The sequence below is a fragment of the Colius striatus genome, chromosome 6 (genome assembly GCF_028858725.1).
Source record: "Colius striatus isolate bColStr4 chromosome 6, bColStr4.1.hap1, whole genome shotgun sequence".
Classification (NCBI taxonomy): Eukaryota; Metazoa; Chordata; class Aves; order Coliiformes; family Coliidae; genus Colius; species Colius striatus.
This window is the reverse complement of record NC_084764.1, coordinates 40,829,575-40,973,753: the sequence shown is the minus strand read 5'-3', so window position 1 is coordinate 40,973,753 and position 144,179 is coordinate 40,829,575. Positions and strand designations below refer to the sequence as shown.

Below are 144,179 nucleotides of genomic sequence, written 5' to 3'. Positions count from 1 at the left end.
CGACGAGAAAGAGAAGTTGAGAAGGAAAACCTGGGGGCACCAAGAGCCTGAAGGAAAGTGGAAAGTAGTGGGAACTGAGGTATGGAGGCAAGTCTGGATTCTGAAAATGTCAGTGGGGCAAGGCTGTTGCAATCTGGCAGAAGTATTTGTACGAGTCATGTTGCTTTGATGCTGCTGTGGCCAAATTACATTGGAAAACATAATTCCTATTTAAAAGAAAATAAAGGGTTTAACAGAGCATATCAGTTGGATAATAACAACACTTATAAACCCCTCCCCTCTCTGCTGGCCTCTGGTGCCTTGCTTAGTTACGAGCAATTACTTAGTGCATTTGCCTTCCTAAGTCACAAGAAGTCCCCTGCAGAAAGCAAACTCTGAGCTGCTGCTTGGGAGAAGCCATTATGAAGCAAAGCAGTATCTCAGTTGCTGAAACCCCTGCTGCAAACCAGCACATCAGGGAAGGAGAGTGTTTAGCTCAGCTTTTCCTCCTGGGAACCATTTCAGAGGAAGCCTTTATCACAAAGCCAGAGCGTGCCCCCAGCCAGGGCCCACTCCTTTTAAAGGTCACCCCTTTCCCCAGGCTTTCCAGTGGGCTCGAGTGGGCTCAACTGAGCCTGGCATGACAGGAATTTCTTAAAAAAATTATCTACATGCCTCACTTGAGCCTCCTCATGCTCGTGCTCCCCCACCCTGGGAAGGCAGGAGGACTTTGCAAGGCTGCCGTGGACCAGACAGACTTGAAGCAGCCCCACGGGCGTGATTGATGGGCACTGTGGTGGTGGGAGCGCCGAAAATAATCCCAACACATGTTTCCGAGTAGCATCTGGCAGCCAACCAGAAGACAGCACTAGCATTTCCTAAATACTGGAAAAATGACTGTCACCGCAGATGCCTCACTAAATATAACCCTGGTGAGGTGGCAGCCTGTGAAAGGCTGGAGAGGGGCAGCTACCCAGGACATACGGATGACTCTGGTCCCATCTGAGCCCTGGCTGTCATGCCTGGGCTGAGAGATCTCCTGTGCTGCTTGTCACACGGGCTCCTGTACACTCAGACCTGTTGGGGAAGTGTCTCTCAAGGAGTAGGAACCAATAAAATACTGAAAACAGAAAATATGGAGCTACAGGAGCAAAGCAGGCTCTTTACAGGCAGGAGATATGATTTCCAGCTAGGAGGGGGTTTGCCCCCGTGGAGGTCAGGCACTTGGGAGGGTTAAAACACTCTGGTGTTGGAGTGACAGAACACAGCATTTATTTTTTAAAGGAGATGGGGATTATCCTTCTCAGTGTCCCTCTCCCCTTTGCCCCCCAGCTTCACCTCAAGGATTAGTTTACCAGCAGAGTCCAGCGGTTCCTCAGGTGGCGGCACTGCAAAGCATCAGTCCTAAGAGCTGCTCTGTATCGTGTTACAGGGCAGACCAAGGGGCAGTGCTGCCAGTGTTTGCTTTAGCAGCTTGCTGGGCCACCATATCCATCCAGATTTGTGGTTCTGACCGATACTCCAGTCTCATTTTCTCAAAGTGGCTTTTGAGATGAGGGGAATAGAGTTGAAGGGACTTCTCAGGTCATCCTTGAAACCTGGCCTCTGGTACAAGCCCCTGTCAAGGTGTTTCATGCTTCTGAGGCTCATCTGCATCACTTCAAGAGCCAAAATGATAAATAACATGCCTAGGTTTGTGCTTCTAAGACAGAAGAGGTGCTTGCGGAGGTTTCATTTTCTCTACAGTCTGCAGCATCAAGTACATAAGGTCAGCCCTGGGCACAGCTGCTCAGCTACAGACACAAGCCTAAGGAGCTGCATCATGAATCCTACCAGGGTAGAAAAGGACAGAAATCAGAACTTTAGATGAGTGATATTTCTCTTTGCCACTTTTTCCCACCATGAGACTCCTGAGCCATGGGGAGTGGCAGGCAAGGTGGTGGAGGACAGCCTTCAAATCAGCCAGCACGGAAAGCCCCCACTAAAGAGGAGTTATGAGCCAAAGAGGTAAAAGCCTGGGTGAGGCAGCAGACCAAGGCAGTCACTGTAACATGCTTCCTGTAACTAACAGGAGGAACAGGGCAATGCAAGCACCACAGCTCTGCCTTTAGCTGACTTTTACTCAGGTCCCCAGCAGGTCTGTTTTCTCATTACTTGTGCCCAATAACGCTCATGTCACAGCATCACAGAATCACAGAGTCACAGAATCCCAAGGGCTGGAAGGGACCTCAAAAGATCATCCAGTCCAACCCTTCTGCCAGAGCTAGAGACGTGCTAGCAATGTGCTAACATGTGCAGCAGCCATGCTTTGTTCTGCTGGGTGGAAAGGTCCACAGATAAGGCAACATAACTGAAGCTGTTAAAAAAGTGTTTTTCTGGATGTGTGCTCTAGTCCTAGGAAATGTGCTCTAGGAAATTATGTCTCCTGGGGAAGTGACAGGAACAACCTTGGTAGACCCTAAGCCCAGACTCCCAGAAAACACTGACCAAGAGTAGCCCTCTGGCAGATGGAGAAGTGCTAAGCAGCATGTTTCCAGTCTAGATGCTGTGGTCCAGGCTGGCCTTGGTACAGTCAGTGGGTATTTGTCTGTTGGCTGAAGACAGCTTACACTGATGTTGGATGCCACTGCTGGAGCATATGCTGGTGCAGCAATTTTTGATTGTTTTTACCATGTCTGCACTTGGATGATTGGCAAGTAACACTGTCTGAATTTGGACTTCATGTTGCACCTCAGTTTAATGGTAGCAATCATAGAATCACAGAATGGTGAGGGTTGGAAGAGACCTTCAGAGATCATCCAGTCCAACCCCCCTGCAGAAGCAGGTTCACCTAGATCAGGTTGTATAGGAATGTGTCCAGGTGGGTCTTGAAGACCTCCAAGGAAGGAGCCTCCACACCTTCCCTGGGCAGCCTGTGCCAGGGCTCCATCACCCTCACAGTGAAATGCAGAAGGGGTGTCCGAGTGGGAGATATTTTTTCTGCACTTGGCCTTGCCCTTTGATTCTGAGCTATGTGAAGCTGCAAGAAACCTTTTCCTAGCTCTTATTCATGAGCAGTATAAAAATAGAATAATGAGCAGAATAGAATAAAATGCCCATCCTGTGATGTTACTGAAAACTCTAGACTATATCCTTTTTCGATATCACAGAATCATGGAATGGTAGGGGTTGGAAGGGACCTTTAGAGATCATCTAGTCCAACTTCCTTTTAGAAGCAGGTCCACCTAGATACGTTTGCATAGTGCCTGCTATAGCAAGCCCACGGGTCCTGAAGACTTATCTTCAGACAAGTATTTAACAAAAGAAGACAACTGCAGAGTTCCATTTCAAATCCATCACGTAACACACTGGCACAGGGGAATTTTCGTTATCTGAAGCTGCCATCTTCTAGATGCAATTCTCTATATTGGAAACTCTCACCTGTCCCCTTTTCTAAATCACTCAGGCTCCAGCCCATGGAGATGAACAAGGAGCTCAGGGTTTCAGACTTGCAGGTGTTCTCCCTAACAGGAGCTGTCATAGGAACGGTTCCTACAGCAGAGAAGGTAAACAAACGGATATAGAACATAGTCCTCTATAGGACAGCTGGCGAGAAAAGCTGCGAGGGCAGAAGTGTCATTTAAACAAAAATATCTAATTTGAGGTGTCCTGTACAGAACACAAGCCCTTAATGTTTGCCCATATTAGAGTGTGTGGCTACGGCTGATCTGTTTTTGTCTCCAGCATGATCTGTACAACCCAGAAAGGAGCATGTGAATTTTTTGATGCAATACTTTGCAAAAAAGAGACCAACTCAGTCTCAATAAAAGGGACAAACAGCCTCATCAGTGTTGGGTGCATTTCTTGGTTTCCTTTTTTGCCGTGCACTTCCCTCCAGCCTGGCTGTCTGTGTCCACCTGTTGCCCCTGCTCTTATGTTTCGATTGTAAGCTCTTTGGGATAGGAAGCATTATCTTCTTGTGGGGCACTTGTGCAGGGCCCGAGCCTGTGTAATGGTCTCCTATAATACTATGGAAAGACTTAGGAGCTGCATGTATTCATCAATCTCTAGAGCTCTGTCTTTAGGTGGGTATGAACCCGTGTGCATTTTGTGACACCTAGAAGATGGTGTGTGAGCTCATGGGAAGTGTTGGGGTGCATGCAGGGGCTGCTGAACTACCTGCATCCCAGCTAGTGGCAAGGATGCATCCTGCCTACAGTAACTGCATCCCAGCTAGTGGCAAGGATGCATCCTGCTACAGTAACATCTCCTGGCTTAGCTGCGTGCAAATCTCTGGAGGGTGGTATGGTTCCCCTGGGCAGACTCTTGGAATGTTTGCAGTATGAGGTAGCACGGAGTCTTTGGGAGTGAAACACCCAGCTGAAGTAGATGTGATGAAATTCAGCCTCCTTCATAACACGTTGCAGGGTAAATCACCCTCTCAGCTTGCTCCCACCCTTCTGTTGTGTCGTTTTATCCTTCATCTTGCCCCTTTTCAGTGACTACCCTGCAGAGCTGGTTGTGTTTCATATCCATGTTTGTGGCAAGTGGTGGAGCAATGAGGAGAGAAAGGGGTCCTTCAGCCCGTTTTCTTGATTCTTCCCTGCCTCCTATACAGATATCCTCCAGGCAACACGAGTAAAGAAAGTGGGTCTGTGTCCTGGCAGATCATCTGAGCTCAACTCTTTCAGACTCACTTGAGCATACTTGAGAATTACATCAAGCCCTCCCTCACCTGGGAATGCTTGAAGATGCTCTCAAATGGTTTTAGAGGAGCAATCCTCCATGGCTGAGACTGAGAGCTTTGGGTCTCCCTGCTTCAGCTGCCTTCCAGCAGGATACTGGCTCCAGAGAGGCATCAGAGGGCATGGAATAAAATCAGCTTATCAAAGACTCCCTTACTCCTCGTACTCATCTTCTTTAGGAAGGCCCATTGAGTGTCTTACATTCCATTCAGGTATTATCAGAGCTAGCAGGCACCTCAGGAGCCATTAGAGTTTTAATATTCATATACTTTCCTAATTGTTCACTTCCCAGTGTCTTTTCTTCCTGCCAGGAGATGATAATATTCCTTGCCTAGAGCCAGATTCCTCCAGCTCCCTGACTAATTTTCTTACAAATTTTGCAGCAAAAACAGTTGGCTGCTAGACCTGTTTAACACTTAAATGGCACCTGGGGTGAAATTCACCTCCCTAGCTCCAGGTAATTCCATCTAGCTGTTTATCATCTAGCCTACTGTTGTCTCTTCAGACTCGATGCCTTTGAGTGGGATTTATCTCATGCTAAAATAGTGCCCCAAATCAATTACATCCAGTCTTCTCTAGAGTGTATTAGACAACTGTGAAGGGACTTCTGATAAGACAGCAGTGTTGTCAATGTCTGAAGTGCTGTGAGGTGAATCCTGCTCTTGTGCCACAGACATTGTTCTCCAGTAACTGAAGTTGGTTAAAAAGAGGAATGTAAGGAATTATGAAAATTCCACAGTTGCACTGCAAAAGTCATCAAAAACCCCTGTTTTCTTTCTGATTGCCTCAGGTAGATAGTCCCTGTTACCTCCTAAGTCCCAAACATCCTTTTGAACCTCTCAATCCCAAGGACATGCCGCAAGAAATTTATATGGAGCTTCTGTATCAGCTTCCTGGGTGTACTCTCACAATTTGTTATCTTATCTGTAATGAAATATCCCTTTCTGTAGCTGACCTGCAAATTTAGATGCTGGGAACAGCAGCTTTCCAGTTGTGTAGCTGTGAATATAGGGCAGGTTGAGGAGCTGTACATGTGCTTTGCACACTCATGCCCACACCAAGGCAAATACAGGCAAAGAAAAGAGCCCAAAGTTCTCCTGGCAGCTTCCAAACGGGGAGGAAAGAAAGTTTCACTTTGGTTGTGACTCCTATGTTTTCACTGTTCTTGGTGTTTGTAAAGGACCATAGAGTCTTTAATTTGGTGGGACTTTAGCCCACCACAAACCAAAGAGCAGCCAACTAGTCAACTAGTGAACTTCCTTCCTGACTAAGGAGCTACTAGACACCAGAGTCCTTTGGACAGTGCATTAGTGTTTATTTCTTGTCTTCAGACAGAACTTGGGATGAAGCTGGAACACAAAAAGTTCTATTTAAACATAAGCAAAAACGATTTTACTGTTCAGGTGAGGGAGCCCTGGCACAGGCTGCCCAGGGAGGGTGTGGAGGCTCCTTCCTTGGAGGTCTTCAAAACCTGCCTGGATGCATGTTCCTATGCGACCTGATCTAGGTGGGACCTGCTTTGGCAGAGGAGTTGGACTAGATGATCTCTAAAGGTCCCTTCCAACCCTACCATTCTATGATTCTGGACTGGAACTTCTAGAGAGAGGCCAGCACAGGGCCACCAAGATGATCAGGGGTATGGAACATCTTTTATACAAGGAAAGGCTGTGGGACCTGGGGCTGTTTAGTCTGGAGAAGAGGAGGCTGAGGGGAGATCTCATTAACATTGACAAATATCTAAAGGGTGGGTGTCAGGAGGCTGGGGCAGCACTTTTTTCTATTGTATCTAGCAACAGGACAAGGGGTGATGGGATGAAGCTGGAACACAAAAAGTTCCATTTAAACATAAGAAAAAGCTATTTCACTGTGAGGTGAGGGAGCCCTGGCACAGGCTGCCCAGGGAGGATGTGGAGTCTCCTTCCTTGGAGGTCTTCAAGACCCTCCTGGATGCATGTTCCTATGCAACCTGATCTAGGTGGGACCTGCTTCTGCAGAGGAGTTGGACTGGATGATCTCTAAAGTTGCCTTCCAGCACCCACCATTCTATGATTCTTTGTGATTCTATGATTCTAAGTTATGTTCTTGCCCTTATGGTTGTTCAACGAAGTGGAGACTGCGAGTCTGCAGATATCTGCATGCACAGACCCATAACTGGTTTGCAAACTATCAATTACAGCACCAAAAAAGAAAGTTCAATATCTGCTGAGACACCCAGCTGAGGAGGCAAAAGGATTTTTAAAATATTAAATAAATAAAAGCACAGAACTGGCAAGAGAACTGTCCAGAAGCAATAAGCGAAGTTTTTTAAAGCTCAGTTTGAAGACTAGCTGCAACTTGCCACACAGGAAAAAACAGAAGACAAAAGCACCATTATGCTTTCTTAAAAACGTTAAGAGTACAGCACACACATTCCCTGACAAGGTCATTAAGCATGAGTTCAGAGACCCACGGCGGCACAAGCCCGGGTACAATGGCTGTTTACTCTTTGATTCAGCGAGGTGCTGGTATGCACAGGGGTTGCTGTCACCTGAAAAACATCGGGGTTTTTTTGGCCCCGTGTGGCTCTTGGTTTGGATACAGTGCACAGAAATGCTGCTGAACCCACTCCTTCAGATACCTAATTTGTTTGGAATGACAGGCATGTCCTGACTAAAAATTAATTCTGCCAGGTGATACGACTTGTTTGAATTTGCAGGAATTCGCCGTTTGGAAAGAGGAAAAAAGAAAAACATTTAATTAGGGATGGAGCTAAAGCAGCTAATTTGATGTTTCAATGGAAAAAAAAATAAATTACAGGTTAAAAAAATGAAGATTATGTGCTCTGGGTGAAGCATGCTGCCTCCTTTCAGGTATGCTTTGATGAAGCTTCTTCCCCTGCTCAGAAATGCAGCGCATGTTTCTTTAGAAGCAATGGCCAACGCTGACTTGATCTTGTTGTTTGTTATCTTCCTGTCTTTGTCCCTGGGCAGATGGCCTATTCATGCCAGGGATTTATCCAGGGAGTTTTCAGCTATTTGTGCCATGGGGCACGTCACTCACAAGGAAGGTAAAGGCAAAGCCAGTTGCTGCGGCCATGAAGAGCAAATTTGCCTCTCCAATGCTTCCCATGCCATGCATGGTCCTGGCTTAGCCTGTCTCTCTCCTTCCCAGGCAGGAGCACCCATATACCCCTTCCTCTTCCCCCAGAGTCAGGCAGCCACAGAATCACAGAGTCACAGAATCTCAAGGTCTGGAAGGGACCTCTAAAGCTCATCCAGTGCAACCCCCCTGCCAGAGCAGGACCACCTAGAGCAGGTCACACAGGAACTCATCCAGCTGGATTTGGAATGTCCCCAGAGGAGTCTCAACAACCCATCTGAGCAGCCCCTTCAAGTGCTCCCTCACCCTCACAGTGACTATCGTGCCAAAATCTCATGGCACAGCCCCAGCAGCAGAAATGGTGCAGTGGGGAGCCAGGGTCGCACGGGCACAGTGCCACCAGGGTCCAGACTGGCCCAAGCATGGCCATGAGACCACTGCCTATAGATTTGCTGTGCTCTGGACAGAGCCCCAGGGCAGCTCCAAAGCAGTGTGTAGCTTTGTCATGTCCCCAGAGCCACCTCAGCGCTTGCCCAGGTACAAAATGAGACTTGCAGATGATCTGGACCTCAAGCTCACAGAAACCCAGGTAAATTCCCCATTGACTCCAGCCTTGCAGATCCGTAACAGCACCAAGGTCATGTCCAAGCATTTGGGTTTCCTTCTCCCAGGGGAGGTTTGGGACTTCATGGCTCCTACTGCTTCCACCTGGACCACAATTCAAGAGAGCTTTGGTGCCCACATCGGAGTGGTTTGAATGCAGACGAGTTCAGACCCACTCCTCCCCTGGCCACGAGCAGATGGTCTAGACCACTAAAACCACCTTTTCTGGAAGTAGGTTCTTAGATGCAGTCACTTCCTGACAGAGCTTTGTCTTTTACAAGGAGGAGGATAATCAGGAAAAAAAAAAGCTAATTATTTACTGGAGGGATTTAACAAAAGTAATTGAAAAAAGAAGAAGTTCTTTTCTCCTTTCTTATTAGTGTCCTTCCAGTTTATTACTCATCTGTGGCTTTTTTACAAGTTGTCTTTCAGGTGAGGCACAGCGAAGTGGTGTTACATTCCAGACATGTAGGGGCTTAGCTGCAGTTTCATTGTGTATTCAACCCTATAATTAAGACTCCGATGGAAGACTTTATGCCTTTAAAGCAAAGAAATTCTAGGTTTCTTGGCAAAACATTTGGCTGAGTACATAGAGAGCACCTTAAGTACTTAAATGGTCTCTACGTGAGGAAACGTGATGCCAGAAACGATGTACCTTAAAGGCAAGCTGTTGGGGAAAAGCAAACAAACCAGTGCTGAAACACTTGGTGTCTCGAGGTGTATTCTTCCTGTGTATTACTATTTTCTTGGAAGATGCTCTGTGAGAGGGATTATATTCCCCAAACCGACTGGTTGCTGGCACCCGGTCGCTCTTCATGAAAGCTGCATAAGGCGTGGGTGCAGCAAGAACCACCCAGCTGGTTGTCAATAAATGATGAGGGACCTTTAAGCGAATCAATACAGTGCTGCTGTGATGTGCCAGCAGCCAGGGAAACTCAGGGGGAGGGAGATGGTGTCTTTGTTTGGCCCCTTACAGGGAGAGGAGAGCTGGAGTGAGGCATAGCAGTCGTGGGACTGTGGGAGGAGGCATGCTCAGGTCAGGTTTTCAGGAGAGCATGGGATGTCAGCACAGGAGGGTTTTACCCACTGCAGGTAAGAGGAGCAGAGTGTCTCCTCAGGCTAGTAGCTCTGCAGGGACACCTGAGATGCTCTGCCCTTGCCAGTGGTGTTTTCGCATCTGTGTGTGCACTCATTGTCGTCCCCTGGCTCCTCTCTCTGAGTGCTGTCCTGCAGCCTCTGCTGCATCCCTTGGGACCTGCTGATGTCTGAACCAGACCCACTGGAAGAAAGGCTTCTGAGGTGGAGATTGGTGGGGCTCGCGTCACGGGGAGCACAGAACAGTTGGTATCTTTTGTCTCTTGTGGGACAGCAGTGCAGATCAGTGAGGACTTTGAAGGTGGAAACAGTAGGTAGAAAAAAAAAGACTGTCGGTAGACTCAGGATAAGCAGCACAGGTCACACCTCCCCGTGTATCACCCTGCTTTGGCAAAAGGATGTGCTTGTGCTCAGACACAAGGGAGCTGCAACATGGGCTGGCATTGTTAATAGCCACTGCAGAGCTAATAAAAGGCAACAAAAATATTAACACCAACAATAATGGTGTACAGTTCAGGCAGCTCTTTTTCCACCAGTCGGTCTCAAAATACTCCAAAAAGGGATCAACATCATTTTTTTTTAATAGATAGAGGAACAGTGGCACAGAGCAGTGACTTTGTCACTGTCATCCAGCTGGTTGGTGGCAGAGCCAGCAGCAGAATTAAATTAACAACCCATCCTTTCCTCAGCCTGAAACAGCTTTGCCATTTTGACTTTTCACAGCACCATTCTGAAATTTGGCAGGGAAAGGCTCATGTATCCTCCACTCACCTCCCCTGTGCTTGGGGCCTATCAAACGAAACGGCAGAACCAGAGCAATAAAGATTTCTATCAATGGGGGACCTCCCACTGCACAAGGAATGCATTTAGTTTGACCTTCAAAAGTAAATAGTTTGCCAAAAGCCAGCCCAAGTGTTTTTTAGGGGTACCTGTGCTTCTTTCAAGGAGATGGTCTGTGTATCAGATGAGCCAGAATCCTTTGGGATGCAAAAATTACAGCAGATTCTTTTTCTTTCTTGTTTCTTTTCTGGTTATTAGGCGGCAGAGTAAATAAGTGTAAGCCCTGTATGGAGCATCTTGTTGGGGCATACATTGTATATGCTCCAGGGCACAAATATTTTACACACCCTCTCCTTTGATTTTTTTTTTTAATGGAATATGCAAATCGTGCATGTTTCAGCTGGGATTGTCTCTCTTTGATCTGACTGTTCTCCATCCTGGAATTTCTCTCACTGGGGAGAAACTGAACCGAGGTGTGCAGTGAAAGGGAATTTCACCCTGCACTTTCTCCAAACACGTTGGGCAGGGACCGGCAAACTCACTACAAAGACCTTGGAGAGTGGCAACAGGTTTGGAATAAAGCCTCTACAAAGGAAGAGACAGAGAGCACCTCCCAGGCCATTGCAAAGGATGAGCAGGAGGGCTTGGGTGCCTTCCTCCACACTAGGATTCACCTACAAAACAATCATTGAATTATTCTGGTGGGAAAGGCCTTTAAGATCATTGAGTCCAATCAATCACCTCACACTGCAGAGTTCACCACTAACCCATGTCCTTCAGCACCTCATCTATGTGTCTTTTAAATTTCTCAAGACATGGCAATTTCATTGCTTCCCTGGGCAGCCTGTGAGTGTCTAACAACCCTCCCCATGAAAAAGACCTGCTTCTACAGGGGTGTTTGGACTAGATGATCTCTAAAGGTCCCTTCCAACCCCTACCATTCTATGATTCTATGATTCTATGATTCTAATGCCCAATCTAAATCTCTCATGGTGAAACTTGAGCCCATTTCCACTTATCATTCATTACTGGGGAGAAGGGATCAATCCTCACCTCACCATAACTTCTCTTTCAGGTAGTTGCAGAGAGTGACCATGTCTCCCCTCAGCCTCCTCTTCTCCAGACTAAACACCCCTCAGCTCCTCCTCATCAGACTTGTTCTCCAGACCCTTCCCCAGCTTTGTTGTCCATCTCTGGACATGCTCCAGCACCCTCAATGTCTTTCTTGTAGTGAAAAGGGATGGTTACACAAAAGAAAGTCATGATTTCCTTTGAATTGCAACTCCTGTCCTCAGCCAGGTCCCATGAGTGTGATGGGTGTGTGCTCATATGCAGTGGGATGGAGAGCAGCGTGTGGCTCAAAGACCTGCACCAGCCCAATCTCTGGCAGCACCAGCTCCCGGCATCATTACCAGCATTCTGCCTTTTCCCAGCACCTGGCAGTGGTGGGAGGGCTTTCAGGTGTCCTGCTAAGGAGGACACAAGCCTCTTCATCCACAGATGAGTAGCAAGAAAACGGTTTTACAAAAGGCAGCGGGGTGGGGGGACGGCTGGTGTGGGAGCCACCTGCACCGGCGAGGTCAGCTGAAACAAGCGGTGCCCAAGCTACGCTGTCAAAACAGCCCGCGCCGGGCTTGAGTTACCGCCTTTGTGCAAACACCCGCCTGGCTGCCGTCACCGGCCCCGAGCTTTGATGAGGCAGATAGAGCCGAAGGGAAAACAGAGCGGGGAGAGAACGCAGCATATGGCGATACGCCTGGATTCGCCGGGCGGAACGTGCTCCTGCTCCCACCCCAGCCTCCGACTCCAGGGACAGCAGAAGTGGGGCTCAGGGTACAGCGAGAGGGTTTTGGCACCTGGGGAAGCCAGGTGTTGGTCAGGGCTGTACCCATGGCTGGGAGGATTGGTTGCCTTTGTGCCAGGCTGTGCTGCAGGGGACCAAACGTGGTCAGGGTTTTACATGTATTCAGAGAGAATGATTGGGAGAAAATGATCCTAATACCAATACTGAGGAAAAGAGAGGTAGGGAGGGAAGGAGAGGAGGGAGGGAGCCCTGAATTTGGAAAGTATTCCTGTTTATTTCTGCTTACCTGTACGAGACAGGGCAGCATAATGACTCACCCCAGCCACATAAAGAGCACAACTAAGATTTAATCTGAGCAAGAAGAAAGCCTTCTCAGGGCTCGTAAATGCTTATTGATTTGTCCTTTTCTATTTGTGTGCCTCTGCATTTCCAGGAGCACAAATGGGAAGAAAACATCCCTGAAAAAAAGAACCAACAACCCAGCCCACTATTAGCAGAGATCTGACCCTCGGTCCCTTGACAGCAATGAAGCTGCTTGCCGACAGCAATGGGTTTGGTTCAACCTCTGCTGACAAAGGCAAACAAGCCGCAGTGTACGGAGCCCGTGGCCCACAGCTGGAGCCCTCCTGTGCTCCAGCTCCTCCTCACCTGCACATCTTGCCTTTTGGGAGTGCCCAAGACACTGCCAGGGGTCAGCTGGGGGATAGCCAGGAGCTTGGCCCACAGTGTCTCGAGGCTTATCAATGGACTGTTGTTCAGCTCGGGATTCCTGAGCTCCTTAGTCACGGCTTTGCAGGTAACTATAAATCACCTTCTGCAGAGCCTGGGATTTTGCAATACTCAGCCCTTTGCAATATTGCCTCTTCTGCAAATAACAGGAGTGGCCATTTTTGCTCTGCCTGAGACAGGCTTAAAAGTTATGGGCTCTGGATTCACACAGAATTAGTTGGGCTGATTCTGCCTCCTTGCCAAAGTTACTAAGTTGCATTAAAAGCGGTTAGAAACACTTGAAGATCCTCTATGTTCTTGTTTTGCCATACAGGGAATAGTTGCCACTGTGTTGGATAACTGGCAAAAGCATCCATGAAAGCATCTCTAAATAGCCTGAGGAAAAGACTGGAACGAATCACATACCTGGTCAGGTTTACATCTCTGGGTCCAAGATCTTCACTGGTGGGTGGCCTTTCCCCCCAGGTGAGCCTGATGTTTGCTAGCTGAAACCTTCCTGCTGTTGCCGTGACAGTGGCCAGTTGGGCAAAGGCAGGTGTCTTCTGGGGAGCCCCTTGCCCTCCCTCACCCTCAAATCCCAGACAAAGTCCCAGACAAACCCTTCACCCATGCCATATAGTTTCGTGGTGGCTGAGAGCTCAACTGCAGGATGCACTTCCACAGCCCAATGTGAGTCTCAGGGCAGTCTTAGCTGATGACTTAGGAGTGTTGTGCCCATGGCAGCACCCTGCATGGGGCAGAAGGCCTTGCCATTGCTTCCAAACATGTTTTGGGACCCAGGAGATCTGCTGCCTGGGGATTCAAAGCTGAGCTTATTTGCACCAGCCCTGATGTCCCCTGGGCTCAAGCACCAGGCTCCCAGCCCTGTGCATCACTGTGGGGTTGGGCTCTGGGGCAGCTCACACAATGACAAAGTATTCTCACCCCCTCAGCCCTGAGCTAATTAGGACAGGAATGAGTGCATTACAGGCTTTAACATTTACTGCCTCTTTTTTCATACGGGCTCCTTCCCTTTCTAGGAAGCTGCTAAAATGATGGAAAAACTCCACGCTGTTGCAGCAAACCATCAGCATGGCTGTCATGCCTCTGTCTCACATGCAGCCAGCTCTGCCTGTGAAAGCAGCTGCTGCACTGACCACCGAGGCTGCTCAGGGGTTTTTGTCATCACGGGGATAGATTTGACTTTTCCACTTTTCAGGTTCGCTCACTCTCTCATTGGTGTCTCTCCCTCTCTCTGAGCTCACTTAATAATGCATGACAAGGAGCCCAGGCTGCTGGCTCTGCCACAGCAGCAATAACGCAGCTCGCACCAGCTCTCTGCAGGGTCAGGTTTCTGCCGCTCGGGAATTCGACAGATGGAAACGCTGGGATTCTTTCCATGGCCCTCCTGCCTCCCAGGCCCCCAGGATAGCAGAAGATTATCAGGGGCATATCCCAGCACAGTCGTCGGCATGGGAAAGGGAGACGGAGAGGGAGAGGGAGAGGGAGAGGGAGAGGGAGAGGGAGAGAGAGGACCTACAGTAAACGTAAGGGGGAGGGATGGGTGGTAGAAGCCATTATTTTAATGAAACTGTTGAAGATGAGATCTCCTCCTCCTCTTGGGAAAGGCAGCAAACTCCTGATTGTATTGCTAATAAAATCAATTTGTCTCCTTTAAACTGATCTTGTTTTGACTGTCTTGAACCAACTGATTAAAAAATTCACAAACAAGATCTCCTCACCTCCATCCTCAGACTGCTGCTGCTGTTTTCTCGGCACCAAGGCAGAATTCCTCTGTTCCCTGAAGCAATCTGAAGATGATGCCCAGGTGCTCAGACTCCCTCATCCAACAGGGGTGAGGTGTGATTGCAAGCCCGAGTGCTTCTGTATGCACATTGTGAAGCTGTCCCCAAGCCACTGCTGAATCAGACACCCACTTCCAGAGCTGCAAGGATTGGCCCATACTATCAAGTCCTCTTCATGCAGGGGACTTTGCTTTCAGATCAGTTCCATTTGCAACAGATTGCCCCATAGGTGCCAATCTGGCACAGTAGAGGAGGAAAGGGAATTTTGGAAGCTGATCTGATGGGCAGAGGTATATATATAATCTTGTTTCCTTTAACCCCTTTGTCTGTGAGAGCTAGAGCCTTCAGGTGATAGAAGATGGGATGGAAAAGCCTGGATTAGGAAGAGAGGAAATGCACGAGGTCACTGAAATGAAAAGAGGAGCAATCGAGAAGGTGTTGCAGCCGAAATTAAAACCTGAACAAAAAAACACAGTTCATTTGAACAGGTTTGTGTCCAGAAAACAGAGCATCAGTGGTAGTTTTCTGTGTCATATCTATTTGCATCTTCTTTATCCTGAGAAGCATGGCCAAGAGCAGCAGGATGCACAGGCCAGGGTTTTGGGGATTTCAGGATCAAGTGCCAGCCCGTGCTGGTGTGCACACAGGTGAGCTCATCCTGAAAGATGGGCTGAAATGTACACTCATCCTTCAGCTGCGGAGCTGCCCCTCACCACCTCTCACACTGTGGCGTGATGTCTTCCAACTTTGGCCCAAATCCTTTCTATATGAGGAAAGACTCAGGCTTCTTAGGTCCTTAGGAGTTGCCTCTCCTTCCAAACAAAGCCTCACCTACCTTCCAGATTTCATCCCAGATTGCATGGCTGCTTGTTTCAACCAGGGCCATCTGTATTGTAACAGAAACATTCACCTTAATTTTGGAGTCTGAAACACTGCAAAAGTCAAAGCTGGTTATATTCTGCAGTTATGGCATAACTGGAGCAGCCTCACATTAATGAGCATTTATGCTACAAAGATGTACCCACCTGACCTCATTCATGTTTACAAATATGTGAAGGGTGGATGTCAGGAGGATGGAGCCAGGCTGTTCTCAGTGATGTTCAGTGATAGGACAAGGGGCAACGGGGAAAAGTTGGAACAGAAGAGTTTCCAAGGAAATGTAAGGAAAATCTTCTTCAGTGTGAGGTGAGGGAGCACTGGAAGGGGCTGCCCAGATGGGTTGTGGAGTCTCCTCTGGAGACATTGAAACCCACCTGGACGAGTTCCTGTGTGCCCTACTCTAGGTGGTCCTGCTCTGGCAGGGGGGTTGGGCTGGATGATCTCTCGAGGTTCCTTCCAGCCCTTGAGATTCTGTGATTCTGTGAAAAATGGCATTGCTGTCAGAAATGATTGCTGGGCTAGGAAAACATCAGTGTGGCAGACACCAGAGTTTTGGGGATCATTCAACAGCCTCTACCATCACTTCCAATGGAGAAAGCATTAAACAGGAACCCATTACTCAATGCCACACAAGATCGGTGTGCAGCCAGGATGCTCTAATGGCAGAGTGAGGGCTGGTTGCTGTGTTTGGCACACTGGGTGTATGCCCTTGGCCAGTGCTGAGCCAGGGCTCCTCCTCCTGCATCTGCAACCCTCACTTCATCTCCTGACGCTGCTCCACACAGCGTCAAAGCAGCTAAATACTGGACTTAAACATATCTGCAGCGTGAAGCCATTGGTTTTTTTCTTGGCTGGGATACGCTCAGTGCCCTGGTGCCCACTGGTGCAAGCCCAGGGCTCCGTGGTCAGCAGAGAAGGAAGGGGAAGGAGTAAATGTGCCAGGCTTCCCACTCAGGGTGTCAGTGAGGAGGTGGTGCAGCAGAGCAGGGCTGCCCGAGGCCTCTGGGACAGCTGGAAACCACAGCGGGGCACGGCTGAGCTTCCCCTTGGCTCTGGGGAGGAGAGGCAGGCTATAATGCGAAACATCAGGCAGCCGTATCGTTTGACTTTATCCCTTCATGAGGCCACTTTATGGTCTCTGTCAATCCCGGATGACAAGAGATGTGGATGGAAGCCAGCATTTGCTCCGTGTCTCCGTTTGTCCGCTCCAGCCGCGTACGGAGGCTTAAAAGCGCCTTGAGAACGGGGACAGAGACGGCTCCCGCACCAAAATATGTCACTGCTGGCTGACGCAATCCTGGAGAGAGACAAGGGGACTTAAGACAGCTCATGAAAAAAATGCCATTAGACTTGCCATTAAACCTTGCCTTCAGGCTTTCTGACTTAAAAATAACACACACCGCTGGCCATTTATGTTTAGCTCACTGGGGGCTTTCTTTCCTGCAGGAATGCGAGGATTAGATGGTCTTCTCTGCTTGTGCAGTGACTCCACCGGTGCCCTGTGAAGTGATCATGTTCTCCCCTCCTAAAACCTGGGCTGGATTGGCAGCAGTGGTGCAATAGCAGATGCATGAATGAGATTCCAACGTGCTACGTCCCATCCGGGCAGGAAGGAGGAGCCCACAGAGCAGGACAGGCTCCGTGGCAGGCTGGAGTAGGGCCTTCCAGCCAAGTAAAGACTCCAAGAAAAACATGGGTTGGCACTCAATACTGTTTTATAGGCAACAAAACCCACTGATTGCAACGCCCTGATTTCTGAGGGTCAGATCCAGCTGCCTGGCTGAAATCAGTGATAAGCTGCCAGCAAGGGAGTAAAGTGACTGGAAATGACAGTAGGAAGTGGGTGTAGAGATTTGTTAGTCTAGAAAGTGTTAGAAAGGCAGGTACTCAGCAGGATGCAGCAAAATCATCAGAGGTGTAACACTGTGCTGTAGTTGGAGCTAGGGCTGCAGCCCTGGCTGGGGATGTTGGGGCCTCAGAAACCCAGGTCTGCTCTCAGAGAAGAAAAATAGGATAAACCACACTGTGGGTCTGGTGCTGGTTCCCCTCTGTTTCTTCCACAGGACAGACATCTGAATCTGAGAGAGGCAGCCCTGGGCCTCAGCTGAGGCAGTAGCCTGCTCTTTGATCATGAATGCACATGAGCATGACAAGACAGAGTAACTGATTGCAATCTCCTCCTGCTCCATGGAAAGGAGGCTGCCCGAAATAGGCAGCTTATTCCTGGACATCCTGGGCAAGAGATAGAACATTGCAGAAGGGACAGAACAAGGTCTCAGGTCCCACTGCCGAGTTACCTTAGCTGCTGCTAACACCTCTTGGTCTCTCTGGTGTGCACATTGGGGTCTGCAGAGCTGTCATTAGCCAGAACATTTGAAAGAGTGAAGAGTGTTTTCTGAGCTCACTGGCACTTATCTTTCTTCCCTTTTTTCTTTTTAAAACCACTTTATTTTGATTTTAATCAATCAGCTATCTTGACAAGTAAGAATTTGGGGATGATGGGGATCATAGAAATAAAAGAAGTTTACCAGAAAAAGCCTAGTATTAGGATCCACACAACCTGGGATTAAACCTGAGATGCAGGCTCTGCATCACAACAGTAGACAACTTTGGCACGTGGAAAGGGGCTTCATCTCCTGGGGACAGGTGAGTGATGAAGCAGTGCCCTTGAAGCAAGCCTGCTGTGTCTGGAGACCGTCTTGCAGATACAGGCAGACAAATCCTGTTCAGAAGGGACTGTGAGGTTGGAGGAGGTGGTGGCTGCCATGCTGGGTGTTGGTGGCCTTTCCCCAGACAGTACCAGCCCTCTGTCCTCCTGCAGCAGTGGCCCAGACAGACAGACAGAGATAGGCAGTCTTCCTCCAGAGCTGCTTCAGCCTTCTATAATCTTCATGGAACAGTTTATGAAGTGTAGGAGGTGGCAAAGGACATCAGGACAGTGGTCCTTAAAATATACTTGTTGGAGAAGGAACATTTACAAAGATAAACTTGAGGTGAGAGGAACTCACCAAATGCCATACTGAGACAGTGTTTGGTGGTGAAATGAAGACTGGTAAACCCTCCTGTGATGGCTGGTTTAAAAGATCAAATATTGCCTTTGGGTTGACTGTAAAAATGCGGAGCATCTAAAGTCACCTGGGGAGTGGTGAGAGAGAGAAGCAGTGGGTGAGCATTCATACTAATCTGATAATGCTGGAAATAATTTGAGACAAATTAGCTGTGGAAAGCAGAGAGTTAAAAAAATATAAAGAGAAAAGGTAGGAAAGAATGACCTGTAAGTATTTCTTGCCCTGTATGAGCAAAAAAAAATCCCTTGTGAAAAGCTGGACTCTCTAGCCAAGTGGGAATGTGTAATTGTAATTAATATGGAGAAGAAACCTGGCTGTCATCATCAGCAATGATATATTAGTACTGGATGTTCTGACGAGGGCTCTCTGTGGTCAAGTAAATACACCTGCAAGGCTTAGCTAAAGCCTCTTCCTTTTAGAAAGCAACTAATTACATCTAGAGAGACCTATTGCACCTCTAATCGTGATAAATTACCCTCCTTATTCTTCTGACACTAGAGCTGCCAATCTGCTGAGCAGTGGTAGAGATTGGGAGACTTGGTAGGTGGTTCCTCAGTATAGTAGAAATCACCACCGTTGACTAAGTAGGTCATTAATGTGTTTTATTTCCACACACCTTCTCATCTCCTGGGTCTGAGCTGGCCAAATGACGCACATCGTTTTCTTCTGACCTCCCAGCCTGTTGCCAAGATGCAGTTCCCAAGAGGCAAAACACCAGGAGATGATCTACCACAACCATTGACCAGACACTCAGGATGAAAGGAGATAGCTTACCCAGCAAGTCTTCACAGGACTGAGCACCACATGATGAGCCGTGAAGCCGTTGCACCTCGGAACAACTGTATTTACCAAAGCACTTTCTCTGCTTGTGAGAGAAAGAGAAATCTGCCTCACAGATCCTTTGCAGAAACTACCTTGGAGAATGGCAAAACCTCCCTTAACAAGGAGGAAAAAAAGAGCTTCAGAGTAATTTTTTCTGGTCACCTTTCTGATTTGCAGCTGCAAAGTTTTATCCAGTGGCAGCTATTAAAATGTTTCTCGAGAGCTATTGGGTTGGCACTGTTCAGGCAGGCCAGGAAGCATTCAGAGAAGCCAATGAGCCCTCTGAGATAGCTGGAGAGCTCTTTCTTGTGGGCTTTGCTGAATGCCGTGGTGTACCGGGCCGTTCTTTGCTCCTTTGTCCTGACGGTACATGCCGAATGCACACCTGGGCATGGCGTTACGCTGGTTGACCAGGCAGCAGGTTGGGCACTGCAATTAGATGAGGGCAGATGCACTGAGCTTGTAAAAACAAGAGGGTGAGAAACCACTGTGGGCTGTACACCAAGTCTCACAGGTACGGGCCTTGCTTGGGCTGCATTTGCTCTTGTTTTCTGCTGGCGTAGCCCCGATGATTTCAGTGCCAAATGGACAGGGTAAGAATCACATGGTGAGTGCTTACAGTAGGACTTGGAGATGCAATAGTAGTGCAATATCATAGAATCAATCATAGAATCGTTATGGTTGGGAAAGATCTTTAAGATTATCAAGTTCAACCAGTCACCTCACACTGACAAACCCATCACTAAACAAAACCATGTCCCTCAGCACCTCATCTATGCATCTTTTCAATATCTCTAGGAATGATGACTCCACCACCTCCCTGGGCAGCCTGTTCCAATGCTTAATAACCCTCTTGGTGAAAAAGTTCTTCCTAATGCTCAATCTGAACCGCCCCTGGTGCAACTTGAGCCCTTTTCCTCTTGTCCTGTAATTTGCTACTGAAGACAAGAGATCAACTTCCACTTCACTATATGTTTGCTCCTAAAATCAAGTGTATGTCCTTCAAGCAGCTGTATAGAAGAGATCAGAGAGGCACTGTCCTGAGTGGAACTGGAGCTCTTTGCTTTGGTCTACTGCTGGGACAGCAGTTAAGTAAACTACAAAGCACCAGAAAGCCCTTAGCTTGCATAGGAGGAAAGCAGTAATCCCCCAAAGACCAGGCAAACCACACAGGCAAAGCCTGTCTGTGGGTGAGGTCCCAGCTCAGTAACGTCTTCGTCTGTGGCACAGCACATGGTCTACCCTAAAACACCAACACCAGCCTGGCAACAATGTGCCTAAAGAGGAACATTTTCCCCTCTCTGTGCCCATGCAAATGAACAGTTCCAGAAAACATCACTGAGAGTTCTCCTGCCTTGTTTGTCCTGAGACAGGAGGGACTGCATCAACAATGTTTGAGTCAGTCTACCAACCAGGGTCTTCTCTTGCAGCCAAGCCAACAAAGCCCAGAACACATATACAAAGCTGTAGAGAGCTTCTCTGTGAACATTTCTGCTGGACAATGGTCCAGCCATGGTGATTTGGTGTTAGCTCAGGGTGTGCTGGACCATCACATTGGAGCAGTTGTGGCATCTGTGGTGGAGCTGGGAAGAGATACAGAATGGTGAGGGTTGGAAGAGTCCTCTAGAGATCATCCAGTCCAACCCCCCTGACAAAGCAGGTCCACCTAGATCAGGTCACACGGGAATGTGTCCAGGTGGGTTTTGAAGACCTCCAGAGAAGGAGCCTCCACACCCTCCCTGGGCTGCCTGGGCCAGGGCTCCCTCACCTCAACAGCAAAGAAGTTTTTCCTCCTGTTTCAGTGGCACTTCCTATGTTCCAGCTTGTGCCCATTACCCCTTGTCCTGTTACTGGGCACTACAGAAAAAAGACTGGTTCCATCCTCTCAACACCCACTCTTCAGGGATTTATAAGTATTGGTAAGGTCCTCCCTCAATCTTCTTCAGGCTAAACAGCCCCAGGTCTCTCAACCTTTCCTTGTCAGAGAGATGTTCCAGTCCCTTCACCATCTTGGCAGCCCTTTGCTAGACTCTCTCCAGAAGTTCTCTGTCACTCTTGAAAATGCAGCTGAGAGAGTGAAGAACATTTCCATTGCTGTGAGCCTCAGCTCCCTTCTAGCATTCAGTTGCAAATTACAGCTAGGCAAAGAGAGATTTTCCTGTGCTCCTAGTCACAGTGTCATATTTTCAGTGTTGGCTCACATCCTGTTCTCTTCTCTCAGTACCTTTGAACTCCATTCGCCCTGTCCTTTTGAAGCCTGATGGAGTGGGGATGCTCTGCCTGCCAGGACATTTCCTTGGGAAATCTCCCTGATCCAGCCCCCTGCATGGGACGAGGGTGCACAGTGAGGTTTGTTTGCTGCAGGGCAGCAGGGCTGATGGCTCTGGTTTGCTCCTGCTTGCCTGCACATTCCCGCCAGGGATCACAGTATTGTCTCAAGGAGCGGCAGGCGCAGGTATGGGAGCAGAGAACTTGTTTGGTCATGCCATAATCACAGCAGGAACTCTCTTATCTGCTTTTATCATGCAGTGCTACAGTGTGGCTGCCCAAAGACTGTGGTCCCTCTGAGGCCCAGCCAGTGTGAAGGCTACTGGTGCGAGATTGGGGACTCTGGTGCAGCAGCACCACCCAGAAATTGCTCAGACTCCTCTCCCTGTGCTGATCACCATGTTTGGCTTCCTCAGGAATCCCAGCGTGGAGGGAAGGGAAAGCATGAAGAGGGGAAGCTGTGAATTCATTGCAGCTTTCCCTTGGGCTGGCCATTGCTCCAAGGCTGGGGCCAGCATCTCCATCAAGAGCTGCGCTGCATAGGGATACTGCAGCTTGCCATGCTGGAGACCCCAGTGAAGGGGGTTCTGGCTGCCTTTACAGGAGATCTCTTTCTCCTCCAGGAAGAGTGCCTTGGCACCGAGCACTTTAGAGAGCACCCATGGCCCAGGAGGTGCCCGTGATGCTTTATCCCTGCTACAGCCAGCTTCCCTCTGCTCACGTTCCCTGCCAAGGGTCAAGCCAAGGGTTTGGGTAGCTTGAGGGGTCTAAAACAAGATAAAAATTTCATCTCAATGTTTGCCACCCCTCCAAAGCCCATCTGGTGCTGCCTGCCTGGTATCTGATCAGGAGCAAAGGCAAGTGCCAGATCCGCTGTGTGCTGCAGCCCTTTGCACAGAAGGAGGCTTGTTTCAGGCAGCAGCAACCAGGAGAAGCTAATTAACCCTGGTCTTGTTTGAAGTAACCACTATGCAAAACAGATGCAGGCCAGGCTGATAATTGCACCACCTGCTCCGTGGTGGGTCATCTCTTGGTGTTCCTAGATGGCTGGGGCTCTGAGGGGCTTCCTCTGGAGGAGTTTCTTCCATGTAAAGGATCTTGAGGGAAAAGTTCCCACCTGAGAGATGCCCCGTGGCTCTCTGCCACCCACCCCACACGTGACGTGACACAAGGAGGCAAGAAAACGAAACAGGAGTGGGGATTTCTGATGGCATCTGAGCAGAAGGAGGGACAGGTCTTTAAAGACTGAGGGTTCATGCTCATTTCTGTGCTGCCTGTTGAGAGGAACTGTCTCCAGATTTTCCCCTAGTTGTTAAAAGAAAGCTGGTGAGTTTAGCAGCCATATTTCAGTGTTCTGTTTGAGACTTTGCTCACCCTGAAAATACTGTGATATCCAAAAATAAAGGGGCAAGCCAGTAGTCTCGGGCCTTGGGGAGCTTTGAGTTGGGGCCAAGTCTGGGCAAGTTGATCCTGGGCTGTTGGTGTTGCAGTACCAGTTCTCTTTCCCTCACTTTGGTGCCCTTGGGGCTGCTCCTGCTGACAGCATCTTCACTGACCTCCCCCAAATCCAAGAACAGAGCTTTTCCATCATCTGAAGACTGCTGTGATTTATCACAGAATAATCTACTGAAAGAGGGTGGAGGGACTTGGCAGCACGTGGGGTCATGATGTCCAGGGCAGAGACTAAAATAAACGGGGCAAGAGGCTTTAGTGCAGAGCTGGGAACAGTACAGATGGAAGATGCAAGCTGTAGGTTTAGCAAAGAAAACTGCTGACTCCAGTTTCAGGCTGCAGGATTGAGCCCAGTGCAATTAAGATATTGCAAAGGTAAAGACTGTTGTGGAAGGGATAGCACCATTGTTTGTTCCCAATATGCTGCCAAGGGCATCAGCAGCTAAGCAGCATCCCGTGGGTCTGTCGTGCCTGTGAGGCATTGACAGCATCTACAGGCACTTCTTGTGTATTATTTTACTGTGAATCCCAGCAGATCTTCCTCCAGTGGAAACTCTGTTTTTGTCTTTAGGGGGAGAGGCACACTGAGGGCTGGCCAGGCCAGGATTGAATGTGTTTGCATATTCCCTCCCCTTACAGCATTGAATCCCTGTCAGCCCAGTGATGGATGCACTGCTGAGCCAGTATATCTGATAACCAGAATCATTAACTGAATTGTGGCAGGGTCAGGGGTCAGAGGGCCAAACACCATCCTCGCTCCTGGTTTACAGGGTTCCTTTGTCGTGCCGCATGTGAGCACAAGTTGTGTAGTCAGGGAAAGCCTCCCCAGAGCCCTGCAGCCCTGGTAGAGCCACACTGGCAAGCAGGGACAAGCTGTTTGCACAGGGATGGGGACAAAATAGCAGGGTTTGGGCTGCTCCACCACCAGTGTGTTTGAAGAGGAGAGCAGCACTTCCCCACTCTCATGGCTTCGTTTGAGAATGGCGTTGGCAGAAGGAGAAAGGGCGTTGTGGTGGCACTGCCTCCCCCGCACTCATCTTCCTCGCTGCCCTCTCGCTCCTCATCCTCCTGCAGGAAGGGCTGTTTGTGGGATGCAGCCTCTGTCCCCACTCTGTCAGGGCCTCTCTGCGATTTTGAGCTGTCACACACAGGCCCTGCAATGTCTCTGGAAAACTGCCTTCTGTTTCCTTACACCTGAAGTACAAAGGTGTGTGGACCCTGAGCAGGCAGCTACTTTCCCAGGCAGGTGTCTCCAAGTGTTAAAAAACTCACCAGCTGCAAGCTGGGATGATTCTGTTCATCCTGGAGGGCAAACTGCAGTGGGAAGCAAGGGATGCATCCAGCCCCTGGCTCTGTATGGAGGGTCTGTTGCTTAAGAGACTGTTGAACCAGATTCAATGCACCACTGAGGCATCAAAGTGGGGATTTAGGGACATAAATTTTGCTTGCAGGCACTGACACACATTTTGTGAATAAATGGCTGCCATCCTGGAAGAAGTGATGAGGCTGCCAAAAAAAAAAGAAGGAAGAAACAATTGGGACTGTTTGTGACAAGAGGGAACAGGATGAAATGGCAGAAGGAGGTTTAGATGGGCCTGAGATGGGAAAAAAACCCCTCAGGATGAAATTCCTGAGCATAGACGTGCAGTGCCCAGCAGCTTTGGGAAACACGCTGGGAAAGGGGTAGAGGGAAAATGAGTGATACCAAGTACATCCACTTCAGTGACCAAAAATACCTTTGCTCCTTCTTCAGTGTCATGAGAAGACATTTTTGACATAGCTGATTTAGACAGCTGCCTGCAAATATTGAGGTTGAGTTCTTATGTGTCAAGGGAACAGGAAGGGAAGGGAAGGAAAGGGAAGGGAAGGGAAGGGAAGGGAAGGGAAGGGAAGGGAAGGGAAGGGAAGGGAAGGGAAGGGAAGGGAAGGGAAGGGAAGGGAAGGGAAGGGGAAAGGGGAGGGGAAAGGGAAAGGGAAAGGGAAAGGAAGGCAAAGGGGAAAGGGAAGGGAAAGGGAAAGGAAGGCAAAGGGGAAAGGGAAGGGAAAGGGAAAGGAAGGCAAAGGGGAAAGGGAAGGGGAAAAGTGAAAGGAAAAGGTAAGGGGAAGGGAAGGGAAGGGAAGGGAAGGGAAGGGAAGGGAAGGGAAGGGAAGGGAAGGGAAGGGGCAAAGGTGAAAGGAAAAGGGGAATGGAAGGGGGAAAGGGAAAGGAAAGGGGAAAAGTGAAAGGAAAAGGTAAGGGGAAGGGGAAAGGGAAAGGGAAGGGGAAAAGGGAAAGGAAAAGGTAAGGGAAAGGGAAAAGGAAAAGGGAAGGAGAAGGGGAAGGGGAAGGGGAACAGAAGGGGAGGGGAACAGAAGGGGAAAGGGAAGGGGAAGGGGAGGGGGAAGGGACCATTTCTCAAAAACACCTGACATTTTTGGTGAGAGCATAGAGCTTTTAACCACAAGTGACTTTGCAAGAAGTCACATTGGGATTTTCCTGCCAAGGCCTTTTCCAAGAACCCTTTTCTTTTCTTTTCCTTTTTTCTTTCCTTTTTTTTTTTGTGTGTGTAAAAGCTCTTCATTAATTTTTAATGCATACTCCATTACCAACAGAGGTGCAGTTCAGCCTGAGCCTGGAATGAGGAACACTGATGGTATTGATGGAGAATGTTCTTCTGACATCCGAGTTGTACTTCTGGAATGAAGCGTCAAACTTTTTTATTTTAATGTCATTTTGGTTCAGAACCAATGTTTCAAACCCAGACAAGTTTCAAAAATCACAGAAATTTCTCCCCTAAAAGGAAATTCTCATCCCATGTAGCTTTACTCATTTCCCTTGCAGACCTGCAATGTGTCATTGTGGGACATTCCAAACCCAGCTGGGCGAGTTCCTGTGTGACCTACTCTAGGTGGTCCCTTCCAGCCCTTGTGAGTCTGTGCTGCTGCCAGATGGAGGGGTGAGGAGCTGCAGAGCTGGCAGAAAGCTACTGATGGGCTGTGAGGAAGGTGAAAGCCTCTGAGAAACAAAAGACCATCCACCATCTCCAAGTGTCAGTGTTTTTAACTTAGAAAACCAAAGATATCCAAGCATTGAGCACAGAGGATCTTACTCCCAGTGTAAATACATCAATATCCACTTGACTTAGCATCAAAATGATTGCAGAGGAAGTTTTCTGGGGAACATTTGTGAGGAACATGAGAGGCAGTGGGGTGTAGAGACCCTGGAGAGGGGGATGTTGCAGGACATCTGAGCTTGGTCTAGATAATGCCCAATGCTGACTGTGGCTTGGGCTATGGCTCAGGAGGGCTGTGCTGCAGATTTGTGACTGTATTAGCTCTATCTCTTACCTTTGAAAGAGTCAACTTGACTGTAGGTCCTAGGAGGCAGGGAGGGGGGACTGCAGGCAGAAATGAAAACAGCAGAGGGCTGGAGATGGACCTCAGGTGCTCTCCACCTTCACAACACACTGCAGGGGGAAGAAAAGGAGAATAGTCAGAGATGGTTTTCTTCAGTTGCTCTTGGCATGGCTCCACTCTTAGAGATGTCAAGGGGACACTGGGAAACCCCACTGCAGAGTACCTGGCATGGTCACACGGCTGGGAGGAAGGAGTCTCTCTGCAGAGGGAATAACAGCCACGGGACTAGCATGAACAAGCAGCAATCAGATTAGAGGGGACCCAGACTCCTGGGCCTTGGAGCTCTTGCCAAACAGGTTCTCTTACCTGCACCACCAACATTTGAGGGCTTCTGTGGACACGGTGGCTGCACACCACAATGTTTCTGGAAAGCACTGCTGCGTGGCCACTGCCCATGCCAGGGGCTGCTCCCACACCGCAGAGCTGAGGTGGGCTGCTGGCCATGCTCTGTGGGCAAAGGCAGGCTAGGCATCCCTCCTCCACAGCTGGCTCCAGACCCAAATACCAGCCCAGACCTAAAGAGCAAGCCTGGGAGCGTCTCTATGTATAGGCAGAAACCAAGCAGGTGCTGTCAGAAGCTCTCACTGACTCTCCATCGAATAACTCAGCTTCTAGGTGCATGAGAGAAGGGCAGAATAAAGAGGCTGCACTGAAAACTGGCTTCATGCAGTATTTTTTTGGACACATTTTCCTCTGCTGTGACATTCTACCCCTTGGGTGAGATCCTGCACAAAGAGCCCTTAGGCTGGCTTAACTCAGCCAGAGTAAGCTTGCATGGTTTCTTGGTCCCATCGTGGATGTGTGGGCTCCAAACTCTCTGCACTTCACTCCTCATTTGGAAAACCACCTTGAGGTCACTTGGGAAATTTGGCACCTGAAGGTTTCAAAATTGTAGCTGAGTCAGAGTGTGCAGAAGCTGCTGCCATGAACTTGGTTTGTGAGACGACCGCAGACACCGTCTCCGACAAGAGAATTGATTGATGCCATTAGGCCATTGCTGGAGCATCTGCTGAATCATTGCACTCCTCTGCCTGAGATGGGCCTTCTTTATTATTTATCAGTCACGAGGAAGAAAGGTTTCACGTGTCTATAAGCCATGGGCTACTCTGTGGAGTTCAATGAGCTTTGCAGAGGAGGGCTGCTTGGTCTTCTGTCCAGATTAAAAGCAACAAATATTAAACATTCCTTCTCCTATTTCAGGGTAGCAGAAATGTGTGAGTATTTGGCTGTGAAGCCTTTATATTTGAGAGGAGAAATGATTTGGTAACCAAACACACTTCATGCTTTGACCACTTTTAGTGACATGATTGTGTGGATAGGTGGATGACATGGGAAATTGCCCATTGCTGGAGACAGTGAAATTGTGATCTGAGACACAACACTGCACAGAGCGCAAGAAAACACACACTTCCAACCAAGATAGTAATTTCCAGTAAGGAATTTGTTTGATGAACATGAGTGAGGTCCCTGGGAATTCCTTGGAAATATTGACTATGAGCTTGGGCTTTTCTTGGCAGGTTGTGGGTGGGGACTTTTTCTAGGGGTTTGGTTGTTGGTTTTTTAGCTCATTGTTGGAATTTCAGGTGCATTCTGACGTGCAGGCTGTGGCATACATTCCTTTTCCCTGATGAACTGACTAAAACTCTGCAAAGGACCTGCATTGAGAAGTGACATTCTGTAGCAGGGAGGACAATTCAGTGAGGATCAGTAACTGTGCTTTGGGGACAGAAGCAGAGGATGAACTGAGCTGCTTGGAGCCCACGTGGAAGAGTAAAAAGAGAAAGAATATCATACTAATAATAATGATGATGATGATGATGCAATGAGCTTAGTTTCTCAGGCAGTTCTGCACAGTGATAAGAAGTCATGGTGTGTCAAAACCGATGAGCCAGGAGTTTGATGGTCCTCTGCTAAGATAAACATTACCTCAGCTGAGGATTTTGTTCACAGCTGGCTCCAGGACTTCAGCATGTCATTGCTCCAGGATGTTAATGTGTCACTGTTCCATGATGTGAGCAAAGGCCAATAGGTTAATACCAAGTGAGTCTTGGTGTTCTGTGATTAACTGGAAACCATCTTGGTGAAGGAGCTGAAGCTGGAAAGTGATTTCTGTAGGCAGAAGGATGACTCCAGAAGTGTGTCCCACAGTGCAGATCCAACATGCTCTTTGTCTGGCTTCTTACCTTCAAAACTGGGAGTGAGACCATGTGTTGCTAAAACCTGGTTCCAGACTGAGGTTCCAGGCACTCTTTGAACTGCTCTTTGACCTTTAGTTTTTCTGTCTTCATGGGTACCAAGCCAGGCACTAACTGTCCAGGGAGCAAGTGGGCTTTTCTCCCTGTCCCTGGTGCAAGTGACAAGTTCTCCTGGCTCTTCTACAGCCATGGTAAAGCCACAGGCACAGAATGCAGCTCTTGGGCTTTGCCTTGGGATGCAGGGAAGGAGGAAGGTGGTTGTCTGCTCTGCACACCACAGGTTGAATGCAGAGTGAAGGGAGGCTTCCTTTGGCTGCTGAACTAAAAAACACATGGAAAGGAAACCTCTTCCTCCAGTGAGCAGCTCTGCAAGTCAAGGTCCTACACCCTGAACTTTCTCTCCTCAGCCTTCTCAGCTTTGGGGCCCAGAAGATGGTGACTCGTTTTTCCTCCAATGATTGCATGCTGTTGCTGCTTTGCTGTTTTTCCCCTTTTCCTTGCTAAGAGCATTTGAAAAGCCCCTATGCTCATGACTTGAGCCTACTCCTCTTTCAACATTTGAGTCAATGACCCTCCTCGACTCAAAACATCGATTGCTCCCCATCAATCCTGTTCCAGCTGGTCAGAGGTCCCTTTTGGAATGCCAACACACACGTCAAGTACAGTACTGGGCCCTGAGTTGTTTCTCTGCCCGTATTTTGTGTTTTCATCACCTTTATCAAGCTGTGTCATCTCTGGACAGCCCTTGTTTTTCTGTCTTTTAAAACCTGTTGTTTGTTCTTTACTCACTTCCTTCTGCTGATTCAATCTGCTGCAGAAATGAGCCGTTTCATGGTGGCTTCTTTGAGCTTCGAGAGGAGCCGTGGCCTTGGGCAAGGTGCAGCCATGTCTCACACCCTTCTGCATAAACCATCATCTCCTTGGCCAGCGGTGACCACCTCCCACGCAGGTGCTTACCCAGGACCTGCTGCTGAGAAGGATCTCAGCCATAGCTTATCCTAAAGGACTTGGTTTGGCCACAGGCCCTTTCCTGAGAACAAATTAAACATCCTCAGTTTGGGAAATTGTTTGTGGCAGACCAGGTCTCTGACGCTGAATGCTGAGGATACGTTACCCATCAAGGACGTGAGAGGCACAGGAGCAATGTGAGAGCAGACCTTTGAGGAAACCTCTTAGGAAGCTTGAATCTCTCCTTAAGTTTTACCAAGAGGACTGAGAGAGAGCCTTATATGCGTATTTTGAAGACATGAAAAAGTTCAGTGCTACTGGGAAACTTAACATCACCAAAGGCACAGGTAGTTTGAGAGTTGAGGACAAGGGTATTGAAACCAGAAGGAAAGCACATGATCGAACAATGACGGTAGCACAAAGGCATTCATCTCACAGTGTCTTCAGAGCAGTGTGAGTTTGAGTGAAACAAGCTCCTGATCTCAGTGATCTGGGTATATCCAAGTTTAGCAATTCCTTCTGGGCATAAAAGCTATGACCCCTGCTTGTTCTCACAGTTTACCAGTGGGAAAGGGCTGAATTTGGTAAACAAACTGGGATGTAAATGCCATGTGCTATATTTATACAAAGCAGTGCAGCGTTCTCCTTGTAGGGCAGCAGTCCTTCCTCAAAGGGTGGCAGTGGGTGTGGGATGAGGACTACCCCTGGGAGGGCAGCACAGTGACAGTGCTGGAGTCTCAGCCCAGCTTCTCCTCTGCCAAGGAAGATCAGAGCAGGGGGGTTCTGTGTGCTCAGAACAAGAGGTGTTCGTGCACCCAGAAAGTCACCTGCAAGAGGTCCAACAGTGCAGTACTGGACAGGAGCCTAAGATAGAGGGGTGGGCTGTTTCTGAAGATGTCAGATAAGCAGCATCTGAATTGCTGTGACCCAATCTGCTGCTGGTCTGCTTCATCCCACATTCATCCCACACACAACTCTCTGAACACTCAGGGGCCCCTAAGCTTTACCAGCTAGCTGCACCAGCCCCAGCCCACTAATCCCCACCATAACAAACAAATAAATGGGCTGAAATATCAACACAAATGTAAACTTTGTAACTCCCTAATCCCAATTTGGTTCCAGGATGTTGCTAGTGAAAGGCAGAGGACAGTTTCCTACTTTTGCCTCGAAGATCGCTTCAGCTCCTGTGCAGAAGCCCCACGGGGCACACACACAGGTAAACCAGAAACGCTGCTCCAAGCCCAAGGTTGAGCTTGGGCACTAGTTTTTTTGCAAGGTTCATGGTGTTAACCAGGCCTCTATGAAAGGATCTTGAGCACAGAAGGTAACACGGAGAGCAGCCATGGGGCAGAGTAACCAGAGCAGCAGCATCACTATGGCAATGGAGATAAGGGGCAGCCCGCACACCGCAGCTGATGAGTGACACGTTTTCTTGCCCTTTCAATGCCTTGAGGTGTTTTCCTTCTTGACTCAAACTAGAAGTAGCACAACTTAAAGACAATTAATGTCCCCTTGGAGGGGAAAAAAAAAACCAGAAAGGAAAGCAGCAATTTTCCCTTCTATTTTTAAGTCTCACTTCACCACAATAGCTCCAATATTTCACTCCTGGCTCAAAGGCAAGGTCCGAGGGAGCAGGATATGCTGTGGGGTATCTCTCTTGCCACACTATTGGTGTTATTTTCGAGTTCCTCTCTCCAGGGTTGATCTTGGCAGCAGATCACAGCGCTGGTGCAGCACAATGTAAACCCGAGCCATTGTTACTCCATCTCCCGCTCTTCATCGCTGCAACAACACTTCCCCACACGCCTCCCACCAAATTGTTGCCGTGTCCCGTCTCGCTTCCCCCCTCCCACCCACCCCCCACCCAAAATCCATTAGGCTGCTGCAGTTCAGCTATTCATCTATCCCCCCTCAGAAGCACTGAAATAGAATGCTTTCCCTTTGTCAACTGACATTTGGGCTTTGAGGAACAGTCTGGGGGAGAGCAGTGCTGCAGGACTGCCCCATGTTTCATCTTATGTCCAGTGAGCAGGCAGAAAAGGGGACTAGGGAAGTGGATAGCTACTGAATCTCTTCATCCTCTTGCATTAGCTGGTGAAGGCACCACAGTGGGTCTGGTGGAGAATGGGGAAGGGGAGCTCTTGACACAGGACTGGCATATTGTGCTGTCTGAGGAGCACACCAGGGTTTGGACTTGCACAGTCAGGGGTGGCTTTTGCTGATGGACCTAGAACTGAGAATGAGTTGAGACACAAACAGAGAGCTGAAGGCCTCAGTCTTCATCAATGAGATGATGCTGGAACACAAAAAGTTCACTGTTGAGCTGAGGGAGCCCTGGCCCAGGCTGCCCAGGGAGAATGTGGAGGCTCCTTCCCTGAAGGTCTTCAAAACCCACCTGGACACGTTCCTGTGTGACCTGATCTAGGTGGGATTTGCTTTGTCGGGGGGAGTGGGCTGGATAATCTCTAAAAGTCCCTTCCAACGCCCGCCATTCTGTGATTCTACAATCAATGGGAACCAGTCAATGGCAGCACACTCCGTCTACTGAGTCTGTTGCTTACAAACTGGTGGCTAAGGAGGCCCCAATACACATAAATATGATGTATATATGTGTATGCTTGTGGGCTCTCTCCTTCAACACAAAGCCCTGCACAGCATCAGCACAGAGCTCAGCTAACCCACATTGTCTCTCACGGGCGCATGTCACAGCCCCGGTAGCTGCAGCAGAAGGATGCTCGAGCAGCAAAGCCAGCCCCATCCCCACAGAAGTCCTCACAGCCAGGCTCTGCCCAGGCTGGTGGTGGATGGTACCCAAGATGAGCTGAGAGCAGTGATAAAAGTGGTGGCCGCAGGAGTTCACCGCCAGCTTCAGTGAAACGGGATCAAGTCTTCTGTCACTTGGCAACCCACTTTATCAATGTGAACTTGTATCTCTCTGCTGCTGTTTTCCCAAGGGCTATTCATGGTTCAAAGCTGTAGACAATACCGTTCCTTTCTTCACTCACTGCCACCTAGTTATCTCTGGCAGAGTGTGACTCTGGAGAGAGGCAATTTGAGAGAGGAAATACATCAGAGATGGAAATAGCACGGAAGATACAACAAGGATTCAACTTTCTTGTTTCTATCTCACTCAAGATTACACCTCCTGACTGCACACCCAAAGTCATTCAAGTTGCTCTACAAATTACAAAAGGAACGAAAAAAACTTTTCATGCACAGTGCAGAAAATCCAGAATGCTTCTGCTGACTTCACACAATCACAGACTCTCGAGGGCTGGAAGAGACCTCGAAAGATCATCCAGTGCAACGCCCCCTGCCAGAGCAGCACCACCTAGAGCAGGGCACACAGGAACTCGTCCAGGTGGGTTTGAATGTCTCCAGAGAAGGAGACTCCACAGCCCATCTGGGCAGCCCCTTCCAGTGCTCCCTCACCTGAACAATGAAGAAATTCTTCCATGGTGTAAGTGGGAAATAGGGGTCTGGACTTGGCCTTTGGCTTAGGCATGAAGTACAGGAGCGGTCCAGGGGCATGGAAGGAAGAAATGCCGTGTCCCAGTGGGATACCTGTGTGGGAACATTTCCAGCAGCATCTCAGCTCATGGCCCGTTGGAAATCCCAGCTTGGTCTCTACAGGAGTTCAATGTCATAACAATTCAATATGTGGACAGGAAAATGTTACGATGGAAAACTGCACAAATAAGACTGTGGCAGGACAGGTTTACTTGGGAGAAATGACTGATGAAACTCAAAGCCAGAAGCATCAAATCTTGGGTGTTCTCCCCTTCCCTGGAAGTCTTCTGCATCAGTTCACCTGTATGGCAGGGAAGTTTGTCTTCTCACCCTGGACTTACACCGAGTTTCCTAAGTTTACATTGGAAATGGACAAAGAGGCTCTCACAAGTTTCCTTCATGGAAAGGTGACATGAAATCAGTGCATGCAAACATGGGGTAATTTTTATAGCAAGGGCTTTGCAATCTCAACAAAACTTTTCTTGAAAGGCTGAAGTTGTCTTCCCATGGGTAAATCTGATCCGGTTGATTTGACTTTCTGAAGGGTAGACATCAGGTGCTAAAGTTTGTAAGGAATGAACAAAAAGGCATAATGAAGATTAAAGAGAATCGAAAGAAAATGACAGGAAAGTTGTGAAAACAATAACCTTGAGACACAAACATACAAAAAATCCAATCAGGTTTTTCCCCTCTTAGCTGACCTGCAACAATTAGGGTGAAAAGGTCACATAAGCCCTAGGGGAAGGTGCTCACAGCAGTCCCCTGAGGCAGGAGGGGCCTCAGGGAAGCAGCTCATGGGGCAGACATTGATCCGGACATCAGTCTACAAAGTGGCTTAGGGACATGAGCTTATCCTCTCTGTACATCTGGGGCCATGTGTCAGAAAGCCTCACTGAGACAGTGTCTCTGAAGAGATCTGGGGCTGCCAAAGAGCCCATGCTGAAATTTTCTGTCTATTTTGATCAAATCCAGCTTGATTGCAAATCTTTATTCTTGCCAGATCCCAAATGGATTTGCAGACAAGAAAATGTATAAGAAATAAACAACTACAGTTAAACAAACACATGCAGGCCTCTGGCCATCCTGGCAGGGAAAAGAAGAAGAAACCTGACAGCAAATATTAGCCACAGATTTTTAACAGGTGGAGGAATTATCATGTGTATCTAGGAAAGAAAACAAAACAGGCACTCCTGAATCACCAGCACTGATTTAAACAGGAGCTTTTAAATATAGTGTGCGAGCAGCAAATGAGTTCTAATTGAGGAAAGCTTGTAAACAAACAACAGCTTTCATCTGCAGCACATCACATGCAACAGAGAGAGACTGTGCTGGGGGCTGTGTCCTGCTGCCCAAGCCCAGGCCTGGCAGGAGAGGTAGGTACAGGCTCTAATCTCCCTTAATGAACTTCAAGGCAGAAGCATCCTGGAGCAACCTCAAACACCAAACCTGGACTCACGTTTCTCAGGGTTTGGATGAGCAAAGTGTTGGTGAACCAGGCACACAGCAGGATCTCTAGACTGCTCTGCCTTGTCCAGGTGCTGCAGAGGCCAGAGCAACATCTGGAGCAGTCAGCCCTCGATGAGAGTCACTTTTTAAAACCACCTTTGAGATACGTCATTTGTCTTGAAGAAAGTGAGTTGAAGAAAGAGAGTTGAGGGCCCATTCCAGCACTCAAGCAGGCACTTGATTCTTGCCATGTTCACTCCTCATCTCCTGCCCTGTTGAGGTAAAGACTTGTCCCAACATCCAACATCTATTGAGCTCTGTGAAGAGGTATCTGAGCAGCAATCTGTGAAAGCGGGGGTACCAGAAAGGAGGGAAGGTGGTTGGAAGCAAGCCTCTGAGAGATAGCTGGGGATGTGGGCAGGTGAGAAAGGTTTGCTGCAGCAAAGTATGCAAAGTTCATGTTCAGCCTGTGATGCAAGAGCAGGGGAGATACAGCATGTCAGGAAATGTCTAAGCAGCGTCGATACAATCAGGCTGAAAACACGCAGAGCATGCCAAGGAAGTAACCTTGAATGTCTGGCTGGTATTTTTCTCTGGAAAGCAACAACAGAATATTACAAAGGGACAGAAGTATGGACATGATTGCCAGTGCTTTACCTAGACACATAAACTACCTTCCCTGGAAAGAAGTGTGAAAGGCAAAAGTGTTTATGCCCAGTTCCAGACCATGGCTCCTTAAAAGGCAAGTGCTGTCTCTGCTGGCAGCTGTGTCCCCCGAGCTGCATCCAGCTGGAGGCTGTGACAGAGGGATGGGGGCACTCAGTGTTAGAGCTGAGCATTTCCACCCAGCCTACACGGAACAGGCCATGGAAAACACGCCTGTTGCAAGAGAGATGGATGGCAGTGGCCGAGCCCTGTGTGCATCGGGCATCTACGGCCAGGAAAAAAATAGTCTGACTTCATTTGGGCTTCATTTTCAGGAGTTTTAGTCACTCTCTGCTCCAGCAAAGGATTGATAGCTCAGATGAGCCAAACCAAAAACTAGCAAATCAAAGCTGCCCTGGGTTTTGAAGACTCTTTGCCCATAAACCCCAGTTTAGCACCATACCCCACAGCGGGAGAAACACAAACCCAAGCAGAATATAGCACCCGCAGCTCCCAACCCAAGTACCCAAATTTAGGCATGTGGATAGAGCAGCTTAACCCCGAGGATTGCTGGGACCCATATAGACCACCAGAGTCAATGGAAGCAGCAGGTGCTTGGAAACACTGCAAATCAAAGCACTCGTTTAGGGCACTAAATATAGAGCAAAATTTAAACACCCAGGCTGGAAAATGTTGGCCACGTATTCTCTGTGCAGGGTTTTGCCGTGGGTCCCACAGACCTGGGCTGCTGCTGCTGCTGCCCATGCCCTTAGAAGGTGCCAGGTCTTTGCCAGGTCTCTGCTCATTAACAGGCTTTTATCCTCCCTGACATGGTGCAAAGTAGGTTCTCCTCCTCACTTTTCGAAAGGATATTGCTGCACTTGAGATAACCTCGCTGGTTTATCTGTACTGAAAGCGATGTCAGTGGGCTGTCAGAACACCTCCCTGCAGAACTGACCTGTGATCTGTCCCTGGGGCTGTCCCTGTGCCACCGTGCTGGGGACCCTCTGAGGCTGAGGTTTGCATCCAGGCACCCCCAGCAGCCCACTGGGGTCCAGGAGTCCAGGCAGCATCCTCACACTTCCCAGCACATCCTGAAGGACATTGTGACAGAGCAGAGCTCTTTGCTACTGATATTTTTTCAGGTTTCTTTTGGATGTCAATCAAAGAGTGAGAGGGGGGGAAAGAAATAGAGGCAAACTTGCTAATCCACGCTCGCCTCTTAACTTGCTTCAGCTCCAGCAAGGCTTTATTTTGCTCCCTGCTGAGCAGCCTCTGCACCCACCGTTTCCATTTGCTTTTGAGAAGTGGAGCTTAGAAAATGCTGCAGCAGTTTGTTGTTCTGTGGAGGGACCAGCCCTGCCTGAGGCAGTTTGAGCCCCATGGAAGGCAGGCTGGCTCAGGGATGGCACCTGGGATGCAGTAAGGGCCAGCTCACACATCTGCACAGGCTGACTTGGGGTTTCAGCACTGAATGGGCCTTTCTCACACCCCTTTACGCCTCTTTCTAAGTAACACACAGAGGATTTTGGAGTGTAGCCCAGTCATGTCAACATACATCAGCAAAGGGACCACAAAAGAGGGATGAAATAGACAAGGCACGTGGCAAAAAGAGAAACAAAACTTCTAACCCATGGAGAGGTCAGGCCTCAGGACTGCATCTAATACAGGTGTGGAAGGAGGGACAACTCCCCTCTCCCCAACAGCTATCAAATGCTATTTTAAAACAATGTGACATGACTTTAGACAAGCTACAGCTCCTAAACATACAAAATTGCAGTTTGGGGGCATTTCTGAATGGAGCTTGCTGCTGCTTTTTCCAGCATTGGTAGGTACCAGGACCTAGAAATGCCCTAAAAAAAGCCCCCATTCCTAGAACAAGTTACCTGCAGCCGTTCTCCCACACGGGCAAGCTGCTGATGACAGGCAGCCCAGCGATGAAGAGGAGCTGCCACTCTGCTGGACAACAGAGTGGAGAAGCCATCCAAGGCTGCTCTCCTCCTGACTTGAGCAACCACAGGTCTTACCCAGAGCTGGGCACAGGATAATGTCTGCCAACAACCCAGCTTTTATCTCTTTTGCATCTCCAGCAGCAAACTGTGAGTGCTGGTGGTACACGAACACTGTCATTTTGGCCTCACCATGCAGAGCTTGGGGCTGTGGACACACCACTTTTGAGGGAGACCATGGCCAGCTGTGACTTGTTGCACAGCTCTTCAGTAGCTGAGAAAATGAAGAGGGGTGAATCAATGTGATCTGAATCTCACTGACATAGCTTTCTCCAAAGTGTAGTCCCCTTCCACAGACACTGGTGCTTGTGTCCTTTTCATCCTCCTCCCCATTGAGGAGGCTGCAGGGTCAGTTCTTCTATCTTCAGGGTTAGTTCTTCTGCTACCCTTGTGTGCATGAGTCCTGGCTATTGGCATATTCCCCTCAACAAACAAACCAGATCATAATACTCAGGCTCAGCATGGGCTCCCTCATCCTACTTCTCAATGCTTCTCCTTGCAGACATTCATGGGTAAAGTGAGCTTCTCCAGGGACCCTGGCACTTGGAGCAGCTTTGCACCTTCACTCTAACCAGAACCAGGCACATGCAGTGCCAGCCAAGGCATGAAACAACAAAGAGGGGTCAAAAAGTAACCAACCCACCAGGCACTGTGAAGAAAGAATTTGAACAAACTGGAGAACAATGCTGATCTTTGGGGAGTGTCCATGCATCGGATGCTGCTCACTTTGGTCATCCAAAAGGTCACTTAAAAGTGGCAGAGAATGTTTTTGAAGGGCACAGAACTCGTGTGGGACAAACAGCTGGAGACGTGGAACGGCATCTCTGTGAGTAAAGATGGAAGGAGCCTGTGATTCTGAAGCCCAAGCCTTAAGGAGAGAGAGGTGTCTGCACTGTAAATGCCAAATGCTGTGGAGATGGTGGAGAAGGAACAGCTACTTGGCTGTGCTCATGTCACCTTACCCAGGAACAGGTTCACAACAAAGAGAAGGAAATACTTTTCCACCCAACTCCTGGTGAAGTTGTGGAACTCATTGCCACAACAGGTTGTAGAGGCATAAAGAACAAAAGGGATGACATGATGCCTGTCAAACATGTCTGGCTCAGGAAACCCCTAAACCACTGATAGACAGAAACTGGATGGGTACAAGAAGGGCTCATGCTGCAGTTTGCTGCTTCCTTGCACTGCCTTTAAGCATTTTCCACCAGCCTCTGCAGGACATAGGACACTAGACTAGATGGACCTTTGATCTGCACCAGACAACTGTTGGCCTCATCAGCTTCCACCCACAGGCAGGGCTTTGCTAATTAATAGGTGGGGATATGCCCAGAGCAACACCTCCAGGCAGATGGCCAAGCCTTCAAAGGGCCTTACACAGGCTGCTACCACAGCAGTTTACAAACCTGCTCCACAGCTCCCTGCACATCCCTCTTTCATATGTAGCCTATCAGCACAGCAAATCTGCCAGAGAAGTCCCCTCCAACTCAAGCCTCCTTCAGATGGGTGGGAGAAAAGATGGGATAACAGCTGAGAAAGATTTACAAGTTAACAAGCCCTTTTCCTATCAAACAGGGCTGAAGGATTTGCATTTGTTTGGTTTTGTGGCCCTGTGTGTTTTTTGACAGAACATTTTTAAGCAGTAGTCTCTCTTGAGAAGCCAGAGTCCAGAAAACTGTGCCTTCCTAGCCAGGGTCTCTCATCCAAACAGGATTGGCACGTTCACAGCTGCAGAGAGATCCTTTTGCCTTATGCACTGCTTGAAAAAAAATCAATCTTAGTCTGATTTTCAGAAAAAGCACATATTCTTTGTGTCTGTGTGGTTATAAAGAGCAATATAGACCATTATTATGAACAATAACATAATGCCTCCTAAACACTCCCCTGCTAAAGGTTTCCATGATGGTTTTTGCCCATCTAGAAAAATCTGAAGCAGCTTGAACAGGGAGAGAAATTAACCAAAGCTTCTCCTCTGAGTTTCTAAAGACCTGGTCATTTTTCACTGAAGGTACTTGTCGTAAAGGCATTGCAAAGTACCCCTTGAGAAGGACATGCTCCATCTGCACAGGTGATAATTATGAACTATGAGACTTGCTATTGGCTGCAAGAACCATCAAGACAGTGCTCTTCAGTCTTTGGGAAACTACAAACCTGCTGCAGATCATGCTGATTCTTGGCAAATAACATGGACTGTTAACTCTGAGGCAGAACTATGCTCCTTTCTAGCTCATTTCCAAGACTGATTTGGCATTTTGAGTACAGACACCACCCTGTACAATGTCCAGAAGTAGTATGCACAGTATAAAGAGGAGATTCATATAAACCACCAAGATTTTACTGGCTTTTTCAAGGGAAAAGGTGACCCTACGAAACGTGAACCTTAGTGACATTGTTATAAACACTTGATTGCAAGCAGATGTTTACAACTGAGTTCCTTAAGAAGAGAGATTTTTGCACTTAGACTCTGTCACGCTGCAAGAAATCACTTCTATATAGAGCAAAAGCAATGAGTTCCATATAGACAGACAGAAACAACATGTGCATGGGAATAAGTGCTGTGAAAGGGTTGGACATGGAAAGGCATTAGTGATCTCTCATTCCTAAGGGACTTTTTTTTCCCTTTACTGTTTTACAGATCCCTTCTTTATTCTACTATCCTTGATGAAATAGGGACAAGGGGCTGGTTAGGAACTGCTGTGTGGCACTGAACAGAGCAAGTCGAGCAAGTCAGACTCACCTACTTTTTCCAATGCAAAAGTAAGATTCCTACTGAGAGCGACTCAAAGATCTTCTTTACTGCTGAGAAAGCAGAGGAAGCAAAGCCAGCCTGTACCCTCCTTGCTCACAAGTCACCCAAAGGTTATAGCTAGACTGCTGAGAAGAGGGAATACTAACTGCCTAGGAAGGTTCACAAGCTACTGGAACTCTGTCAGGTTGACTCTTTCTCTATTGCATCCAAAGAGCTCTGACAGCCCATCAGCGCTAAAGAACAAAGAGATGGAGATACCACATGTGTGACAACATGTTACCCCAAGCCCCACATTGTCCAAGCTACCCCACAATCAGTGTTGCTATTGGTGTTCTCTGCAGCTTTCAAGGCACTGGCTAAAACACCTTTCAATTTTTAGGTTGTTGTTGACAAAGTACGGGGCAGCAGTGAGTTATTTTGCTATATGAACTAACTTTCCATCCAAGCACAGCTTGATCTCAAGAGGACTAATTACATGGTCTGCTGGAGAGCAAACCAGACAACAGCAATGGCCAAAAGAATCGAGCTCACCAAGGACTTGGGGTTAGCATCAGATCTTCAAAAGAACAACAGAGAAGAAAAAATAACCTGGAACTACTTGTTGCTCAGAAAAATCTCAAGGAAGAGCCCATCTACTAGTTTTCCTCATTATGCAGCTCTTGTAGCAGATATAAATCTAGCAGCAACATTCAGTTTCTGGAAGAAACCTTCAGTTTCCAGACGATAGAATTCTATAATTGCCCAGAAGGGTTGTGGAGACCTTGGAGGTCTTCAAGACCTGCCTGGACATGTTCCTGTGCAACCTGATCTAGGTTGACCTGCTTCTGCAGGGGTGTTGGACTGGATGATCTCTAAAGGTCCCTTCCAACCCTAACATTCTATGATTCTATGGTAACTCTTAGTACACGTGCACCAGCAAGAAGTTCAGATTTACACAAAGCATTGAACTCGTACAAGTAAGGCGAAAGGAAACAAAACTACTGAGTAAGGTGATGTGGAGCACGTGGAGAAGACATACAAATAATTTAAGAGCAGCATAAAAACAGTATCTTCATTAAAAAAAGACTGAAGTTAAACCAAAGTCAAGAAGTTTTCTTTTTGTTCCACCTCCTCTTTTACTCACCTTGCTTCACACATCTCAGTCTGCACGACTCACCCTTGGTCATCACATGAAGGTGGCATAAAATGATTCTTGTTCTTGGCAGTCAAACAGCATTATCAAGTTGAACATTAGCCTGTCCTGGTTTTGGAATCCACAGGGGAAGAAGTCCTGGGCACAGTACCAGCCCTGGGGGAACGCTCTGAGACTTTCTTCACAGCAGCAGGTGATGGGCCACTGTTGCGGCTGTGTAACTTCACAGACGAGTCCAGGCAGATGGAACAAAACTGGCCCCTCAGGAGCAGTGAGCCAGCTCGCTGCTGCACAACAGGACAGCAACAGCCTTATTCTAGGTAAAAAAATCAATAATTTCTCCTTTTGCCTACAGTAGAATTTACCTGCATACATGTAAAGCCTCTAACAAGGAGCTATTTTAAGTAGACTGTATCAGAAATTGTTCTCTACAGCAGGGACTGACAAATGATGCAGTCTGAGAACAGTGCATCTTGTAAAAAGGCATTTTTCTAACCTGTCCTGAATGGCTATAGCCTTGGTTTCACTATTTCTAAGAAGCTAATGAACAAAGTTTTTCCAAGGCAACAGAGTGGGTTTTAGAAAGCCACCATTGAGAGAAGCATTGGTTCTTCATTTCAGCTTTGGATTTCGCCTCCCCCATCAACCTGTCTTAAAGGACAGGTACTTGTAAAGTGGAAATCAAAGATAACAATAGAACTTGATTTTGAGAACTTAGAAACAGCTCTCACTTCTCAAGATAAAGACAAGCCAATACTCTGAGGAAAAATCATTACCAAGTAACTGTATGATGGAATAAAATCTCTGCTATAATGTAGAATTCTGCTTTGGAGGTTGATAGCTACTAGGAAAAACTCCACTTTTATATTCTGTATTATCTTATGTAAGCATTCACCTTTAACTACACACAATACTGAAAAAGCTGTTCAACTCACTGTAAGAAACAAAGACCGATGAAGCTGAAAGTGGAGCACAAGTGAAAGGTGTGAGTGGCTGCAGAAAGGTATCACAAATTTAACTCAACTTGGCAAGAAATCCCAAAGCCCCTGTGTGCTCAGCAGCCCCTGTGTCACCCAGGGAAGCAGCAGAGCTGTTTTGTGGGCACGGGCTGTGCCTCCCAGCTGCAGCAGCCTCTGCACTGCACCAGGAGGCAGCATGGGGAGCATCCTGGTTTCGGTACCAAAGGTGTGGGGGTGGGACACCCCTTCCCAGGCAGAGAAGCCCACACAAGGCAGCAGGCCACAGATTGCAGGGCTCAGGGCAGAGCAGGTACCAGCAGCTCAACCAGGACACCAGCTCCTCCTTCCATCGCAACTGCAAGCACTTGGAAAGCAAACACCACCTGAAGTATCTTACACACAATGAGGGAATCATTTTATTAGATTATGGAAGACAGCAGCATTACAGTACAAAAAGTTACAAGAGTAGCAGAAAAAAAGTGTTTTTTGGTTTAAATACTCAGGATTATACTGGGGAACGTGAGAAGGATAGTACCCTTTTCTAAACTAATTCCTAACCAGGTTATCAAAATAAGTTTTGAATATTTAGCACAAGTAAAAAAGTTACAACAAACATCATTATAAAATGCTTTAATAAATAGTTTCTTTTCTGAAAGTTTTCTTTTCTTTTTTTTGGTTTTTTTTTTAGGAACATGTCAAAAAAAAAAAGTAGTAAAAGAGAAGATCCTGCAAAGCAAATCCTGCGTTCCTGTATAAAATAACTGGATTCAAAACACCTCACGTTTACATTGTTCGTGGGCCAGAGTTGACACTCTCAAGCATCCGCTCCTCTCACTGGGAGGGTAACTAGGTGTATGCAGTGTTATGCTGCTTCAGTAATTAAAATAAACTTAGTTTTGCCCAGTTAATAGCAACAATAAAGCCTTTTTCCTTTAAAAAAAGAAAAACAACCCCAAACCAAACCCAACCCAACGCATTAAGCCTTCCATTGCAACCATTTCTACCCAGGTTACTCCCAAACCTTCCGAAGCTTGCCGGCCTTTTCGTCCTTTAGAGCCAAAGGTGAATAAAAAGCACAACAGAAACAAGATTGAGGAAAATATTGTTCCCTTCATTAGGCTTTGTATTTAAACGCCAAAACAACAACAACAAAAAAAGTAATACCACATGTAATTAACATATTCACAAAAGAAAAAGAAACAATGCCTCGCTACGTTGGTACTGTACAGTAGATGCACCCGTTAGTGTTCTTGAGATGGGCTGAACGTGGGGGATAAACAAACATTTCTGGATCTATTTACACATAAGTGGTTATTTGTTCCTATGTAAATACAAATGACCAACAGATTCTTTTTTTTCTAACATTGATTGTATTAACATCATCTTTCTTTTTTTCCTAAGTCTGGACAGAATACCAAAAAGAAAAAGTTATAAACTGCCATAAAACCTCCTTTGTCAGCAACATAAATTAAAAGGAATGACATGTAAAAAAAAAAGACCAAAATATTTAAGTTATTAAATCAAATATACAGAGTGATTCATTTAATATGTACATATTTACACCGAAAAAAAAGCACTTTCACTATTAGAAAATAAACTGTGTCAGCTGGGGAACCTAGAGTTCTCACAATGTTACTACATCGATATGGCAGTCTTTGACAGTTGCTATAGAAAAAGTTTAATCTCAAGGCACTTGTCACATGCTTCAATACTGCAATTCCAAAGTAATTTAACAGAAATTAAAAGGCCACTTTTTGCTTTTTTTCCTAAGCCACAGTTGAAAGATCTCTATAATTCTTTTTTTGTTGTTGTTGTTACAAAGTGTGTAAGGCAAATTTGGGACAGAAAAAGAACTGACAGAAGCTACTAAACGTAACAAGTGCAGTGAGCTGCCATTAATAGAGACTCAAAGTCAAGAAAGTGGTTTAAAGTTCACACAAATTTCCTCAACCAGGAGGGTTTTAAAGCCACCATTTAAATTAGAGCAAGTAATAAAAAGAAATACATTCTGTAAACAGTGTACAGGCTTTTGTAATAAACTTTACACATATTGAAAATACCTCTCCTCTGCCACACAGCGAGTGTATTACAAGTAAACTTTACAAAAATAGCAACTATCAAAGATTACTCATTTGTCTCTGTTTTTTTTTCATCTGACAGTCATTGAATAATTTATACAAGGCTAAAGAAACAAAATAAATTTTATTTATTATTTTCATTTATTTTCTTTTTTTACGCAAAATAAAGAAACTATGAAACATTTGACTCCAGAGAATTTTCAGTCCTTGATGCAAAGTGGAGCTTCTTTTCTTTTTCCCCCCTACCCAGTAAGCGTAGGTGCAGTCTCCCTACGTTCCAAATACAGCTTTAGTCTCTACTGCCTTCAAAGTTTGATGCATTCACATTTTTGACAGATCTGTTGTCCATCTTGCCTAGTGGATGGGATTTCTTTACTGGACTGCTTTCTGATGTGTCGGATGCCTTCGTGGCCAAAGGCTTTGCGAGTTTGTGAGAGAGGAATTTGTCCATTTCCTCATCTCTTTCTTCCTCTTCTTCTTCCTCTTCCTCGTACTCCACGTACTCCTCTACCGCATCACAAGTTCTTTTCTGAGGAGATATGAAGTTTTTGCATTCGTAACGAATGTCTTTGTTGCTGTAAGATCTGTCTATAGGATTTCTTATGGGATTTAAAGGTGCCCACTGGTTATTGGCACCCTCTTCTCTGGGAGGACGACTTCTCTCTCGCTCTTTTCTCCTCTTCCGAGTCCACCACACGCAGATGATGATACAGGTCAGCCACACAATGCTAAATACCGCACAGAGAATTGGAACCAAGTAATCTAGAGGGGTAAATGAGAAAAAACACCAAAGTCTTGAGCTCACAGTACTAGATACATAGCACTAGACATCTGCAAGACAACTACAGGTTAGCCCCAGAAAGAATTTTAGGAGAATCACAGAACCTTAAGGGTTGGAAGGGACCTCGAGAGATCATCCAGTGCAGCCCCCCTGTCAGAGTAGGATCACCTAGAGTAGGGCACACAGGAACTTGTCCAGGTGGGTTTGAATGTTCCCATAGGAGGGGAATCCACAGTCTATCTGGGCAGCCCCTTCCAGTGCTTCCTCACCCTCAACACTGAAGAAGTTTTGCCTTGTGTTTCTCTGGAACCTCTTCTGTTCCAGTTTATACCCATTGCCCCTTGTCCTGTCATTGGCCATCACTGAGAACAGCCTGGCTCCATCCTCCTGACACCCATCCCTTATGTATTTGTAAACATTCATGAGGTCACCCCACAGTCTCCTCTTCTCCAAGCTAAAGAGCCCCAGCTCCCTCAGCCTTCCATCATAAGGGAGCCCCACCATCTTTGGGGCTCTGCACTCCAGCAGCTCCCTCCCTGTCCTTCTTGAACTGAGGGGCCCAGAACTAGACACATTATTCCAGATGCGATCTCGCAAAGGCAGAGCGGAACCTCTCTCCAGCTACTACCCACAGCCCTTCTAATCCACTCCAGGATGCCATTGGCCGCCTTCGCCACAGGGGCACATGGCTGGCTCATGCTCATCCTGCTGCCCACCAAGACTTCCAGGTCCCTTTCCCCTACACTGCTCTCTAAGAGTTCATTACCCAACCTGAGAAAAGAATGAAGACATCATTACAGCCCCATCGTAACTGCCTGACTGCACTAGTCCAACTAGAAATACTTTTTACTAGTTTTAACTAAGTTGGACTTTTCCCTCCTTAATGGTGAGGCAGATAATGTTACACTTGAGATGGCTTTTCCCCTCCAATAGGCAAACTACTTATATAAGCAGCATTGCTTTCTCAAGCACCTAATCAAAGTTGGCCCAGGAAACCTCAGTAATGACTCTGAAATTAGAAAAAGTCTACTCCTGCAGGAGGAAGGTTCCAAAGAATACCATGCCTCCAAGTTTCCCAGAAACACTGGCACATGCATCAGCAACGTGCCCCGCATTTACCATTAAGGCCACAGACCTTTATATATCAACTATCTCAAAAAGCATTCAGGTTAGAGTCATGTAACCAATCATACACTCTTTAGGATGCTGCAGTTTTTATCCTGGTGTTTCACCCTGAAGTTTATCACTAGAGACGAGCCCTCACTGCTCAGTGAATAAACAAAAGGAGTTGAGGCAATTGCTTTCTTCCATGTTCCCAAATGCAAGCCCCACCAGTGATCTACCAGACACTCAGAGTCAGTTTGTTTCTCTAGCAAACCATTCCTGAAAATTTATGGACGTTTGGACTTTTTTCCCTCCTTCCAAGGGCTTTGTTATTCTTTCCCAGTAGTATTTTTCTACTCTTCTTGATAAGCAAGAATTCATGCAAGGTAAGAGGCAATAAAACACTTTGCTTTTGGCAGGGACAGCAGGACTGCTCAACAGTTCTGCAGACAAATCCTGTCAACCTGTCGCTCCAACCTCTCAAAGAAACTCTCTCTGCAGTTTTAAGACAACTGCTTACAGAATAACCTGCAAAAGGCTGTACAAGTGCAACTGACTCCTTCGGTACCATGGTTGGTCACTCTAACCTTGAAAGATCTTTCATAGAATTTTGAGCATACTCATATTAATATCAGATGGAGTATTATAAATATCCATATTATAAGGAATATGACACAAGCACTTCCTCCTGGCAAGGGAAAAAGAGCCCCTGTAAACACAGTTGGCCTCAAGGGATCTAAAAATTGCATTTTAGCAGTTTGGGGAAGGATTGTACTCTTATAACTGCTATTCTCTCCTTTTTCCTAAGCAGTGTAATACTAAACCATGAATGAGGAGAGACTTCAAGGACAAAGAAGCTCTTTATACTAGCTTCTCCTAGATCAGAATACAAAGCTTGCATGCTCACTGATAACTCATCTATTATTTTGTCATACGACTGTGGATCCAAGTTTACTCAAAAGGTTCTCACACAGAGAATCGTCTGTATGCAAGAAACAATATTTCTACCTAAAGCTAGAGGAAATCAATGAAGTGTCTAAATGATTATGTTCATCTAGGCCCTTGGGCATCCCACAAGTGATTCTCACAGACACAGGGATTTACACCACATTGCACTAGGTTTACATCTACCTCACCCAGTTAAAGAGTAACAATAGAACAAAACCAAATCAATGAACATGAGAGTCCAGGTTACAGTCTACTTCATAAGAAGTCTGTTGAAGGGAGGTGGGGGGAGGCAGGCAGTGGTCAATATTGAGCATCTAAATTAAAGTGAGGAGTCTGGAAGCCATTCTCTAACACTAGCTACAAGTGCAAGTACATTCAACTTTCTTAGCAGAATCTTTGAATCTCATTGAAGCACGAGGCAAACTAATCCCCATCCCTTTTGCCCAGCCATTTAACACACACAATCAGCAGAAAGAGGCTGAGGCATGCCAGAATCTCAGCTTGATTCTTTATCATCTACGTAATATCTGTTCAAGACAAGAACAAAGCTGGTACACTGCCTTCAGGGGAGCTGAGGAAATGGTACATTTGCCAAGGTTTGAACTAACAAGAGGCATTCCCTAGAAGGGAAACACAAGAGAAGTGGAACCAGGCAGTTTACTAATTGTTTGGATTATGGGTGGAAGACCTTCCAGATTATGTTGGGAAAATCTAGGAAGGAGTTGGGAGAGTCTTTGACCACTGTAAGATTTCCACTCTGGGGCTCAGCTCAACTGAAGCCCTACCAGGGGGTCTTCCACAAGACCATCTCCTCCCTCTCCCAGGCATAAACATAGACAAGTAAAACTGCTGTTGGAAGGTCAATGGTCAGAGACAAAGGTCTTCCCAATCACACCATATCCCCATTAACAGAAATGAACACTGCATTTTAAGCCAGCTGTGCACTAGTGAGAAACACATTGAAAAATGGAGAAAGGTTTTACATAATTATGGCCAAATCTTAGAAGATACTAAGACATCTATAACTCTTGCTAAGGTAAATAATTATAGAATCATAGAATGGTAGGGTTGGAAGGGACCTGAATCCCCTGATGCAGGTCAACCTAGATGCAGGTTACACAAGAACATGTCCAGGTGGGTCTTGAAGACCTCCAAGGAAGGAGCCTCCACACCCTTCCTGGGCAGCCTGTGCCAGGGCTCCCTCACCTCACAGTAAAACACTTTTTTCTTATATTTAAATAGAACTGTGTTCCAGCTTCATCCCATCACCCCTTGTCCTGTTGCTATATACAATAGAAAAAAAGAGATGCCTCAACCTCTTGACACCCACCATTTAGATATTTGTAAATATTAATAAGATGCCCCCTCAGTCTCCTCTTTTCTAGACTAAACAGCCCCATAAGCACTTCAGAAGACACTTGGAATCATGCTATGTTGTCTTCTCTCTCCCCACGATTTCACTGCCTCGCAGCCTCAATTTCTATAGGGCAGCAACACTAAGGGCTTAGGTGGGGTTAAGGTCAATGGAGGTGAATCAAAGAATTTGAATAGCATGAAAAGTGATTTTGTAAAAGGTATGCTTAGACAGGAGAAGGGGGTTGGAAGTCAGAGTCAAAAGAGTGGCAAGGGTAGGTGAGGATGTTATACTAGGGATGAGGTTAAGTTTAAATTAGCACACAAACACAATTTGATTTTAAAGCTATTTCCTCTTCAGTTAGGAACAGCAAAGAAACATTCCCATTACCATTTTCCCCAAGATGTAAAGAAAGATGAGATTGACAGTGAGGGACAGCAAATCCTTACACATGGACGATGTATCCATTGGGAACCTTACCTGATGATGAATTCCCAACAACGATGGTCTCTACTTTGACTTCAGTTACTGCCAACATGACAGTGCTGTTCTGCCTCTTCGTGATTGCATTGACTATGATGTTAGCTGCGTTCTGTATGAGACTATTATCTTGTTCATCTCGGTGTGGGACAAGAGACTACAGGGAGCAAGGGGGAAAACCAAAGAGTTGTTACAGGCACTTCACAGGGGAAACCTACTTTTTAAATTCATCTAAGTCTTAACTGAGCTCACCAAGTTGGATTTAGCTGACAGCAGTACCCTTAAAGTTTACAGTATCAATAGCATATATCTGTATCCAAACTGTGGATGCAGTGTCAGACTTGGTGGGTAACACGCCTACTTGTTAATCTAGCATATCCCAAATAAAAAGCAGCTGACTTCCACCTTACTTACACTGCTGAGCTAAACTTAGTCATAGTTTGGAGCACTTCACGACGTGGATTTATCTAGATAGAAGCCTGGACTACTAACAGTCTGCACTATTTATACCATACACTTTGCTTCCTGCATCATGGCTCAGCGTGTTCTTTACAGTACTGGTAGAGACGACAGACCAGCTTCTGCCTGGATAAACACTTTACTATGAAAAATTAACTCTTTCTTGGGAATCAAGCAATATACAAGCATTGAGTGATTGGGCTGCAAATGCCTCTAAAGCAAGTCCTTAAGCTCAGTGGGGCAAGCTACTTTCATTTACTTGACTTGCACCTTCTTCCACTTCCCTATTTGCACTTTCATGAACATCCTGAAGCAGCCATGCTCTAAACGTACAGCAGAAACTTCCCAAGATCCAAATCCAGCCACCTGCAATCATTTCTCTTTACTGAGAAAGCCAACAGTCCAAGCCTTCTGACAGAACAGGTAGGCACCTGTTCACTAATTTGAGCTGAATAAGTCTTTAAGACTAAATTATCAGGAGGTTGTGGCAGCCTTCTGTCATTAATGAAACCCACAGTTTCAGTTATCTAGCTGAACAGATCTACAATGGACTTCCTAGAATGGAAATTGAGGTGACAAAAGTGCTTTGCAGTCAGACTAAGCCACAGATTGCAGTACCTGCACTCAAGTGAAACTAGCTTAAAAACACCTTTTCACCAGCTCAAACTAATAAGGAAACGTTCTCCTAAAGTACTTAAATGCAAGTCTCATACTCACAATAGCAACTTCCACCGCATTCTCTATGGAGTAAGACAGATCACACAATATTATCAGAGTTCTGTCCCGAGACACAGTCCTAGTAGCTGGTAAATATCGGATTTCAGAACAGATATTTTCAGTGGTAGTGCCCTGTTAGAAGCAAGGGAGATTGTATGAATCCAGTTTAAGCAAAAAAAAACCCAGTACATAAAAACAAGCACCTTCAGGATTTTTGCAGTTACTGAGACTTGATGAAGGCAGCAAACAGGACACCACAATTAATATCAACAGAGAAGCAGAATAAGGCATTTTGCAAGTTTGACAGCAAGGAGTTATATTAAAAGCATTAATCTTCCATACTTGGACATGGAATATATCCCTACATATATTGTCATACTTTATTAATGACTCTGTTCTCACCTGTGGGACTTTGTCTTCGTTGAAAATTAAAGTAATTCTAGCACAGTCATTGTCCAAATACCCAGAATTAGGCAGACACTTGATATTGGCAGGCAGAGGTTCAGAGGCACTGCATTCTCCCCAGTCTGTGCATGGTGGCTGAAAGCATTTCATATACTTCTCCTGGCATTCTTGACCCATGGGACACTGGTTATTTGAATTATCCCAGTGCTTGTGTAACAGACAAGGCTTTTTCCCACACCACACCTAGAAGTTAAAAAGAATAAATTACTGTTACATTTATTGCTCTTATGCAGCAAAACCAAGCAAGTCATATAAGATGGTCATGATCTACTGATTGCAAACCAAATCTGTTTCAACACTGAGGTAAGTCCTAGTTGTAGATGGAGTTGCTCTACCACAAAATAAGGATGTTCTGAATGAGCAGAAGAGTAAGAACTGTGCAAAGATCACCCAAGCCACCTGTGACTAAGCCTCCTTAGAGGCTAAGGGATTTGTCCCATGTAACTGAGTTACACACAAATTCAAGCATTCTGTAATTTGGAGAAACAGCACCACAAGGTTTAAGATCTGTTCAATATTCATACTGAGATCCTTGCTACAGAACACTGAAGATGTTAAAAGCTGATGAATGTTGGTGATAAGCACTGTCACTTCAACCACTCTCCCAGGAGGAAATTGCTGGTAGTCCCACATGACTGAGGTGCAGCAAGCTTCCAAACACAGCTCCAATTCATGATGCAACCTTTAAGATTCTATATAATACTATCCAGCTAGTAGTTTAGGAACTTAGGGATTTCTTAAAGCACGACAGTCAGCAAAAAAAAGCATATTTGTTCATTACACACAAAGAACCAAACACCATAGATGGATAACCTGCATTTACTGTATCACCATTTATCACTTCACTTACATTTCTAGTTATGTTCACATGCTTTTATCTTCTGAAGACATTTCAAACATCATTATAAAGGATCTAAACTCGCATTGCTAAATGACTCAGTACAAGACTTAGTTATTTCTTTGCCTACAGTGCATACCTAGATAAATAAAATCAGATTAAGGCTGGATAAGTAAGACTCAGATTTTTAAACTGGTGCTTCTGGTGAAACATGGGAGACTGCTGTGTGAGGCAATATTGAAAGTCGCATTGGTGCTCATCTGAAGACACCCACTAAGCCCTACAACTTGCAAGAAAAACTGAACTTGTCTCTCTCCAGCTGTAATCTAAAGCTGCACAGGTACCACAGATACACTGAGAAATGATATCTCAGGAGGGCTGAAAGGCTTGGAGTACATATACCAATGTGTTCTACCTGCATTTAAGCTAACCTTATCTTTTCTAAAGTCAAAACCACTAGGATATAGTTCCTAATAAATATACAAAAGCTGCAACTGGTCCATTCATAAACCTACTGGAGGACAACTGAAAAAAGGCAATTATTAGCCACTGAAGCAGCTTTTCTTTCTGCATGTCTGCCATCTCAGAACTAATATTTCACAAGATTTGCAAAGCTTTGGCAGGGTGATTTATTTATCCTTTCAAGGATTATTATTCCTTTCCAGTTCATATTTCCTTGTCTACAAAAAGTGCCTGTGTGCTTTGAACGAGCTTGTTCTGGCAGGTAGAGAGCAGGGCAGTAGTTTATGATTATCAAGACAATCCCATGTGGATTTTTTACAGGAAGTCATTAGAGACTTTTTTAAACAAAGGCAGTTTGGGGGAGACTTAGGTAAGAGTCTAGATGGAAAAAGCCCACAAAGATTAATTTATGTATGAAGAACAATATGTTAGTTTCAGCCAGAAGGATTTAAGAAAAGTCAAAATGCCTACCTTGGTGCAGTCGATACGGCCATCCAAACAGTGGCAGTTGTTGCACTCCTGATCCCACCTGCTGCCATGGGGAAAGGTGATTCCCTTAAGCCAGCAAGGCTTTCCAATTCCAATCACTATGAGAAAAGCACAATCTGTCACTTCACCTCTTCAGGTTACTGAAGCCACACAGATTTCAATCAAGCTAACATTCCTTACACATCAGACTACTGTATATGAACTCTATATTGGCTACATTGTACCCCAGTGTTTTTAGGGTGAAGGTTGGTAGCAGATAAAAGATTACCTTCTTGGCACCTGGGACCAATTCTTCCAGGGGGACAATTGCATCGGTATCCATTTATTTCATCTATACAAGTGGCACCATATCCACAAGGAGAAGACTGGCACTCGTCAATATCTAGAAAGAAAATAGGTAACAAGGGCAAGAACATAGAATATTGTAATTGGACACTTACTGAGATGTAATCTCACAATATCTGCTTTCTTGATAGGCAAATGATTCAAAATTAGTCTCCTAAGTGGAGAGTTCTACCATTTCATCATTAACCTCCAACACTTGCACCCTAACTGAAGTTCTGGCAATTAAAGAAGCAGTCATGCTGACTCATCTCACAGCATAAGTGTTGGACAGCTAAAGGTGCTGTCTTCTCCACATTCAGCTATACAACTGAAGTCCCACGTCTTCTGCCACTAAATCTCAGATATTTAGGCTTCCTACAAAAGTACGTGCTCTCAGGAAGCTATCACAGTGCAAGAACTGAACAATGCATTGGCTCAACAAGTGCTCAAAAAATAGGGAGGTATTGCCATAAGGAAGACAGAATAATAGCTTAGTCAGTAACAGATATTTGATGTTACTTTTCTTAATTACCTTGAAATAGCAAGTAGATTAATTTAGTACATACACATTTAGCAAGAAAGCCTCTTAAAACCAACCTTCAAAGATTCAGAGGCTTAGCCATAGAGATCTATTGGAAGGATGCATTGTCCATTCAGATGCACAGCAATTTGTTATTTGTTATCCTGGGGAAGTGACCAATACTAATCTATACAACAGTCTACCAAAGGCAACAGGAACCAATCTGTCCAACTGTAAGCCACAAACAGCAACTGCTTCATTCTGAACTATAACCATTCCCCTCTAGAGTATCTTTCAAAAGCTTTCCTTCCATTGAGAATGAATGCCCAACCCCTCAAAAACTTGTTAAACATCAGTTCTTGACTGATGCACAGTATCAGCTCATATTCTGTGTTTAAAGGAGTGGAGTTTGAAAGTCAAATGTGATAAATGGCAGTGGTGAGCCTGTTATCCATGTAGGCAACGCAAAAAACACCAAATGGCTTTTGGCTCTACTTGAGCTTCTTTCAGAAGTGCACTAAGATAAAACTTTAGGCAAACGCAGAAGTATCTGAACTATGGGGGAATTTTAACTACTCTTTTCTCCTCTCAATATTCTCCAGCTTCTGAGTGCTGAAAAATACGACTTAACCCCATTTCTTTTATCAGCCATAAGAGCCATTTTTGTCAGAGCTACTCCTTTTGTCTATACCAGTCTAAACAAGAAAAATAAGTCTGCAGTCCCATCACAAATGCACTGTAATTGTCTTTGACTAGAAATGGTCCTCTCTGCATTTCCTATGCAGATAAAAAGGATTCAATATCCCTCACTGCATGTCTGGATCTAGACACGCGATCATCTGCCATCCCTGGTTCTATATCCAGAGATCAACCACTAAGCTGATGCTATCACAAGTGCTACTGTTACCCTCTGATTAAAGATGTTGTCTTTGTTTACTATCTGCCACAATGAGGACAAAATCTCCACTCAAAAGCACACCACCATACTGATGGGGTGGAAGGACTGAGACAAACAGCCTTGAGGCTACAGAAGGCTCTAAGCCTGATCATCCAAAGAGGCAGAAATGGTAATGTTACATTGAAGAAAAACCCAACAAACCCAAGATACTTCCACAACACTTCAATGCAGTTTTAAGGACTTTTTGTTCCTCCTTTTCAGTTTCCATCCTTCAGGATAATTGCAGTGCAACAGGTTTGGTTTATTGCTTTGAAATACCTGTGTCATTATTTTTCTACGTTATTCACGTGTCAGCACTATTTTGTTTTCATATGTTTCAGTGGATTTGAGTTTCTAATGTTAAATGGAACACCTAGTGATAAAGCAACTTGTCATTAAAGATGGCCTGTAAGAAAAATACTTAAAACTTAGTAAGCTTCTATCAAGCCAGAACCCCAAAAATCTTCAGAAATGTCTTGACAAAATCCAGCAACCAAGTCTTTGAGCATAACTTGAGCCAACTCATTTCAGTTCCATTTAACAAAAAGAAGAAAGGAACCTAAGTTGCCATTATTTACAAGGTATCAGTACCTGGCTGACTGACAAGAGGCTTCATCTTCATTACTTGGAATCAGTTAACCTAATGCAAAAAGGGTCACAGATTGTTCTCTGATTTGTGTGTTAGAATGGTACCTTTCAAGTCTCTACCCACACAGGTACTTACTAATTCTGCAGTCAGGACCAGCAAACCCAGGTGCACATTCACATCGAAACCAATTCACACCATCAACACAGATGCCTCCATTATAACTGTAAAAACAACAAACCTACCATTACACCAGCATTCTCAGCCTAGAAACACGAGTTGAAAGATGAGTAAAACCACAGGTCTCATGCAACATGTTCAAATGCAAGTTTCTATTGTCCCTGTTCTTAGTATTTTCTCACTACTCAATATGTAGAATTAGAGCCCCTGTTAATTCACAGCTTAAGGAGGCTTGTGTTATCTATCTGTCTCATTGGTTTCTAATTAAACCTTTTGCTGCTGTTCAGGGGGACAATCTAGTCCCATCAACAAAGAAAACAATGTTAGGTGAATAATATTGCTTAGTAAATCATCTATAAAACAGCAACATCCAACAAAAGCATCTCAACAGAACTCAAGGAGATAAAACAGCACTGGAAAGGGACTACTGAGACAGTCCAAGCTTTTGCAAGGCTGTTCGTGTTTGGTTTTTTTTAAGTATGGGAGGTACAAGGTTATGGCACCAGAATAGACAGAGGAAGGTAAGGCAGATTGCTTGCTTCATCCACAACTCAGACTTACTCCCCTTCAACCATAACCATCAACCTCTGTATTTAGACAAACCCATTCTATCTTCCAAAATAAAAGTTTTGCTTTAGAAACACATTTATACATTTTATTTCATCTACGAGGACATTTTTTATGTTTACCCAAATTATTGTAAACAAACAGGTTTTGATTTCTCATTTTTACTCTAAAATTCCATTGTAGATGCCTGAAACATTATCAAGTGATGCACTGCATGTCAGTCATTTGCTAGCCAGTTCTGGTGGGAAGACTACACTAAAATACTTGTATACGAATCAACTCAGGATTGTTTGATGGTCTTTGTTGCTGTCAAGGAATAGATAAGGCACTAAAAACACTTTAAGATTTCTATAGAGCCTGTCTTCAATTATTTTAGGGAAGATTTATTTCTAATCTGGCATGAAAAAACACATTACTGTGCTCACCTATTTTCACAATAGGCACAGAACCGAAGTTGGCACACTTACCATGGATGAGGGTTGCAGTCATTGGTATCTGTAAGAAGGAATACAGACTGGTGTAACTAATATATACTAATACAAATAAATATAATGCAAAACTATAAGCTGAGGTGCTGTATTTGATAAGGAAAGCAAGGAAAAATAATATGGAATTGATCTGCAGAGAGAGACCTGAGAGTCCTGATTGATAAGCTAAATATGAGCCAGCAATGTGCCCTCATGGCCAAGGTGGCCAATGGCATCCTGGGATGCATTCAAGAGTGTGGGCAGCAGGTCCAGGGAGGTTCTTCTCCCCCTCTACTCTGCCCTGGTGAGGCCTCATCTGGAGTCCTGTGTCCAGTTCTGGGCTCCTCAGCTCAAGAGGGACAGGGAAGTGCTGGAGAGAGTCCAGCACAGGCCCACCAAGATGATCAGGGGACTGGAACATCTTTCATACGAGGAAAGGCTGCAGGAACCGGGGCTGTTTAGTCTTGAGGAGATTGAGGGGTGATCTTATTAACATTTACAAATATCTAAAGGTGGGTGTCAGGAGTTTGGGACATCCCTTTTTTCTCTAGCAGCTAGCAATAAATAGGACAAGGGGTGATGGGATGGAGCTGGAACACAAAAAGTTCCACTTAAACATAAGAAAAAACTATTTCACTGTGAGGGTGAGGGAGCCCTGGCACAGGCTGCCCAGAGGGGTTGTGGAGGCTCTTTCCTTGGAGGTCTTCAAGACCTGCCTGGACGTGTTCCTATGTGACCTGATCTAAGTGACCCTGCTTCTGCAGGGGGGTTGGATTAGATGATCTCTACAGGTCCCTTCCAACCCCTACCATTCTATGATTCTATGATTTGTTTTCTTCCATGCTTGAAAACCAAGTTCAATTAGGTCCAACATATCAATGACATACCTTAAATTTTAGGCATAGATTGATAAATGCAAGATTTTACAACTTGGGTGTATTTTGATACCAACAGCACAGACTGACAGTAACATCACAGAAGTTGCATTGGCAGTGGTTAATTCAACCAGGCTCTAAAAGCTTTCAAAAGGATTACCACTACACTTTAGCACTTCACACTTATACATGCAATTAGCCAGACTTCTTAAACAATCTTTCCCATTATAAACAGCTCTGAATTATTTGGTAGCATTTATACTAGCACTGTCAGCTTTAAAACAGCTAATTAGGGCACACATTACAACAGTAATTTTCACAGTGGATTTAAGAGTAAAACAAGAGAGGGAGGAAAAAAACCAACCCCTAACTTTGAGCTCTTTTAAACCTTGGAAAAAGAGATTTTTTTTAAAAAAGAAAATCTAAGTTGCAGGCTTTACTCCACTTAATTCATTGTATTGCTATGTCAAAGCAGTTAACTGCTGAACTCAGACAGTGATGGGATATATGTTACCTGCCTTTAAACATTCTTTTCATTATTAAACTTTTGCTCTGCACATGCTTCCCAAAATTGCATTTCTATAGAAGGCTGAAAGTCTTACTTTGACATAAACTAAGTGCTAAAAGAAGCTTGACAAGTTCTTCATTGCTCAAGTATCACCTTCTTTACCTACCTCCCACCCTGAATGATTCAGATATTTTGGCACATGATCTCTATAAACTTGCTTTGTTTCAGTTAACAGCTCCATGCCAGACACTCCTAATATCCCAAGGGAAAGCAAGGGAAGAAATGAGAAAAGCCTTACTCTGTGTGCATGTGCGTCCTTCCCACCCTTCTTTGCAGATGCAAGAAAAGGAGTCTCCACTGCCAACACATGTTCCACCATTCATGCAAGGATTTGGAATGCAGCTGCTGTTTTTAGCTTTGAAAACAGAAAAAAGTTCTCTATTTAGCACATAAATCAAAAAGTATGTCATCTGGATATGTCAATAATACAATCCTGAATAGTATTTAAGTCAATAGTATAGACTTACAAGAAGGCCAAAAGACTCCAGAAGTAATCACATTGTGTGATAACCTCTCGCCCATCCTCACCATCATCCCAAATCAATTGGCTGCACCATGATATTTTAGAAAAAACAATATTTTTCTCCCATCTGTGTAAGTATCCTTCAAATACTGCTCAATTCGTACTTTGGCAGTAAGTTACCCAGGTGATGAGCTGTACTTCATAACGAAACGCTTCAATAAAGTGCAGATTTTTATTAAATGCTGCAATTGTATCTAAAAAAGTGGAAGGACTATGCTAAATTACCTTCATCCAACTTCTTGGTCTTAATGGAAATTTTATAAGTAAGAAAACATGCCATGGAGACTACATCCAAGCGCCCAAGAGATTAAGAGTAGCTCCCTACAGCAAGCAGCAAATCTGCAAATCCCCTAGGAGGAAACACTTCATTTCACTTTTCCTGACCATGTCTGCTCATGCACCTCTTGATCACAGATTAAAATCACAGTGACATGGAGGACTAAGTTCCCAATAAAATTTTCACACAGAGTCTCTAAAAGCTGATAGAGAAGACAAGCTTAGGAGAAGCTGTGTAAAAGACCACATAGCAGTCTGTAGACAATAGCTTCCTAAAAATCAGTATTGTGTCAGGTGAGTGATAGAAATAACTCTAAACTTTAGTCACCAGTCAACTGGACCAGTTTTGAACTGGCCAGCCCAAAGAACAGTGTGCCTGTTTACTAAATAGTTAAGTGCTGTTTGAATGCTTCTCTACGTCTTCTGTCTTTATCTGTAGAGAATTTAAAAGCTTACCAGTGTTGCAAGTACTTCCTATCCATTCTGGAGGACATGAACAGCGGAATGTATCTCCATCATCATAGCATGTTCCACCATTGCTACAAGTATTTGCATCACATTGGTATTCACCTGTACATGACATGAAATACCAATTCCTTCAATGCAAAGCAGCTTCAATTTCCATTGGTCTCACCAAATTTTAAGGCCAGGTACACAATCACAAAATGACTTTTAAAGAGATCTCATGTTTAAATGCAATAGTCCTAGAAACACATAGTTCTACCTGCTTCATTACAGTAAACAACTAAAAGAGTGGAATCTAAGGGCATCTCTTACAACATTACTTCACTACAGGAAGGGATACGTTTTTCAAGTGTACCATTTTGTTGCTGGGAAAGTGGAAGAGGTAATGAAAATATGCCTATTATTTCACTGCAATTGTTTCATTTTAAATTTCAGGAACTCTAGTCTCATGAGAAGAAAGAAAACAAATCTTTGGATAAACTAAAGATCAAAGTAAAGAACACTTACGTGAGTGGCAAGTTTTGCCTTTCCAGTCATTCTTACACTCACAATAGAAGTCATTTACCAAATCAATGCATCTGCCACCGTTGTGACAGGGGTTTGGAGAACAGTCATTGAAATCTAGAAAAAGAGTTATTCGAATTAGATGATCTGGCCTAGCCAAAGCCATGAGAAACTCTAAAGTACTTATTTATAAAGGAAATAAATTGTGTACTATGTAGGAAGACAACAGTCCTAATTGTTATGGGGTTATCTTCACATAACCAGGAGGAAAAACTCTGATTTGTATGAAATATTCTGACAGCTTAAGAAAAATAATACCATTCAGTATGACTTCTAAGTAGAGCACCATTTGACATTTGTCCAGCAAATAAATGTATTCTGAACTTCAGAAAAATCTAACAGGGACCACAATGTCCTGAAAAGAAGTCCCAACCCATGACATCCACACGAGACAGTTAAGGCTCCCTCTCTTCCTTTGTGTGTCAAAATACAGAGTTAAAGCCATTAGATGGCTTAACCATATATATCTATATTTATATTTCTTTTCACTCTACACAAACCTTTTACTAGTTAGAATGTAATTATTTTCAATCAAACTTCATCTAGATAACACAAAGCACTCTTTTGTCAGCAACAGCTGCCAAAGCGTCTCAGTCTTTATTTCACATCTCAAGTGGTGCATGTCCTTTTAAGTCTCAGCAAGTCCTTGCTGTCATGTTTTAGAAGGGGTTTCATTCAGAGTAGAATGAACAACCAATTGCATTTTCCTCTGAGGTAACTTAACCATGACAGCGCACTACTGTCAACTAAGGCCCAATATGTTTGAAGGCAGGGCAGTTAAGTCCTGCTTCCACTGAAACTAGACTACACCACACTGACTCATGCTATTCACTGAGTCAAAATTCATGCTTCAGCAGCATTTTTCCTGCTAAAGGAATAGATATTACTTTTATAAATTCCTCCAGTCAGGTTGCACAGGCTTAATGATAAAATGCTTTCCAAGTTTGGAAACTACTGTGTAAGAGCAGTATAACAGAGCATATTCATCTTTTGCCTCCCATCTGTAGAAAAAGCTTTTCTCTCCTCTTTAGATATATCCTGTATTATACCAAAGGAATTGAGACTTTTAGAGTTGCTACCCAAAAATCTTGCTGAAACTACTTCTGGAAACAACTAGACTGATTATAGAACAGAAACTACCCCATCATAGTTAACCACATACCAGCCTCGCTACTTGTTATATCACTGCTGCAAGTGTTTGACCCTGCAATGCTCAGTAGTACTCACTTGTGTCACACAATTCTCCTTCCCAGCCACTTGAGCAGAAACACCTAAATGAATCAACTTCATCGATGCATGTCCCACCATTCTTGCAAGGTTTCCCAAGACAGTCATTGATATCTATGACAAAAAGTCAACAATTATCACTCAAACCTTTCTTCACCTAGCTAGGGGAGAGTGACCTACCCTTGTGTCTCTAGGAAAAGCAGCTCAAAGTTATACTTCATTTGTACATACATAAGAACAGTTCAAACATCTGTTTTCAAGTCTGAAAAGGTTTCTAGATGTTCTGTCTCGTGTAGCAAGTTGAATCAGAACATTAAGTTTACCTGACAAAAGTATCCAGGTGTTTAAAAAGAATAGCTGGAATAGCAACATCCCTGCTCCTAAGCTGTGCTGTCAATGTGTCTGTCCTTCATTTCCTTATGGAGGAAATCCAGGGCTTCTTAGAAGACTGTGCATAAAAGCAGCAGGTACAGACACATTCACGTTGGACTACATGGAACTAAAAGGGAGTTTTCTTTCACAGAGGAAGTGTAAATCTCTGAAGAGACAACTACTACTGGATGAAACTGGATTTCAAGTAGAACACCTGAAACATTGCTCTAAGCGACTCTGTTAAAATCTTCATGTTCTTTCATATTGCAAAGCATCATAACAAAACCTAAGTTTTAGAGCAACAAAATCATTTAGAAGAAACTCCTACTTACTTTCATGACAGTATATTCCAGTAAAACCTCTTTCACAAGCACAAGTAAAATTGCCTCCTGGCTGACTAATGCACCGTCCGTGAGGCCCACAAACATTAGACGAAATGAAACGGATTCCTTCTTGGGTAGCATTAGTGAAGACTTCTATTGTACAGCTGTCTATTACTGAGAATGAGAAGTATATTATCAGATGAATAATAGGCATCACCAATATTTAAAAAAGCTATTAGAAATACTCTAATAACAACTTAAAAGATAACTATGTTACATCCTCTTTATTTGTACAGACTGTTACAAGCTTTTCCTCCCACCACCTCCTTGTCTCACAAAATCCAAGCGAGCACAATAAAAATGCTTCTGTATTCTGCTATTTCCCAGAAAGCTACTCTTTTTTTTTTTTTTTACAATACATTAAGACAAGTTTCTGGACAACAGCAGGTACCTTTACAGGAATTGTTCTTGCAGTGGTCCTTGAGATGAGAACAATTCTTTCCATCATAGTCATCAGGGCAGGCGCAGTAATAATCTCCTCCCAGATCATAGCATTTAGCCCCATTCTGGCAAGGGTTAGGTTCACAGAAATCAATATCCATCTGAAAGAGAGATAATAGTTAGCAGCAGCTGCTTCATTTCCCAGGAGTAAGCAGCATTATCTGTGTTGCTAAAGACACAAAGCTTATGTACCCAGAACCTCAAGTTTTAAGGCAGCTCATGATTCAAATACATCACATTTCGTTCTACAACACAGAAATTTCAGTCAGTCAATCCTAATAAAAAACACTTCTGATACTGCTAAAAAGATATTCCTTCACAGAAGGATGAATAAGCACAGAACACAGCATTAAGAGACATTTCACTGCAACTATTCTGTATCATTGTAAAGTGACTTTGACCTTCACACCCACATAGTAAGTGCTATAACGAAAGTTAAATACCAGTGCTCTTGTCATCTTTGTGCCTGAAAGACATTTAAAATACACAGAACCTTAAAAAAAATAATCCTATTCTCTAGAGCAACTTCTCTTCCCATTTTAATTAACACATAGGATTTACTGAAGAACCACATAGCTTGGAAGGGACCTCTAGAGGTCAGCTACTCACCATCTCCTGCTCAAAGTATGCTTACAGTTAAACCAAGCTGCCCCGGGGCCTCATTCTTACAAATGCTACCACCATGCTAATCGACACCCAGAAACACCAGGTACATTTTGAACACTTTTTGCCATCTGATTGAAAAAACAAAATTTAAATCTAGCCTTCATAATATGACTCAAAGTGCTGTAGCAAAGCAATTCTGCTGCTTCTACATCTTAAACTGAGACAGAATATCACTAGTTGGGTGATGCCTTAAATTGTCCAGAAAAACCACAAAGCAGCCTCAAAAGAAATATTGTTACATCACGGTATCTTTCCTCCAAATTGTTATTAAAGATTGCTTTCCTCTTGGAGTGATTTTTTTTCCTTCTTCACATCTCTTGTGAAAAAGATACCCTCTCAGTCCTATAAACATAAAGCTAAGGCCAATAGTGGATTTAGTCACTATTTTTAGTAGTTGTGCAGTAAATCAAAATAGAAGGAACACAAAAGGTGTTATTTAATTCAGAGGAGCACATACAATTCCAGTTGCAATAGAGAGATTTTCAGCAAAGTATTTTGTGGTCTCTTACAGAACATTCAAAGCAAACTATAAAAAAAACCAGCTGAAGTCTGAGAAAGATTCTCAGATCTCCTCTATCAGATGTCTCCATTTGTTTCCTTCCATTAGTGTAAATTTCCCCTTCCCAATGCAAGTTCAGTAGCTGGTACTTTAGCATCTGGAATCAATGGTAGATATTTCCTGCAACACACAAGGCAAGCAGCCAACTCTTCCCTATTATTCAAACAGATTTGCTAAAACTTTAATTACAGAGTATGGTATGAATCAGCCAAGAGTAGAGCACTCAAGCTATGATCCTTATGTAGAAATGGCATATAAGCTATTAGGTACTGCACTAGTTTGATAAAACTGGTCAGTATCTGCAACCCTCTAAAATTCTGAATTAAAGGAAACCCCTCCAATGTCTTCAACGGAAAATTCTCGAGCAGATCCAACAAAATTCAAACCCAATTCCTACAGTTGATGCTGTCTTGCTAACTATAACACTTACATAAATATGGCTATCAGCAAAAGACAGAAAAGTACATACTGAAGGGCAACATTATTTTACACTGAAAAGTCTAAAGACCTCCCTAGAAAAAGGAAGATTTTCATTAAGAACTTCATGAGTTACTAGCAACTTCAGTATTTCAGATCTGAATCTTTAAGCACTGCAACTACATGTTCCTTAAATGATCTCAAACAGAAAATTCTGAGCTAATCCTTGTGTTATCTGCCTGCCTTTAATTATGTGGATATTCCTACCAACAGCAGTAGGATTACCTGAAAGGAATCAGGTATGGACTTCAGAATTATTAGGATAATGACCTAAAACATTCTAGTGTAATGAAAGGACACAGGTCCTGAAAATGGCAAAGGAAAATGTATCAAGCTTAAGGGAATACTTGCAGCCTTAAAACATTTACAAGAGCCAGAAATCTATGAGCAACAACTTGCAGTTTAGCAGGCTGCAAATTCAAGTGTTACAGCTGCTATGACAGCACTGCACAACAAATTTGCTTATTCAGAGTATCAAGTAACAGTTACGTTAGACAGTAAACGCTTCAGCCTTCGGCTACTCCCATTTAAACACAGAGATATGCTTCTTTCAAGAATTCAATCCATGAGAAGCATTGCAGTAATGTCACCACTGGTCTCACCTCACAGAAGACTCCTGAGAAGCCCTGTAAGCACTGGCAACTGAATCCATTCACCAGGTCTTTGCAACGGCCTCCATTTTGGCATGGATTGCTTTCACACTCGTTTGTTTCTATCTCACAGTTTTTTCCTGTGTAACCACGAGGGCATATGCAATGGTAACCATTCACTTCATCCTTCAGAGAGGGAGGGGAGAAAAAAGTAAAAGTAGAAAGATTTGCTTGTTGACAGAACTTGTACAAGAGAATTCAATTTATTTCTGTGTTCTTGACTTGGAAACACAAAATTATTGTGTTCAATGGGGCAAGAGAATGCAACTACAACACTACACTTAATATTTAACCAACCTGTAATTCCAAGCTATGAAATTCATAACTAGCCAGAAACAAGATTAATTTTCAACACGACATACAATAAACAAGAGTTACCTTGCAAGTCCCTCCATGTTGACATTGCCCATGACAGTCATTAATATCTATGAATAAAACATGCAAAGCATTAGAATTTATACTGAAAGACTACGCTGTGAAGTAAAGGTCTAGCATAAAAATGGAGAACAAATGATTTTCAGAAAGGATTTTAGATGTTTCAGTGGAAAGCAAAAATGGCTGATGTCTTAAGAGATTCTTGGTTTTTAAAATATGTCAGAGAATTACATGTTCCAGATTCCTATTACAGTGTAGCAAATCAAATCAAATGCTATCAGCTAATGGCATGTCTAACATTTTAGCTAAAAATTATCATTCAGAATCAGGGATGAGCAGGTAAGGAGAGATTTAGTAGAGTTAGGTAAGTGTAAACCTAAGCTCATCCTAAGGTCATTTACAACTCTATATACATTTTCAAACAATATTTTCAATTTCCATTGGTAGAAGTTAGAAAATGACCAACAGGTACTCTTCTCTTGTATATGTTCTATCATTCATTACACAATCTTTTGAAAGGAACAAAGCATCCTATGACCAACATACATACTAAAAGAATACTAACTGATATGACAATTTACTCCTGTCCATCCTGGAATGCAGTCACAGTAATATCCACCAATGAGATTTTTGCAAGAGTAAGCATTAACACAGGGTTTCCCCTCACACTCATTAGCATCTGTGAAAGAAGATAAAAGAAAGAAGAGAATAAAGAACAAACCCAGAAACAGATTACCACAGCACCAAGCAAAGTTTCCATGCAATCCAAGCATCAGAAGCTCATATTTCACATTGGCAGGGCACTAAAAATCCTTTACATACCCACAGGTTTTTAATGCAAAACTTTTCTGTAGTAGCACATGCACGTTATCTTACTTTTCCCTTTGCCAAAACTCAAAAGGAAATATATGTTAGTCAAGGGAAACACCTTCCTTGCCTCTGCAAGCTTACAGTCATTGTTCTGCCAGCATGAAGGAGCTACCATCACCAATGCCGTACTTTGAAATGGAAAAGCTATCATTAAGCAAGCTTAAGTTGAGGCTTGAATAGTTACAGGTTCACTTGAAACCTCTGTCTACGATCTACGATACCAACAGCAATTCACATCTTCAATGCTTTCTTCATTAAAAATCAGAAACACACTTAAGAGTTAATCTCCAGTGGTCTTCAAAATTTTAGAAGGTAACTACTTACCAAGCTGACATGTTGCTCCAATCCACTGCTGTGGACATATACACTCAAAGGCATTAACACCATCAATGCAGGTCCCTCCTTGAGCACAAGGGTTAGATGCGCACTCATCAATATCTGGAAAGTCAAAGCGTGTCATCTGTTACATGGTTTAAAACTTCCCTTAACCTGGTTGTTTGTACATTCTCCTCCATCTCAAAAAATAAGCAAATAAGCTTAGGAACAGACTAGTATTTGTAACCCAATTTTCACTTGGGCTTTTCTCACATTTTTGAGATAGGAACTCTGAAAGTTTATACCTGCCAACAATGAACACAATTGAAAGTCACATTCCTAGATCATGGCACAGTTTAGCCAGTTTGGGGCTTCTGAGGATAGTTGCTGTTGAAAAATGGATTCAAAATCTATGTTCCAAATCACAAACAATATGCAAACCAATTACAAAGGTCCACAACACATTTTAATGATTCCCCTTGTCTTCCAAGCGGAACACTTCAGCATTTAAGTGAGTAATCCACTACTACTTTAGTAGATTACTACTAAGTAATCTACTACTTTAAAGGAAAGAACCTTTTATGTTCACATTTATGCTTCTTAAAATGAATCCATTCTGTATTTCAGTTTAGGCTGGCTAAAGAGTCAGAAACTGTCCTGCAAGCTTTGGCAATAGGGCTTTTCTTTGGATGTGATCCAGCTACGCTTTTGGTAATGTGTAGATCAAATCTACATCAAATGATACTGATGGCTGCACAGTATCATTAATCTTTTCAGTCTCCCAATGCACAGCTGTTAACAGACAGGTCTGGTAAGAGAAAACCACCAAACTCCACACCCACAGAGTGTGATAGCTGTATCAACCCTTCCAGGCTACTATGTCAGTTCACCAGTAAATGTATACCCACCAATAGCACATGTTGGTCCACTCCACCCCGATGGGCAGTGACACTTGAAGCCTGATGAAATTTCGTGACAAATTCCACCATTAGCACAGGGGTTAGATACACAAGCATGCTCCGCTGGAAGGAAAGAAAGGAAAGAAATTCTTGCTAAATGATCTTCCAGTGTTAATTAAGAAGGACTTCTATGATAAGAAATTGTGTTCTGATTAAAAATGATCAAGAGCCTCACTCTCCCAGCTCCAGAGGACAAGATTCTCAGAAGACTGAAGCAGGATTTTACTGAAGGTGCATCATCCTTCATATCTACTGACTAGGAAGCCTGAAAGGTAGACAGCTCACTATCTCAGCACCCCAGCAAAAGTTCCCCATTAGCCTACTACTGCTTCCAGCTACACACTTCCACCTCTGGAGTGCTCCAGTACTTTGTTTTTTCCCCTTCTTTCAGTGAGACAAAACAGATACGCTGTATGCAGAGGCCTGAACGGTAGTAATAAAGTGTCAAAGGTCTGGTTAGCTTCATTCTAATATTGTTCCTTGGAAACAGCAAAAAACTAGAGCTACTTGCAATTACAGACAGTACTGCTTGTTGTCATCCCATGTAGGGTTGTAACAGCTGCAGAAGCTGCACTAAGCAATTATCAAGCTTGTCTGTGACAACCTGTATGCCATCACTTTTGATATTTTCCCCTCTCAGAAGCCAAGGGAGCTTTTGGAAAGAAAGAAGCAATCCCCTTAGGCAAACCTTTCTAATTGTTGCTAGTATTTGTATTTTGGAGTCTTTCTTTCAAGAATGTTACCTTGCTTGGAAACAAGCAATGTCTTATGTTATGTACTAGTAACTAAAGCAGCTCTTATACCAATCTATCACTAATAATTAACACAGAACTCAGATGTATGGCTTGCTTTATCACTTCCTCCTCATCTGAAGAGCCAAGGTGCTTCCCAACTATTTTCAGGGCAAGCTAAGACACGTTTTCATTTGTTTTGGCCAAAATTTTGCAATACATTCTACCAACTGAGGCAAAATTCAAGTTTTGATAGTATCACTAATCCCACATTGCACTTTAGGGGAAGTAAAAGAACTACATCCCAATGAATGTGAAAAATGTCTGCTGATAATAGTTTAGTGAACTTAAGGCCAAACATTTAAGTGAAGGAAAAAAAGAGAAAGGATTATTTCCATCTACAATTACAACCATCAAGGAACAGCAGAATTCCAAGTGAGAAGACTGGGAATGTTGCTACTCAAGAACAGGATTTAACAATTCATCATAGCAAAGGAGATCTCTGTGGAAAAAACAACTGAATTCTACATCTGAAAAAGCTGAACTGAAAGTTTTCATTTTTCTCCAAACACCAATTCCTTAAAGTAAAATAGGAAACAAATAGGGATTGCACATTCATCCCTTTATGTCCAGAGACAGAACAATCAAGAAAAGTCTCCACATTTCAAAATAGACTCAGTACATGAAAATTTCAGTTTTATGTAACAAACACAGATTTAAATGAAGAAAGCAATACACTATCTTTGTACTGTGGTTGAGATAGGAAGCAGTTTTTCATGTTGGATAGACACAGCTCTGTGAGACCCTACTCAAGAAGGCATACTTCTTCAGAAATATGGATTAAATGCATTTCTCCACTTTGTCTTCCCTGTTCCCATTGACAACTTTTTATTTAGACTGCTCAAGCTGACCTTGTAAGAGGGCTTGAGTACATTTCCATAGGGGACTGGAGTATCTTATGAAGAAAGGATGCATGATAGGGGACTATTTAGCTTGAAAAAGACTTAAAAGGGACCTCCTTAATACTTAAACTACTTAAAAAGTGTATGTCAAGAGGATGGGGCAACACTTTGTCGTGTCAGGTGATAGGATTAGGGGTAATGGAAAAAAGTTGGAACGTTAAAAAGTTCTCCTTCCAACCCCTATGATTCTATGATTTAAACATAAGGAAAAACTACTTCACTGTGAGGTGAGGGAGCCCTGGCCCAGGCTGCCAAAGGGTGGGTGTGGAGCCTCCTTCTCTGGAGGTTTTCAAGACCTGCCTGGACACGTTCCTGTGTGACCTGATCTAGGTGAGCCTGCTTCTGCAGGGGGGTTGGACTGGATGATCTCTAAAGGTCCCTTTCCAACCCCTACCATTCTGGGAGTTAACTTCTATTAATCAAAATGTATTAAAACCCTTAAAAATCATCATTAAAACAGAAACAAAAGAAATCAAGTTTCCATTAATAAAAAAAGGATAGTCAAAATATCCAGGCAGCTAAAAACTATGCTAAAACTCCACATTGCATCTACTACCTGTTACTACTATACACACTACTACTTTTCTTAGTCTCCATACTGTATAAGATGTATGTTTGCAAGCAAGCCAGAAGACAAGAAAATGGGTAGCACAGAGAAAGGTGACAGAGGAAAGTATGCCTGTAAGCCATTTCCAGGAGACTACAGCCCAATTGCATTGCTTAGATTAAGGAAGTAAAGAAAAATTAAAAGAGAAGAAACATTCTCAGTGTTATCTAAATCCAAGGGAAACCTTTAACATCACTTCTGCTGTCTTCAGTGTTTGTTTTTGAATAGTCAGCCTAAGGCTATTCAGGAGACCAGAAGGACAGAGGTAGTGTATGAGCACACTGCCAGAGTAACAATCAAGTTGACAGGACAAGTTGCACACAACGACTTTCCACACTCTCCCTCTCAGAAAACAAACTATTTTTTGGAAAGGAGAAAAGAGCTCCTCTACAAAAAAGAAAAGCAACAATGAGCATATAAAAATGCTGCCTGATAGCCAGGCCAAAACCAGTTTTAGATTCCTGAAGACAGATGCAACACCCAGAAGTACCAATTTCGCAGTTCTTTCCTGAGTAGCCATCCGGGCAAGCACAGCGATATTCATCTGGTTCAGTATTCATGCAGGTTCCACCATTCAGGCAGGGATGGTGATTTCCACAGTAATTCAGATCTGGACAAAGAAAAGTATTAGTCAAGAGGGAACAAAATTCTCAGCATTTTAATCCCTAGTCAGTCATAGTGATGGCTTTATGGCATTAACATCATTCACTGACATCATCCCCATGGTCCATTAGCTAGCCTGTCACCTCCTAACTATCCACAGAACAGTGAAGGATAAGTAAGGGACAATTTGCATGAGTTAGAAGAGTCAGGACCATTCCAAGCCTTTTGTCTTAAACTTCCTATACTTAAGATGTTTAGGCATCAATTGCCATAAAAGAATTAGGCACAAATATACTTGTGCGATTGCACACTAGCAGAAAATACAATGGTTATTAATGAGTTAACAGTTAATCATGCAACTTTACTTATTTTTCCTGTACATTAATGTTAAGTACCTTTGTTACAGAGCAGGCCACCCCAGTTGGTTTCACAATTACACTGCCATGGTTCGTTACAGCTCCCATGAGCACAGCCTGGGTAGCGGACACACTCATCACAGAACTGTCCTTGCCAACCATAATGACACCTAAGATGTAAGTTCACATGTTAAAAGTTAGCAACATGATGCTTAATTATCAGCATTACAGGTATTTGGAACACTACACTTACCATTCTCAAGAACAAGGTCAACTGTTCAAAGTGCAACAAGATAACAAAGCCTTATTTCTCCTGTTTAGAAGGGACATACTAGTCCTGTTGAACATCCTTACTGGAACTCATCTTATTCAACTGTATTACATCCCATGGCAACAAACAACACCAAGCAGTATGCGTTACAAAAACTGTACATAAATCAGTGGTTCTTTCACAAGTCACATCTTCACATAATCATCTCAACACTAGGATAAAGACTGTGTTTAAATCACTTTTCAAAAGACAGGCTGCATCAAGCACCAGAGCTTTTTTTTTTCTCTCTATGAAGACAGATTTCAAGAAGCTAGCTAGTTTTGCTCTGAAGTGCTAGTCTTGAAAAACCAGGGCAGCCAGAGAGGCAGCTGTCTTGTCAGTTTTCTCAGGATTTGGTTTCTCAAGAGGATCCCTTTGACAGATTTATTCTACTGCATTCTCAATGTTCTCTAGTAACATTATGGAAAGGTAGAGAAAGAAGAGAAACAAGAGTCAGTAATAATTAATTTGTTTTAAATAGCTAAAGATTTGTCAGAAGATTTCTTCAGATGCTAGTATTTTTATGATATCCATTACACAGTTCAGGTAAGAAAAGCAATTGTTTGTGGCAGAGAAAAAGTGTTCAAAGTTCGAACTTAAAAAGAAAAAGGACATAGGCTAATGCTCTTTATTAAAAAAAATAGTGTATTTCACACATGTTTTAATTTACAAATCACAAGCTTGCTCTCTTAGACCAACAAAAACAACTCCAACATTCTGGCTGTTAAGATTATTCCTTATGGAAAAAAAATTAAGAGTCATACTAGTAACAAAGAGATACATAGCAACACACTGTATGGGAGCTGGGCACACACATGCCAGCAGAGCTCTAATGCCTGGGGGTAAAAAGCATGAGAAAGGAAACTGTACTTTTTGAGATTTAACATCACCATTCTATCACCAACATGGTTTGAATACTGTAAGAGAACAGAAATTACGACTTTGCAGTGTGGTGAGAGAAGACAAGGAATATAAGCATAAACGAGGAGTCTTGGTTCCTTGTGAATCAACCCACTTCCACTGCTTTCACTAAACCTTATCAGTTCCCAGAGGATTAGAACAGATTATACTGGCAGCAAATTTAAATGTCTACTATTTACATAGTCAGAAGGAATCCAAATGCAGATCTTTGCAAGATGATTTTTTATATAAAGTTCTAGAAGCACTCTGAGCTCTTAGTCCCAGTATCTGCTCCTCGTTCCCAGCCTCACAAATGCAAATACCTAAGTAAAGCCTCAGCTCTGTATCCAGTCCAGAGGTCTCTGACTGCTCATCTAAGCAAGGCTGACAGGAGCCTGAAGAACATATGTATTTCAGAAGCAGCTTTCTTTTGCTGTATTAGCAGTAAAAAGAAAAATACTGCTCCTGCTAAATTTGATCTCTTCCTTCCTCCTCAAGGACAGAAAAATTTTTTCAGGGGCTAGTAATAAACAATAAAAACCCCCCAGCACTGTAACTCACTTTATTGGCCTCAATCCAATTCTGCATCCATGCCAAACCTGGCACTACTGCCAGTGATTCACCATGACTATCCGAGACAGAGCCAACTCCCCACCCACATATAACAAGCATTCTGAGGAGATGAAAGTCTGCATCACAAAGCAAATGATCACAATAACCCAATTTGTTTTCCATAACCAATGGATAACAAGTTTCTTTAACACTGCACAGGTGATCAAGACTGCAAAGAAAAACATAGTCACCTTCTTAGATCTTGAAGGCATCTTAAGCACCTACTTTAGTTTGTAGGTATGCTTAACTGCATTAAAATTACTTCAGCAGAAGGTTGCTGCTTCTCGTGCTATTCACCAGGCAAAGTTTACTGTTCAAAGTTACCACCAAGCCCAAGGGAAACAATTTCTAGAGGCTAAAAGCAGTCCAAAGGAACAGAGTGTTTACAAGTCAAAAGGTTACTATGTGGTAAGCTGATCAGCCCTGGGTTTACAAGGAAGAGTAAATTAGGATTTCCTCTCGAACAGGAAGCCTGGTCGCATCCTACATTAGCAGGTGCTAGAGCAGCTTTAATTCCACTTCCTTCTAAAAAGATAATGTTTGCATGGATGTCAGCTCACCCCTAGAGCAAGATGGGATCAATAATGTAAAATCAATTCAGAAATGGGGATGTTGTCAATTATGATAAAAATATCAAGGCAAAAGGTGGACAAGGATGAAACAGGTTAATGATCCACCCTGAGAAGCCCAAAAGGCACACATAAAAAAGCAACATAGTCTTTAAAAAAGAACCAAACCAAACCAGAACTCCTTTTTTCAAGTAACCCCTTGTGTAAAAGAAAAAGGAAGCTGCCAGTGCAGTTAATGGTGGGCTGCAGTTACTTCTTCCCTGCACCTCCCAGTTGAGAATAACTTGTTGGAAGTTTCTGCAATCCTAAATTTTTCACATCTGAGTAAATAAGAAAGCCAAATTTAGAGATTTCATATGGATTCCCATTGTTCAATGGACAAAGAAAATTCTTACTGGAATCAAGATTCTACTTCCTTTGTCCTTCCCCTCTGCTGACTTCATCGGCTCTCACTCCTCTTACAACCAAACACATGCAAAACAAAATCAGAGGTGGCTTAATCTTAGCCCTTGCTGGGTTACTAGGAGTACAAAAGAAGCTACCATAAATAGATTGTTACAGTTTAGCAACTTCCTGATGGAAGGCTGAAGAACAGGCATCTGCTCCCAGACCAAAGCGTCCCTTCAGGTCAGGATTAACACAGAGAGCATGCAATAGGAACACAACAACTGTTGGTTATCTCGAAACCAAGAACCTGCAGAAAATATCCCAGTAATTCTAGAGACGTGGTTCACAGCTTCCATTTTCCTTAGGTGAGAGCTGGGTGGCAATAGAAAATGAGAATGTAAATGCAAGGCTGGAGGAAGGGGAGGTGTCAAGAGTTAACGTTAGCAAAGCTTCTAGATAACATTTCAGTCTTGAGAGAGAAACAGCAATTGTGCAGGAAAAATACTGTTGTCACTGACAAGTAGATAAAGCCATAACAATTCTATTCATGGTGTATACTTGGTTAGAGTAAGACAGCTAAATTTCAGAATAAAAATACATTTTACAGTAAATATCAATGTGTTTGAAGTAGTAAACTTAGAACCAAGGGATCCTGCAGAAGACCCTATCACTACACTTACATAGACACTTACATACCAAGAGGCAAGAGCGGGGGGAAATGAGGGAAGAAGAAATAAATGGAAGATTTGCAGGTTTTTTTGCTTTCTCTGAGGCTATTAAAAAAAGCTAAACTAGTCAAGTTCAATAAAACAGTTTTCTACAGAACTATGATTTCCCTATATTCTTCTGAAACATTTAAAATAAAGGGAAAAGCTGACACTAGCTTTGCTTTCCTCTGAGGATGTTTGTGTCATAATTATTTAAGGAAAGCTGTGTTAAAATTGAACATTTCCAAATCAGAGGGCACAAGGTGTTCAAAAGATACTGTATTGTTGTCTGTAAATAGATACATTACTTGTAAAGATAATGCCCTGAGAAGTCTGGACTAACTCGACCTCCTTTGGACAGGAGGTAGGTGAGACTAAATGATCCTGAAGGTTCTCTCTAAACTCCATGATTTTACAATAAATCCTACAATGACAGTTATGGAAGAGATGTGGAAAGGAGAAGTAGTCACATCCTGATGGTCTGTAAACTTGGTCTTCTCAGCATCTTGCATGATTAACTTCACATCCAAACAGAAGATGTGGGCTACACAGCAAAAAGTAAGGCTGCTCCCAACACTCAACTTTACCAACTCAGCTGTTCCTTACTATCTTCACACATGGGTTACTCTCCTGGTTCAATCACTTCTGGTTAGTTGAGAGTACTCAACTTTCTGTCCAGAAAGTTCAGCTGTGAAACTTCATATTGCAGGTCTCATCACTAATCTGCTCTGGCTACCTTTGTGAAGAGGCTCATAACACAGAAGACTGACAGGATACTTAAATTCTGTTCTACACCTAGCTACAGAGCTTTGTCACCACTTAATGCCTAAATACACCTAAACCACTAACGAGAAGGAAACCAAAACTAAACTACTTCACAAGTCTAGGTCAGAATATTGGGCAGAACAGTAAGTTTTAAAAGGCCTAGGGAGGATGTAGGTAATGGGGTAAAAGCCTTTAATTACCACAGGTTATACCTTAGTTGCACACTGCACATCCTACAAAGGCCAAAGGGAAGACTGAGACATACTTACATATCATTTTTTTTTTAAGCAGGCGTTTTGGACAGAGCTTCTCCCACTCATTTCAAGTGGAAGCTGTGGCCAAAACACTCAACACAGGAAAACAAAGCAAAATAGTGACATTAAAAGCAGAAGCAAAATGCATCATTTTTGGGGGGAGGGGGGGAAATAACCCTCTTAAATGGAAAACCACTAAATTTTCTAATGACGTGAACAGGATGGTGTTGCACAGGCCAGAACAATAGCTTTATATTAGTTTTTTACTTAAAATAACTATAAGAAAATCTGTTTAATCTTTTAAGAGATTAATTGGTCTATGGCAGACAGCAATATGGTCTAGCTGTTAGATCCTACTATTCTAAGCATCCGGATTCAATGCTGTAGCTAGTACAGTACTCACTTGCTAAGTTTTGTCACAGAAATGCCTCCTCCACTTTGCTACCTTTGAAACAAGCATGATAGCTTTGTGAATAGGAAAGGAAACATGCTTGTTAATGAATCAAGTAATTTAATGACCTGAAAGCTTGTAATCTTTCCTCTCACCCCAGCATTCTTATTAGACCAAAAGATACAGAACTTTCCCTAGTAGATTTTTTTTCCTCCTCTTTAGAAGGATTGAAAAATAATGCCCTTACTCCAGTACTTAGTCCACAGAGGGGATGGTTTAGTCAGAACATATGAGGAAACATTGCTTAGTTAGTTTGCAGTAAGTGGCTCTAAGGGTGTGTCTATATTTGCATTAGTTCACACCAGGAGCATGCTTTTTAAGGGAACTGCCTGATCATTCCTGTTGATGGTGTGTTGGTTCACATCACAGAGCTGTTTGGAAACAAAGGAATTGGATTCCTTTTAGGTTCAACTAAAGTAACGTTACACCACGTATGCCAGAAGCACATCTAATGCATTCCAGCTGCAAACAAGCATTTGGTCCACAAGAACAGACTAGAAAGTCTAAAATTTAAACCTCTGCAGAAGAGAAAAGAGACTCAAACCTGAAGTGTTTTCAGTGTGGATACTGGATTCTCAACACTGCTTTGATCTTCTCTTCTAGTTTGCCTGCACTACCTACTATTGTAGACACAAGTTAAAGCACTATGTGTTTTTACTTCCTTTACATCCACTCACATTCTCCTGGAAGCAGCATCCATCTTTAGGATATATTCTGTGCCTTCCTACCCATCCTAACCATCCAAGGAAACATGTGCTCTCTGCCTAATTCCTAGTGCCTCAGTTCCTAGATCAATAAAGAAACTAAACATGGGATTCCTTTATCCAACTTAGCTAGTCCAAAACTGCAAGGATTGGATTGGTGAGATGTCACATCAGCTTACACGCTGCTCAAACAAGACTTGTTCTACTTTGCTGTTCAAAGTAGCCTACAAGATCTCTCACAATTCCATTCTGGAATAGTTGTGGAAGCAAGCCATAACTTTTACATTTGGGTGATCTATCTGATGTAGCTAGTATGGAAGTTTCCCATGTCTTACTTTCTCCTCACATTTAGAAGCAGGCATTGCATTCCCTTCTTTTTTCAATCTTCTTGTCATCTTTTGTTAGTCCCCTACTGCCTTTCAATAAGAGGTTGTTGGGTATAAGTTATCAGATCTCCTTGTACCCAAAAATGAGTATACAAAAATCCAGCTCCCTTTTAATGCTGATGTTCCCAATGCCGACATTCACCACATTATCCATCCAACTGTTGTCAAAAACACCAGCAAGAGACGAATGATAATGGTAAGCCTCCTACTGAAAAGGACAGGAACACTATGCAAGCCTTTAATATTTAACAAAAGTTCTCTATACCACTTTGACACCCCCAGGTAGCTGTAGCTCACTTTGCAACTCAAGCTTTTTTTCCTGTGACTCTAAAGAAAGTATCAAGTAATAGCTGAGTAGGTTCTGGCCCTTGCAGTGACAGATTAAGGGAACAAAACCACTTGGGAGAGACATTTACAGTATCTGCAGGCACTGCTGGACACAAGAAACCAGCCTCTCAAGCAGGGCAGACGTCATGGCTGGATAGGCAGTCTGGGAAATCCATTTCAACAGAACAAATATAAGATATGATTAAATAAATCCCCCCCCACAGCCCAAAACACCACCAACATAGTAAAACTCAAATCTTGTAACATAGTTCAAAAGTAATTCTAGAGTTAGACAGCTCAAAGCACACAGATTAACAACTAATTTACTTTAGAAGTTTTCAAAAGAGTGTACTTGCTTTGTCCAGCTTGCACAAATTCACATTAGAATGCTGTCAGTGATGCCCTTCTCATTCATTTCAGTTAGAATCTACAGATTCTACAGGAATATGTTGTATCCCATTTGTGTGAAGCAAGACCTGCATTCCCAAGGACATAACCCAAGTCCTACCACAGCTCCAAAAGCTGAACACAAACTGGGCAGCATTAGAGACTTTGACTCCCTTTGGCTTGTTTTGGAAGAGAAATTTATGCCTTCAGAGGCAACAGGAAAAATACTTCATCCTGGTAGGAATATGGCAACGGAGGCTAGGTATGAGGCATATCTGGACTTCTGCCAAACCCACATCAGCCTGCATCACAAGGAAGTGAAAGCTGTTTAGCCTGCTGACAGTTTATGAGTGGTACCAAACATACTCAAATCAGTAGTTTAAACCAAGAAAGGAGACCATCACCTGTGGTTTCTCTATATTCAGCTTCCATAACTTCATCAGCCTAAGCCTGTTACGAGCCATTAAATCAAACTTCATTCTTCTTAGACCTTTCAAAGTACTTCAAATTACATGAAAACGTACAAAAGCCACTCATCACGATGGCTTGGCAATGTTGCTTCTTTGACAGCCCCTCATACTACTTTAGGCTGGCGAAGTCAATCAACAAGAGCGTTTGGTCAGCCACTGCAGACTCAAAAAAGAAAAAAGATTACAGTAGCCAAATACATTGAGTCTAGACATGGATAAAGGTAGGGGTTGTTTTTATTTTAAGAAGATTGCAATTTCCCACCTTTGCAAGACTCAGACAATTTGCTTTTGCTTTCCTCAAGGCTGTAGGTTTGCTCATTGTTCAAGTAAATTTTAATGTTCACTCAACTGCCTCCACCATGACAAAACCTTACCCACCTAAGACCCAAGACATACCACAACACTGTCTCCTACTTAACATCATTTTGAGACATCAGGTCATCCTCTACTTATTTTCCATTCCTTTCATCAAAGCTCAACAAAAGAAATGGCAAACTTTGCAACACCATAACTCTCTCAAAACAGTGAGCACATGAACTTGCCCAACAAATGATGTACAGCTGCAGCTAATGGCATATGCTTTATTAAACAGTCTGCAGACATTCAGCTGCTTTTAAGGTCTGTTTCTGGTATAACATTTAATCCAAGAACAGCTCTAAATTACACTGGAACATCAAAGCACAGAGGGTAGATCCTTTCTGTGAGAGTTAGGCTGAAGCTTCAGAGCTGTTGCTTAAGTTACCTGCATGTTCATGCAAGTTGAAGGAAACCATTTTCCAACTTTTCTATTTATAAATGCCACTGCAGATTTTGGCAACCAAGCAGCTATTGGCACCAGTAGATTTCCATACATCTCACACCCATGTTTTTCTCACATTTTCATTTTCTTTCTGAATTAAAAAAGGACATTGTTTTCACCTGCTAAATGGCAGTGGCAACTGTCCAAGAACCAGGATGAAGGAATCTAGATTATAATTCAATAGCACCAAACATAGCAGTTTCTTTTAAATAACAGCTTCCTTTGTACTGCTGAAGATAAAGGTCATGTCTGTAAGTCTTGTTTATTTTTAGCCCAGCATCATTTTTCTACAGCAAATATTATCCATTTGGGCTAAAAGCAACACTTTTAATATGGTCTAATAACTATAAAAAACCCTTTTGTCTCTAAAAGGAAAAGAGATCAGTTTAGAACCAACTCAAGCCACCAAATGACATTTAAAGAGGTAGCAGAAAACCTTCTGCAACATTGCAAATAGAGTGGACATGCACAGAAGGGCCACTGTTTGCCTTCAACCTGCTGATCACTGATCTATAGCTTCGGCAGATAGGCATTAAGAAAGTAAGCAGACAGCACATGATCCATCTGAAACATTAAATCCCTTACTCCTTACTCCAGTATCTTCTTTCAAATCACAGAATCCATCCAACAAAATTGTGAGAATTCAAGCAAAAGTCCTTCAATAGACTCAGTGTTGTTTTACTGAGCTTTGTTTAGCTAGGCAGGTTAAAAGAGGGCTCTGAGACACAAGACATTCTTCATATCATTGACATGCTTTAAGGAAAGGCTTTGCTCATATGAGACTACCTATCAACAGACACTTAGCAAAAGCACCATAGCCACCCAGCCCCCCATCTTCAAAGGTTTCATATTCCCTTCTTTAAACCTGCTTCCTCCTTGCCAACTTCTGTCTTCCCAGATACCAGCTGTATCACAGAGAAATGAAAGCTAAGGAGAAAACTGCATCAGCCCTTCAGCCCTCTGCCCCTGCACCCTCCAGAAACAGAGCATTGTTTTGTATTTGGTTAAACCTGTTGGTTTTTTCACCTTTATGCAAAGGCTCCTTGCCTTCAAAAAGCAAATGTTCACAGGCTCCTAGGATACTCTGATACCTACAAGAGTCCAGATACCTCCATGTGAATCAAGATTGACTAAAGTAGGTTCTCAAGGGGAAAAATGTGTTCTTGGAAGGTTCAAGGGAAGGAGTACTACTTAGGCAAAAGTGATACTGGGCTAGCACTCAGTCAAACTCTCTACTTGTAATCTAAAACAAATAAATAAATCACCAAGCAGGGCCACACAATACTTGACATTACGAGCAAAATAGTTAATGATATGAAAAGATCATGAATAACGTTAAATAGAAATATTCTGCCTTATAAAAATGAAGTTATAGTTTAAACATCTGCATTCAAAGACTTTTTTCAAAGGGAGGTTTTTATAGCTTTTTAGAAGTGAAACTGCACATGATCTGAAGTGCTGCACTTCATGTACTAGACTTCAAACTTTTTGGTCAGATGTAAGAGCTACAACACATCAAATCTTCTACAAGTCAGCAGCATCTAATGGAATTTTCAGGATAGTAAGAAACCACTCTGGTGCAATGATTTAAGACTTACTTTGTTACTTGCCATATCTCACTGTCAGAAGCTTCAGGATCTCCAGCAGAATGAGACTTGTTTGTATGTCAGCTGTCACAGCTCAAACTTCAACCCCAGCTTAGTTCTAAACCCAAAAGCTAAGTTACCTGCATACTATTCCTGCCACTTCTGTAATGGCTGTAGTCATTACCAGGAGGAAAATGAAGCAGAATTGCCTTGATCACAGCTTGCCACGAATGGTATTTGTCAGGAGTTGTGGCAGCCAGTTCAGTTTCACATTGTGCCAAGCAAGCAGATCCAATACAGCTTACAAAGGAACTACTGCACAAATCTACTCTTACAATGATGCATACAACTCTGACCACAAATAGACTTAAGAACTTACACAGGATCCCAAACTTGTAAGTAGACCTGCACCATTCCCTTCAACAGTCAGTATAAAAATAACACCCATTTCCCCTTGACCTACTACATTGGATGCTTGAACTTTTACAAGGAAACAATCAACTCCTCTTGTTACCACAGAGTCTAGTTTGGCTTCATCACAGACTTAAGAGAACATTTCCAACTCTGTTCTCTTGTATTTAGAGACCAAAACACATCCAACCTGTAGTAGAAAGTTTAAGTTGGGGCTGCTACTGTGTCTCCATTACTACCAAACACCCCCTTTTTGTTAGAAAAGCCAAGTTTACTATATTTTGGTAATCAAACATATATATTAAGAGTTCTAGGACTGAGCATTTCCTAGTTATTAACAGTCCAAAAAGTTAGTTCCCCTTTTTATTGGGGGATACACAATACATAGAGATCAAAGCTCCTAAGGACTTTGAAAAGAAAAAAAAGGAGAAAAGATTATTCTCATTTAAAAAAGGCATCATTTTGGATTACATGAAGTAAATCTGTTCAGTCCTACATATACAAGATACAGAATAGGACTGTGAAACAGTATAAAGTATACACAGTTCTTAATGCACATGAAAGCTACTTCAGATCTACTTCCATCCGTCTTCGTGTATAGAATTTTTTCCATTTTAAAGTAAACTTTTAACATACACAGAAAATGCTACAAAGATCAGTATTCATAGATACTCAAGCATGCAGACTTACTTGCATTCCCCAGGTACACTGCAACCCCCATGGAGCAAATTACATCCTTGTTTACACACAGCTGTAAACAGAAAAAGATTCAGGCATTAGTGTGAGGTATGCATTAGTGTAACAGCCATCAGGAACTGTTAGGGCTTTGGGCATTTTGCCTGTTTGTTGCTTGTGGGAAACAGACTGTCTTTTTGCTATGTTACAACAGTTGCTGCTCCAGCTATTTCACAGAACATAACACCATTACAACTGTGTGTGAAAAAGACAATTTAAGGCAACTCCTTGAAAAAGTTGCTACCAAAAAGGTTTGCATCAAGACTGTAAGCACTGAAACATTTATCAAATACAGGGTTTTTTTAAACCTGATATTATGCTGGAAATCTCAAGCTTCAAAAGATACACAACAACCTCAAATAAGTACTAAAAATGGTCTCTCCTGTCATTAAGAGGCCTTTTACTGAAAGGAGCAGAAAACAAAAACAGGCAGCCCTCAACAGAAAGAAGAGTATGTCATGTAATTTTAGCACTAATTACTCACCAAGACTGAAAGCAAAATGCAAAGAGATTTGATTGAGTGGCACATTAAAAAGGATGACTACACTTGAATTTCTGTTCACATTAAAAGCCATCAAAAAGCTTTCAGCTTTGCATATATTACACTTAAAACATTTTCACTTGCAAAAATAGTGTTAGAGGGCATTTTTACAGGATTAAAGTCTCTACTATTACTGATATCATCACTACCCAATAAAATCTTACATTAATAGATGCAATACATCATTATTCTTTCAAGTAATACCAGCATTGAATAAAGTCAATTAGTAAAAAGATGATTTATTATGATTTCAAATCTATGTTTGTCATGTAGCCCCCAGAGCACACACCACAAGCAACTGTGCTGGGCTCTATTATTCACAGAGGATGTTTATTCAATAATTTGTATTCAAAGAACAATGCAAGTGTTAGTTTTTACAGCACTGACACTACAGAAATATCTACTGCAGTCTGTACTTATACACTAGAACTAATCTACAATGAAGCAAACAATACTACCTTGTTTACATTCTTCTCCCATCCAACCTTCCATGCAGGCTTTGTTTCCATTTTGATCACAAGTGTAGTGACCAACAAAGTCATCTCGAGGACCACAAAATTTATTGCACAGAGCACTGTAGTAATTTTCATCACACTTCACCCTTATTTGTACTTCAAAATGGGCAACAGGACCATTAAATTGTAGTGTCTTCCATCGGTCTTCTGGGTTGATCATGCCAGCATGTGCCACTCGTTCTATTAACAAGTCTTCACCTTTTTAAAAGAAGGTAAATGCAGCAGGTCATAAGTTTTTCAGCACACAAGAGCATAGAAATTCAAATCAAAATTATCTAACTGGTTAAGAGAAAACACAGTAAAGAAAATGTCAAGATAAAAATCTACTGTATAACTGAATTTTCCTTTGTCTTGCAAAGTTCATTACAGGAAAGCTGATTTTAAAAAGGGTCCCAAAGGAAATATTAAAAAACCCTGGAACAGAATCCATAGGAAATAGCTTATTTTTCAAAGCAGCCAAACGTACCACACCCACACGTTGACAACTAGCAGCTTTATCTTGATCTGAGGCTCTTTTTGCCTCCTTTTTGTTCTTATAAAATTGCAAAATCTGCATAACTTAGCAGCTGAGACAAAGTTATCTGGTGTAAGTTTAACTTAAGAAAATAAAGCAAAACACATCATATACCCAGTCTGCTGGAACATCACTAAGCAATAGAAAATATTCTAGTAGGCTTGCATTATGTGTATAAACCAGTTTCCATTTTATTACTCTCTATACAGCAAAAGCAAAATATTTTCAACAAGCATTTCCTAGAACACTTTGTAAAGCTACAATTTGACATTTTGAGAAGAAACATACAAGTGAACCCAGGACTGCCAAGGGGCTAATTCTCAACCCTGTATCCTGCTTATCCTCATCCCCAATGGAACTACTGATAATTGTGATCACTGTCGCAATACTCTCTATAAGCATCCTGCCTTGCCTTGCAGGAAGCAGCAGTGCTGCTACTGCCAGGTTCCATTAACCAAGAGCAAACATGCACAAAGTATTATCGACCACATGGGACAAGAGCATTCTAGGATGTAAGATTATGGCACTGCCAACACAAAGTATTTTTATGAATACCCATTTTGTATTTTTATCCATTTTATTCTTGATACAGAAGCTTCAGTACTAGGAGGTGAGATGCAATTATAGCCAGTACAATGGAATTATACAGCTGCTTTAGTAAGTGTTGAGAATAAACAATGCATAGTAAGGGTAATGTTAGAGATAAAGTAATCCCAGTGACAGGAGTTGTCAGATGTTTTTGCTGTTCAAATTTGCATCCTACTGCAGTTCCTCTATGTGACTCTACAAGCTGCAACTGTAACTCCAAGCAATACTTAGGGACATGAGAAAGGTACAGAAGCTCCATTTGAATACATAAATTTCATCCATATTTATGAAATAGCTGTTGTATTGCCAGCTCAGAGCTTCAGCAACCATTTTCTTTAAAGGTTCTTTAAAACCTATGTTAAAAGCAATGAAGAACCAAAGCCACACACACCAACAGGCTGTAATGGTAGTGAGATAATAAATCTAAACTTCAGACTATTAATAATACAAAACACACCAAGCTGGTTTCAAGCATTACTAAACTATCATTTTCAGCAAATGCATTTCACCTACTTACTTTCTAGAACTCATTAACCTAATATGTTTAGAAAATAAAACCAAAGGAGTGACTGTTTCGCACCTAGTTATTTACAGCATACAGGTATCCTCTGTATCTCTTAAAGCTGCACTTCCCCCTTAGCATATAAAAGAGCTTAAGAGACAATTTTCAGTCACCTCAAAATTAAAGGCAAAGGGAAGTTGCAGAAGTAATGGGCTCTGCAATGTATTTTGCTATCTTCATGTATTTTCCAAGCTTCCTTCAATCAGAAACATCTTTCCTCTTAAAGACTATTGAACTGAAAAAGCTGTTTTAATTAAGACTTGAAAGGTTTTCCAAATGTTAAGAGCTTGAAGTATCTTTCTGCTTTAATATTAAAAGTGATATTGTCATGTGTAGACAATATATTTGCACTTGCTTGGACTAGTCTGCATGAAACACTTCATGACTAGATACATTGAAGTCCATCCCAGTTCTTTAATGCCTACAACACACCAGCTCCTCATCCAGCAGCACAGGGTCAGTAGCAGAACAGAGAAGAAACCCACAGGCTAGAAAAGGCAGCTCACATTTTATTTTTGACTGAACAGGATATCACCAGTGACCACTAAAAGCTTCATGATTAGATTCAACATCCTTTTGTAATTTTATTCTTCTCTAATGACTATTGATCTGAAAAACTATAAAGGAAAAATGCAGAATCATTACAAGGTCAAGGAATTTGAACAAAGAGCAAACAAGCATTATAGAACTATTTTCCAGCCATAAGCAACACAGGCTCATTAAAAAACAGCTGCAACAGCCACTGCTATAAAAGTGTTTCCTCAGAGAGCATCAAATGGACTGTAGAACAGGTACTGAGATTAAAGAAGTGGCTTATACAACAAAAATCTTATCAACCATCTTCAGGCTAATGCACATTTATCAGACCCAGTCAAACAACTGGAACAAGCATTACAGCTATTGCAAATACACCTATGCAGAACAGTCCTCTTGATACCTGGGGTCAAGAACAGGGGGAATAACCCAAAAAGGCTCTTTTTTTTTTTTAACACTTGAACTTTATCTTTGCAAACTCCTCTGAAAAAGAAATGTATTCTAGATCTTTAAGAGCTTTTTCTCTAGCTTATATCAGGCTGTTAAGCCTCACTTTTACTAAATAAGCAAGTCAAGTAATTTACCCTGAGCCACAAAACTAATCAGGAAATCAGTTCCAAGCCATTTAGTTTCTAATACTAAATTCTTAAAGCACAACTCTCATACTTTGGTACTTAAATTTAAAGTTGATCTCAAATAGAAGGTGCATCTTCCAAAGGCACCTGTAATCATGGAGAGGAACGTATTTGTCAAGATTCCTCCTTCCTCCTCCACAATGCCAAAGCATTTCTGAAGATACTCTGTCTCTCACATTTCACTGTTTTGATAAGTTTGCTCCCTGTATCTGGTTTCCTATTAAAATTAATCTTTAGAACTCACACACACTACTTTTAGCCCTCAGTAAAGGCAGAGTGGCATAAACAAATTTGTCTGCTTATTGGTAAAAAAAGCAGCACACAGTACTCAAACCTCCTCACACGCCCTCCTCAGAGGCAATAAGGCTTCTTTTCTTTGATTACTAAGAAGCTTTTTACAAGTCTCTCTAGAAAAACAGTTGTGGTAGAGACATGTGCATAAAATATGATGACTGAAAGATGGTTCTTTAATTAATCATAGAATGGTAGGGGTTGGAAGGGACCTTTAGAGATCATCCAGTCCAACCCCCCTGCAGAAGCAGGCTCACCTAGATCAGGTCGCATAGGAACATGTCCAGGTGGGTCTTGAAGACCTCCAAGGAAGGAGCCTCCACAACCCCTCTGGGCAGCCTGTGCCAGGGCTCTCTCATCCTCACAGTGAAATAGTTTTTTCTTATATTTCAGTGGAACTTTTTGTGTTCCATTTTCTTCCCATTACTCCAAATTAATATTCCCAAAGCATTTAAATTTTGGAAAAGGAAGTGTTATTTGAGGAGTATCTAACTGTAGCTGTGCAATCAGAAACCATGACTATACTTAAGAACACTTCATCATATCCTAACTTGTAGAAGAAGTTAGAGACTCCCAACAAGCCAGTCACAGTGAATGATGCTTTGATCACAAAGAGTGATGCTGGTAGCTGTTTGCAAGGAAACACACGTTATGAAGTTCACATGCTCCTATGAAATAGGAGGTGCCCATCTCAGAAAGCACATTCTCTTCAGTTGTTTTCAACCAAAAGCCCTAAGGCCAGATTAGTCTCCAACAGACTAGAATGAAGTAGTAGTCAACCAGTGCAGCAGACATGTAGTCAAATGGAAGGTTATTTTACATGTGAAGATGCCAGTCTGCTTTATAAAGACAGCGCTGGGCCAGGCATTGCCAAAACCCCTGCTATACAACTAGAAGTTTGCCAAGTCAAGTGATTTACCTGGAAAAAAGCATCAACTACTGTGACAGATGACACAGAACAGGCCCTTTACAGTGACTTTGTATCTAAGGCAGTTTCCTCTCCCTCTCCTCCCTCCACCCTTCAAAGCAAACAAATGGTAACACTATCCTGCAGTAGCTTCCTCTGAGCCAGTCCTGCTGCATAGAGGAGGAAAGAGTTGCAGCACTAGTTCAGGGACCATGGTCTACAAAAGCCCCTCTTTCAATGTGTTGTCTGAGGTAAGTAGTGGAATCTGCCCTTGCAGAATTACTCTTCAGATGGTACTTCACAGATCTGCTCTGAGCACCCTTGCCATGCTTTCAATAGGTGAAAAGATTAAATGCAGAATGCTAGGACATGAAGGGAGTAAGGAATGACAACTGTTACAGAACTTCAAGCTGTTCAGTGGAAACCCTTTTTTCCCCATTTTGAAGGGATTTTGTTTGTTGGTTGGGTTAGGGTTTTTTTTTTGTAAAGACTTTTTGGTGAGGGGTTTTTGTTGTTTGCTTTTTAATTAAATAAATACCAAGTTGAATGTCCAAGTATAAACTCAGAACCTACATTTCTCTTTCAGTCTTACTCCTCCCCATTAAAGGAAAGCAAAATCCGACTTTGGAACTAATTAATCAGTTTATAAACAGCCTGTGGCAATTACTTTGTTTAATTTTTCTTATAGTAGAAACAGCAAACAAATGTAACCCGATCCAGATTATCAGCTCAGTGCTCAGGATGTGATAGGGAGTTCAGCTTTCCACACTCTTTTCATTCCTCAGGGATGCAGATATTGTTTGCCTGTTCTCTGGAGGAGTTGCCATATTCTGTCCCTGTTTGGAAGTTGGGTAGTCTTTGCAGACATGTAAGACAATTGCCTTTGAATCTTGACATATTCTTCTGGAGGACTCTGGCAAGAACACTAAAAACAAAACCAACCCCAAACCTTCAGCATTAAGGAATTCTTCCTAGGAATCCAATATGCAAGCCTAAATTGCAATATGACAAAGCAACAGGTCTCCATCATGGCTCTGGTAAACAGGCTGCAGAAATACTGAACCAAGACAAGCACTTACCCAGCCCTCTGCCAAATTACAGGTCAAGAAAGCCTTCCTAAGTTCACATGACAAGCCTTTTATGTTTCAGATGCAATACAACTTAAGAGCACCTCTCTGGTAGCCTATATTAGAGGGAAGTTCACCTTCCATTAGTGGTTTCTCATGAGAACTAAACTGTAACCTGACACTTTGTATAGGTTCCTGCAGTTCATAGAAACTGCTAAATTAAGGAGATGGCCCAACCATATACCCTGTTGGCCTGAAGTTAAGGGGAAAAAAAAAGGAGAGAGCAATGCAAGTAAACAAAATTGTTAGAACACGTTGAAAATGTAAAAAGCATAAGAAAGACTTAATACAAGCCTAAAGCAACTGTCCCCTTTTATCAAGCACATTTAAAAAGAAACCTGGGTTCTAAAGCTCCTGCTTTGCAAGAGGAACCTGTAGATTCTAAGGCATGAACACAGAAAGTTACTATTAAGTTGCTTATTAAAAACCACAATCCAGTTCTTAAATGCATACAGATCTGTTTTGCAGGATAGGCTCTTCACGTTCTTCTACACCATCTTGTGATTTTATCTGCCATCTAGAACCAGGGCATGAATATTATAATATTCACTGTACTAGCTGTCTCTAGGTAATTATTTCCAAGTTAGAAACTAAAAATATTGACTTCATGCAGTACTTTTTGAACAAAGCATTCAAGAGGACACTTTCAGTCTGTTCTGTAGAATTAAACTTATTCAAGACTCAAGTTTTTTTCTGCTCAGCAAAATAAGTCTCACTTTTAATCCCATGTCCAGCTTTGAGAAGTGCCATTCAAGAAATCTGTGGACCAACTGAAGGGTTGCAGTAACATGAATTACCAGAGATCTAAAGAAAACATACCTGCTAGAAAAGGTTGAAGGAGCAGTCTAATAACAAGGCAAAGAAACTAATTCTAACAGATGGAGGGCTCAGGAACAAACTATAAACTCATCATTACTTTGTCTGTCACTGAAGACAGAGTACATTAGGAAAATCTTTAAGTTAGGCAAGTCTGTCAGGAAAATGCAAGTGGGAATGATCCCAATCTTTAAGAAAAAGTACCTTGAAACTCTAATATGAAACTCTAATATGGTCTTAATATCAACCGAGCTCTGCCAATTTTTATGCTTTATGTATCCTGATAAGGATGAGCAGTGAAGCAGCAGAGAATGGAACCTACAACTAGAAACTGATGATGATTTGGGACATAAGCCTTTGCTATCTTAATGTCTAAACACTTACCTTCCTCTATATTGATCCCAGCCAAGATTAATAGTTGATCATTAACCACAATAAAAGTTTGAATTTCACTTAACACTTCCAGCCAAAACCATTAAGACAGGCTTGTAAACCATTAGTGAAGAATAGGTTTGGTTCAAGCTAGAGTCCTGCTTCAGCAACAACAAGCACCTTCCAGCACCTTCCTCTGATTTTGAAGCGTTTATACAATAATCTTGCTTTTCCTTCAGAGCAATAGCCCTGCTCTGATACTGAGCATTAGCATTTACAGACCAGAAATGCAAAGTAACTTGCAGTGTGTGAGGTGAAACAAACAGAAGGAATCATGCCAGGATTTAGAACACTTCCATCAAGAACATCAAGCAAGGTTTCTTTAGGTGGAGTAAGAATGCTTGTTTACTTGATCACACAAAGTATTGTACAATGTGGTTATGGGGAAACTGAGGAGAACTTAAAGCATGACTCCACAGCACACACAATTTTGCTGTTTAAAAAGGGCTTGTCATGATTTCTAAGCATTTTTAAAGCTTATAAATAAGCCATGCATTACAACCTTCACTTACTATTGTCTATTCTTTCTCCTATCGGTTACCATTTTTCACAGTTCCCAACTCAGTGCTCACTGCTAGGAATTGCCCTTTATTTGGGTAGCAAGCCTCAACTCAGATTTATTTGGAGAGATGGCTAATTGGAGCAACATAGTGTTCCCCCTCTCCCCAGTCTGTGCATATACAGCACAGAGTAAGGGGAAACCACACGTTTTACATAAATACTCACCAGATTTTGTATCGTTATCCCAATCCCATGCTTCTAATATTAATGTGAATGATCTCTGAAAAGAAACAAGACACCAGTTAGACAATAATAAAAGCCTGTTTATATACTAAACACAAACAGCAATTTGGAATAAACAGATATTGCTGCTACAAGAAAGCCAATTGAAAGCAATTAAAAATTTCACTTCTCTGCTGTCATGTGAAAGCCCTTGGAGGCATCTTCTCAAAGCCATGACATATAACAGCATTACAAATTGTGAGGCAAAGCATGCTAAAGGCAAAACAAAACCACCCCCTACACACACACACCCTCCTCCCCACACCACCCACCCCGAGGACTAAGTTGTTATTCTCCTCCCACTACATCTAATTCTCGGCTTTTTTTTAGCCACAGAAATCCTTTTCAGAAAGGATTATATGGTTTGTATGAAGGGAGGGGTTCTGCACACTGGGAAACAGTTACCATATTTAAGACTTGAGCAACTGAAGACCAAAACAACCAAGAAATATTATCAGAGTCATCCTTTAGGAAGCACATCAAAGATCAGTCTACATAACATGTCTGTTTTCTAGAGAAACCCATCCAAAAAAGAAACACAAAAATCCACTCTGAATTTAGACTTTTTTCTCATGAAAGGGGTAGCATGAAACACAGAGCTATAAAAGACAGGGCAGCAATATAACAGTTAAAGGAAGCACACTTGGTAGTGTACTTTCCCCCGAGGAAAAGCATGACTTCAAACAGTTCTTTAATTATTTGGAAAAAATATGAAGGTTTTACTTCACTAAAGCAAGGCTGCAGGCACTTTTCTTGGTTTTAAGACCAAATATGTAGGATAGATGTTGACATTGAACTACTTAGCAAGTTACCTTATGTATACATGTAATGTTTACCTGTTTTGAGTTTAACAAGAGGAGCTGTCAAACTCTTCAGCTTTGATAGTTTCCAACTTACCCAAGTTAACATTGAGGTTCTTACATATATTTAAAGCCAAGGAAAATATGTCAAAGAACAGAAAGTTACTGCACCACTACCCTATAACCCTCATGTACACATCTTTGTGCTTAGAGATAAATCCAAAACTGAAGCTCATTAACTACAGCAGAACCAAGATTTAATGCACACAGAATTTCATAGAACATTAGGGGTTGGAAGGGACCTTCAGGGATCATCCAGTCTAACCCCCACCCCACCCCCCCACCCGATAAAGCAGATCCCACCCACATCAGGTCACACAGGAATGTGTCCAGGTGGGTTTTGAAAACTCTCCAGAAAAGGAGCCTCCACACCCTCCCTGGACAGTCTCTTCCAGTGCAATCCATGAATTCATATAGACCTAGGGATATTCAGTCAAGAAATTAGGAGCACCACTCTATGAAGAGGATAATTAAGAATGCACCTATCTTTCATAGGATGCTTGGGACTACCTTAGTGCTACACCAAGAAACGTACATTTTCATTTTGAGAATTCATAGTGCTCTGTATGCCCCTCAACCCCCACCAAGGAAGGCTGGTCATAACACCAAAGTCTCCCCATTTTAGAAGAGCAGCATCAAGGAAAGAGATGCAGTGCAGTACCCTAAGCAGAAGGGCTCTTTGCCTGAGGTCCTTCATGACTACAGCAAGGGACCAGTCTATTCTGAAAGGCACTTAATTGAGTGTGTATGTTTCAATTGCTTAGTTACATTAGCATGTAAGACACAAACTGTGTCTTTGAAACACTTCTGTCTTCCACACCTTCAGCTTCAGACGTATACAGCAGGGAAGATGATTTTCAGTCATTGAAACAGATAAAGGTTCAGTGGTAAGCAGACTAGACTCAAGGAAGGAGGGAAAAGGGAAGCTCAGCAGTGACTACATTGGACAGAGGCACACTTGAGTCTCAGCTGCCTTTAGAAAAGGACAACTGATCAAGATAAGTTGAGAAAATAAGGGTCTCTGCTACTGAGGTATGATGACAGTATCACTCAACACTTAAAATTTGTGGAGCATTTCAGTACCTTCCCCCTCCAGCTCCCTGCTCTACCCTCTCTCCTCACCCAATCTCAGCATTTAGAGAAGCGGGATGGGATCCTACTGTGTTCTGAAAACACTATCTGCCACTCCTCTCCTGAACTTCTACCTGAAAAATAAACATATAGTGAATAGCATCAGAAAATAAGTTCTATATAGTATTGCCTTAACATGTTCTAGCAACTGCAAGTCTCATTTTGCATCAAAATTAAAGTCCTAACTTAGGTAGAATTCTGTCAAGCAGTGCATGATCCAATGCTCTGTTATACACCTATCTTGCTTTCAACAACTCATCTTCTAACATTTTCCTGTGTTCCACTGATTTATATTAGCCATACAAAATAGTACTTAAGTGCTTCCAGATGTCCCCTTACTCATCTTATGTAAGTATTGGTCTTTCCTACTTCAAATTGGCTGTTACATCTGACTGCCCCCACATGCTAAGGCAGAAAAAAAAAGCTGTCTTTGGAAGCAGATTGGTCAACTCTGCCTTTCTGACACTGCAGTTGAAGATTTGTATATTTGGCTGGGATGCTAGGAATTTTTTTCTGGGTAAAGGGAGTTCCACACAATGCACTGTTCCAGCAAACTCATGCTGGAAGGTGAGAAGGGGACAGAGGCACTCTATCAGTTTTATGGTGCTTAACATAAGGAATCCCATAGCTCCAGTGGCACAGAGTCTGGAACTGAAAAATATTCCTTTACTACCTTATAGAAACTTAACAGTACATTATGAGCAACTATGGCTGGTGCACAGCTCTTTTTCCAAGATGTGAGACAACTGCATTTCTGGCCAAACAACTGCCTTGTGCAGCCCACACAGTCCGTGCAGCCTCCTGCTGGTAGGCAGGGCAGGGACATGGCTCTGCAAGTCTCATGTTCCACAGGCTTGGCCTCAAGCACTTGCTTTTACCATCCACCCACTGGTGATCATCAAGAGCTGTAAGTCCACCTATAAAAAGCTTAAAGAACATACACAAAGACCCAGACTATTAAATCCTTTCACTTACTGGCATCCCACAGCCTCGGTTTCCACATGTCTACTTGTGGTCTAACAGGCTAACACTTGGTCATTTACACGTGAGCAAGCTTATGGAGTGTAACATTTTAGGAAGCCTAGTTGTCACACTTGCAGGAGATTAGAGATGCTTTACAACTGGCAGTAAATGATACCAATACACAAATGCATATTTACTGGAAGATCAGCTTTCAGGTCAGACAGTTCTCAGTTGTGCAACTTCCTGGTTTCTACCTACAGTTACACATCCACCCTTCAAAAACTCCTAACACGGACAGTAAGAACATAACATACAAGAGAAACTGATTTTTGAAGCTATCCTAGCTCTAGAGAAGACAGTTAAGGTTATCAACTCATCACCTCTTTCTCACCTCCAGCTAGTCAGTATCTTTAAGGAAGAATTCTTCTCCACAGTAGCATGATGGAGCATCACGTTCCAACTACTACACCTCAAAATAGGAAACAGACCCTTAATCTACCGATTCAAAACATCCCTCCCCCCCAACACCACATGTATCAGGTCTTGCACTAGGTCTCCTTAAGTTCTTTCCAATTTTATATGTCATTTTAAAACAATAGCTGAAAGCTTAAAGATGCATCCATGTTAGTGAATATATTGGTATGCTGCTCTGAGAACTTTCCAGTCATTGCTCAACTAAATAGGAACATTTGTCTATCAAAATACTTGTTAGTAGCAATTTTAATATCCATAGACTCATCCATACTGTAACCCTGCCCAACAATCAGTGCAAGAGCTACAGGCTGAATAACACTTATGGATATAAATTCTGAGGAATATTGTCAGCTTACATAAAGGACATACTCATTTTATAAAAGCTCTACCACAGGTTCACGTCAGTTCCATCTGTATGCTTCAGCAGAGTCTAACAGAGGCTACCCAGCACATCTGCCAGCACAAGCTGCAGGTAACTCTTCTGTAGCACAGATATTTACACCAGCCTACATCTTTCTTAAATTGTACTTAGAGAAAACAATTACAGAGCTTGCAATAATTTAGCCCTTGCCCAGAATCTAAGGTCTACCACACACTGCAAATCTTTAAATCCCTCACATTACCCAGCAGTGCATTGGCTCTTTGACATACCTTTAAGAACAGTCTAGCTTAAAAGCCACTTAAGGCAAGAAGTTCTCCACAAGGCTGTTGATAAAGATATACATCTGTTCGAGTTCCTGCATAAATCTAACAGAAAAGTCCAGTTTTCTAACAAGTATCCTAAGAATGTCCCAAGTTCATGAGTCTCTTATTTATAATACACACACACCCCACTATACTTGCTTCTCTAACTTGCACAACAGCTCTTGCCATAGGCTGACAACTAGCACCTCATAACAGGAGGACATGCATGTTCTCATCTACTCATATGTAAGAAAAGCTTTTTGAAGTAGTATCTGCTCTTCAACTAATACTGGTATTATAAAAGTGACCATGGCACAGACTGGGAGGATGGAGGTGAACATACAGCACTCAATATGCACTTGATTCTATTGACTTCAGTGTCTAGGTTTGTCTTCTGAAAAGAATTAAACACAAGTTAACATTTGTGCTCATCAAATCAAAAAGTCAGATGATGTTAAAAGGCTTGAGTCAGAAGAGCATCAGTACTCTTCTGCAGAAGAGTATAGCTTTACGAAAGAATCGTTTGGTAGGAGTTAACTAAAATAGATATACCAAGTAGTTTGGCAAGATAAAAATTATGCCTGTGATGCTGTTTCAGTTCTGTTTCTTCTCAGGACTGGTGTTGACAAAAGCAACTTCAAAGCATTATTCCACTGTTTACACTAAACAAAACACTCCTCATACAATCCCATCGACCTCCATTCTGGGGAGGGGGAAAACAAGACCTGTAATATTGGTTTGGCACCGTCTTTTCTTGAACTATTACTATTACCTTGATATTTGCAAATCAATATTCACAAAAGATAGGGATTTTTTTGCAAACCAATCAGATTTTTCATCCCAAGAAAGAGCAATTCTGCTGACACAACTTTCAGCCAGGTATAGAACTTTTATTCTCTGACCCAGTCAGAAAAATGCAGGAACTGAGAGCTGAGCTGAAATCAATACCTGAGATTTTCGGTATCAGTTAATGTGCTATTGTGTATCAAAACACTTTTATTCTAACAGAGGAAGAGTTAAGGAATACAAAGTCTGGGAGGAGTTCCTACAGAAAAAAAAAACCTCAGAAGAAATAAGGAATTAGCTATGAAGCAGAAAAAGGCTCCAAAACAAATTCCAGAGCTCATCTTACCTTCCTGTTCCAGTCACACAGTTAATGCAAGGTCTCATTATCAGTCAATACCCTTTCCTACCAAACCTCAAATCAAGGATAGGCAACATTAGCATTTGAACATTTCAACTGTTAATAACATTAGTATATCACTATCCTTCTTACTAGTCTAATTTTTGTAACTTCTGGAATAAGTTATCATCAGTATTTCTTGGAACCACTAAGTCTTGATCAGCACAGTCAACTCTCATAGTTGCTCTCCTAAGAAACTTCTAGAGCAGTGAGGCAAGTGAAGGCTTCCCCCCTCATCTCTCTTTGTTTCAGGGCCTCTCCCCTTTTACCAGGCAGTCTGCTTGTCATGGAAAAAGCTGACTTGAAGGCAAACACATTCCATTTCTTTCCCCAGAAGCTCTGCAGCAAGTTCTTAAAACTTCCTCATGAAAAACCCAAAGGGAGCAAGGAAACAATAAAGAAAGATTCTGAGAAGTTCCAGCACCCACTTCGAGGCAGACAAATGGAACAAGCTTGCAGGTTGACCTTTTGGAAGCAGAAATTACAAAGCCATAATGGAAGCCTTTAGAGAAGGAATAAATGTTCCCATTTCAAGGATAGAAGCTTTTTTTTTGACAAGTGAAGGATATTTCACCTACACTTGCACGCAAGAATTTGTCTGCTGAATGCAGAGGCCATTCCACCACACAAAATCATATGCCCATCCTCCAAACGCTTAGCTTTCATTTCAGAAGTGAGCACCACTGGCACAGCAAGTCCTAAACAGAAGCCTTCCCTTTGGAAACCAGGGCCAAACAATGCCATTGTTAGGGGTGTCATGGAAGGCTGTGTTAGAGTACTGCAAACATCATTAGGAGAAAGCAGTTAAGCAAGTTGAAGCCTTCTATTTGAGAGCAATTATTGCAGTCATAGTCCTCTTGGCCCAGTCACTAAAGCAGGATGATGTTTGTAAACTTTGGAAGCCTGCTGTTGTGTGAGGGGAACTCTTTATGAATTATCCCCACCTGAAAAAGCTTTAGGAAGTCTGCAAAACCAAGGAGGGAGAGAGGGCTATTTTTTGTCATGGTTAACAGCCAACAGGCTGGTATCTCCCACCTGCATGAGTTTGAACATCTCATTCCACTCCTCCCCCAAACTAAGCCAAGTCAAAACTGGAGGGGTGTGTATGTGTGTACGCATATGGGGGTGGCAGGGGGAAATCTAGATGTCTAGACTATTAAGACTCATTTCATTGCAAAATGAGCACAAATAAAAACAACAGGTGAATAAGGTAGAGTCACTCTTACAGTTAATATATCAAATTTAACACCCAGGTAGAGATTCACCTTCAGTTAAAGAAAATTACCCAGCAACTAGGTGCAAGAACCCTACCAACAACCAGCTGTACACATCTAAAAGATAAAACAACTTCAAGGAGGAACTCAAAGGGGTATTACAACATCTGTTTGGCAGTGCCCAGTGCTTTGTGAAACAGGAGCATAGTGTGCTTCTCCAGGGTGATCAAACTACTAGATCATGACATGCCTCAACAGATGATATATTTGTAAGAAGATCTTCAAGGGAAGGTTTGAAGATACTCTGATCCTGCTGCAATGGCAGAATGCAACAGGGGCTTCTTGATATAAGGGGGTCTTGATGTATAATGAGACTGCAAACATTTCAGCTGTGGAGTTTTAAAAATCATCTGGTGCCACCGATTAGCTTTAGCTAATGCCTGTAGAGACAATGACCCATTTTCAGGTAGCTCACAAGTGCTCAAAATGCTGTGTCTCATTAGAACTCAAGGGAGAACGTTACTGCAGTCCCCTCCAATCCTTAGGGAGCAAAGAGAAAGCTCTCTGGAGACCATCTACATATGACAAGATAAACCACTGGAAGAAAGACTTCACAAGCTTCTCATAAATTAGCACCCTAGACAGAAACTCAGAGCAAACCTCAGCCAATTCAACCTTGTGAAAAATGAGATACTAGAGACAGAGTGTTTGTTCTCAACATCTCAGTACTGGCCTTGACCTTTAATAGCTGCCTCTGTCAGACAGCTGCTGCAGACAGCAGCAGCATCTTTGAGTAAATAAGAAGCATGTACCTCACTGACAGTATTCACAGTGCCACAAGCAAGTCATTAGCTTCTTATTTAGAAAAACTACAGGAGATCCGACCCAGTAGTAGTCATGTCAGGACTTATCTGAAGAAAATCTAATCTGGTAGCTAGTCTCAGCTCACAGGGCACTAAAAGTTCTAGAAGAGCCTATTTTAAAGCAGTGCCTTTCACCATTACATGTATAGCAGCAATGCTAGTCCTGTGGAACAGAACTAATTCCTGCCTTTGCTTTTTATAGCTACCTGCTATTCATCTCCACTCTACTCCACTCCCCCCCTCCCTTGATTCCAGCATATACACATCTCTGCTGTACTTGGAGATTAAGTTCTAACTCTGAAGTCCATGCTGCCAACTGTGGTCAAGACCTTGAACAAACCCCAGGATTCCAGAGATTTTTTTTTCCCCCCTTTACTTTCAGAACTAAATATAAAACACAAAAAAACTTAGTGAAAACTTAGCTACTCAGGTACAAGACCCCTGTGACAGCTCGGATCTGTACTAAACACTGATTTTTTCTTGTTTTGCCAATCAGATGATTAAGTGTAATGCTCACTGAAAAATAATCCATTTCACCTTAGGTGAAGGATCAGTAATTACAATTTTATTCTAGTGACTAGAATAGTGGCATTCTACTAGGTCTTGGAACCAGTTCTTAAGATTAATACATGCAGTTTAACCTTACTGATATTCTTTTTCCATGGTACCTAAAATTCATTGTAACAATTGTCATGATGAGACTACAGCATTTCAAATCTTGTCATTTGAACTTCCAACCTTGATGAATACAAACATATTTTCAGAGACCCTCCTAAATCTGAGTGAATGACACTTGTGACTTTGCTCACATGCAAATTTGTATCGATAAGCAACACTTCACAAAACCCATCCTGCGACTCGTCAGTTCCATAAACAGCTTCTCCTTCAGTTCACCAAACCCACCTTGCTTCTAGCTAAGCAAGTTCCCTTCACAAGCTCCACACAAGTTCTTTGATCAAAAGATCTGCTTCCCACTCTCATACATCTTGACTAAATATTCAGATGTCAGTTGGAGAGTGCACTCTGGCTAGAAGGAGAAGCTAGGAAATGGGCAAAAAATATCAAGGAAGGTGATATTCCATGTTACACCACTGTGCAATTCTGTAACTGAAGGTGTATGGAAGCTGTGTGGTGGTTCTGTTCTCCTTCTCCCAACTGGATTAATGGTATCTCCCAAAAGGGAGATGTTATAAATCAAAGGTCCAGAGAAAGGCAACAAGAAGGAACAAGAAACAAATTATTTTCCTAAGAGGAATGAAAGAACTGGTCAAAACTCCTCACCCTGGAACACAGACAACTTGAGTGTGACAGAAGTCTAAAAAGCTGCAGGAGGCCCTGTGGATGGTTAAATCATCCATTTTCTTGTTCTTGAAAAGAAGGGCATCAAGTTAAGCTAACAAGAGTCACAGTCAGAAGAAGATAAATAAGAGAAGATGGCACCTTCATGGGAAGCTTGGTAAAACATTACCCCAGTTGCAGTTTCAAGAACTTTGTGGGTCCAAGGGCAGATTGGCACAAATCTTTCGGAGAGGTCAATTACAAGTAGCTCAGCTTGAAAGAATGAGAAGATGTTTTCCATATTCTTGACCTTAGGCCTCAGTGAACATCTGCTTATGTACCCTGAACTCTGGTTTCAGTATGGGTGCTGTTCTGAAGCAAATGTTCCACTTTTTCTGATGGCTGATATTAAAAAGAGACTACCAAAAAACCCTAAAATTTCCACTGTTGAATCTTGCATGCCTGCCCAAGACATTAGTGTGTATCCCATGGTAAGCAAAATCGTGACCAAGGAATGTTAGAGGGGGAAAAGAAAGGCAAGGCAAGCCAGGAGAAATAAAACCCAGTTCTGAATTAGATTTAATTATACCTCAGAACTCCTTTTTGAAAGCCACGACAGAAATCATAACTGAAAACAATCTAATCAAGATTCTCCTTTCTCCAATACTGAAATGTCACATGAAATGAGACAATTGCAGAAGTCACCAAACCACGTAAAGTAACACATGGCATAGCAAGCTACATACCAATTACGGTAGATGCAACATATGCTATTCAGAAAAAAACACAAGCTGACCTAGAGCTACTAATTGGAATAATTTGGAATAAAGGTTTAGAAGACTACAGGCTTCTGAAACTTCCCCAGAAGAAAATGTAATCCAGACAGTCTTTTATGAGTGATTAAGTCAGGTGACACAAAGCAGAACATACTGCCATCCAAGGCAACATAAGAGAAATACACAAATACAGCAAGCATTAATCATTTAACAACTTGCTGAAGATTGACAAGTGTCAAGTGAAATACTAAGCTTACTGATCTTATAGCAGTTTTTCCACACAAGAATTTGTCACCACATCTGTGATAAAAAATGTTAGTTTGTAAGAAAAGCAGTATTTGTCTTGGGGAAGACTAAACTGAGGGTTACACAGAAAGATAACTGAAATAATTGGGCAATTCATCCCCAAACTTTAGCTATTCCACTTACAGTTGTCAAAACCAATCCCTACTGGCACCTACATAATATAGATGAAGGATGGTGCTACTCCTACTTACTCTTACTCCACTAAGTGTGATTCTGCATTGTCTATGGGTGTTGCTGAGACAAGTACCAGAGTTCCAGAGACATACTCTTCCACATCAGCGAAGCACAAGCAAGATATACTCCCTGCATTAAAAGCTAGACCTTTCTGTCACTGGGGAACTGATCTTTCTAGAAAGGAACAAATGATCTTTCAAAACATCACCTATATTCTCCAGTAGGAATTAGGGAAAGGATACAATAGAAGGGCAAAGATGAGGTTACCATGACTGGCACAAAAGCTGTGAAGACAAGAGTAACAGTCTGGAAATACTGGCTAAAAGGAAAGAAGTGTTAAACAATTGAAAGCTGGAAGAGAAAAAAAAATAAGTCACAGACTTACTGCAGAAGTTGCCCTAACTTGGGTGAACCACCTCAACACTATACTGATACTCACAAAATCTGTCTTCAAATATTGTAAGAAGTCCTTGTCATTACTCAAAATCCCAGACAAAAACTACTGCAAGAAGATCCAGTCTGTCTCTTCAGAGCCAGCCAGACTGCCTGCCTAGATTTGACAGATGGCCCTAGATGCTCTGCATAGATACTTAGAGTACTCCTGGTAAAGGGAAACGAGAAATCTTTCTGCTTGGTCCTTTGGATCTGCCTGAGTAGCTTCATACCTGACAGTCACTACAGGCTCTGTCCAGGGCTCACAGATTCAGAGTCAAGATCAGAATCCTTAGTGAGCTCAGGGAACACATTGTAGATAACGAACAGAAGTGGGGGAGAGCAGGAACTGAGACACCACAGGCCCTTTTGGAGCCATCCCTATTGAGGCAGCTTACTTCAGGTAGACTTTTTTGATTTCATTTTTTGCACACTGTCGAGTGGAAGGGAAAAAAAAACCTGCCTTAAACATTTTGGTCAGAACCCAAAGACCACTTTCCTCTCCAGGTCTCAAAAAAAAAAAGTATCACAGGAAAACATTTCCAGATACTCAATACCATTCAACAACTCAGCAAAAATGTTTTTCTTCTATGTAAAGGAAGTCTACCCTGCCATACACATTACAATCTGCAATGAAGAGCATGGCAGATTTTGCCTGTATCCTGAAGGCTATCTTAGGTGTGCTGAACAGAAGCCCAGTATCCCAAAAAGCTTTAGGCATGGGGAAGACAAGCCTCAAAAAGGACAGCTTCTCCCAGCTGCCAGCTCTTCCACAGATGCCCGAGCACTGCAATGCTCTGTTCATACATATGAAGAAGGATGATACATACACAAAGTAAAATTCACCTGCAAACAGTGTCTTAACAAACCACCCTATTTGGCACTTTGCTTTATTTCAATAGCTGATCAGAGTTAATGAGTGCAGAACACAGAAGAGCCAATGCAGTCAGCACCAGTGGTCAGAAGCAGCATTAGTCATTCTTCCTACTGCCACAGCTCCCCTCTGCTAGTTAATTTACCCAACACATCTATATTCACTAGACCTTTACCATAATCTGATTTTAGTTAGCCAATTTCTAAATATCCTTTGATACAGGCATTAATGCACATATTCCAATGAGATTCTCCTGGAAAGCAAATTGAGATACAAAATAGCATCAGCAAGCTTTCCTTCTGTACCTTAGAAGAAACCAGATAGTAGAAAAAACAATTACCAAAACAAGACTATTAAAAATATAACAGCTACTAAACCAACTGAATTTGGTATGCTGTACTACCACCATACAACAAAAAGAGACACCACCTTGCTAGCCTAGCTGAAGGTAGTCAAACAAATGCCACAGTTTGTATTGTACCTCTCATGTTGGAGAGCCTACTAAAACCTCCCAGATCCGATTTTAGTGGACAAAAGCAAAAGTCAGAAACCTATTAGAAAATACTGGTTTAGACAGAAGCTTACAGGATTAAGTTTCAATAGAGACTTTGCCTGATCACTACATAAAAGGAAATACACAAGCTGTTTACATCTGCGATACTTTCATGACTTCATATCTATTAAGATACTCTCCACCACACAGAAGCCAGTGCCACCAGCTTGCAGAAATCCACTGAGTTAATCCAATAGTGAGGAACAGGGTATTGATGAAATTAGAGGACAGAGAAAAAAGCCTTTTAGAAAGAGACATGTACAATACCATCCAGATAGTTGGGTACCATCTTAACAGCCTTTTATTAGATTTAAGCCAAAGCTTTCAGCCTTGCTACTGCCTTTGAACTGTCTCAGACAAACTCGGTATTAACCAAGCGTTCACGTCCTACTCCATTCCTAAAGTTTTGGAAGAAGTCCAAGATAAATTAAAGCCCATTATATGTACACTTTCTTGTAGCATTAATGAAAATGTAGCTAGATTGTCTCTTTTGAAGTGTATGTAACAACCACGAAGACCCATTAATGGCTAGTGCAAGACTTGTTTTATGCTAATATTTAGAATTCAAAGATGAGCTAGTAATTAATAGTGCTCTTCCCCTCCCCTCTGCACTCCATGTGGCAGAGATATTAGTGTCCTCTGGGCACTTCAAGCCATGCATCATTATAGTTTCAACTTGAAGTCAAGAGGGAATTAAACTAACTATGTAATAACATACTTTAATTATTGTTCTAAACACAGAACACCTGCATGCAAGTCTCTTTTGTATTGGAAATATGCACACTAAGAAGGTAGGCAAATACAGAGGGAGGAAAAAAAATACATGCCCTCAAGTTCTATGAATGTAAATTTCCCAGGAAGAGAGAAGAGTGTTTTAATCTTAATCCTTTTAAATAACGTTAGCTGTTGGTAACGCTGCAGTCTTGCTCTTTGTTTGTCAAAAAGCAAATGCACACAAAACCATTTCAAACTAAAGAGTCTAGATGTCTTGTACTAGGAAGAAGAAAGGCCCACACTCAACTCTTGTTCCTAAGGAAGCACAGAGATTAGGGCGCTGGTTTTTAAGTCCTCTTCAATTCTCCCATCAGTCCTACTCAATTGAGTCAACTCTAGAGCTAGTTGGAGGACACATGAAGCAAAGGTAGCGTTTTTCTCCAACAGCATTGGTTCTGAGTACAGGTATTGTCACAGGCCTTTTCACTGTAAGGAAGACAAAAGCCTAGGTTTTATTGCTACAGGGGTTGCACTACAGTTCCAGTGAATTTAAACTTCACATTTACACAAGGCTTATCAAATAAGTTACAGATTTCCTCATGGCTAGTAACAGAGATGCCACTAATCCAGAAAAAAAAGAGAGTATACATTTAAGCTGTCCTTCATTTCAGTCCCAAACTGAGTGTACACTCAGGTTTGAATTTCTGCTCATGCTCAAGAGGCTAGAAGAAAAGCAAACAAAGAAAATGTCTCATTTCACCTTCATAGATATCTGCTGTTTCCCTTAAAACCTCCTCAGCTTTCTGAACCAAAATACTGCAGACACAACTAAAGCTATAGCCACATCTTGCTGTTCTCCATAAATTTACAGGAATAAAGTTGAGCAGAAAAATAACAGTCACCACTGTAAAAGATGGAGCAAGTTCTTTCATGTTTATCAACACATGCAAGGAACTTCAATGAAAGATTAAACAGGGATTCTGCATACAAATATGCACACTTAGTTAAATATACGTGGGAGCACTAGTCTGTAAACATGTTACCGAAACAAATGCTTGTATCATACTCCAGCAGCAGGGCTGAACCTTCTCAATAACACTTTGTAGCACACGTTTGCAGCACCAACCATTGTTGTATTTAATTGCTCCTAAAAATGAGCGGCTTACAGCAGCAAACAAATGCAGCAACAGCATACGTAGCCTACAATTCCAAGGTACCTATCTGAATATGACAACCAAGACTTAATCCCACTATAACAAGCAGCATCAGAACTTTAAAATCTAATCATATATTTCAAATTAAACTGGAGGATCAGATAAAGCATTATATTCTTAGAAATCAGACAGACCCCACAAATAGGCATGCCTTTGGAAGAAAAGCTTTGCAAGAAGTGCAGCAAAGGACATGAAGCAACCTTTGAAAGCAGGTATTTGCCCTATAAATTTACTCTAAGCAAGCAAATTAGGAGTGCTTCTCTATTTTTCCCCCTTTCTCCTCCCATTGACATGGATGTAGATCCAATGAAAAATAGAATAACGCCGCATAAAGTCAACTAAACATGAAAATAAATGGAGCCTCATTTTGCTAGTCCAAAGCAGGACTCAAGAATGTGTATGAGTGAATACTTCTCAGTTTCTTCAGTATGTCATTTGCCACTGACTCTTCCACTATTCTTTGTTCTCCAGATTCCTTGGCAAGCTAATGTTTCACTAACCAAATCTTGAAAGCCCATCCCAAGGGCTTAGGGACAAACAAATTAGCACTGATAGCAAGTTGCCACTAGTCAAGACTATTTTTTCCGTGACAGCTAAAGCTTACTGTGTTTACTTGACATTTTCAGTGATCTGGGAGTAGATGTGTACAGCTTGAAGAGATCTGTTGATAGGCAACAGTTTGTTCTTCTGACAAATTCTAACAGTCCACAGTTTAAGTCAGATCATGCAGTGTTAGGAAAAAAGGGATCTGTATACTGGAAATCAACCTCCAAAGAATTGTCAACAGCTAAGTTTGAGTCACCACCTTACCCTTCACCTCTTACAGAGCAAGAGGAGACATGAAGTGACTCCAAGCTACAGATCACACAGTGCTGAAGTTATGGCAGCTTAGCAGCAAATATCAGAAGACGTTGCAGCAGCATTCAATATTTGACAACAAACATCTTCAATGTGTATGCAAGTCTAAGTTTCCCTGCTTCCCTCCCTTCCTCAGTTTCTGACAGAAGACAGCACTGGTCTATATGGATGAATCACAAAGGTCTACAACAGTCAAACACAACACTAAAACATTCTGGACCTATATATGAACATATGGTTTAAATGACAGTTTATAACCAACATAGGAGGTGCTATCAGCTCATTGTTGTGTACAAAAAAAGGAGTCAATAATGATGGGCAGCAGATGGTTAAACTTGGTTCTCATAGTCCAAGTAAACATGGTCTGACTTATAGACTTTGCTGATTACATGCAGTCAGTTACAGTAAAAACTCCATGCTGTGATAAGGAAAATCATAAAAGATAACTCTATCAAAAGCACCCCAATATTTTTTTGTACCTGAGTAAAAAAGAAAGGATCTGCCACTAATATCTGTTAGACAGCAGCACAAGTTACCAGACCAGTGCTATTAAAATAATCTTCAATCAACAGGAAGAACAATAAACAGTACCAAAAACTGCACACTCTAAAAAACCTTCTATTTCAGTCTTGATTGGAGTAGATTGATAATTAAGTGATCTATTTCTCAACTTACTGCTTAAAGCACGCGTTAATCAAGACTTCCGAGTATGAACAAGGTCTCTAACTAGAACTTAAGTTCTCCAGTCGAAATCCCAGAGCATTAACATTGAAAGTATAGATTGTTTTTAAAGGTAGACACTTCAAACTTACAATGCTGTAAACAGAACTATGCATACAAAGGAGGAAAGAGTGAAACAATCCTATCTGATATTTTGCCTTAACTGCCAGCTTGTGACATTTCACTACAATTTGCTTATACAAAACTGCTTCAGAAGGAGAAAGAAAAGCTAGCTCTACCCAAAACTAACATTTCCTACCAAGTGCACGATACACTGCATCAGTATTAATATTGCTTACTCACTGAAAGTCCAGAAAGTTAGAATCTATCCAACTTGAACCTTAGATGTTAATTAAGCTGTTGTGTTCAGAGTATTGGAAAGCATACGAGAGACTAGTGACCTAACAGACTATCTGGAGGCAGATGAAGCACTGACAGAAGTGTTTAAGTGTAATAGTAATCAAATAGTAATGTGAACAAAAAGCACCAGAATTCATCCTATGGAGAATAAGATTATATTTTATATATATATATATATATATATATATATATAGAGAGAGAGAGAGAGAGAGAGAGAGAGAGAATAAAGACTTTCAAGCCCAAAGCAGGATGGTAAATAGATTGTAGTTTATGTACTAATACTGTTGTCTTATCAAGATGGAGAAAAAAAACCTTCAGAGAATGAGCACCTGTGCATCTGTCCAAGGAGCATATAATTGGTTACTCAAGGACCATTAGGCTGTTTCTTAGCAACCTCTGCAAGCTCTAATCAAGTAAGACTAAGACTGTCATTTAGCCTTGAAATGCTTTGCCCCTTCCAGCTAATAAAGCATTCTAACTGCTATTGAGGAGCAAACAGCCCATTTCAACTGCAAAAAAATATAATCCCTGCTTACTGCAGGTTTTGTCTGAGTTCCTCTTAGCACTTGCTATCATAAGATCTTCACATCAAATATGCTTTTTACACTGTATTTAGTATCTGAAACAGCAATTAATAAGTAAACCTTTAAATGTCCTTCTTCATACAAAATAAAGGCTAACTTTAACTCTACAAAAATGACCTTGGGAATAAACAAGCCTAAGTTATAGTCCAACTCTTTAAACAAGTTGATTTTCTAACAGTAAAACATTCTCCAAACAGAACTGAGAGATAAATGTTTAATAACAAAAGCACCAGTAGACACATTTTAGGGAAGCAGTAAACACTTATCTCAGGAGTTGGATGGTATTAAATGTTTGGTGAAGCCACAGTGTTACCTACTATGTTGCACACACTGGACTTTTAAAACCAAGTCTCTTTCAACAAAACTCTGGCCATCAAATCAGAAAAAGAGAGCCAAAGGAATGTGAGTAACCAAAAAACAGAACTCCTGTTCAGGCCTCGCCTAGTTTCACTGCTCACTTAAATGGAGCCTATCCTATGTCAGTCTAAGACAGAAGTCTTAAAGATTAAGTTTTATATTGAGTGCTTTTCCTTATACAGTAAGCAAAGGCACCAAAAGTCTATGAAAAAAAACCAGGGATGGCCACTCATCCCTGACTCAAGATGAACCTTCACACTGCTCTCTTCCTCCCAACAAGTCTCCCTGGGTGCACAGTAGGGGAAGGTAGCAGTCATAAGAGGGACTCACCACCCCATGGGACCCAGAAGCTCAGCAGATGCCCAACACAGCCTAACATAGATGGCCTTAGCCATCCACACTGCTTCATTCCCCAGCCTTGAGGGCAGGGGAAGGCGAAAGCAGTCAGGCTACATGTTCATCTCCTGCTTACAAAAGCTGAACATGCAGCTCAAAAGCCACCAATTGGATATGGGAGACAGTACTGACAGTGGTCATGTCTGGCCAAAAGCCCATCAATTTCAGACACCTAGAAGCTTTCTAGCAAGAAGCCCATTAGAGGTATATCAGAGCTAAAGAGGAAGACATAGTGGAGTTATTGTCAAGGAACAGTGGCAACTATTCTTTTGCTTAGCATCTGGCTAAGCATTAAGGAGACAGAAGCAATGTTAGTATTCCCTTACTCCTCACTACTTGAAATAAACTCTCTCTTTCCAAATTGCTGCATCCAGATCAGAAGATCACTAGCAGCTAGAATTGGAGAGGACCAAGAGAAAGTTAATTGATGTGCTAGCAGGAAAGCAACCCTCCCTTTTCAGTCTCCTCAGTAGGCTGAGAAGCTCTGAACTAGCACAAGCAATGCAAATAGGACACACATAAGAGTTGCCAAAACATTGGCCTTGTTTTCAGAAGAGGGAGGGAAGCTTTCAGCACACAGTAATTTAAAGCTTCTGCAGATGACTAAGTATATGATGCGATCACAGCCACTTTCTGAGCTTAGAAGAGCAGCTTCTCTCTGTTTTCTGTATGGATTTCAGAGCCAACACTCACACAAAGCAACACCTACAGGAAAAACAAGGGAAGGAGTCAAACTACACACAAAGGATGAATTCCACTCATCTCACCTACATGTAGTGACTCGATGGTGGTGTTCAAGAGGAGCCAGCCAGCCACTGTCCCACAGGGATTGCACAAAAGTCATTTTAAAAGTAGTATTAAAATATCATTTACCTTGAACATCTGTCTCAAATACAGTTCTCCTCACACAGGAAAAGCTTTGTGGCAACTGAATAATGCTAAACAGATTAAAAATGCACTAAACTGGGTTTTTTGGGGCATTTTTTACATCCAGAAAGTTACTTTGTTTTGCATCATTCACTCTCTGACAGAAGCCTGGCTTTTTGCAGCTTTTGTGCTGACAAACACTGAACTCTAATAGTAACTCAAAACAAGCTGGATATGGACAAGGAATACAGACAGTAGCATCAAACTACAAACACCACAAAGCTTCTCAACACCTACACCAATAGATTTCCCTGAACTTCACAAGATCACTCAGAAAGTCTGCAATAGAGTAGGAACACAGATCAATTAGGCCAAACATCACAAGCCTGATATCAATACAGCCAATTAAGGTTTTATCCCAAACAACTGTGTTAAAGATAAACCTCATTGTTTAAGATTAAAGCTACTAGTAGTCATGCTTTTAGCAGACTTTTATGCAGAGTTGTTGGGTTTTTTTTTTTTTGAGAGAAGTGTTTGAAACAAACAGCCTGAGACACTACTATCAAACCTCCATCACGCTGCAGTGAACTGAACATGCTCCATTTCTGCCTCATCCTCTCCTCCAGCTCATATCCCATAGTGTGAGAGTAATCCTGACTACTACCTATTCCATTTTCAGTCTAAGATTTAACACTCACACCAGCTGTGTGGCTAACAGCATAGCACTTCATGGATAGGCTGACCAGAGCACCTTTTGCAATAAAGATCACAAAGATGACAAGAGGTATCTAAGCACACCACTCCTAGTGTCTGGGAGGTAAGGTTATTTGGCTGCAAGTTTTGAGTTATTTATTCTAATAAACACACAAGGGTTTATTTAAGGAAGCTTTCAAAGAGTATAAATAGAAGCGTTCTTTACTTAATCTGGCCACCTCTGTGACATTCAAAAACCTCCCAGAACTTTAAGCTATAAAAGCTTAAATAATTACAATACTGTCCTCTGAGGGGTATTCATTTCTAAGACATAAGAAATTCTAGATTTAGTGACATCAATGTCTGAAACATTAAGAGTGTGCAAAGAACATTTCTGCTTAAAATTAGATGACAGATTTTCTATAGTTACATGAAACTTAAGTCTTTAGGCTTTCTATTCCGGGCAAGCTGCAAAGAGTTGCTGGCACACACAGCATGCCAATAATAAATCCCTTTTTCAAAGAGTAGTTCTGAAGAGCTCACCATTAAGGCCTTGATTCATTTTTAGAGGTGACACCTGCAGCTGCTGGAGTTGTCACTACCCAGCATTGCTGAAGTCATTCTCCAAAACATCGCCTGATTATCTTCTTTTAAGAAAGAGCATAACAAAGCCTGCAAGCTACTCTTTGCATTTGTGTAACCTGAAACTAGAGGGATAGTATTTGTATAATAAACCATTCTCCAACCTCAACCTTTTGTTTCGGATCAAAAAGAGTCTGCAGGTAAATACATTGCTGAGTAGCTGAAAATATACAATTCCCTGATCTACTTCCTCAAGACCAAGGAAACGTGGACTCCTATTTTCTGGTACACAATACATCTATTTGTCCACGAGTTGCAAGAGGTGGGGGAAGGCTTTAGGAGCAGAAGGACTGCAGGTATTTTGTCAAAGTGAGAAATAATTTAGCATGCCTGTTACCTCAGCAGTCCTAGAGCCCCCTGACAGGCCCAAGAGACAGGATCAGAAAGCAAGAGAGAACTTGGAGCAGGGCAGGGGGAAAGTGGTCAAGCATTAAAAGGGAAGCTGTGTGCTATTAGCAGAGCCCTCCACCTGGGGAAAAAACACAATCAACTAAACAGCTGCAGTCAAATCAGACATTAAACATTTATACAGCTCATCAATATATGGCTATCAGGTACATTTTTTCCTCCATGCTGGCCTCCTCTGCTAACAAAGTGTGATGCATATACCCCATAACCTATCAACCATACCAGATGAGCTTTACATTTTGGCACAAAGTCTTGCTCTCACTTCTTATTCCCTGCCCTCAGGTCTCGCTTGTGACTGTGTGTTTGCATGTGATTGTTATTGTTCAATGAAGCAAAGAACAAATATTTAGAAATAAAGCTTGCTGTGTATAGCTTGAGGATGTTTCCTTTGTCAATTTCTGATCTTTTTCATGAGGAAAGTGTACTTCCCCCGTTTCTCAACACAGCTGTGTACAACCACCTTTTTTTCAGTGCTAAATGGCCTAACTTTAACCTGCCTAAGCATATCTATCACGATGAGATGTCATTCAAGCCGATGCTCAAGACGCATGTTTACCCTGTCAGGGAGCACAGAGTAATATAATCCAGGATGCTTTCATTACAAAGCCTCAAGATCTTGATCAGAGAGTAGTGATGGCTGGATTAAGACAGAAGGTAGGCCAACTGTAGATCTAGCAGCCAAACAAAAATAGACACATTTCCTACAGCCAGGCTGTTTAATTCTCCACAGGCACCAAGGATCCCAGACAACGTGCTTCAAGGTTAGGTGCTTTCCAGGGCCTGACCACCTTCGTTTTCCTAAATCAGAACAGAGAGTTTGATGCAGAATCTTATACTGAAGTAGACAACATCTGAAAGTGCCAAACAGAACACCGTACCCCTTAAGTGATGAAAGCTATAAGGTCAAGTATTCCTGCTCAGGTTTTGGCAGGGATGGGGAGGGGTTGCTTTCTAAGAAATTCAACATTTACTGCTGCAGTCAAATTATCCTCTCAACAGCTTTATATATGTCATGGTTCATGTGCCTGTGAATGCTTTAGGTCAAGACTGAACACTTCCAGGCATTTACATGAGCCACATGTGGACTACACATGAATGAAACTGTACACACAGCTCAGATATTACATTTATCTATTTTCACACATTTTTCTCTACCTGAAAGTGACCAGTACTTCAGAAGTTGAGAGAGGGGCGCTACATTGGCATTCTAAATAGGAAAAAGTTAAAAATCAGTGCTTACAAAAATAGCACATGAATTGCCCTCATTCCAGCGGCAAGGGCATTCTTCATTGAAGCAAGTTGTGAGAGCTGCCCAAACCTCTCTTAGTCCCTCTTCAGATAGGTAGAGTCCTAGCTAAGGAAAAAAGTGAGAAGAAATTGCTTGTTTCTCCTACTTATCTTTAAAGCCCTAAACTCTGAAGTTCACCTGTGGAGTTCAGAGTATATCACACTTATACATATACTGCACTATCAGTCACACTGAAAATCTCGACAACAGAGATGCTGAGGGTAGACCATGATGCATACTGTAATACCTGATTTCAACATCTACAACTAGTCAGGACAATTCCTCTGTATGACTAATTAACTGAAGTATTGGATGCCATACCAATATTTACACTGCAGAAAAAACTGTGAATTCCCTGGGGGAAGGAACAGGGTGGAGGTGAAGAAAAACCACACACACAACTCCATTTCGTGCCCTCTTGTAAGGAGCTATGAAAGATGGCTCCACAAAACCCATTCAGCAGAATGCCTGTGACTTTAAAACATCATCTCCAGAAGCAGCCTTCAATTAAACCCAAATCTAAAACTCTGCCAATAATCTGTTATTGATAACTATTGCTGCAGGAGGTATTTCTGAAGCTTCAGTGTCTGAACAGCTTTGTGCTAGAAAAAGTGCTCAAGACTAATGAACTTCAACCACATAAGCGACCAGGATTAATTCTTCAGTGTTATTTGAGTTCGTCTTTCTCATTTTGAAGTTGCACTTAAAATTTAATTGCATCATTTGTTTGTTAACAATTCCAAACCAGCATCAAGCTGCAAGTTTTACAGCAGGAGGCAAAGCAAAAAATGTGAGGTAGGTGGGTGAAGAAGACAGCTGTATTGTTCTAGCTGTTCCTCAGCCTCTCCCACTGCCAGATTTCTGTGGATGATGTATCCCAAGGTAGCAATTTTAAGAACTTTTTGGCAAGATCCCAAGCTCCTCTTGCAAATCAGAGATCAGACTAATGATATTTTAAAAAGGCAGGAAATAGAAATAAACTGGATAACTGACACAGTGGAAGCCACTGAACTCTGGTACTGCAGCTTTACAGAAGAGACACAGCTGTTCAAATCTTAAGAGTACAATTTCACCATGTAAAATGAAAAAACAAATCAGTATAAGAAAGAGCAAGACAAAAAAATTACATCCTTCAAGATACTACTTGCCTTACAGCTACCGCTAGGTCCAGACACTGCAATATCAAACGGACATCAAGAAGCCCTCCCTGGAGCGATTTATACATTACTACATTAGTCTCCTTAAGTGAGGGAGTTGTTCAGGTGCAGCTCAGTAAGAAGTCAGTGCTATGTATCAATGCTCAGGCTCTTCTCAGTGATGTCCAATGATAAAACAAGGGGCAATGGGTATAATCTGGAACACAAGAGGTTCCAAAGAAACACAAGGAAGAATTTTTTCACTGTGAGGATGAGGGAGCACTGGAAGGGGCTGCCCAGATGGGCTGTGGAGTCTCCTTATCTGGAGACATTCAAACCCACCTGGACGAGTTCCTGTGTGCCCTACTCTAGGTGGTGCTGCTCTGACTGGGGGGTTGGACTAGATGAGCTTTCGAGGTCCCTTCCAGCCCTTGAGCTTCTGTGATTTGGGGTAGATCTTTCAGTCATTAAAAAACCCCGACTATCTAGAACAACTGCAGTAAGATCTTTGCTCACTGCCAGCACAAGGCAAATTTGTTTCATAAAGAAGGACAGGCTTTCCGATTCTAGTTTTGTCCCTGCTCAGTATATTCAATAAAGGAGCATTAATTTAATTACTGATGAACAGCAAAACAAAACAAAAAACATCCAAAAAGACCGCGTCCCATATTGTTGTTTCTTCTTTGCAAACTTGAGTAGAAAAATTATGTGAGAATAATTTTGAAGTTATCCCAGGGAGTTGAAACCAAACCCAGGAACTCAAATCTACTTCAAACCCCCCTTGCATTAAACTGGCATTACAATTAAGTCTCTGCTTGCAGACTCTATACAGCTTACATACAGTTGCAACAAAGATGCCACGCTGCCCGACAACAGGCTGAACATCCAGAGGTCAAGATGTAACTACAACATACAGGAGGGAACTTCTTTCCATAAAGCACATCCACAGACCGTAGCACAGGGACTGTTTGTAAAAGTACAGCTATTCCACAGCTTATTTTTAGAACTGAGGGTGAGCAGAGAGGGTATTCAGTAAACCTTCCCAAAATCAGCCAGCCACCCACTAAACTGCAGTGGCATTGTTTAAATAAGTTATAGGCTGCAAAAAAATAAATAACAATACTAAAAAAAAAGTCAGAACAGCTGCAAAAACCCCTGAAAACACAACATAAAAATCACCCAGGGGAAAGACAGACTAAAGACTTGAAGTCCTTTAAAATGCTGGAGGCAATGATACAAGAAGCAGCAGCAGACAGGATATTGTATGCTAGAGACACTGTGGTAATTTACCTGCAAGAGATAGGTCAAACAAGCCTTTCTTATGACTTGATGAGCACAGAACAATATCCGGCAGCTGCAAGGTAGGAATGTGCTTATTCCAACAGAGAAAAGCCAAAGAAGGCTGGGTTTAGGGACCTGCCTTGTAAGGATTATCAAGCCCTCCTCTTGTTTCAAGTAGCAACACTAGAAACTGGTGAAATAAAAGTGCGAGTTCAGTTACCTTTACTTCCTCATGCAGATAACACAGAGTTTGAGGTCCTAACGTTACCAAACGTTACCCCTGCTGAAGAGTTTATGAATTCATGTATTAAACGGTCAATAAAGAGGAGAAAGAATCTTAACTCTCCCTTTGATCTTATAACTTAAAAGCAGAGTTCCAAATACCTTGTTTTTATGGTATTGGCTATACCTGTTAACAGGGGATCTTTCTCCATTCAACAGGCCACAGGACCAATAAAGGCAAAACACCTCTACTTGGCAACCAGAATGTAATTGCCTCTGTGCAATTTATAATTTATTGCTGGTACCTTTTTTTGTTTGTCTAGCTAACTCCAGGAAAACCCCTACCTTCAAACACCACTCAGTTCTTAATTTGAGGTACATGAGCATCAGGTTGGACGGCCGCTGGCAGAACAGAAAGTTAAGAGTTTCCTTTAGCATGAAATACAAGCCAGAAGTTTTGTGCCTGGCCGTTCCTCGCCGCGGTTTCCCAAGTTAACGAAGCTCTTGAGAGCTACGTATCTCGAGAGGTGGGTGCGGGCCGTTTCATCTCCTAGCCACGGGTGCCAAACGCGATCCGCAGGTAGCGGGGCTTCCGATCCTGCTCTCCCTCCCGAGCTCTAAGGCATTGCACCATCCCCGTTCCTAAGCGCCCGGCAGCTCGCCAGCTTCCACCCCGTGCCCCACTTGGACGGGCCGACAGCAGCAGCTGCGACTCTCCCTCGCTGCAGGATGCTACCTGCCTGCAGCCGGGCACCCCGAAAGGAGGAACCCTGCCCCTCCAAGGACGGGGACGAGAGGCGGCCAGCAGCCCCCGGGGACGTGCCGCCGACGCCTGGGGAGGTGGGGGGGCTGAGGAACGGATCGGGAGGGTCACACAAACCCCCGAGATCCTGACGGAAGGAAGGGATGGGCAGAGACGGGCGGGGGCAGCGCCGGGGTCTCGCACGCCCACAGCCCCTGCCGCCACACAGCCGGCGCACGGCTCCGGTTTCCGACAGGACCCGCGTAGGGCTCCGCTTCGGGCGCTCCCTCCCGACCCGTGTGCCTTAGGCGGGGAGCGGGGGTGGGGGGAGGCAGCAGCTCCCGGGCCGCTGGAGGGGAGGGGAGGGAGGCCCCGGCGCACCGCCCACCGCCGCCGCCCGCCCCTGCGGCCCCCGCGCGCGCCGCCGCCGCCGCGCGGCCCCGCCCGCGCCCCAGGAGGGGCGGCAGCTCGCGCCCTTCGCGAGCCGCGGCACGCGCCCCGCGCCGCGCCGCGCCCCCACCTGCGCGCCGCCCGGCAGCGCCCCCTGCCGGCCACAGCCCGCGCTGCGCCGCTGCCGTCGGGCGCCGCTCCTCGAGGGGGTTCCTCCCCGCGCACCCCTTCGCCGTTGGGTTTTTTAGGGGGGGTTTGGATTTAGTTGGGAGGGCTTTTTTTTTTTCCCCCCCTAATGTTCTGCGCACGAGCCGCTGCGATCCGCACCTGCCGCCCGTGCGGGAACCCGTCACGCGGTCAAGCCCGCAGCCGCCGGCCATTCTGCAGCCGCTCCCCGGGCACCCCGCGCCATCCCCGCCGCCTGCCCCTTCCCAGGCTCCCGCGCCCCTCCACCGAGGGGCTGGGGGATGGAGGGGGAAGGCTGCGCACACCCTTCGCAACCCCTCCGCTGGCCGTGCCCCGCGGCCCCGCCCGGGCAGCGGCACCGGCGGCTCGCCCGGCTTCTCTAACGGGTGAGCGGGCAGCCTCTGCAGAACGGACGGGAAAAGGGGCTGGGGGCAAACAGACAAAAAAAGGGACGATAAGAACAGGACGATAAGAACAGAACGATCATCAACCTACCGGCCACGCAAACTGAAAGGGAATAACAATCCTGCCCGTCTCGGGGGTTCTGCCTTGATGGGAGTATTTGTTGCTGTTCAAATAGAAAATATTTCCACCGAGAACGGGGGTAGATCCGAATCCGTAGTTGCAGGGTCCGACCGGCGTGATCTTGGCCTGATATTCCTTGAGACAGACTTTCACGTAAGTGTCGCACTCGTCCCGGGTACAGTCCAGGTTCTGGGGGCTTTTCATGCCATCGCAGCATTCCCCATTGAACAACTCGCCGTTTACATTCCGCACCGAGTTAAGCTGCAGCTCGAAATAGCCCGTGGACCGGGACACCTAAAAATAAAAATCAAAGGGGAGAGACAGCCTCATTACTACCGCGGCCGGGGGCAGCGCGGGGAGCGCGGCGAGGCACTCCCCGCTTCCCCGCTCCAACTTTCGCCGGCCGCAGCAGCGTATATATAATATAGAAAGAACTATTATAGCCGTAGATAAATAAGCGCGCAAGGTGGGGAGGGAGAAGGGGAGACGCGCCGCCGGCCGAAGCGGCCCCCCGCGCCCCCCTACCTGCACGCAGGAGGCGAGGAGCAGCGCCAGGCCGAGCGCGGCGGCGCGGGGGGCCCGGCTGGCGCCCCGCATGCCTGCTGCTCCGCGCGGCCGCCTCACACGAGCCCGCCGAGCCCACCGGCCACGGACCGGCGGCCGCTCGCGGCATGGGCGGCGGGGGAGCCGCAGGGCATGGGCTGCCGGCGGGGCCGCCCGGAGCGCTCCTCCGCCGCCGCTCCCCTCCCGCGGGCTCCGCTCGCCCTCTGTGCGCCTCGGCTCCGCGGACACCCAACAAGTAGGTGCCGGAGTGACAGCTTCATTACCCACTCGCCGCCGCTGCCGCCGCCTTCATATTAATGAGGGGGCCGGCCCGGCCCCGCGGCCGGCGGGTGGGGCCAGCGCCGCTCCCGCCGCGGCTCTTAAAGGGCGGCGGGCGGCAGCGGTAGCCCCCGCCCTGCCTTGCTCTGCCTTGCCCGGCCTTGCCTTTCTCTGCCCTGCCTTGCCCTGCCCCGCCCCGCCGGTAGCGGCGGGGGAACGGGGGGTCCGGTACCCCTTCCCCCAGGCCGCGGGGATATGCGGGAGAGCGACGGCGGCAGTGGAGGTGTACGAGTGCGGTACGGTGCGGGAGCGCCCGCAGCCGCGTGTGAGCGGGATGTGCGCAGCCACGGAGCAGCGCGCAGGGTGAAGCAGCAACCCTAGGCTGAGCGTACGCGCGGCTGTGGGGGAGCCCGTGGGGCAGGCGCATCCCTACCCGTATAGAGCCGTGTCAGAGGCGTGGAAAAGCACGTGTGGTGCAAGTCAATGAGAAAGGCTTGGGGTGGAAGCACCCCAGCGATGTAGAGGCGTGTATAGTTTCTGCACTCACAGCTGTGGAGGACTGCACAGTGTGGGATCACTCACACCTGTGGGGGAGCGCATGGGATGGGATCACCCACAGCTGTGAAGGGGCACATGGGATGGGATCAAGCACAGCTGTGGGGGAGTGCATGGGATGGGATCACCCACAGCTGTGAAGGAGAGCACAGAGTGGGATCACCCACAGCTGTGGAAGAGCAGTGTGCACTCCCAGCCATGGAGGATTGTGCTGGTTGGGAGTGCTCACAACCGTGGAGGAGTGTGCTCCATGCACCCATAGCTGTGAAGGAGTGCATAGCATCGATGCACCCACAGCTGTAGAAAAGGCACAGGGTGGGAGCACCCACAGCCCCAGAGGAGTTTGTGGGGTGCATGCAGCCACAGCTGTAGAGGAGCACATGGGGTTTGTGCAGCCTTGGATGTAGAGAAGCACATGGGGTGCGTGCACCCGTGGCTGTGTAGAAGCACCCAGGGTGTGCACACCCACAGACATGTGGGAGTTCATGTAGAATCGCTTCTAGAGCCCTTAGTGACATGTGCAGCACGCCGAGCAGATGGCCAAGTGGTGGGATTAGGTCCTCCTCCAGTGGTGGCTCAAACAAGTATGAGAGCAACCGAGCAGAGATTTCTCCTTTAGTTTAAGGACTCTGTGATTTTGATCCCTGCTGACAACTATGAAAGCTATACATCCAGACAACTGCATGCTATGGATATGCTATCAAAGCCCAGATCCACAGTTAGGACTGAAGTTTTCCTTCTGTTTCCCTCCCTCCCCCTACTCCCCATTTAACTCTTTAGTACTGATCATCCACCAGAGTGGACAATTGGAGAACAAACAGCTCAGAAATCAAAGGGCTGTCATGTTCCCCTATGCAGAAAACCTTTCACAGAGCCTCCCCTTGCCTTTTCAGCGCCCCGGCTGCCTCCCGTCCCTCCAGCAGCCAGCCGGCACGCTGCTCCTCTGCTATTCATGGCCAGCGTGCAGCTGCAGCTACTCTCCTAGGCTGACACAGCAGCAGCTGCTATATGTGTGCCAGCTGGCTAGCCGCTCTCCAAAATCCTCTTGTCCGCCCCGCTCCCCTTGCTTTCCTGTTTCCCCACCTACCGACCTGCTTCTCCTTCCCCACCCACGTCTCCAGTGTGCCACAATCTGCTCCAGTTTCCTGTCTCCCCACTGTCCTGAGCCTACCCCTCTGCTGTCCTGATTCACCTTGCTTGCTCTCCGGGAAGCATCCCTTACTTTCACTCTCATCCCTCCTGAGCTCAGACGGGAGCTCTCTGAAGTGGAGCGATGAATATTGCTTTCAGTTATTTTGTGTGTCCTCCCTTTGAAACTGTGCCTCCCAACATAACTGCATTCAAGAATGTTTCTGGTTAAGATAACCTCTGATATAACCACCTTTAGAAGGTGGCAAGGGGAAAGCAGGGGGAGCTGGGAGGGGGATGGGGACAGACACACACCAGTACCTGAGTTCCAGGTGATGTTTCAAAGTCGCTACTTTCACTGATCAGAAACTCTGCTGGGCCCATAGCCTTGCCCAGCTGTGCTGCTTGCTGGCTTCCAAATGGACAGGCTCTTTAGCTTTTAATTACTCTTTTTTTTGTGTGTGGCTGAAGGGAAGGAGTTTCTTAGATGAGCTTTCTGCCTAACGATTATTTTGGGGTGGAGGACAGCCAAAATATTTTGCAAGACAGGTATTTTGTTTGCATGTATCATCATAAACAAACATCAAACCTCACAATCTACCTTCAGCATTATGCAGTCAATATGCCTGTGGAGGAAGACATATATTTTTATCACCAGGCTAAGCAAATGTAATAAAGAAGAAAGATGATCTAGTAGTTAGAGCATATGCTCAGTCTCTACAGAGCCAAGCTCGGTTACCTGCTGTATCACAGAATTTCTTTGTTACCTTGGGCACGCTGCATGTTCTTTTTGTGCTTTGTTTTTGCCTTTGTAAATATTCCACAGTGCTCAAAAACTCTGGTGCCATTTTAAAATACCTTTTCTTGCCATAACCTGACTTCACAGGAGTAGAGAGGGGAGGTGCAGCTATTTCCAGGTATTCTATCTGCTCAGGGAAATGTTCATTTCATTCTTCTTGGTGCTGCAGCCCCATTTTCAGCCTGAACTCCTCAACTCTCTTGCCGTGGTTATTATTCCTCCAGTGCTGTGGATTTTTGCTCTATTATTCTTCAGGTATGGAAAGTTGTTTCATTATAGTTGTGCACAGATAATGATCGTTTTTTTCAGGAAACACAGCAGCGATGTTTCTTAACATATGAACTTTGAGCTTTGGAGAAAGCTTGGTGGCCAGATGTGGAGGTGAGTGCTGAGTGAGGCTAAGAGGAGCCAACCCTCAGAGCCCAGACAACCTGCATCAGACCACCCCTGGGAGATCAGCCCTGAAAGGGAACGGTCCAGCCTCCAGCACAATCCCTGCCTTCCCACTGGGGCTGCTTCCCAACAGCATTTTGAAGGAGGTAAAGTTAGATAAGATGACAGGCAAAAGATTCTGCACAGTGTCCAGGGCACGGTGGCAGGACCTGCCCCCCCCATCCCCTTGCTCCAGTGTTTCCTGGGCTCCGGACGGCTCACAGGACCAGGCTTCCTTCGCTCTGAGCAAGCATGCTGGAGGTGGCTGGCTCCATAACTCATTTCCAATCAGCTATGCTCTCCAAGGCCTGCTGCAGACCCCGGCTGCCAAGTGTAACGTGTCTCCTCTTACACCCACACCTGCAGCCCAGCCTGCTGTCACCCAACCCGCTGCCTTTCCTGGCTCTCCTGCATCCGGCTGTGTCCTTTCCCCACTGAGTGAGGCTGAGAGCTTTCCTTCCCCGCTGTGGGGTCATCCTCCTCTCACTGTAGCCAGAGAAGGGTCTCTGTGCTCTGTGGTGGGTCACAGGGCCATCCGTGCAGGCAGACACCTGAGTGCTGCTCAGGGGAAGTCAATATAAGTTTCCCTATGCCGAGCATAAGCTTTGAGGTGCTCTCACTCCCCAACAAAACAAGGCCTGTCAAGATCCAGATTAAAGAAACCATAAATATCTCCCTTTGCTGCTCCCTCACTTCCTCCCACTGCTCCTTCTCCTTTCACCAACAACCTCTGCTGATGGTAGCAAGTGGGAATCGGGGCTGTTCATGAAAGAGGGGTGGAAACAGGGCTGAGAAAACTCATACTTTACTTGCACTGGAGTTTGAGCTCGCAGACAGCAGTTAGTCATCCTGCACAAGGGATGGGGCAGGAGAACATTGGTCCCTCTGGCAGGGGAGGGATGCGCTCACCACCGGTCTCAGGCAGGGTGGAGTGCCAGCATCCCACACCTCCTCCTTCCCAGCCCTCTGGGACAGGAGTTTTGCTTTTGTGCTCTGGCTATGCATTTGTGCTAAGTTTATGGCTGCATACAAACCCTTTGCAAGTATGCTCATTAAAGCATTTGCATAAAATATCCCTGGAGGATCATAGCAGGTAGGAAGAGGCAGAGTTCATCCATTTACCTTGGAAGCAGCAGAGGTGCAGGGATGTCATTGGTCAGTATGGATATGGATATGGACATATATCTCATTTACCCAGGCCAGAATGTGTCCACTTGGGAAAATTAAAGGCAAGAAGATAATTTTGGATGTTATCCATCTGAAACTTGGCAGAATAGGAGTTAAGCCTCCCTTTCTGGCCAGAAAGGCTACAGCTGCCTGTCCCCAGAGCAAGGCATTGCAGGACAGAACCAGCTGTGAAGAATTAATTTCTCTCCTTCCTCCTCCCTGAGAAGCCTCATGCTCTGAGGTTAACAATGTGAATGGAGAAGACTGCTTAGGAAGAGAGCTAAAGGGTAACCAGAGGAGAAAGATTTTTCATTCTCTTTTCTGTGTGAAACTTGACTGGAGGAAGGTATTTTGAGCTTTACTGTGGACTTGGCGGGGCAAAGATACATCTTCTCCCTTGATTTTGACTGGAGGGTGCTGTTGGGTTTGTATGGCTCATATAATGTCTTAAATGACTGTGTACGTGCATGTGTTCTTCATGGAAGCAAAGCAGATGAAGAACTGCAAGGATGTTGCTTTTAAGCATCTTCCACTATAAGGTCCAGGAGTGGTTTCTCTTAGTTAGGATTGAGCTGCTAGTGCAGCCTGACAGAAGACCAAGTGGAGAATGCATAAAGTGGTGCTTGCATCTGTCTTCCTTCCCAACTATTGCTAGGAGAGTGAAGTCATGCTTGATGGAAGTTGTGCCAGGAAAGAAGCTGAGATCTTGGCACCCCCCTTTCCTATTTCAATGATTGCCCAGCTCTGAGCTGGCACTGGTCTCTGTGGGCTCCAGAGCAAAAAGAAGGTGGTTTCCTATCATTTCAACTTTGCTGCCTGGCACGCTTTCTGCTTTTGGGGCCTGGTCTTCTGCCAGCAGAAGCATATGCTCAGCCTGGCCCAAGAAGTCAATCGGTCTCAGTTTGTACAGCTTGGTACTAAAGACCAGAGATATCAATAAACCAAGGGAGCTCTACTGAATGCAGGCTTTGAGAGTTCCTCCCAACTGACCACCTCCCAAAAGCCCTGCCTGAAATATTTAACAGTTGGGACGAGGGTGGAGGGTGTTAACTGGTCACTTGGGGGAAAAATAATACATACATTTCGAAAACCATCTCAGCTAACCTGGCTTCAGAGACTCAGTCCATTCCCTTAAAAGCGAAGTTCTTGCTCTCCTAGTGGCTCATCTTCGTTGTGGATAAAAACAGGCTGTTTGAGAAGCCCTCTCAAAACTGAGTGAACTGTGCTGTATCCTCTAACCACAGCTGGCCGTTGCTCTTAGGGTTCACTGCAGTCATACAAAAAGAAATGTCTACCTATGGCTTTCCTGCTTCATGAACCACAGAAAACAAGGTCAGAAGGAATATCCACAGATTATCTAGTTTATCCCATTCCACAAGGAAGGACAAACGGTGCCTGCTTCTTGCATAACAGATGGGTTTCTGACCTCTTCTTAAAAATAGCCTCAGATAGAAATTTCATAGCTGTGATAACCTATTCTAGTGGTTAACCAGAATGATCCTGTATTGCTGTGCTTTGATCCCACTTCTTGACCTATTTGCGATGGATGTGGAGCACGGCATATTCCCTTCCTCTCTGCTACTACTCTTTATGTATGGTTGTGCCTACCTGTGATGTCTTTTCTTTACAATGAATTAAAAAAGGAGTATTTTTCTGGTCTTCTGTGATTGTAGGCCATATTTTCTGGGCCCTTGATCATTCTTGTGGTCCTGCTGTAGTCTCTCTGTCCGTGTCTCTCGATTTTCTTAAAATCCAGTACCCTAAATTGTGCAAGGAGTTGCAGTGATATCTTAGCAGCCCTGGATGAGGTGGGAGGAAATACATCACAGACCAGGCAGAAGTCACTCTTGGCTATGCACACAAGCGTGATGCTTGCTTTCATGATCATTGTTTTTCCTTTCTCTCTTGCAACAGTGTGATGCTGTTGGTTTCGGTTTGATTTGAGCAGCTTTTTACCCTTGAAGCCTCAGGTCGTGTTTTCTAGCTATGAGAATGTGATATGAGTGTCAAAATCCCTAATAAAGAATAGTTTAATTGCACCTACTAGTTCTCACATACGCTACTCCCTTAGTGACAGGAAAAACATGAGTGATTTAACAAATTTGTGTTAGCCGTTACTCACGTCCTTGTGCTTTTCCAGATGTTTACAGAACATTTCTTTATTTGTTCCAGTTTTCTCTGGGATTTCAAATAAGGTTGGCTCATGCTTTATTCTTCAGCTCCTCCCTTTTCCAGAAAGGCATTATATCTCCTTTCTCCAGCCTTCTGACACCTTGCTGGTCCTCTGTTGGGTCCCAGGCAGCTGCTAAGAGCCAATAAGCTTGCTTCAGCAGGCAGTCTAAGCACAGAATATTTAATGCAGCTACGTATTGTTCATTTATTCTTTCTTCTTCCTGGATTGAGATCTTTCTCTGTCATGTGTCACTTATCATGTTAAGCATTTGGATGCAAGTACTTCCACTGTTCATCATGCATTGCTACCTTTCCTTCCCCACTGGGTAGTTCTTCCATGGTCCTCGTGATCCTGCTAATGTATTTCATGTTTTCCTGATATCCTGTTGGTTATATTTCTCTTTACATCTTGACTTTTCTGGTTTGGTCCCTACATCTTCAGCCTATGCATTTCCACTCCTATGCAAGTGAATGTCTTCTCCATTTTCTGAGCACACTCTTTTTTGCTTTAGAGGTCAATGAAGTGGTCATGATTTAAGCAAATCATCGGCAGTTGCTTTTCCTTCTCTGCTGAGGTTGTTTGAATTGATGTCCTTAACCATTGTTTCTTTAAGGTGCTGCCAACTTTCCTGAATTCTCCTTTTTTTTTTTTTGTCTGAGACTTGTTTCTCATGATTATCAGTTCTATGAGGTTTTTGAAATATGGTTTCTGGAAGTCCATTGTATTTATTTTGCTGTTCTCTTTCCTTCCTTTCCTACAACTTGTGAACTCTGTTGTTTCATGGTCATTCTCACCCAGGCTGCATTCCTCTTGCATGTTATAAGCAGTTACTTCTCTTTGGGTAGAATCAAATTCAGTTCTCATCTTTTATTATGTATCAAGGTTTTAATCTCTTCTTATTTATTCCTTATGCTGTTGGCATTATTTCATCAGGTGATCCATTATCCTCTTCAGCATCCCTCCAATGATTTTCTTATGAGTAATGGTATTTCCCCTAGTTCTTACACCTCTGCCCAAATACTTGCTGCTTGTATTTACCTGTTTAGTTTTGAAACCAGTCCTTGCAGATCCTAGTTGCATCAATTCATCAGGTCAGGGCACAGAGATGCTCTTCATGATGCGTGAGTTGGATCACAAATCTCTGATCACCATTTCTTTTTTCTTAGAACATCCATCCAGACTGCAGCAAGTCAAAACCTTCTTGGTGATACCACCTGCACAGCCATGCATTCGTTTCCAGGAAAAGAGCTTTAAGTAGCTGATGCCACTCGTGACCAAAATAGCTAGGGCTTTATTCATGGAAGGAATTTTCCCTTCCCCCTTTCTAATATGAACAGGTGTGACCAATGCTAAGGAAGCCTGCTCTGGATGTGCTGGTTCTAGCTAACTGCCAACACGTCATATCTCTCATTTCCATGGAAAATTCATAAGGAAATTGTCCAAGATGCAGTTAGAAGTTTAATTAATTGGAACCCAATCTGGAATCAGACTAAGCCACTGACATCTTGGATAATCTACTGTCAGAGGAAGGAGATCTGGCATCCCTCTTGTGTCTCTGGACCACTTGGCAGAGCAGGAGGTGTTGCTGACAGGGAAGTACTGTTGTCCTGCTGAAAGGAGGTGAGAGAATTCAGGAAAATACAATAAAATATCCATGTCTGTGGAAGGGAGGACAACAGACATCCATCTATGCAATGAACTGTTAAGATATAACAGGCTGAAATATCAGACTTATGTACATAGATATAATCATAGAATGGTTTGGATTGGAAGAGACTTTAAAGGTCATCTAGTCCACCCCTCCACAATAAGCAGTGGCGTCTTCAAATGGATCGGCTTGCTCAGAGCCCCATCAACCCTGACCTTGAATGTTTCCAGAGATGGGGCACTCACCATCATCCTGAGCAGCCTGTTCCAGTGTTTCACCACCCTCACTGGAAAAAAATATTCTTCCTTATATCTAGTCTGAATGTAGTCTCTCTTAGTTTGAGACCATTACCCATTGTCCTTTTGCTACAGGTCCTACTAAAACCTCTGTCCCCGTAATGGTTCATTTCTCTTCATACAGGCTTTGACCAGCTCACACCTTGTTAAATGTGAATTAGGTGGAGGGTATGGTAGGTGACAAGAAAAAATAGGATGTATTTAAAGCTATTGTTCTATCTTCTTTGTTTGAAAGCATCCTATTCACCATCAGTTCCTGCATTCCTCCCTGACATTAGGCTCTCCCACAGTAGATCCTATCCACTAATTTTGGTCACCTGAGAAACCTACCCAACGCTGGAGGAGGAGGGATTGTTTTCTCTTTCAATCCTCTGTGACACAGAGACCACTGAAAAACAATGTGCATGGAAGTAAAGCAGTCAGACCTAGGGAGATGCAGCTTTGAACACTGGTGATGTGTCAGTGTGAGTGTCATGACAGTCCAGCCTCAGCAGTGGAGGTGCACAAGGGAAGCTCCTCCAGTGCAAAGGCTGAGTAACATGCTAGCGCAGTGTAATTGATATTATTGGTCATTTGTTTTCCTTTTTTTTTAATATCAAGACCAATAGCTATGACATTCCTATAGATTGGACCAGTGGAACAGGCTGCCCAGAGGGGTTGTGGAGGCTCCTTCCTTGGAGGTCTTCAAGACCCGCCTGGACACGTTCCTGTGTGACCTGATCTAGGTGACCCTGCTTCTGCAGGAGGGTTGGACTGGATGATCTCTAAAGGTCCCTTCCAACCCCTACCATTCTATGATTCTGTGATTATTTCCAGTTACCAATGGATTTATTTGAGTCACTGTGTGATGTGTAATTTGATCTGATGTGCATGTTTATGCAAGCTTTCTTCTCCTTTACTGACACTTCCACCCCCTTGTATTTTGATAAATGAAATTGTATTTGTTTCAGAAGAATTCTCTCTCTGGGCTTCTGTATAGATGAGGTTGTCAGATTAAGTGGTCATCCACATTGGAGCTCTTGAACTAAAATGCTTGTGCCCCCTATCTCTGTTAACACTCGGATCTCAGTCAGTCTTTGCCCTTTCCTTCAGCCAGTGCCTTCCAGAGCTTTCTGCAAGAAGGCAACGTGCAGGAGCAGACCTTTAGCTTGCAGAAGACAGCTCAATTCATTTGAGGTGACTCAGAGCCAGGACCATGCCATCCCTTGTACTGGATAAGCCACATTCACAATTCATCTGTTTATGCCCTGATTAACCATTCAAATAAAATTTTTATCACTCCTAGTTAAAAGCAGACACAAATGAGAGCTTCCTCTTCTGAACATGAGGCCTTGCATTGAAACAGAATTCCTTCTTCCTGGAGCCAGGCAAAATAACCAAGAGAGGTGACATATGATTCATCTACCAGCCCTCTCCATCAAAAACTGTAGCTGAAACAAGATTACTAAGAAGAAAAATGCTATTAAAGGAGGAAACTGCTGCTGTAATTTTGTTAAGGAACATGAGATTATTTAAAAGCCTTTTAAAAAGTGTATTTGTTCCGGGAGAGGAGGGGTGAGGGAGGATTTTAGAGGAAGGGAGAAGGGAGAGAGATTATTAGTCTTTCTTGCCTATAAAGATTCATGCTGCTTGCTTTGCCCTAGCCAGCAAGGGCAGTAATTTCAGGAGCCATTCTAAGTCATTACTCCAGCCCTAATAAATAGGACACAACCTGCACCTTCTCTTTGCAGAGGCTGAAAGCATGAGGAGAAGAAAAAAAAGGTTGTGGGACGTAGAGGACTTGGTGCACTATACTGCACATAATTGCAGGTTAAGATCTTTTCCAGCCTGCATTTTCATTGCAGGCCATGATGATCTCTAGCATACTCCCACAGCAGCAGCCTCACATTGTTCAGTATTTCTCTATAAACTCCCAAAGCCACGAAGGAACAAACCTCAAACTGCATGCTGATAGCCAGCTTTGCACCTGCTGGGCACGAGAATCAGCAATGAAGCATGTAGTGAAACAGGCTCCCACTGCTTTCAGCAGCCTCCACTGCATCTTGTTCACAGTGAATTACACAGCATGTACATGTTAGTGCAGTGACCCTGTAGGAAATGCTATAGGGACCTATGGGGCAGAATCCCAGAGCTGGCGGGGGAACTGAGGACCTGGATGAGTCTGTCAGGATGGATCTGGTGCTGGCCACAGACCTTAGCCAGATTTAGTCTGCACCCTGGTGCGCTGGATTCCTTTGCCTGGAAAGTTGGAGATCCCTTCTGAAAGTGGCATCCTCACATATCAACTGGATGTAATGTAAGTATCACTGAGAGAGATGGAGGATTTGTACCCTGCAGACACAGAGCACTGGCCAGGAATTACATGTACGCTCCAAATGTGATTTGAAGTAGAAAAAGCCAAGGGTTTGGCAAAGGGATCCATTCAACCGGATGCTTCAGCCGTGCAAAAAGCATTTTGTTTACAGTGTCAACTCACAGTCAGAGCTGTGCATTTTGATCAGATTTTCAAGGTCAGATGGAAACTTGATGGTGGTCCGATCTGACCTCAACTGGTACTCAGGCTTTCACTCCATGTGCTGTTATTAAAGGAGAGGCTCTGCAGCAAGGCTGCCCATGTTCAATTCAGGAAGAACCACTCACTGGGCAGGATTTGGCCCAGGGGTTGCCTAACAAACTGAGAAAACACTGCTGAGTGACAGAGAAAAAGCCCTGAGACCTGGCACAGGTTTGTGTCTCTGCATTTCTCCTGGACAAAGGCAGAGTGCTCTGGAATGGAGCTGATAGCTCTTTGTTAACTGCGTGTTGCAGCTGCACTGCTATCGTACATTAGTGGTATATTTTAAAGGCAGAACTCCATTGAGCAGAAAGTGATGAAGTTTTGGCTTTGTAATGTGACAGGATGGGGAGTCTGAGAGAACTGTGACAGTCCTGGACTTCAAAAAACAGCTACATGAAGAAAGTTGAGAGAGGTTCCAGTGAAGGACAGCTTCTAATAAAAAGACTGAGTTCACACTGCAAAAAAACCCCATTCAAAATGTGTCTCATTTTCTGTAGTTAATCCATTCTAGATAAGAAAACAGAGGGAACAGAAAGAGGGTTTTGTTTAAAATTGGGATCAGAGGTTCTCCTAAACACATGAAGAAATCCCGCTGTTTATTGTGCCCTGGGATCCCTTCCCTCAGACAGGCTCACCCTGCATGGTGCAGTCCTGGAAGAGTCTGCATTTTCAAATATGCATCTAAGATTTGGTAGCCTCCAAATTTGATTGTAGCCCTCTGAGTGTGTGTCCAAAGCATACGTCACACACGAGCTGCAGTGTAGGTCTGCGAGGGTACAGCAAGTCAGACCTGCCGCTACTTTCATGTGCAAACTGACCCCTGTCTGGAAAGAGACCCTCCCCCAGCCCCCGTATCAGACCCACCATACGGCTGGCACGGCCTCTCCCTGCTGCTGTGCCATGTGAAACCTCTCTCTCTGTGGGCCAGCAACATGCCTGGGGCGTCCGAAACCCTGGATCCATCCAGCATGGACCAAAACACACGGAGCTGGCTGCACGCCCGAGCGCAGGGATTTGTGGGTGTATTGTGTCCTTGCATACATTTCCAGGCAAAACATATTACACCTAGCTTCAGATGCCAAACTTTTCCAATTATGAGAGAACAGTAATTCACCAAGGAGTAAGTATTCCTTCAATTTCCTTCGCTTGGAAATGATACCGAGAATCTGTTCTGAATGGAGGCAGATGAAAAATGCTACGTGTTAATGCATATTCTGGGTTAGCTGTCTTTGTTAAATTAGAATGAATGCTGCTCATTTCCCATCTGGTCCTCTTTGACATTACTTCCAGAATATATTCACAGCTCTTATTTGTACAGTACAAATGGCTGGCTGTAGTACCAACTTTACCTTTTATAGGCTGCTAAAATGTTGGTGCCAGATCGCAAAATAACATTCTACTTCTAGGAAGCATCTGTGGACATTACTTGCTCCAACAGCTTTCTTTTTTTTTCCCCCCCTCTTATTTTCTTTAAGTGTAACCATATATGTGAAGCGAGTTTGTTGTCAAACCGAGTGAAAGTTGACGGTTTGACAGCCCTGGAGCCTGAGATCTTCCTCGTGCAGCGAGGAAGCAGCAGGCAGTTCAAGCGACGTGCTATCAGCCTTCTCATCTCTTCTGCTCAGCCTTCCCCCAGGGCTGAAAGAGCAGATACTTCTCCATCTGCAGCTGCTCGTTGGTGCCTTTGCTGGCTGCTGTGCTGAGGGATTGTGTGCTCTGGATCCCTGCATGCTCTGGGTTGTCCCTGAAAAATACCAGTGTGACAGAAAGCGAGCAGCTGTCAGCCAGCACCGAATCCAGTGCTACTGACATGAGCTGGTTCTCTGATCATTCCTTACATCTTCCCACCCATGAGTGTTTGTTTCTGGCAGTTTCCTTAGCAGGTTCCCTATTCCAGCAACCTCCTCCCCTGCCCTCTGATGCATTTCAGACCTACCTCAGTAAACAGAGGGTTGGGATCTGCCTGGAGTGACCACAGGAGTTCTCACCATAGCAACTCCTGACACTGACAGACTTTGGTACTTATTAAATGGGCTGTTTGTTTACCTCAAGAGTGGGCTACGACGTGTGGCAAAACACCACGGGCTGAACAATGCTGGGCTGCCACGAGAATCTGCACGTGTAAAGCAGGTAAATTACTGTGTTCTGGAAATGAAACAGATATGGGAAGCCTGCGTGGGGTAGGAGTGTTGAAGACGTAGGGTGACACTGTGTTATTATCGGCCGATCAGCCAATGTGCTCAGCAGACGCCGTCTCGATGGATCCAGCAGAAAGTGAGTCCTGCCTGACACATCCCGACAGACCATCCAAGTGACCATGTTCACAGAGGCCAGTTCATGGGCTTAGCAAAAAACAAATGCATGGGGAGGAAAAAAGGAATAAAGTGTTGACACCCCAGCAGAAAATAAGCAAGCTTTCAGATGGAAGCCCAGCACGCAGCCCTTCAGGGATGAAACGTATGGAAGGGGTTTTAAGATGCTTGTCAATGCCCACAATGTGGAATCCCATAACAATGCAAAAGTGATTACCACAAAACACGTTCCATCATCTGTGCAACTGTTTCAGTTCCAGCAATGCAGCATCTGCCAGCTTCTGTGCAACCCTGTGCTTCCAGTGGGCTGTATCTGGGTGTGGGGCTGCTCTAAGCTATGCTCAGCAAGCGATACAGGCGATAAAAATAGGAGGAGGCACCCGAGGTTGAACCTCTTCTGCCAACCCCAGAACTATCCAGCTTCCTTGGCAGTCCCTCTCTGAGGATGATGGTTTTCGAGACCTACACAAGGGTGCTGCTGAGCACCCACCACTGCTCAGGTGGGAGCAGGTTGATGCTCAGCCTCTGCACAAGCTCTCTGAGCTGTGGTGTCCCATGGGTGCTGCTCGTGGGGTGTAAACTGTCCATTCATGCACCCTGGCAACAAAGCCTCAGGGCAGCTCTGTAAAATCAGCTAATGAGTCCCCAGCACAGCCAGATCTTCAGAGAAGGGGCACGTGCAGGCAGGGCCAGAGCACAAACATTGGGGAGCATCGAGCTTTGGGCATCATGTGGCACCCAGCTGCGGTTTGGAATTCCTGCTTTCCCCTGCCTACCTGCTCCCAGAGTCTCACTGAGGTTTGGGATGCTGCTGGCAATGAGGAGCCCAATCCAGGCAACAGCTTCAGCACATGCCTGTGACATGCTGGAAAAAGAAGGAGGAGCTGTTCTGCATAACCCCCATCTGGCATCCCTGTTAAAAGGGGCCAGGGCTACTGCTCAGGGCCCTGCCCTAGGCAAAGAGGGGAAGTGAGGTGGCCTGGACTCGCTTTCCATACCATCACCTAATTAGAGCATTTCTGTAAAGAGGGACAGGTCCAAGCCCAATCCCCTTTGCCTTTTAGGGGAGCACAATACCTGTCCCGTCACAGATAGGATGCTTAGGACTTTCTGCAGGTGGGTGCTTGTAGGAATGGGCAGGGGCGGGGTTGGGGCAAAGGGGAGAAATACCTCTGTGACAAAGGTGAGCCTGGAAACCAGCCTTCATAGCTCTGCTGATTGCAAAAAGCCAAAGACTCCACAGGCTTTTATTAACACTTTTCCTTGGGCCTTACCTTGAACTACCCTCTCTCCCCTCCTTAAGCAGTGCCTCTTGCTCTTTTTCTGCTTCTTTTCTGTGCAGAGGCTAACTCTTCTTTTCACTTACCTTAAATAATTACAAAATTCAACTCCTGAAATTACAAAATTCAACTCCAAAATTAAACTTCTAGGCTGGAACTGCTGCTTCTCTTTCAAACCCAAAGAAGGGCTTTTACACCTTGAAACCTGCCTGTTTTCTCTAACCGTGTGAGTCAGCCTGATGAGGATCATTGTATCTCCATACAAACTTGTCCTTGACTAATAGCAGAGAGAGGAAAGCTCTGTGCTCTTTTCCTCATTCCCCCAACTCTTTCTGCATCTGTTTAACTTGAAATGCAGAGAGTTTTCCTTACAGCTGCCCTGAGCATGAAGCTGAGGAGCTGTTTTTACTCCTCACTTCCTGGCTAACAAGAGCCTCAGTTGTTTTTATTTGAGCATCAGCAAAGGGGAGATGGAGAAGGCTGCTGTGTCCTAGCCAGGGGAACTTCAGCAGGTTTGGCTCCTTGTCTGAATGTGCTGATGGGGTGGGAGCCAGGGGGTCTAATCTCCACAGCTGGGCTCCTCCCTGCTCACAGGGAGATGCCCCAGAAGGCAGGGAGGAATAAATAGAAATAGTTTGAGCTAGCAGGATCTTGGGAAGGCTTGTGCAGGCTGGGCCACCACAGCTTTGCTGCCACCAGCCAGGGCACTGCTCTGAGCCCAGCTGATCTCAGCCAGGCACAACCCTTAATGTGCAATTCCCTCAGACATCACAGCCCCTCATGACTTTAGTATCTTCCTGTTCTGGGTGATTGGCTTCAGGTGGCAAACATTTTATTTTCCAAGGTGCCAGGCTCTTGCTGCAATCAGGACAGAGCACAGCAAAAGCATCAAATTAGAGCCTGCAGTTTGGTTAGAGGATGGGGATAGCAGCAGCATGCCTGGAGGGGAGAGGTTATTGCCCTCCCTTTGAAAGGACATGGATGGAGCTCAGTGAAGGTATGAGGATTAAGCAAATGCTAATGGTGAGCATGTAAATGGTTGATCAGATTAGAGGGAGAGCTGCAGGGCCTTACATGTGGGGACAAGCAGAATTGTGGGGCAGCTGCTGACATGGGGCCCTTCTTTGGGCTGCTCCTGCGTCTCAGAGAGATGCTGCTGTACTTTGTTTCCAGGAAAGCCATGGCAGGTTGGCATGTTGTTCTTTTTACAGCCTTACCACTTATTATGACCAGGCACACTTCACTTTTCAAAGCATTTTCCTACCAACTGTCATATGAATGGGAATATGACCCAAAAGGTGGCCTTGAGTATTTCAGTGTGAGGGGTATTGGACCAGATGATCTTTCAAGGTCCTTTCCAACCCTTAAGATTCTGTGATCATATGAATGATCTTCAACAGCTGAAATTTCTTCAGTGTCAGACATCTGGTGGGATTTTCAACACAGAGATGTTGAAAGATGATTTCCTGCCATTCATTCCTGCAAGGATTGGGGAGGTGGCATGTGTCAGGCACTGATGGAATGGTAATTCCCCACTCACCTGGAGGACCTCTCAGTCAGCCTAGTGTGAGTCCTCCTTAGTACAAGATAAGATGGTCTCTTGGTAATTCACCAGAAGTTCTCATGGACAAAAGGACACTTAAAAAGTGTCTCTTTCTCAAGAAGTAAGCAATATGCAAAATGAATTCCATTAAGCAAACAAACAAATATTTGTATCTGGATTTTATGACATTAATTAGTTCAGTAGGAGGGAGTATGGGTTTTTTTCACTAGACTATTTCTTTCTGCTTTCCTGCTTCCATGAATTCTGATGAGCTGCAGCTCCCCAATTGTGCTTCCAAACATTAAAGGGAGAAGTTTTAGACAGTGTGGAGTTGAAGACTAGAAGAAAACTGGCCCATCTTTCCCAGTACACAAAGGGGTCCTAACTTGAGCCTTTTGCTGAATTCAAACCATCCCTGATCACTGGCAGTTGTTTCTGGTTACTGCTTTAGAATAACACCAGTGATTTCCTTGGGGACCTGTTCAAAGTAGGGATTGCTCTGTGTTCCTGTGTGCAGGATTCCCCTGTGGGGAGTGAAGGACCCGACTTGGTGCACATTAACCCCCCCTCCTTGTTCCCTTCCTCCTTAGCCTAGGCTGCAAGGGAGGTGAAGGTCAGGAGTTGAGCCTCTCCCCTCCTCAGCCTTGAGCTATGGGCCTGCCTGTGCACATCCCCCTACCCACACCACATACTCTCCTTCCCACTGTGAAGCAGCACATCCATGATTTGAGGCTAAACAGGAGAGCTGGGCTTTAGGAGCAGCTGAGCCCAAACCAGATCTGAACCCCCAAATTTATCCTGGGTCACATACCTGGGAGATGACCGCTGTGAATTACTCAGTAAGTCCCTTTGTTTCCCATTTCCGACTCATCCTCTTTCACTGCCTCCTGTTTCCAGCAACTGCCAGTTCAGAGAATTCTTTCTGTGGCAGAGCGTGCCTGATGGGAGAGACACCCATTGCTACCCATTCCCATTAGCAGCCTGTCAATAGAAATTAAATTACATGAATAAGGCGCTATCAGTGCCAACATCACTGCAGGAAAACATTAATTAATCCTCATTTACATTAGTCAGTGCTACCATCAAGTAGACGTTTCCACAAATGATTGTTGCTGTCTGATAAACAGATTCACAGAACCTCACTGACTCACTTGTTGGGCACTCGCCACCGTGTTCAGGCTCTGAACGAAGCAAATGCTTCATGGGATCTTATTCAAAGCCCAGGTTGAGTCCTATTCAAGCCAGCCCTGACACCGAAGAAGCTTCAGGCTTCAAAGAAAAGAAATTCCCAATTAACTTGCAATAGTCAAAGCAAATGTATTTTTCTAAGGAGTTTGTGGTGTGCCTGTCACTGTCATATCTAAACATCACCAAGGGTCTCATGATCTTTCAGAGGGTGCTATACAATAGGAGGAAAACAGAGGGGACTGATCCCTCCCTCTGGCTCGAGAAGGAAGGATGGAGAGCTAAACACTTTCCAGAGGGAGTGTTTAAGTAAGACATGCTCTATTTAAATCATAGGATGTCTTTACTTGGGGATTTCTGAGCCCTGCTGAAATCCAGGTTGGCAAATGTGTTCTATCTTCACAGCAGACTAAATGAAGATCCTGCATTCGAGCACTGCTGCCCTTTGAGGAGCTCCAAGCCCTGGCTCTGAAGCATGGCTCATCTCAGGTGGCTGGATCCCCAGCTGCTTTCCCTCCCTGCAGGGAAAAGAAAGCAAGGAGCAGTGCTGCTGCATCAGGAGAACTCTTTTGCATCCAGCTTTTGGGAAATAAACATGGTACGTGGCCAGATCCACAGCTGGGGCTCATCCAGTGCAGTAAAAGGGACAACAGCATCGCTGGAAAGAGTCCTCATGAACCCAGAGGCTTCCCTGGTGCTCTAGAGATACTCAGCAGATGCATAGATGAGGTGCTGAGGGATATGGTTTAGTTTAGTGATGGGCCTGGCAGTGTGAGGTTAGTGGTTGGACTTGGTGGTCTTAAAGGTCTTTTCTAACCATAATGACTCTATGGTTCTGTGATTCTCAGCCTCTCACCATCCCATCCAGCCCTTGAGCTGGCACAACTGACTCCTCCACCAAACAACATGGATCTGTAGCCTAACCCACACCACCCTGTTGCCAGGAAGCCTCATTTTCCCTCTGGGGCACTTGCTGGGAAGGGGGAGGTCTGCAAACCGGGATGGGTCAGGAAGCAGTTTGGAGAGGTCAGATACCTGCTTTGGGACTACAAGCCCTGTTCCTGGACCTGGGTAAAGGATGCAGTAACATTTACCTTATTTCCAAGCCCTCCCAGGGATGTGGAGGGAGCATTGTGACTTGGCCATCAATTCCAGAAGGGGCACGTTGTTGCTCCAGGAGCTGTGTGGGCATTGACTCAGCCCGAGCAACACATCAGGCAGAGCTGCTCACTGTGGGTATCTGCCCATGGTGCAAGACAGGAATCAAGCCAGCAAGTCTTGGTAGTGGAAAACAGAAGGATGAAGAAGGGGGAGTGAGGAAAAAGCAAAGACAACACTGAAAATGTCTCTAAACTATGGCACCCTGGCTTTGCTGACCACTGAGGTGACCAACTGTACCATGCTGCAAGTATTTTGTCATTCTACTTTGCTGCAGGAGACAATTTGGTCTAATGGGAGGTGAGAATGGGTGGAACAGGAAATTGTGATCACCAGCAGCTTTTGCCAAGAGATAAAGTGTCATTAGTGGTGGTTCTTCTCCATGGCAGACTGCTGGGTCCTGGGCACTGCTCCTTCACCCAGCCACCACCCCTGCCAGGCAGCTGCAAAGTCTTATCTCCACTGGAGACCTATGTGCTCCTGCTCAGGTATGGGTCTGTACAGTGAAATGTGCTATTTTAGGCCAGTAATGTGAGACAGAATTAACAGAAAAAAAGTAGCCTAAATTCTCTGGATTTTGATGGGTTATTCAATGCTTTGGCTCTGAAGTGTCTGGCACAAACGGCTGGTTACTGTAATAAGTCTCTAAATCTACTGTAAGTGCCCTTCCACGTCTTTCCTTCCTTTTCACAAGGAATGTTCAGCTGCCAAATGACTACATGGGGATGTATTAAGCAATAAACAGCAGAATGCAGATAAAAAAGGCTTAGCTGGGGTAAAGATAAGGCAGTATTCATACAACCAGTACATGCACGGGCAAAACCGAGGGCAGGAAACGTGGGATGCACCTCACGAAACCGAAATACACCCCATAACCCTCCTGACATTTAGAGTGAGGAAGTGGAGTTGTAAACAGTGTCTATTTATTGGTCCTGGCCCAGCACAAAGTGTCCTGGGAGTGCAGGGACGAATAGCAGTTTACATCCCGTGTAGGAAATGCTGCAGTGGGGCTTTGAGGCTGTGCTGGTCTGTGTAGGAGCAGTGCCCAGCCTGGCGTGTGGATCACTGACCTCCTTCTCCACCACCAGGGAAGCGATTGTCCCCATGTACTCAATGCTGCTGAGGCTGCACCTTGAATACTGTGTTCAGTTTTGGTTCCTTCACTACAAGGACACTGAGGTGCTGGAGTTGTTCAGAGACAGGTAACGAAGTTGGTGAAGGGTCTGAAGCACAAGTCTGATGAGGAGCAGCTGAGGGAGCTGGGGATGTTTAGTCTGGAGAAGAGGAGGCTGAGGGGAGACATGAGCACTCTCTACAACTATCTGACAGGGGATTGTAGTGAAGTGGGAGTTTATCTCTTCTCCCCAGTAATGAATGACAGGACATGAGGAAATGGGCTCAAGTTGTGCCAGGAGAGGTTTAGATTTGACATTAGGAAGAACTTTTTCACTGAGAGGGTTTTTAAGCACTGGAGCAGGCTGCCCAGGGAGGTGGTAGAATCCGAATCCCTGGAGATATTTAAGACACATAGCAGAGGTGCTGAGGGACATGGGTTAGTGATGAGCTTGGGAGCGTAGGTTAATGGTTGGACTCAATGATTCCATGATCTATAGGGAGAAAGCATTTCAGTGCATGTTCCCCCTAAGCAGATGCCTGAAAAGATCTCCTCAGGAGCTAACGGTGAGCAGCCCTCAATGAGAGCAGGAGCTAAATCTGCTTCCCAGAGATCATTGGAAACGTGTTACCCAGTCATCTGCTACCTTGAGCTGCGTGCCAACAGCAATATAATGAACCGCTGATCGTTCACTTAATAGCTACACTGTGGCTGGAAAGCTGGGGACTCCTACACCATGTAAATTTGCCTAGGTTTCATACTCCTACGGGTGACCTCCAGCCCCTTTTACAATGGCTTAGTTCCTCTGAATAGAATGATTTTGTTCTGCTGCTTTTTCAGGGGGGTAAATGAAGCAGGAGTCAGGTCCCTAATGTTATGTTAAACTGCACTGAATTACCAGTGGCAGAAAATCTCAAATCAGGTGAAAAGGCAGGTATTGAAGATTTTTAAATGCTTATCTCTAGCTTTCCTTGCATGAGCTGGTTTTTGTTTCACTTTTCTTTTTTCCTCTCCTAGAAATAAAGTCTTCACCCACTTTTCCAGATCATGAAGCTTTCTACTTCAAAGCCAAGGGTGAGGATGTGAGGGCTGCTGCTCCAAAGGATTCTCACCAGGAGGGACAAGTAAAATTAGGAGTAATTAGGTAAAAACAACATGGCACCATGAAAGGCTGATAGTACTGAAAGCAGGGAAGAAATCCTGGCTTTTAAAATCACCTTCAAATTGCTCATCACCTTAGAAAATGCCCATTTAAGTGAAAACAATCTCCTTAACTAAGCTCAGAGACTGGTTTCAGACAAGACCCCATGCAATCTGGCCAAAGCTTTCATCAGGCAGCTAGGATCTCTCCCAGTATCCCTGTGGCACGGCAAACAACCTGCTGTCCATGTCCCTTGTGTTCCCTGGTTTCTCCCATAGCCTGAGGTTGAAGGGTCAAGCACAAGGGGCAAACTCTGCCCAGTGCCAGTGACAGAGGTGATTTTCTTCTCTTTTGCTCCTGGACTTGAGGAGAATCCATCTGGCTGGAGGCTCGGTTGATTGTAAGACCAGGCCCCTCAGTTTTGGTGCCCCAGGAGGGGCTGGGGGCTCGCTGGGAGCACACAGGGCTCTGAGTAGGGGTGAGGGGATCTATTTTGTTTTCAGCATCTGCCAAAGAGAGCAGGTGGTGAGTCAGATGAGGGAGAAGAGATGATGTGAGGAGAGTGTTTGAAGACCAGGCTGAAGAAACCATTTCTTCCCCTGCATCTCCCATCACATGGGTTGCACAAAGTATGTGGCAAATTACTCACATGCAGTGTCTCGGTGTATTGCTCATTTTCTATGTGCTCAGCATGAGACACTCATTTATTTTACTGTCGTGCATTGCCACCACACTTAATAGCACCTGCGTGCCTTCCACATAAAGTGAAGGGCCAAGGTGAAGTCCCTGGACAAGGATCATTGCATCATTTGCTCCCTCTCACTTTGTGGGTTTGCTATGCATGCATGTACCTGTGTGCTGGGGGAGGGAAGAAAGGTGAGAGGTGGGAGATATCCTGTAGCTTGGCTGTTTCAGTAGGGATGTAAGAGTACAAGCATTGGATTAATATTTGACTTCAGATTTCCAGATGTCTAAGTGCTCACAGCCAGTGCAAAATCTTGAAGTTGTAATATCAAACCACACAGTCTGTTTGATGATATAAAACATGAAGCATTCAGAAAAATCTCAAGCTGAACACTCCTGGGAAGACAGCAGTTTTCACCTTAGTCTCCTGGTTTATTCTTCTTCCAGCTCTCAAAAGGAAGCAATGCCACCAGGACTTGGTTTTCCTGTCCCAGTTAAAGTTTCAGAGATATGAACAGTTCCTTATCGGTACACGAGAAACAAGAGGGGGAAAAAAAAGATCATCCTCAGAGACTGTAGTTTCGTGGCTTCATCCTGAGATTGTTGTTCATTGACTCAGTTTATGTAACTTGAAAGGTTATCCACGTTTAATGTGAGTTACAGATGAGACACATGAAGGTGGTGATCACCAAGATGATCAGGGGACTGGAGCATCTTCCTTATGAGGAAAGGCTGTGGGAACTGGGGCTGTTTAGTCTGGAGAAGAGGAGACTGAGGGGGGATCTCAGTAATAGTTACAAGTATATAAATGGTGGGTGTCAGGAGGTTGAGGTAACACTTTTTTCTATTGTATCTAGCCAGGACAAGGGGTGATGGGATGAAGCTGGAACACAAAAAGTTCCACTTAAACATAAGAACAAACTATTTCACTGTGAGGTGAGGGAGCCCTGGCCCAGGCTGCTCAGGGAGGGTGTGGAGGCTCCTGCTCTGGAGGTCTTCAAGACCCGCCTGGACACGTTCCTGTGTGACCTGATCTAGGTGAGACCTGCATCTGCAGGAGGGTTGGACTGGATGATCTCTAAAGGTCCCTTCCAACCCTTACCATTCTATGATTCCATGAAAAGCTGCTGTAGAGAGGAGATGGAGAATTGCCAAGATGGTGAGATACTGGGTATTTTTGTCTTCAGGCACTTCTTTTTCGTGTTGCTGTAATCCTTGGGGGCCTAGCTGTTGTTCAGCATCCCATTTTAAAAAGTTCTTAGTTCTTTTCTTTTATTGTACATTTACTTCAAGTTAACAGGTAATTGCACGGGAAACAGAAGTTGGGCAAGAGACCAGGACAGGTTTCCGCTCTCAAAGGCTACCCAGAGAAAGTGAGGCATTTCTATGGATAAGTACATGCCAGACATCCCATCAGGATCGTGTTTAATCAGTCGACAGTGATGACCCTCCCTAAAAATTGCCATTTGCCTCAGATAAGACATATCTCTCTGATAACCTCAGTATTTGCCTTATTCAAGATATTTCCCATAAGGAGCACAATGAACTAGATGCTGTTTGTTTAAACAAAACTGTTTCTGATGGGAAGGCCTATGCTGTGACTCTCAGACTCACAGGTGCTCTGGGGGAGCTGACAGTCACAGAGATGTCCTGTTTCAAGGGAGCCATTTCCCGTGGGGTCATGGCACGGACCCCAGTCCCCTGCCCAGCCTGGGGCAGTGAGCACAGCACCTCATGGCTCTTCCTACCCGCTGCCTCTGGGATGCTCACCCAGATGCCTGCTACAGCCCAGCTTGCCACAGGGAGACTGAGCAAAACTGATAATACATTTTATTCAGTTCTCAATGTGGATTTTTTTCATTTTTCAACCAAGGACTTTCCTGGTTTTCAAGTGCCTCAGTGGCTGTGGCCAGGAAAGGGTGGTGGGCAGTGGGTGAGGATGGGACGGGGTCCATCATCTGGGGAACATGGGAGTGGACTAGACCTCACATGGTCAGGAAGGACAAAGTCATCTGCATCTTTCTTACCTGGTAAAGCAAGAGGTTGAATGTGGGAGTCATATCTATGCAATCCAAGAAATGCAGACAGTGCTACAGAAAGGAGATGCAAGAAGAAATCTCCTACCAAAAGCAAGACAAGCTTTCACCCTCAAGAAAAGTTCTGCAATAGAATCAGCAGAGATTAGAATTTTTTTCACTGTAGTTTATAAATACATATCTATATATCTATATATCTATATGCATGAATGTGTGTGTCCATGTCAAATCCCTCAGCCCAAGCATGGTATGCTGACCACTCAGTTGAACCTGTGAAGAACATTATACAGACCTACAGACCCAGGAATGACAAGGATTTTACAAGGGGCATATACACACACAGGACCCTGAAGCCTAATAAGGAAACTCTTTACCATTTGTTTAAAGACCACATAATTTATGTTTTTCATCATCTCACAGAGGAGAGAAGGTTGTTTACTTTGATTTGTTGATGCAGCAATTTTAAACATAACTGTATGCTCTGTGGGGTCTATCTGGAAAAAAACCCCACACCTTATTGATCATGGTGTAACCAACCCAAAAACCATGGCACATAAAGAAGGAAAATGTGTGTAAAAGACAATGCACCATTGTCTCTCATGCACCAGCCCCCTTTACACAATGTGAGAGAAGACACCTTGCAGGAAGAGCTACAGGAAAAGTAAAAAGAGAGGTTAAAAATGCCAGATTTCAGGTGTGCCTTGGGGGCAGAGGGAGAGAGAGGTGACTCTGGAGTCAGCACAGGCTGCACAGCTCCTGGGAGCCCTCGGGGTTGGAGCCCTTGGGGGCAGGTAGCTGTGAAACCAGAGGCACAACAGCGAGGCGACTCCACGGAAAATATGCAGTGATAAATTGTTTGCTCTTAGTATAAGCAGGTTCATAAACCAATCTGATCCCTGAAGCTTGAGAGAGACCAGATACCAGAAAGCACATTTTCAGCTGTGGAGCTGGCAGAAATCATACCTGGGATCCTGACCCAGGTATAGCATTATGTTGTGCTTCCAACTGGTTTGATTACTCGCCGTGTCCTTGCCAGGTTACCTGGCACTGTCACATACAGAGAGACTCTCAGAGCTAAAAGAAGCTTTCGTTTTGTCATCACAGGCAGAGCCCTTTGTGTCTGCCTGGAGAGCGCAGGGTGCTCTTTGCTGGGCTGCCAAGCTGAGTGTAGCCCAGCACTGCTGTCTCCAGCGTGGAGATGGGCAAGCTGGATAAGCCTCTGGGATGTGGCTGTCCCTAGGGCTGCCCCTTCTCCAGGGACACCCATCCAGCAGGTCCTCTCTTGGTTGCAGAGTGGGTGCAGGAGCGATGCTAACCCCAGCCTGACTGTGGGCACCGAGCTGCAGCCAGGGTGACCCCATGAATTCCCTCTCTGTTCACATCTCATCACCCCATCCACTCTCAGCCCTTGCAGCGAGGAGCCTGCAGGTCCTTCTGCTCCAGGATGCTCGCATCTCCTCTTGTTTTCATTTGCTGATGATTGTAAATGGGGACAGCAGACCTCCAATTCTTCAAACTTTTTACAAGAAAAGAGTGAGCTTTGCCTAATATGGGCTGCTCCCTGGGCTCTTTGCTTACATCTATAATTTTAAACAGAAGGAGTGGGTTTTGCTGGTGGTTTTTATTCCCTCCTTGCTCTCGTTTGCTTTACTGTAAGGAAAATGCAGCCACATATCCTTGCTTTCTGGTTTTTTTATAAGTGCAAAGAGCTTTGTTCAGGCAACAGATGAGAAATAACAATTTAAGAGCACATTTTCATAGACCTGATAGACAAATGGTAGATATACACTGAAGAAGCCAGAATCTGCCTCCAGTTCCTGAGCCAGATTAAAGTAGGTGGGCTAACCAAACTAAAGATCTAATTCAAACCTCTAGCTTTGTTTGTAGTGACTACATTTTCCACCCTGAATGCCCTTAACAGAAATTGTTACTCTTTTTTCTTTTTGGGTTTGGGTGGCTTTTTTTTTTGGTGATGCTTGTCTTTTCTGTTTACATCCTGATGCAACTGGGAGTTTATTGGCAAGAGCTCTTATCAGAACTTCTTGCTTTGTGCCAAACGTTTATTGAGGCATTTTGCAGAGACAGAAAGAAATAACTTCACTGTGCAGAGACTCTTCCCTGTCCTGTAGCTTAACGTTTTATTAGAGGTCATGCAATCAAGATACCAAGCAGCAAAGTGACTAATGGCTACAGTGGACCAGGAAAATCTTCTCCTTATCTCTTCCTCCCCTTTTCCAACTGAGGTATTTTTTGACAAATGAAGTTTTAGCTGCACTGAAGCACTTTAGCTTTCCTCAGGAAAACCTGGATGTCTTTTATGGAATAGAGAACCCCCTTTTTACACAAAAATTGCTATTTCTGCTAGCAAAAATGTCTCAGTAGAACTGTTTCAACTAAATCCACTAATAGCAGTGTGCTCTCTATTCCTACCGATTGGTAGGCTATATTCCAGTGAGTACTTGCAACTAGACAGCTGCTAATACAAAGTATTTTCACCTGGGAGGAACAATCCTATTTACAGTCCTCTAGATGATGAGGGGACTGGAACATCTCTCTGATGAGGAAAGGCTGTGAGACCTGGGGCTGCTTAGCCTGGAGTGACAGGTGACCTTACCAATGCTTATCAAAGGGCAGGTGTTGAGAGGATGGGGCCAGTCTTTTTTCTGCAGCACCAGGTGACAAGACAAGGGGCAATGGGCATAAGCTGGAAAAAAGGAAGTTCCACTTTGCTGCTGAGGTGAGGGAGCCCTGGCACAGGCTGCCCAGGGAGGACGTGGAGTCTCCTTCTCTGGAGGTTTCCAAACCCACCTGGATGTGTTCCTGTGCCCTCTGATCTAGGTGAACCTGCTTCTGCAGGGGGGTTGAACTGGATGATCCCCAAAGGTCCCTTCCAACCCCCACCATTCTGTGATTCTGTGACCTGCTTCTATAGCAAATAGCAACAACTAAAGGAGCTTTAGGCAGTCGGAGAGAGGGGAGGCAACCACCACATTGTCTATCCTGGGGACTCTGAGGGTGATGCTCACATGGCTCAGTGTGGTGGCCCAGATACCGGTGTGGTGCAGGGTGCTGTGACACTCTGGATGCAGCTCAGGCCAGTGACCCATCTCTGGGCTCATTAGCCCCAGCCACGCTGAGTTTCAGCCACACCAGACTTTACTCCTGCCCTGCTCCATCCTGTTGGCCCCGCTTGTGGGAAGGTACCAGCACAGCAGCTGTGGGGGAAATGCAATTTGTGTTTTCTCCTTCTTTGGGTTGTTTTCCAGATGGATGAGTTTCCTGGGCTGGCTCCTGGACACAGGCAGGTATGGGGCAGGAGGGTTTCCCTGGAACTCGCATGGGATGAGGTGGGGAGAGGTGCAGGGAGGCTGAGAGCCAGCCGTGCTCTTGAACGAGACCCCTCATCCCTGCCCCTTGGCCCAGGTGGCCGGACCAGCTTCTGGTGAAAAGGAGCTCAACTCCCTCCAACAGCCTCTTGATTAGCCATTATAATTATGACTAATTTCTTAAATATCTGCTTTCCTCCTTATGCTCTCTCAAGAGCCTCCTGCTCCGCGGTTGACTCACACGCAAGCAGGTGCTGCTGGCAGAGACGGTGTGTGCCAGTCCCTCTTCCCCAGCACCCTTGGCCCCAGCACTGGGGACAGATCCTGCCCAGACCTATCCCACTGCTGCTGGACTCAGAGAAATGAAGCCTTGAAGTAGCTCGTAATACCCAAAGACCCATCTAGGTAAAAAAAACCATAGTGCAGCTATTTCACTGTTTGCTTTACCTCTCGATGAGGAAGGGAGGGTTTTGCTGTGCACAAGGGGAGCCCAGTACTGGAAAACAAAGCATTTCCCACCCCCTCCAAAAGTGTTTCTCTGGTACACTCATATTTCTCCAGAAATGCCCATTTTCAGTGCCCATTTGAGTACTGCATGGAGCAGGTGATGGTGGTGTGGCCGGGTGATGAGAGTGGGCCTGTGCACAAGCTGGTCAGCTGCGTGGTGGGAATGAGAACTGGATTTAACCACAGCTGTTACACCACTGACAAATGAACCTGCCCCCCTAACCCAGTCAGTCTTAAGGGAATGATGGGAGGAGCCAAACTCATACGATGCTGTAATGAAATAATCACCAGAGCAATTGCTTGAAAAGTGCAGCTCTTGCATTGCCTGAGAGTAATTTGGCAGCCCCAGCCCTCTGTGTACAGTTCACCATGCACTAGACAAGGCATGGACACCAGAGCTGGACCTTGCTTTGCGTTTAGGGAGAGGCCAAAGAGGAAGTCAAGGGAAGGGGTTGCGTTTCCTTGAGTCAGGCATGGGCAAGGGGATTTTGGCTGCAGTGTGTGCCCTTTTTCTTCTGGCAAAGCCTTGTTATGATTGGAGCATGATTTGAGCTGCTGTGGACTATGGGAGAGGAGAGCAAGCAACTGTGTCTCCCTCTTCATGGTGAGATTTCCTTGGTGGACCACGGGTCACATCCTGCTGCAGCAGCTCTGTCCACCTGGAGAAGATGGGGAAAGGTTGTGTAATGAGCGATCACTGCCCAAATGGCTTCTTTATTGACCTGCACAGATGCTGGGTTTGGTCCACGGGGACTGAACAACAAAACCCAACTTTTCTGCAAGCTACAGCTGCTCCTTTGCTCCTGTGAGTGGCTTGCCAGCGTCTCTCTGCCCTCTCCACTGCTGGAGGCCCTGCATGCTGTCAGTGATGGCCATGAGAATCAGCCTCCCCTGCAGCAGCGACAGACGTCACCTCAGGGAGCTCTGCAGAGGGTGGAGTGAGGGAAACAGTTGTCTGTCTGCAAGGACCCCACATCATGTTATTAACATTTAGTGGCAAGAAAAGCATCTCCAGGAGAGACTTTCCTCCCCAGTGCAGCTGCACGGCTGCACTCTGGATCGGGGCTGTGCCGAGCCAGCCTGTGGATCTATACAATTTCCAGACCCGTTCCTTCCTCGTCCTTAGCCTGGGAGAGCAGATGCAGCACCACTGAGCTCATTCCTTCTTTTCCTTCCATATTAGGCAGACCCCTAAGTGTTGTGCCCTTCGCAGTGCTAACATGATCTCCAGATAGCAGCAGATGGCACTCGACGGCTTGTGTTGTGTCCGCACCTCCTCGCGCACGTTCCACCCTTCTCTGGGCGTCAATTCCCTCCCCCAACATTGAGCCCCACCACATCAAGTCTTGGGGGTGCACCCACTGGGCCATGCTCCTTCTCTGGTTTAAAGGTATCCAGCTGCCAGCAGTGGGTGTAAACTCCTAATGAGTGGGTACCACTTGGATCGAGCTCCCGATGAAGCTGTGGAGAGATGCTCCCCATAGCAGAGGATGAGATGCCTCTTTGCCTTGGCCAGTTGCCTCCCTGTGAGCTGAACCAAACAAAGCAGAACAACTGAAAAAGGGGCACACACCCTTTGTCGGCCTTGGCCTCCGCTGCTGCCTCCTCCCGCTCCCCTCCCATGCTGCCAGGCTGTAGGGGAGTGAGATCATCCACGCTCTCCCTTGCAGCCTGTCAGCCCTTGCTGGCCCACCTGGTGCTCATGGTGTTAAATATAACGGGGCTGAGTGGCACCAGCAAACACATCTAATGGACGTGCAGTGGATATTTACAGTAGACGTCTCGCGCTGATTTACTGCGCGAGTCGTCTGAAAGATGGAGCGTGCACAGGGTAAAAGCCTTGGAGATGCCTTACGGGCACTTGTCTGTGAAACTTGTGCAGAAACTCATCCTGGACACAGTTGGATTTTGAGCCACTGCAAGTGTTTAAAATATCTGCACAACATATTTCTCTCAGCCTGCGGCCTCGGCGCTGAGCGTGGTCTGCAGTCTGTAACCACGGAGCAAGGGAGTTCTTTTGCCTCAGCCTAGCAATCATGTTCGCGTGATTGATGTAACCAGACGTTCCCTGTGTGTGCATGGAATGGAACGGGGCGTTGCTCGTGCAATCCCCTCAAACCTGGCAATCAGTCTGAGTCTGGAGTCGTGGATTTATTTTCTGGCGGGGCAGATAGATAAAACCTGCTTAATGCACAGAGAAGTGACTTAAGCTCAGGTATGCAAAAACAAAGGCTTGATTTCACGTGGCTGATTCCCACAAATGAATCCATCATTTTGGCACCTGGTATAAACCAGAAGATGGGAAACAATAGGCTTGCTTGATAACGAAGAG

At 44.2% G+C, this 144,179-nt stretch overlaps 1 protein-coding gene across 1 annotated transcript; it reads right to left on the bottom strand.

The window, feature by feature from the left end:
• Positions 1 to 42,444: 42,444 nt before the first annotated feature.
• On the bottom strand, positions 42,445 to 114,626 carry JAG2 (jagged canonical Notch ligand 2). The gene is made up of 25 exons (XM_061998429.1): positions 114,510 to 114,626; positions 113,955 to 114,278; positions 88,580 to 88,634; positions 81,391 to 81,645; positions 80,347 to 80,407; positions 69,671 to 69,801; positions 69,163 to 69,282; positions 66,322 to 66,435; positions 65,423 to 65,536; positions 64,232 to 64,278; positions 63,806 to 63,979; positions 61,452 to 61,602; positions 61,010 to 61,174; positions 60,306 to 60,419; positions 59,022 to 59,135; positions 58,506 to 58,619; positions 57,489 to 57,605; positions 55,808 to 55,835; positions 54,732 to 54,817; positions 52,495 to 52,608; positions 52,209 to 52,324; positions 50,375 to 50,620; positions 49,973 to 50,104; positions 48,797 to 48,953; positions 42,445 to 44,891 (listed from the first exon to the last, which is right to left on the bottom strand). The coding sequence occupies exons 1-25, from the start codon at positions 114,579 to 114,581 to the stop codon at positions 44,419 to 44,421; spliced, it is 3,594 nt and encodes a 1,197-aa protein (XP_061854413.1). The 5' UTR covers positions 114,582 to 114,626; the 3' UTR covers positions 42,445 to 44,418.
• Between the last annotated feature and the right edge of the window lie 29,553 nt (positions 114,627 to 144,179).

Coding starts and splice junctions, on each gene's coding strand:
- JAG2 (XM_061998429.1), bottom strand. CDS start 114,581: ATGCGGGGCGCCAGCCGGGCCCCCCGCGCCGCCGCGCTCGGCCTGGCG. Junction 69,283..69,670: donor TGGCCTGCTCTGTAACAAAG/GTACTTAACATT, acceptor TTCTTTGTCCAG/ATCTGAATTACTGTGGAAAT. Junction 58,620..59,021: donor AGGCAAAACTTGCCACTCAC/GTAAGTGTTCTT, acceptor TGTCATGTACAG/GTGAATACCAATGTGATGCA.